Raw genomic sequence first — 142471 nt, forward strand, 5'->3', positions numbered from 1 at the left:
GGAGATAAAAAACACAAAAAAATAGTACAAAAATACCAACAACATAAAAACAAAACAGCTACATCAAAATTAGACAATGCAGCAGTTTGGGGGGAGATGGGACCCACCCCACTATCCGGGGGGGCTCCTAGCCCCCTCCTAAAGTCCCAACAGGGAACTAAACCCATGGATGGATGGCCTATGTGGGGAACGTAAACCAAAACAAGGGGGAAAAGGAAGGTCCCCGCCCCGCCCACCACATCTGAGAGCAGAATAGCCTCAATTCGGGAGAAAAACCGATCCAAAAAAGCAACAAAAGTAAAAAATAAAAGAGGAGGAAAAAAGGGGTGAAGCCCAGTGTGGGCTGATTGCATTCGGGGACATGGAGTCTGGCCGATCCCTGGCAGAGGCCCCCCCGCCACGGTAGCCGCACAGCAAACTGCAGACCGCGGAGGGGGGGGGTCACGGAGGTAGCTACGATGGCAAAAGAAAAGGGGGAAATAAAAACAGAAACCAAAACACATTAAAAAAAAACCCTCCCCCCACCCCTGGTGCCCCGCAAAGGGAAGAAAAAGGGGGCGCCGTGGCAGACCACCTTCCAACATTGGGAATGTAAACATTCTCCGCCCTGTAGGCCTAATCTGATAGTCAAACAGTAACAAGGGCTGGAGAGAAGTCACCAAAAATTCTTGCGGCCACGGCAGCCACAGTCTTCGGCCGCATAGGGCACATCCAGGTCCCTGGAACACCCGGGGGGGGGGGGTACAGGGTCAAAACATCCCATTTACAATTCCCATGGGGGGAGGCCCAGACACCAGCAATCATAGTAGAAAAAGTCCGCAATCAGCCGTCTATCACACAGCCCAGGCTCGGTATCAGTCTCGGGTGGTAGAAGGAACCACTGAAGAGTTGCGGGTTGAACTATGTCTGTCCCTCCGTCGATGCTTGCGTGTGACTGTAGACCATCTGTGAGGAAGGGGGGGGACAAGCAAGTCGCTCGGGGGTCCTCTACAATCCAGAAAGTCCACGGGATTCAGCCCCAGAGAGGATAGAAAATGTGGAAGATCGTCTTTTGTGCGCAGGGTCACCTGCCTGCCATCCTTAAGCACATGCAGAGAGAAGGGGAAGCCCCAGCGGTAGGACAGTCCTGCAGCCTGGAGCACAGAAAGGAGCGGGCGAAGGGCTCTCCGCCGCATGAGGGTGCGCCGCGAGAGATCCTGATAGAAAGTCAGTCGAGCACCATCAAAATCATAAAAGGGCTTACCCCGCACTTTTTTCATAATCCGGTCCTTGATAGTATATTTGTGAAGTTTACAGATTATATCCCTGGGATTGTCAGCGTCTTGAGACGGGGGGCGCAGTGCTCTGTGGGCTCGGTCTATTTCAATAGGAGCAGTGGCTGGGAGTCCCAATATGTCCCTAAAGATATCAGTCAGAGTGGGGACAATATCCCTGGGTCCAGTAGCCTCCGGGAGCCCCCTGATCCTGATATTGGCCCTCCTGCTGCGGTTTTCAACATCATCCAATTGCCCCAGCAGTACCTCAAGCTGATGGTCTTGTGTTTGGCACCTAGATTGCAGCAGAGCAATAGCGGGGAGAGTCTCCTCTAGTTTTTCCTCCAGGGCCTCCACTCTGTGACCCAGATGTGTGGTATCAGCTTTAAGCTGGGCAATATCAGCGGTGAAAGCCTTCTCCACTCTGCTAGTGAACTTTTCTAGGTCCTCTCTGGTGGGGAGAGACATAATATGGCGGCATATTGTGTCATCTCCCATGAGGTCTGAGACCTCTGAGCGGCCATCCAGGGACCCGGGGGATGCAGGGGGGGCCGAATCGCTTACCGATCCTGGGGAGGGCACCGGAGAAGCCAGGGGAGACGGTCCGGTTGACTGGGAAGGCGTCGCTGTAGCAGGCTGTGAGGATTTCCCAGCTTTCTGAAGTTTCCCGGTCAATATTGGGTCCATCGCGGCCCTGTCTGTGGGGGCCCGGGAAGAACTGATCCAGCTGTCCCTGCCGCTTCTTGTTACCCTGCGGCGGTCGGGAAGACTGCCGGGATCGTTGGGACATTGAGCCCGGTGATGTGGATCGGATTTCCCCGCTGAGGGCAGCTGATATGTGCGGCGATGGAGCGGAGCTGAGGTGAAGCACTTCCTCACTCCTCCATGGTCAGGACACGCCCCCCCAAAAGGAGGCTTTTAATAATGTTTCCAGCTTCTTATCAGTTGGATCTTTAAATACCTGAGCATTATCCAAAGGACAGGTCAGATTTCTATTCACGCAAGAAACAGCCGCATCGACAGATGGGACCCCCCATTTCTTGGTGAAACTTTCCTCCAGAGGATAAAGCATAGAAAACCTTTTAGGAGGAGCAAACAGTTTATCGGGATGTCCCCAATCCTCATACAACAATTTATCCATTAAGGGATTAATTGGAAAGGAAAAGGCAGGTTGTGGGATTTTCCTGACTCCCAGGGAAGAAACAGAGGACGTAGCGATCTCAGCAGCAGGCATTCTGAATGTGGTACGCACCAATTCAGTATAATACTGCACCTGTTTTCTGAGCGCCTGGGAGGAGGGGACTCTCTCCTCTTCCTCTGATTCATCCGACTGCTCAAGATACCTGTCCCAAGATAGGGATCTCTCCTCATTGTCAGAAGTGTCATCTGAAAGAGGAATCTCAGCAGAGGGAGGGGATCTACCCCTTTTCCTGCTTTCTTTCAGGGAAGCTGAAATAAAATTCATGATTCTCCCTTCAAAACCTTCCAATGTAGCCCTAAGGGAGTCCTCAGTGATGTATACCGGGGCTGAAATATCAGGAGAGGCTGCAAATCCTGACAGGGGCACTGACTCATCCTGTGAGGCTGACTCCAGTCTTGCAGGGGGGGATGGTAACCTACAGGCATTTTTAGAACCCCTAGACCTAGGCGGTGACTTACCAGTGTCCTTGTTATCTCCCCCTGAGACCCTCTTACAAGGAGACATAGTCCTAAGCTACAAAGCAGAGGTACTAGTACAAAGTGCAATCACTGTTGTGCTTAAAGTCTCACAATAAATATATATGGTTAAACTGCACAACCTGATGCTGAGTAGGTTTGTCTTAGGTTTGCCTGGATCCAATCCCTTGGGATGCTTACTGCCCACAGCTCCTGTGTCTCCACTTACAGCCCCCTGACGCTCTGGGCTGTAAAACTGCGCAGTACAGCGCCGTGCACACCGAACGACGCGGCTCGCAAACACACTCCCGCCTCCTCCATTAGCACGGAAGCGTGCTTGGTGTGCGTGCACGAGGACTGCCGGTATCCAGGGGGGAAGGGAATTGCCATCGGAGCTGTCTGGGACCCCCAGACTACGTATTACATTCATTGTGGCTGAGATTGCAGTGGAGACATGAGTCATCTGGGAGAACCAGGCTTCACTGAGCGTGTGTATCTGAAAGGCATGTAAGTATGCATCAGGCTGCTCTTACTCCCCCTAGTGGTGGAAACCAAGTAAGACATACAACTACTCAATGAAGAAATCCATAATATAATTTATACAGGATTAACTTCCCTTACCTGTCCTCGCCGCAGGAATTGCTGAAAACAGACAGATTCCAGCCTTCACCCATCACGGCGGGCAGAGTTGTGCCAACCTTCAGGTTTTTTTTGGGGTTCCTTCTCAGAAGAACCTCCTACCTGGACCTTGTAAAAGACTCTGCCAGAAACTTTTGTGCCACTATGTAAATAGTACAGTAAGTCTGGTTTTCCCAGAGCCCAGTCTTCCAATAGGAGAGGACTTACAGGCAAAACCTCGTTTCTTCAGATGACGAGGCCCGGGTACCATATTATCTTGGGAGTCAAAATATCGGCCCGAGATATGGATCCGGTTTGTTGTAGCCCTTAGGCCCCCGCAGGGACCTGCACAGAACTTTCTTCATAGCACATGTTTTACGTGACCAACCACCACTGGCAAAGGGAAAAATTAGGTGCCTCCCATATGGGAGGGGTTATATAGGGAAGGAATTCTCCTTAATTGGGGGTTAACCAGTGTCCCATCACCAGAGGTGCCTATATAACCCATTATGTAATGATCCTGTGTCCCGTGATGTATGATCAAGAAATAAGCATACGGCACCTGGTATTCCCAGTCGGTCTTCCATCCAGTTACTAATCAGGCCCGACAATGCTTAACCTCCGAGATCAGACAAGATCGGGCACTTTCAAGGGGATGGGGCCATAGGCGATCTCTTTGGGCACTCTCAACCATCTTGACAAACGCCAACATGGTGATCTTGGGAAACAAGCTAAAAAAACCAAGTCAATGCCAACATTGGAGGCTAAGCAGGGTTGGGCAATCAGTTTACTTGCCTGAAATAGGCATCTCAGAACTGCCATCTGGCTGCTTCCCGGGTTTCCAACTCCTTCAACTAATCCCAGGAGACAATACTTCGCCTCCATCCTGGTGGAGGTTCCAAACACCCGATCAATGGTTCCTGTCACCTCCGTCCAGTAGCAGATCAACTTCGGGCATCTCCAAAACATGTGCATCATGTCTCCCCCCATGTTCCCGCACCGGGGGCAACTTGCGTCCGGCCGTTCGGCCAAATTGAAAAAGTTTACGAGGAGCATAATAAGTTCTATATAATAAGAACAGATGTGACATCCTCTGAGAGGAGAGCCACAATTGACCACAGGCAGTATTCCTGTGGCCAATTATAGCTCAAGGGGGTTTAGTACACACCCCACACTATATAAGGCAGCCAGCGCGGCGGCCTTGTATAGTGTGTTGCGGCGGTCAGGGAAAGAGGACAATAGGCAGGGACAGTGTCTTTACTGCTTGGGAACCTAGCACTGTTACAGTGGGTGTTATGTGCCTCCTGCACAGTACACACCTGAAGCTACCCTTTATTACTGGTGTTCAATTTTTGCAATACAGGCATCGGCAGTGCAGAAGTTAGAGTGGGTATTGTGTGCCTCCTGCACAGTATACACCTGAAGATACCCCTTATTGCTGGTGTTCTGTTTCTGTAATGCAGGAACCTAGCACTGTTACAGTGGGTGTTGTGTGCCTCCCACGCTTGTCCTTATTTTCGGCAGCTGGACGTGTTGAGCCACATCATGGCTTGGTCGGATGTGAAAGACCAAGCCCTCCTAATGCTCCTCATCCTCTCTCACCCAGGCTCAGGGTACTAGCCTGTGTTCTGTATACACTAGGCTTTCTTCTGTATACCCTATCCTCTCTTTATACTCTAGCCTGTCGTTTATGTACACTAGACTCTTTGTTTACCTCATAAATGGCAGTGTATATAGAAGGAAGGCTAGTTTATACAGAGAGGCTAAGGTATACAGAAGGTAGGCTAGAGAATAAAGAAGACAGGCTAGTGTATACAGGACACATGCTAATGTATAGAGAAAACAGGCTTGGTTATAGAGAGAGACTGAGACTATTATATTCAGAAGAAAGGCTAGTGTATAGAGAGAGGCAGGCTGGGGTACACAGAGAGGCTAGTGAATACAGATAGGGTGATGTGTACAGAAATGCTAGTGTATACTGAGAGGCTAGAGTATACAGTTATTCTGGGGTATACAGAGACTAGTTTAAAGAGAGGCTAGTGTATACAGAATACAGACTCGTGTATGCAGATAGGCTTGAGTATACAGAGATGCTAGAGTAAACAGTGAGGCTGGGGTACACAGAAAGGCTAGTTTAAAGAGAGGCTAGTATATACAAAGATGTTAGTGTATAGAGAGAGTCGAGTGTATACAGATAGGACAGTGCATATAGAGAGACTAGTGTATACAGAAGACAGGCTTGGGTATACATCCAAGCTGACAGTGTATACAGAAGCCTGGGTAGTGTATACAGAGAATCTAGTGGATACAGAAGACAGGCTGGTGTATTCTAGCTAGTTTTTAAAGTCTAGTGTATACAGAAGACAGGCTGTGGTATACAGAGGGTTTAGTGTATTCAGAGAGTCTGGTGTATAGAGATGCAAGGGTGTACAGAGAAGCTAGTATATATAGAAGACTACAGCATACAGTAGAAAGGCTAGTGAATACAGAATAAAGGCTGGCTTCTACGGAGAGGCTAGTGTATGCAGAACACTATCTAGGGTATAAAGAGAGGCTAGATTATACAGAGAGGCTAGTGCATACAGTGAAGCTATTTTATATAGAAGCCTGGTTAGTGTATACAGAGAAGCTAGTGTGTACAGAAGAAAGGCTAAACAGGCTATAAAGAGAGACAAGTGTTTACAGAGGACAGTTTGGGGTATAGAAAGATGCTAGTTTATACAGAGAGGGCATACAGAAGACAGAAGACGGGCTAGTGTATTCAGAACATAGGCTAGGTATTCAGAGAGTCTAGTGTATACAGTCGGCGAGTGTATAAATAAGACTGGCTAGTTTACACAGTGTTTACAGAGATGCAAGGGTGTACAGAGAAGCTGGTATATAAAGAAGACTACAGCATACAGAAGAAAGGCTAGTGAATACAGAATACAGACTCGTGCATGCAGATAGGCTTGAGTATACAGAGATGCTAGAGTAAACAGTGAGGCTGGGGTACACAGAGAGGCTAGTTTAAAGAGAGGCTAGTATATACAAAGATGTTAGTGTATATAGAGAGATTAGTGTATAGAGAGAGTCGAGTGTATACAGAAAGGACAGTGCATATACAGAAGACAGGCTTGGGTATACATCAAAGCTGACAGTGTATACAGAAGACTGGGTAGTGTATACAGAGTGTCTAGTGGGTACAGAAGACAGGCTGGTGTATTCTAGCTAATTTTTACAGTCTAGTGTATACAGAAGACAGGATGTGGTATACAGAGGGTTTAGTGTATTCAGAGAGTCTGGTGTATACAGTCGGCGAGTGTATACATAAGACTGGCTAGTTTACACAGTGTTTATAGAGATGCAAGGGTGTACAGAGAAGCTAGTATATATAGAAGACTACAGCATACAGAAGAAAGGCTAGTGAATACAGAATAAAGGCTAGATTATACAGAGAGGCTAGTGCATACAGTGAAGCTATTTTATATAGAAGCCTGTTTAGTGTATACAGAGAAGCTAGTGTGTACAGATGAAAGGCTAGACAGGCTATAAAGAGAGACAGGTGTTTACAGAGGACAGTTTGGGGTATAGAGAGATGCTAGTTTATACAGAGAGACTAATGTATACAGAAGACAGGCTAGGGCATACAGAAGACGGGCTAGTGTATTCAGAAAATAGGCTAGTGTATACCGAAGACAGGCTTTTGTATGCAGAAGACCGGCTAGTGTATACAGAGAAACTAGTGTATAACAGAGTGTATATAGAAGACAGGCCAGGGTTTAAAGAAGACAGAGTAATGTATACAGAAACAGAAAACATGCTCGTGTATATAGAGAGGCTAGTGAATTTAGAGGGTAGGCTAAGTGATAACAATAGACAATCTTGGATATACAGACACAAATTAATCATTTCATCTAGTTCGCATCTCTAATGGAGTTTGTCTCATTGCCATGTTATGCCTTTTCATTCTTATGCTAAATATAGACTACACGATTTTAATCACCCACATCAAAGCATGCAATAAAACTATCATACATCAAAATAAACCATGTACTGCCAAAACAATAACGGCCAATAACTTAAAAAATTACTTATCAGTCAATGACTTAACAAAATAAACTTTGCACTCTTTTGCTCTATTTTGCATATTTGTAATTCTCCACATCAACTGTCACTTTTGATATCACCACTGACGACACACCATCCTGACTTATTTTGCTTTATTTATTATTAGAAATAGAGAGTACTATCTCAAAACCAGTTAAATCTATTCACTTCGATGAGGTCTACCGCTAATTGTACGGTAATGCAAAATGTTCACAAAACCATCCATTTGCTACCAGACATGCTGCACATATTATGAGTAATGTAACTATCGCTCGCTAACGATGTAAAAAGTTTTATTGCTTTTCTGACATTAACCGAGTATCTCTGACATTAACTGAGTATCTCTCTGCACTAGGATCATTGCACAGTTAAAACACAGTGACAAAACATTTCTTTTTACCGCAGCAAAATGTGAGAAAAGCAGTGTAAGCCGTCTTTCTGCCATATGCTTCAGAAAATTAATGTACCGCTTTTAAATCCATATCAATTCCACATCCTAATGTAATCTGTCTAAAATTTTAACATTTACTGATAACAATTACTGATATTACATTATGATTATACCAGTGGAAATGGACCGCGTAATGGAATTTTCAAATTAATCATAATCTCAGAGTTAACTTAGCTGATAAATTTAAGATTTACTCAACGATTTACTCAACGATTTAAACTTAGATTTTTTCAGGCTAAGTCAATTTAATCTTAAATCATTTATACTATATTCTACTGTACTCCTAAATAATGTACTGTTTTTCTGTATTTTAGCCGTGCTCATATTTCGTGTTATGTTGCTATCGGCAACCGGCAATCGGCCTTAATGAGGATATTACTTTGCAACAATCTCTTGATCCCTTTTGTGTATTCACTTTATCTGTATTTATACTCAATATACTTATTATTATTATATTATAGAGATTACTATCTCTAAATCATTGTAAACGTAACCATAGATATAATGTCTACAGCTAATTTTACGTTAAAGCAAAATTCACACAAAACCATCTTTTTAAAACCTTTTAAAGCCGGCACATTAAGAATAATGCAACCATCTCTCTACCTCTATGCAATAGGATTCTCTTTCTGACTCTATTTTGTATATTACTTCAACTGTCACACTGATAACCATTTGTAACACATAACACTGGCAACACATTTTTTAAAAGCAGCAAAATGCGAGAAAGTGGTTGCAGTAGCAAAGGATAGCAATAAAGTTTGATTACATTAATAACACATAATGCAACTATTTTACATTCACATCAAGCATACATCCTATTGTAAACTGTCTATCACTATTAATTTTCAGGGTTACTGATACATTATGCGGATAACCAGTGGAAACGGAGAAAAGTCAGTGTAAGCCGCCTTCGTGCGTAACAAAATTAATGGCACGATTTACACGTTGGAATTTACAAGCTACGTTAATTTACTCTTAAATAATGTATACCCTTTAGCTGCTTAGCTCACACTTTGCTGTATGTAGCCGCGTTAACTGTATTAATGGTTTCATGTAAGTAACCAATGGGGATTGACATTTCATGTCTATCTCACATCTCTAATGCAATTTGTCTCTTTAAAATTTCATACTTTTCCGGTTATTATACTTTCTCATCCTTAAAGACAAGTTGCTGATATTTTATGATTACAGCAATCATCTCATCTAATTGCTAGTCCGATATTCTAACTTGGTATTACTTTGCAAGGCTCTATTGAACAATGTAAAGGTAAGCTAGATATTTTGTGTATTTCCACTTAAACTCGACCTGTTTATACTGTCTCAATATTATCCTTTCTAATTTTGCTAAATTAGATTATAGGGTTTGCTATGTCTAAATCCACCTTTATTACGTATACTGCTACTTTTAGGATAATACAAAACCATCTTTTGCTTCTTTACACGCTTCACATATTAAGAGTAATGCAATGCTACCGATGTGAAAAGTTCATTGCTCTTCTTACATTTAGCTGGTATCTCTCTGCTATAGGAAACTGAATTTGTATTACAACGATAACTCATCTAATATCAGTCCACTCAGTGCTACCGGGATAACTTTTTCATTTAGAGTAATGAAATGATTTCTCAGTCATTTTGAAGCTACTGCAAAAAACGCTTCCGATCTCTTTTCAACTGCAATACTTAAGCTCTGCAATATAAAGGAATATTTAGCTGCTTAGCTCAAACTTTGCTGTACGTAGCCGTGTTAACTTTATTAATGGTTACCAATGGGGATTGACATTTCATCTCTAATTCACATTCACATTTCTAATGCAGTTTGTCTTTTTGCCATGTCATCCTCTGCCAGTTATTTTCCTTTCTTATCCTTATGCTATATTTGGGGTATATTTACTACATTATTAAAGACACGTAATGAACCCGATTGATAAAAACCTACACACGTCGTTGCTGTCATTTCGTGTATTTCCACTTAAACTCGACTTGTATATACTGTCTCAATATTAATCTGTGTTATTTTGCTATATTTATTATTAGAATAACCAGATTACGATCTCTATATCCTGGTAAACCAACTCACACAAAACCATCTTATTTCTACCTTACACGCTGCAATAAATATTAAGATATTAACATTTAACCGGTATCTCTCTGCAATAGTAAACGGAATGGGTAGATCACTCATCTAATATCAGTCTTCTCAGTGCTACCGGAACAACTTTTACATTTAGAGTAATGCAACGATTTCTCAGTTTTATGAAGCTACTGCAACTAACGCTTTGGATTTCTTTCCTGTTAAATTACGCTCTGCAATATTAAGCCATGTAAATTGTCCTATTGGTCTACTAACAATGCTATGTATAATAATACAAATCTTTCAAAAGCAATATCGTCTCACTACAATACTTACACTCTGCATAATAAATATGATTAATGCGACTAATGCTAATAATAAAGTCGTCTAAAACTCGGCTATAGGTAGAGAATAAAACTATCTTACATCAAAATAAACCATGTACTGCCAAACCAATAACGGCCAATTACTTAACGTCTATCAGTCAATGACTTAACAAAATAAACTTAGCACTCTTTTGCTCTATTTTTTATATATGTAGTTCTCTACATTAACTGTCACATTGATATCACCACTGACAACACACTACTGACCTTTTAACAGCACCAAATATGAAAAAAGCACTGTAACTCTTTACATGATTTAGATGTAGTTGCATTAGCAAAAAATAAAGTCATGTCTTCTGTACACGCTAGCCTTTCTGTATACATTAATCTTTCTTTGTACACCAGTCCCTCTATATAGACTAGCCTCTCTGTCTTCTGTATACACGTGCCCGTAACCTATATACACTAGCCTGCCTTCTTTTTACAATAGTCTCGGTGTCCCAGCCTCTCTGCATACACTAGCCTCACTGAATTCCCCAGACTCTCTTCTGTATACACAAGCCTATCTGTAAACAATAGCTTGTCATCTGTACACACTAGCCTCTCTGTATACACTAGCCATTCTTCTGTATACACCAGGCTCAGGGGAATAACATTAGCCTATCTGTATTACCTTGTTTGACTTTTCTGATTTCTGTTTCTTTTCTAGGGTCTACCTCGCCGTATACCCAAGCCAATCTTATTACCCCAGCCTCATTCCAATTATAATAGCCTCACTGTATACCCCAGGCAGTCTTGTGTTGGGTTTTTTCAGTCTGCTCAGCCATCTTCTTGTAGGGTTCTTCGGGTCAGCCCTTGCTCCCTTTTCCCCACGTATCCTCTCATTCACAAGAAGTTCATTCTCATGTCTGGGTTACCTTGGGCATCAGGCTAATCCTATCCTTCACTGGACATTCATTTGGGTTTGCGTAGCTTGCAGGCTCTTAAGGGGTTCCTTCTCATCTTCAGGTCAAGAGTCGGTGGGTTCTACTCTCACAGCGGTAACTTACAGTTGGCGTTTGGGCATATGTCATTTTATGGATGGGATCTTTACCTTTCCTTTTCCATATACTTGTGTCTTTTTGCCCTCTTTTCAAGCATACTGACCATCCAGGCCATGGCACACCTCAGGCCTTGGTTCTTAACCACTACAATACAGGGCACTTTCGCCCCCTTCTTTCCCAGCCCAATTTTCAGCTTTCATCGCTCTAGCGCTTTCAGTGACAATTGCGCGGTCATGCTACACTGTACCCAAATGAAATTTTTATCATTTTGTTCGCACAAATAGAGATTTATTTTGGTGGTATTTATTCACGACTCCGTTTTTTATTTTTTGCGATATAAGCGCAAAAAAGCGGAAATTTGGAAAAAAAACAATATTTTCTTTTTTCTATTTTAAAAGAAATCCAATAAAATCAAATTTTGTCATAAATTTAAGCCAAAATGTATTCTGCTACATGTTTTTGGTAAAAAAAAATCCGTTAAGTGTATAATAATTGGTTTGTGTGATCACGGACATATGTACGCAAATGATCATGTACATATGTGTGCAGGTGATCACGTACATATGTGTGCACATAATCATTGGGACAAGTGATTTTAGTGGGACATATGTGGGGGACATGTTTTTATTATTAGGGACATGTGTTTTTATTTTTTGGGGACATGTGTGTTATGGGGACATATGTGGGGACTGTGTTTACACTGTGTGGTGTGTTGTGTGTTTACACTAGACTGAAGATCAGTGAGTAAAAAGCTGTAAAAAACAGCTCATACTCACTGATCATCAGCCGGCTGCAGCAATCTACTCTCCTCTCCTCAGCGATGACTTCTGTGTGAGGAGAGGAGGAGCCGATTGCCTAGCAACCGGCTGTTTGTTTACATCACATGACGGCCGTGATTGGACACGGCCATCATGTGATCAGGAGGGCCAATCACAGAGCCCTGATTGACATTCCTGAACGTCCTATCAGAAGTAGACGGCTCCCACCCGGCCGTATATGTGCATTGGCCGGGTGGGAAGTGGTTAAGTAATATCGCATTTCCCACTTGAAGACTCCGATTACAAGTGGGAAGGCTGGCCGCAGGCCAGCCCGTATTTGTGGGAGGAGTCTGAGGGACTATTAAACCCTCCTCCTCTGTCAGGGTCAGGGTTGGTGTTTTCTAGGGAGAGAGAGACCGGGTTACACAGACTTGCTAGTGTATACAGACGGAATAGTGTATACAGAAGACCAGCTAGTTTATACAGAGAGGCTAATGTGTACAAAAGACAGGCTAGATTATACAGAAGAACGTACTGGATATGCAGAGATGGAGGCGAGGTTATACTGAGGGAGAGGCTGTTTTACACAAAGAGGCTAGTGTGTGCAGACTTGCTAAAGTATACGGACAGACTAGTGTATACAGAGAGGCTATTTTAAACAGAGAGACTAGGGAAAACAGAGAGGCTAGTGTACAGAGACAAGCTGACAGTGAGGCCGGGGTATAATGAGAAGCTAAGTTATACAGTAGACAGGCTAGTTTATATAAAAGACAAAATTGGGTAAACAGAATACAGGCTGGGGTATAATGAGAGGCAAGATTATACATAGAGGCTAGGGTATAAAGATGTATACAGAAAGGCGGGGTATACCGAGAGACTATGTGTATAAAAGACAAGCTAGGGACGGACTAGTGTATACAGAAGACCGGCTAGTTGATACAGAGAGGCTAATGTGTACAAAAGACTGGCTAATGTATACAGATAGGCTAGATTATACAGAAGAACATCCTGGGTATGCAGAGAGCTCAGCTTCAAGGGATGGCCAACGTGAGTAATATGAGTGAGACTCCTCACCCCCCCCCCCCCACCTACCAGATCTGACTTTCATCCCCTTGCCCTCTCTGCCCCGGTCATCTGGTGGCAGTTTTATGCACTCCCTGGCCCCCACCCATTCATAATCCTTACCGACCTTTCCTTCCGCTGCTCACAGGAACATACTGGATGACTTGTCTAATTAACCAACTTGTACAAGACACCGCTATCCTCCTGTCTGACACCGGTCCCCATTGGAGGCGTTACCCCTCACTGTTTGGGTGGTCCCTGCCTCCCCCTGGATGCTCCACATATACCCCGACGACATTGTCGGAGGGGCACCACTTGACAGGTGGCATCTCCCATTGGAGGAAGGGATGATGGCCCCAACCCCTTGGCAGCAGGTTCTTTCATGTACAGACCAGGGCGGCTCATCTTCCCTTCTGGAGTCTTGACCTTAGAGGGGGGAGTTGCACTTTGGGGGGTCTGAGTGATACCTAGTGCGCTGTACTGGAAGGGCTTGACATTCCCGCATATGTGTCCCCTCTCCCTGGTTGCGCCCCTCGTCCCCCCCTCTGGCCCCCACCTACTCTTTGCCGAGATTGCCTTCTGCAGCTTTCGGGGACACCCTGGATGACTTATTTATTGAGCCTATTGGTGCGAGACACTGCTTCCCTCCAGTTTGACTCTGGACCCCCCTGGAGGATTTACCCCTTACTGTTTTGGCGGTCCCAGCCTCCCTCTGGATGCTCTACACAGCCCCCGATGGTGATGCAGGAGAGACACTAATTGGCGGGCCCCAGAACTGCTGCTCGGGTGAAGTCTCCCGTTGGATGGAGGGATGGTGGCCCCAGCCCCTTGCCTGCCGGATTCTCCATGCACCGACCAGGGCTGCTCCTCTTTCATCTTCATGTGGTGACCATGGAGGGGAGGAGTTGAAACTTATGGGGTCCGGGTGGTTGCTGGTGTGAGCACGCTAAAGGACTTGACCTTTCCGCATGTTTGTCCCCTCTCCTTTGCTGCCCCTCCTTCCCTCCCCCCTTCCCTCCCTTACCTCCTTCCCTTCCCTCCCCCCTTCCCTCCCCCCTTTCACTCCCCCTTTCCCCCCTTACCCCCCTCTTTTCCCCCCTTCCCTCCCCCTTTTCCCCCGGGGCGTGGATGGAGGAGAGGGGGTAAGAAGAGGACAATCTGCCAAAGAGAGAAATACATTTGTTCGGGGGCTGCATGTACTTTTGGGGTATGGGACGGGGGGTGGTGGATCCCATTCTGTGATGCCTTTTCTGTTGTGACGGGCTCCCTCGTGCATGCCTACATTTATGGCGAGCTGAGGAGACCCCTCAGTGCTGACAGTTCTATGCTCTACCTCTGTTTTAATTATACTATTGTTTTTTGGTTCTATGATGTTACTGATTGTGTTTAATTTGCATACCGGTATCAGACGTGACATTTACCACTGCCGGGACTGGGGGGACTGGGATCCGGGGGCTCCCTCTCCGACCTGTCTACCCACCAACCCAAGTAGGACGGCGCTTTAAACCCAGTGTACATCTGGTAAACGCTATAGCATAATTGTGCTGTTTTAGTATACAATTCCTGTACTGTTGAGTGCGGACAACCCTTAATTTCCCTCTCCCCCTGGGGTTGAGGTGCCCGGCCTCTTTTTCCCCTTACCTTTCCTTCCATTTGCCCTTCCTTTTTCCCCCTTAGTTCCCTCCATCCATTACCTACCCAATACCTACCTTGGTTCAACTTTCTTTGCTTTTCTCGGACGTCCCCCTTCCCCTCCCCGAGGAGCGATGGCAGACTCAGTCAAGGTCACCTCTCTAAACGTTAAGGGACTGAAATCCTCTGAAAAACGGTGGATCCTCCTGTGAGAACTGAAGACTTCCTGTACTGATGTGGCCTTTATACAAGAAACACATTTTAAAAATACTAGCCTCCCCTTTCTACGGTCAAGATCCTTCGCTAAGGTCTACCACTCTACTAACCCCTCCTCTAAGACCAAGGGAATCTCCATTCTGATCTCTAGCAGGCTCCCCTCGGTTCTCCAGGATTCTCTGGTGGACCCTGGGGGCCGATATCTTTTTCTTAGGGGCCACATTGGAGAGCTCCTTTTTACATTTGCCACTGTGTACGCTCCCAATGATCACCAAGACACATTCCTCAGAACTACCCTGCACAGATGATGTGACTTTCGGGAGGGCCAGTTGATATTAGGTGGGGACTTTAATGTCCCCTTTCGCCATCGGTTGACACTTCTGCCTCTTGCTCCTCGCTCCTCATTTACTCTAGATAGCGGATTACTAAGTGCTTACTGAATGACCAATTAGTTGATATCTGGTGTCTGCAACACTCCGGGGAAAGGGACTACTCTTTTTGCTCTTCCCCTCACAAATCATACTTGAGGATAGACTTCTTCTTGATTCCACATGACCAACTGCACTTGGTGAGCTCTTCTTCCATCGGCCATATTACTTGGTCCGACCACGCTCCTGTAGCCCTTACCTACACCCTCTCTAGGAACCCCTCACCTAGGACTCTATTCTGGCACCTTAATGAGAGCCTCCTCCAGATACCGGAAGTTTTAGCAGATGTGACCAGGGAATTGGACCTTTATTTCCAAGAAAACTAAATGCAGGACTGCGACCCGGGGATAATTTGGGAGGCTCACAAGTCAGTACTCCACAGGGTACTTATCAGGCACGGGGCACGCATCAAACGAACACGGAAGGAACAAATTGCTAATCTGTTTTGTGAACTTGCCTCTGTGGAAGCGAAACATAAACATGCCCCCTCACGGACCTTAGAGATTGAATTGGGGACACTCCGTACCCAGATTACTGACCTACTCCATTATAAAGCGAAAGCAGTACTCCAGTTTTGTCGTAAACTGATGTAGGAATCAGGGGACAAATGCGGAAAAATCTTTGCCAGGTCAGTAAAGGAGTGGAAATCTGCCTCTTACATACAACAGTTGATAGATGAGAATGGCCAGAGGGGCTCTACCCCAACCCAAATAGCCAAAGTCTTTGAAAAATGCTACTCTGATCTCTACAACCTGCCCGATTCAGGGTCCGGACAGGACAATATAGACAGATATGTAACCGGTTCTGGTCTACCAACCCGATCACACTGGAAGAAGTCCAGATGGCCGTGGGACCTCCGAAGGTGGGTAAGGCTCCGGGCCCTGACGGATATACCGCACAATACTATAAGACCTTCCTCCCTATTCTCGGCCCGCGCTTGGTGAATTTATTGAATACTCTGAGCTTGAATGGGGATTTTCCTGAGCATACCCTTAGAGCCCACATCTCGTTGATACCTAAGGAGGGCAAAGACCTGGGCCTATGTGGGAGCTACAGACCCATTTCCCTCCTAAATTCGGTCCTAAAACGATTCTCTAAAATCCTCGCCACGTGATTGGCACAGCACTTGCAGTCCCTTATACATATTGACCAGTTAGGTTTTATTCCCACCAGGGAAGATAGGGACAACACCATTAAGGTGCTTACCCTGGTCCATAAAGCAAAGTCATCTGGGACCCCTTGTCTTTTCGTGAGTACTGATGCCGAGAAGGCTTTTGATCGGGTCAAATGGACATTCATGTTCTCGGTCCTTCGCCATATAGGTCTGAGTGAACGGATGTTGGCATGGATAAGTAAGATATACTCACGCCCTTCAGCTCAACTCAAAGCGAATGGGGTGCTCTCATCTCCCCTTGACATCGGGAATGGGACCAGACAGGGTTGCCCCCTGTCGCCCCAGTTATTCGCACTGTCATTGGAACCCTTTCTCTCCACAATTCGACAAAACTCAGACATAACGCGACTCCAAATCGGTACTATTGAAATCTGCCTACGTAGATGACATGCTGTTCTCGTTGACGAATCCCAGAGTTTCCTTGCCAAATCTCCTTCGGGAATTCCAGATATACGGGATACTTCTTGAAATCAGAGGCCATGGGGGTCGAAGTCCGCCCGCAAACGTTACTAGACTTGTAGTCCAATTTTCGATTTAAATGGACCCATACAGCCCTTAAGTACTTAGGTACTTACATTCCACAGGACAACGCGCGTACGTTTATGTTGAACTTCCCCCCACCCCTTGTCACTAAGATCCGCAGTTTGCTTCACGGGTGGCATTCTGGCCTCCATTCCTGGTTCAGGAGATGCAATCTCATTAAAATGAACATACTCCCTAAATTTACCTATCTTTTCCAAGCTCTCCCGATCCAGATTCCAGTCCCGTTTTTTAAGCAAGCTCAATCCCTGCTCACTCAATTTAACTGGGCCCACAAAAATCCCAGACTTAAGTGGTCACAGCTGACATTGTCTAAACAACAGGGAGGGTTGGTTCTCCCTGACTTGCGATGCTACTACCTGGCCTCCCATCTGGGGCGTGTATTGGACTGGAATGGAAACAAACTTTCTAAGCTCTGGGTGCTACTAGGACAATCTCACTCCCAAATTCCGCTAAGAAGCACCATGTGGTGCTATAAGGATTTACCCACAGAATTGACGTCACATCCCACTATAGGGGCTTCATTGAAAGTCAGTCACCTGATCGCTACCCAAAACACACTCACGTCTTTGACTTCCCCCCTATTCCCTATACGTGGCCATCCGAACTTGGAACCGGGGACCCACTTAGAAATTCCAACCTAGACCATGCGTCTAAATTCGTCATTGATGGAAAATGACCTTCTTTCTCAACCCTAACAGATCCGACAGGGCTTTTTCAAATGCCTTTTTGGAGAGCGGCGCAACAACATCATTTTTTCCATTCCATCCCCAATACTCAAACTTTCGCACGCCCTCAGACGGAGTTTGAGACTCTATGCAGGAGCGAAGGCCCTTTGGTCCACATTCTCTCTCAAACAGATCACCCACACTTAACCTGCCTGTCCAACTGGGAAAAGGACCTTAATTGCTCGTTTTCCCCAGCACAGAGACAACGCATTATCACTTTGGCTCTCAAAACCTCGCTGTGCACGAAGATACAGGAGACAAATTTTAAACTTCTCACCAGGTGGTATTTGACACCATCAAAGCTGCATAAATAATTCCCCTCTTCCTCGAACATATGCTGGAGGTGTGGAGAAGAAGAGGGCACGTTGATCCACATTTTTTGGTCCTGCCCCAGCTTGGTGGACTTCTGGACAGAGATCCAATGCATAACACAAAAATTCACAGACTTCTCCATCCCGGAAGAGGCTGCATTTTTTCTCTTGCACCATTGACAGATTCCCATTAAGAAGTACAAAAAAATAAATTTTACGGCATGTGATAAATGCCGCGAAATCCTGCATCCCTCTCTATTGGAAAAAATGTTCCCCCCCTTTCATTACTCACTGGCTTAGGAAAATAGAGGACATTAAAAAAAATGGAGGACTTGATCCTCACATCACAAGGTAAACAAGAATTTTTTAAACAAACCTGGGACATCTGGAATACCTTTATATTCTCGCTGGAAGGATGTCGCCTGCTATCACCTTAATGCTCTGAGCTTTCCTTGACTGGCCCCTTGGACAGTGGCTGCCATTGTGTCTCGTCCCCTCTTCTCCTTTCCTGATCTTTCACCCCTTCTCTTTTCTTCCTTCCTCCCCTATCTCTCACCCCCTCCACCCACTCTCTCTTTTGGAAAAAGTGGAAAATTGGGAATGACGGCCCCACCCCCCCCCTCTGGATGGATTATGCCGGAGGGACCTGAGGTTTGTGTGACCCTGGATCTTGGTACAGTACTTTATCCGTGCCTTGAATCATTATGATTGATGGAAGGCAGACTCACAGTTGCGAATATACCTGTATCAAGTATTGTTCAGCTGCTTTTTGCTCTGTATTTCTCTGTTGCATTATGTACTCGGGGGACCGTCTTCCCCTGTTTGTAGAAAAAATTATATTTGAAAAAAAAAAAGAAGCCTACGACACCTGGTATTCCCAGGCGGTCTCCCATCCAGGCATTAACCAGGCCCGACCCTGCTTAGCCTCCAAGATCAGACGAGATGGAACAGATACAGGGGGATGTGGCCGTAGCCAATAACTTCAGGCACTCTCAACTCTCTTGACAAACGCCAAGATGGTCACCTTGGGAAAGAAACAAAAAAAAAAAAGTCAACACCAACAACATAAAAAGAAGTCTACAGCACCTAGTATTCCCAGGTGGTCTCTCATCCAGGTATTAACAAGGCCCGACCCTGTTTAGTCTCTGAGATCAGACGAGATCTGGTGCTTTCAGGGTTATGTGGCCATAGGCAAGCTCTTCAGGCACTCTCAACCCTCTTGACAAACACCAAGATGGTCACCTTGGTAAACAAACAAAACAAAAACAAGTCAACGCCAACAACATAAAAAGAAGCCTACAGCACCTAGTATTCCCAGGTTGTCTCCAATCCAGGTACTAGCAAGGCCCAACGCTGTTTAGCCTCTGAGATCAGAGGAGATCGGGCGCTTTCAGGGTTATGTGCCCATATGCAATCTCTTTGGGCACTCTCAACCCTCTTGACAAATGCCAAGATAGTCACCTTGAGATACAAGCGAAAAAAGACAGGTCAATGTCAACAACATAAAAAGAAGAATACGGCACCTAGTATTCCAACGCCATCTCCCATCCAGGTACTAACTAGGCCCAACCCTTCTTAGCCTCAGAGATAAGAAGAGCTAGGGCTTTTTCAGGGTGATGCTGCTGTAAGCGATCTCTTTGGGCACCTCTCAACCCTCTTGACAAATGCCAAGATGGTCACCTTGGGAAACAAGCGGAAAAAAACAAACGAATCAACGCCAACAACATAAAAAGAAGCCTACAATAACTGGTATTCCCAGGTGGTCTCCCATCCAGGTACTAACCAGGCCTGACTATTCTTAGCCTCCAAGATCAGACAAGATTGGGTGCTTTCAGAGTGATGTGGCCATAGGCAATCTCTTCAGGCACCCTCAACCCTCTTGACAAACACCAAGATGGTGACCTTGGGAAACAAGCTAAAAAAAACAGGTCAACGCCAACAACATAAAAAGAAGCCTACGACACCTGGTATTCCCAGGCGGTCTCCCATCCACGTACTAACAAGGCCTGACTCTTCTTAGCCTCCAACATCAAATGAGATCGGGTGCTTTCAGGGTGATGTGCCCGTAGGCAATCCCTTCAGGCACTTTCAACCCTCTTGACAAACGCCAAGATGGTCACCTTGGGAATCAAGAAACAACTTAAAAAAAAAGCCTATGGCATTGAGAAATCCCAGGCGGTCTCCCATCCAGGTACTAACCAGGTCCCAACCCTACTTAGCCTCTGAGATCAAATGAGATTGGGCTCTTTCAGGGTGATGCAGCCATAGTAGATTTTTTTCAGGCACGCTCAACCCTCTTGACAAACGCCAAGATGGTCACCTTGGGAAGCAAACAAAAAATCAAGTCAACGCCAACAACATAAAAAGAAGCCTACAGCACCTAGTATTCCCAGGCGGTCTCCCATCCAGGTATTAACAAGGCACGACCCTTTCTAGCCTCTGAGATCAGAGGAGATTGGGTGCTTTCAGGGTGATGTGCCCATAGGCAATCTCTTTGGGCACTCTCATCCCTCTTGAAAAATGCCAAGATAGTCACCCTGGGAAACAAGCGAAAAAAAACTGGTCAACGCCAACAACATGAAAAGAAGAATACGGCACCTGGTATTCCAAGGCCGTCTCCCATTCAAGTACTAACTAGGCCCAACCCTTCTTAGCCTCTGAGATCAGAAGAGATAGGGTGCTTTCAGGGTGGTGCTGCTGTAAGCGATCTCTTTAAGCACTCTCTACCCTCTTGACAAATGCCAAGATGATCACTTTGGGAAACAAGCGAAAAAAAACAGGTCAACACCAACAACATAAAAAGAAGCCTGCGGCATCTGGAAAACCCAGGCGGTCTCCCATCCAGGTACAAACCAGGCCCAACCCTGCTTAGCCTCTGAGACCAGACGAGATTGGGTGCTTTAAGGGTGTTGCGGCCGTAGGCAATTTCTTTGTGCACTCTCAACCCTCTTGACAAATGGCAAGATGGTCACCTTGGGAAAAAAGGGAAAAAACACAGGTCAACGCCGACAACATAATGAGAAGCCTACAGCACCTGGTATTCCCAGGCTGTCTCCCGTCCAGGTACTAACCAGGCCCATCGCTGCTTAGCCTCCAAGATCAGATGAGATTGGGCTCTCTCAGGGTGATTTGGCCGTAGGCACTCTCTTTGGGCACTCTGAAGCCTCTTGACAAAGGCCAAGATGCTCACCTTGGGAAAAAAGCTAAAAAAAACAGGTCAAAGCCAACAACATAAAAAGAAGTCTACGGCATCCGGTATTCCCAGGCGATCTCCCAATCAAGACACTAACCAGGCCAGATCCTTCTATGGCACCTGGTCTTCCCAGGCAGTCTCCCATCCAGGTACTAACCAGGCCTGACACTGCTTAGCCTCTGAAATCAGACGAGATCAGGTGCTTTCAGGGTGATGTGGCCGTAAGCATTCTCTTCAAGACACGCCCAACCCTCTTGACAAACGCCAAGATGGTCGCCTTCAGAAACAAGCGAAAAAAACAGGTCAAAGCCAACAACATAAAAAGAAGCCTATGGCACCTGGTATTCCCAGGCGGTCTCCCATCCAGCTACTAACCAGGCCTGACACTGTTTAGCCTCCGAGATCAGACGAGATTGGACGCTTTCAGGGTGATGGGGCCGTAGGTGATCTCTTCGGGCACTCTCAACCCTCTTGACAAATGCCAAGATGGTCACCTTGGGAAACAAGTGAAAAAAAAAAAACAGGTCAAGGCCAATAACATAAAAAGAAGCCTACGGCACCTGTTATTCCCAGACGTTCTCCTATCCTGGTATTAACCAGGCCCAACACTGCTTAGCCTCCGAGATCAGACAAGATCGGGTGTTTTCAGGGTGATGGGGCCGTAGGTGATCTCTTTAGGCACTCTCGACCCTCTTTTTAAAAGCCAAGATGGTCACCTTGGGAAACAAGCGAAAATAAACAGGTCAACACCAACAACATAAAAAGAAGCCTACGGCACCTGGTATTCACAGATGGTCTCCCATACAGGTATTAACCAGGCCGTACACTGCTAGGCCTCTGAGATCAGATGAGATTGTGCGCTTTCAGGGTGATGTGGCCATAGGTGTTCTATTCAGACACTCTCAACCCTCTTGACAAATGCCAAGATGGTCATCTTGGGAAAAAAGTGAAAAAAAAACAGGTCAACGCCAACAACATAGACCCTGGCGGTCTCCCATCTGACTCTGACCCTGACCCTGCTTAGCCTCTGAGATCGGGCGCTTTCAGGGTGATGTGGCCTTAGGCGAACGCTTTGGGACATACTCAAAACTCTTGACAGATGCTAAAATGGTCACCTTGGGAAACAAGCGAAAAAAAAACAGGTCAAAGCCAACAATATAAAAAGATTCCTACGGCACCTGTAATTAGGTACTATCCAGACCGGACCCTGCTTAGCCTCCGAGATCAGATGAGATCGGGCGCTTTCAGGGTGATGTGGCCGTAGGAGATTTCTTCGGGCTCTCTCAGCCCTCTTGACAAATGCCAAGATGGTCACCTTGGGAAACAAGCGGAAAAAAAAAACATGTCAACGCCAACAGCATAAAAAGAAGCCTTCGGCACCTGGTATTCCCAGTCGGTCTCCCATCCAGTTACTAATCAGGCCCGACAATGCTTAACCTCCGAGATCAGACAAGATCGGGCACTTTCAGGGTGATTTGGCCGTAGGCACTTTCTTTGGGCACTCTCACCCTCTTGACAAACGCCAAGATGGTCATCTTGGGAAACAAGTGAAAAAAAACAGGTCAACGCCAACAACATAAAAAATAGAATTTTTATATACAGCTTACCTGTAAAATCCTTTTCTTGAGAGTACATCACGGGACACAGGAGCTTCATTACATAGTGGGTTATATAGGCACCTCTGGTGATTGGACACTGGTTAACCCCCAATTAAGGAGAATTCCTCCCCTATATAACCCCTCACATATGGGAGGCACCTCAGTTTTGTAGCAAAGCAATAGGAAACCATGTAAAACCCAAGAGGGGTGGGAGCCCTGTGTCCCGTGATGTACTTTCAAGAAAAGGATTTTACAGGTAAGCTGTGTATAAAAATCCTATTTTCTTGATCATACATCAGGGGACACAGGAGCTTCATTACATAGTGGGATGTCCCAAAGCAATGCTCAGATTGAGGGGAGGGAGACACAGATCATAATATATAGACCGCCAAGGACCGGAGGACCTAAACTGCAGCCTGCAGTACACTGCGCCCAAAGGCGATATCCTCTTGCCCTCTGACATCCACCTGATAGAATCTGGTGAATATGTGGACTGATGACCAAGTTGCAGCCTTACAGATCTGAGCCAGGGAGGCCTGGTGATGCACTGCCCAAGAAGCACTTACAACCCTAGTTGAGTGCGCTTTCACTTGAAAAGGAGGGATCTTCCCTTTAACACTATAGGCCTGAGAAATAATCTGTCTAATCCACCATGAGAGAGTGGATTTTGATGCCACCTGACCCTTCCTAGGGCCTTCCGGCAAAATAAATAAGCAATCAGTTTTCCTTATCTGTGCAGTTGCCTGAAGATAGATACTGATTGCCCTTACCACATCCAAAGTGTGCAAAGATTCTTCTTCTGCAGACTGTGGGTCCGGAAAAAAGGATGGTAGGCTTACATCTTGATTCAAATGGAATCCTGAAACCACCTAAGGCAGAAAGGACCTGTTGGGACGCATTACCACCAGGTCCTTATGAATAATTAGATACGGTTCTTTACTGGAGAGAGCTGCTAGTTCTGACACTCTTCTAGCCGTGGATATGGCTACCAAGAAAACCAATTTTTTAGTCAAAAGAACTAACGAAGCCTGATGCAAAGGTTCAAAAGGTTGCCCCTGCAAAGCTGAGAGAACCAAATTCAGATCCCATGGGCATATCGGAGGTTTGACTGGCGGTCTTATCCGCATAGCCCCCTGGATGAAAGCCCGCACCAGGGAATGTGATGCAAGTGGTTTCTGAAAAAACACTGACAAGGCCGAAATATGCACCTTGATAGTGCTTACGGCCAAATTCATTTCTAGGCCTGACTGGAGGAAGGCCAAGATCCTGCTAATGACATACTTTCTAGGATGACATTCCCTGAGTTCACAACAGGAAACATATGCCCTCCAGATTTTGTAGTAAATAAGCCTGGAGGCCGGCTTTCTGGCATTGACCAGAGTAGAAAGGACTGGGCCCGAAAGCCCACGGTCTCTCAGAATGTGGGTCTCAGCAGCCAAACCGTCAAATTCAGACTGTGTAAAGCAGCATGGTAAATTGGACCCTGTGAGAGCAGATCTGGCCGGAGAGGGAGGATCCACGGCCTGCCTACTGCCAACTTCATGATCTCTGCGTACCACGGTCGCCTGGGCCAAGCCGGGGCTACCAAAAGAAGCAACTTTGTTTCCCTCTAGACTCTTCCCAGGAACCGCGACAGAAGCGGGCACGGGGGGAAGGCATAAATCAAATTGTACTGATCCCAGGGAACTGTCAGAGCATCCGACCCCTGAGCGAGTGTATCTCTTGTCCTTGACACAAATTTGTCCAGTTTTCTGTTGAACCTGGACGCAAACAGATCTACGTCTGGAGTACCCCACCTGCGACATATGTTCCAAAACACGTCGGGGTGCAGAGCCCATTCTCCTAGGCACAACTGCTGGCGGCGCAGAAAATCTGTCTGCCAATTTTCCACTCCTGGAATGAAGACTGCAGAAAGGCATGGAACATGCCTTTCTGCCCAGACAAGTATACGATTCACCTCTTTTTGCGCAACCAGACTTCTGGTACCGCCCTGGTGATTGATATAGGCCACTGCTGTGGCATTGTCGGACTGAACCCGAACAGGTCTGAAAGACCAGTTTATGAGAGCCATATAAACTGCCCGGATCTCCAAGACATTTATGGGCAATAGCTTCTCGATCGCAGACCATTTCCACTGCGAGCACGTCTCCTCCAACACTGCTCCCCAGCCTGTCAGGCTGCCATTTGTCATAATAATCTTCCATGGAAGAGGAAGAAAAGTTTTGCCTTTCAGCAAATTCTCGGTTTGTAACGAGACTCTTAGACTCGTTAGACGAGACTCTTGCGTGTCCCTGGGGATAGACGCATAGGAAGATCCAAGGACTGGGGCTTCCTGTTTCAAGCCGCAAGGATGAATCTTTGCAGAGGCCTTGAGTGGAACTGGGCGAATGGAACGGTCTCGAAGGAGGCGACCATTTTCCCAAAGAGTCTCATGCACAACCGAATGGGGGAAGATCTTCTGCCCAGAATTAGACGCACCAGATCCCCAATGGCCAAGGCTTTTGGCCTTGGTAGAAACACCTTGCCCTGAGCAGTGTCGATAACCATACCCAGGTATTCCAACCTGGTAGCAGGCTGTAGGGACGACTTTTCTAGGTTTATAATCCAACCTAGGCGTTCCAGCTGTTCTAGCGTTCTGGTAACACTGTGGTTCAGGAGCGCTACTGTTTTCTCTATGAGAAGCAAATCGTCTAGATAAGCCATGACGGCTATACCCTGAGCTCTTAGGTTTGCTAAGAGAGGGTCCAGAATCTTTGTGAAGACTCGAGGGGCCGTAGCTAGCCCGAACGGCAAGGCCACAAATTGAAAATGGCGCCGCTCTACCGCAAACCTTAGATTCTTTTGGTGTGCGGGAAAAATTGGCACATGGAGATATGCATCCTTGATGTCTATTGATGCCATAAACTCTCCCCCTTGCAGGGAAGAGACCACAGTGCGAATTGACTGTATTCAGAAGGACCGGATGCGTAAAAAACGGTTCAGATCCTTCAGATCCAGGATAGGTCTGACACTTCCATTTGGCTTTGGAACGGTGAAGAGATTCGAGTAAAACCCTGAACCCTGTTCTTTTGGGTCCACTTCTACTATCACCCCCTGGGATAGTAAGTGATCTAAGGCCAGAAATAGCGGTCTTTGCTTTACTGGGTCTCTGGGGATCCTTGACCTTAGAAAGCGAGAAGGTGGAATCTCCTGAAACTCCAGCTTGTAGCCCAGAGATACCGAAGAGACCACCCACTCATCCCGGATCTCTTCCCGCCAGGCTTCTGCAAACTGCAAGAGCCTTCCCCCCACTTGGCCGAGCGGGGGCGCTCCTTCACAAGGAAGCTTTCGGGCTCTGCTTGGCAGGCTTTCGCCCTCAGGATTTCTTCTGCCCCTGGGCCCGGCCTTGAGCCTTTCCTGTAGAGGGGGGTTGAGAAGGCCGTCGCCACTGCTTAGAGCTTGATGCTCCGGGAGAGAGAGAACGCCTAAATGATGGACGTTTGCTCCTTTTGACTGGAAGGAGAGTAGATTTACCCCCTGAAATTTTTTGGACGAATTTGTCTAATTCTTCTACAAACAAACGTTCCCCTTTAAACGGGAACCCAATCAAATGCTTCTTGCATGATAGCTCAGCTTGCCCAATTCTTTAGCCATAGGGCCCTTCGCATGTGTACCAACAGGAGAGACAAACGAGATGCTTGTTGGACAGAATCCGAAATCGCATCAATCAGGAAACACAGAATTTGAGGTATTTCTGCATAATTCTCCACTTCCTCACTGGGAAGGAGGCCAAGCATCTGCTTAACCTGTTCCTTGAGGAACTGACACAACCCCACAGCTGCGACTGTAAGTTGCACTACAGTGCCAGTCATGGAAAAGGAGGCTTTTTTTTTTTGTAAAATCTTTATTTTGAGATATTTTGACATTGAAACACACTTAAGTATACATTAGACAGGTGTGTCAGGACCAAACAAAGAACAAATAAACTGTAGGAAACAATGACACCCATAAAAACTGACCCAGTGGCCAAGAGTTGGCGGCTCAAACCAGACACATGAATTAGGCAAACGGGTGGAGATGAACGTCTGGAGTGTCTTCTAGCTCATACACATCAAGTCCGGCCTCCGTGGGCTAGGGCCCCGCTCCAAGGTGCCTCTGAGCGGAAAGGAGAGGACGGGCCGGAGCCCAGTCCCCCACCTCCCGTCATACAAAAGGCCGGGGAGGCATGGGACCACCCCCAGGGGCCGCCCAGGAGAGGGGGGCACAATCACCTCCAGCAACCTCTCCCGAGCGTCCCCCGGGGGTAGGACAGGCCCACAGCAACCCCCCCGCCCAGGAGGGACGTCCCAGCATGGACCCCTCCGGACAGAGGGATTCCCCCCGTCAGCCAAACAAAGTGGCCGCAGGGCCAGCCAGCCCACAGGAAGCCTAACGCACCACCACAGCTCAATGCCATGTAGGTCAATAAAAGGCAACATCTTATAGTGTGGAATACAGAGAAAGAAGGTAAAAAAGAACAGTAGGAAGGGTGAGAGAGAGGCAAGAAGGGGTAGAGAGGGGATTGGGGGATAGGGTAAGGGAGGAGGGTGGAGCCTACTTGACATCCCTGCGAAGTGCAGCGGTCCAGCACCAGGCGAGTCTCAGCAGCAAAGTCGTCTCTCCGTCCATGGGGCAAGAAGGTGAAAAACAGCCACTAGGTGGGAACATCATTGTGTGTGCGGGATCTCAAAGAGGGTTCCGCTAGCTCCAGTAGAGCCAAGTCCAGACTGGAGGTAGCGTATATAGTTTCGGACATGTAGACTGTCCATGATTGCCATATGCTGTCACACTTAGCCCGTGTACCCCTACAGGTTGCCACCCAATATTCCGCTTCTCTGATGTCATTCACTTTTTTGACCCAGTCCTCCACTGTGGGAGTCCTAGTTTGTTTCCAGTAAATCGGTATAAGACGTCTGGCCGCGTTCAACAGATGCGGCAGAGGGCTTTTTTTGTATCTACCAATCGGGATCGGAGGAATGTGCAAAAGATAGTTGGCCGGAGACAGTGGCACATCAAGATGCAAAACTGCCTCTATGCGGGATCGGATGTCCTCCCAGAATGGCTTGATTCGTGGGCAATCCCACCAAATATGAAGGAGGGTGCCCAATTGGCCACATTCCCTCCAGCACCGGTCCGATACCGAAGGGTAGATACGTGCTAAGTCTGCCGGCACTCTGTACCAGCGAGACAGTACTTTAAAATTAGTTTCTTGGGTTTTGGACTCCATGGAGCTAGCGTACGTGAGTTTGTAGAGGTGGGACAGTTGGGCCGCGGAAAAGTCAAGTTGTAGCTCCCTCTCCCAGACCCGTATGTATGTCGGTCTAGCGACCTCGGTAACACAGCCCAGCAAGTGATATAATTCGGAGATCAGGTGGGGAGTGGGTTCATCTGCTACAAAAAAACGCTCAAATGGTGTAAGGAGCGCTTCGTCCCTGATTAAGTGGCCATGGGCTTCAAAAAAGTGGTGCAATTGCCTGTATCGCCAAAAATTCATAGCTGTCTGCGTATGCCCGGTCTGCAGGGATTCATAGCTGACCATTTGGCCACCGCTGAGAAACTGTCCACAACTGGCATTCCCGTCAGCTGCCCAGGGGACAAAAAAGGCCCTCCGCTCCCCTGGCGGGAACCATAGGAACCCTCCCAGCGGGGCAAGCGGAGAAACAGGGGGGGATAGGCCCAGCGTCTTGTTCAGTTTGTCCCAAATCAAAAGAGACTGTACAGTGAGCGGGGAGACATCCACCGATAACCCCCTATATTCCGGGGACAACCAGGGCGCATAAGCCAAATCTCTCCCAGCTAGCCATTTTTCCAGAGAGACCCACACTTTTGACTTAGTATGAAATTTCCAATTAAGTATCCTCTGTAGAACAATAGCCCTGTGGTACCTCTGGATATCCGGAACCCCCAGACCCCCCGTCAGCTTCGAGCGTTTCAGCAAGGCCATGGCTATTCTAGGTTTCTTTGTGTTCCACACAAATGTCGACAGAATGCTATTCAATTGGGTAAAAAACAGTTTAGGGAGGGAGATGGGTATCATTTGTAAAAAGAATAATACTCGGGGCAGGATATTCATTTTAATAATATTAATGCGGCCGAACCACGTAAAAGCGGTTTTGGTCCACTGCAACAAATCCGCCTTGATCGCATGTAATAAGGGGGGGAAATTAGCGGCATATAAGGCATCAAAGCAGTTGGTCAACTGGATGCCCAGGTATTTAATAGAAGACGTGGCCCAGGTAAAGGGGAATGCTAATTGCAGGTGGTCCGCTTGAGGCGGGGCGAGGTGAATAGGCAAAATCTCCGATTTGGAAAGGTTTATCTTGAAATTGGATAACTCACCAAAAGTCCTCAGCTCCTTCAACAGAACCGGCAACTAGATCAGGGGTTCAGAGAGATAAAGGAGCACATCGTCCGCATACGCCGACAGTTTGTGCTCCGTCATCCCAACCTTCAGGCCTCTAATGTCTGCGTTCGCCCTCACCCTGCAGAGCAGTGGTTCCAGTACCAAGGCAAAAAGGAGAGGAGACAGTGGACACCCCTGTCTCGTGCCGTTTCGAATCGGGAACCGGGAGGAAAGCACCCCATTCACCTTCACCTGTGCACACGGAGTGGAGTACAAGGCCATAATCGAGGACATCATACGCGTCCCCAACCCCTGAGCCTCCAGTACCGCCCATAAGTACCCCCAGTCGACGCGGTCAAACGCCTTTTCGGCGTCCATCAAAAGGACGATACAAGGTTTAGGATCAGGACTGTTACGTGCCCAATGAATGAGTTGGATTGCCCTGATGGAGTTATCTCTCGCCTCCCTGCCACGAATAAACCCTGCTTGGTCTGGGTGGATAATTTGGGGCATAAGACTCCCAAGTCTGTTTGCCAGGACTTTTGCTAGAATCTTAATATCGACGTTAAGAAGGGAAATCGGTCGATAGCTCTGGGGGACGGTAGGATCTTTGCCCTCTTTTGGCAGCACCGTAATGTGTGCCAACAGTGCTTCGGTTGGGATAGGCTTCACCTCCGCGATGGAATTAAAGTAGGTGCACATATGTGGCGTTAAGAGGGGCAGGAAGATCTTATAGTAGGAACCCGAAAAACCATCCGATCCCGGGCTCTTGCCCTTGGGCAGGGATTTCACCGTTAGCACAATTTCCTCCGGTGAAATTGGCCGCTCCAAGTCGGCACATTGTTCCGCCGTAAGTGTAGGGACTCTCGCCGACGCTAAAAATTCTTGAATGGCAGCAGACTTGGGAGGCTGAGCGTGTGCGGGCGAGGCCGGGGAAAGGTTATAAAGTTGGGCGTAAAATTCCTGGAACCCCGAGGCAATCTTGTTGGATTGGACCCAAACGGCACCCGAGGGGGAACGGAGCTTCTGTACATAAGCTTGAGCATGTTTTTTTGCGAAGGGCCCTGGCCAGCATACGGCCGCATTTGTTTCCATGTTCATAGTACCTGTGTGAAAGATGCCTGGCCTGCCTACACGTGTGGCGATCTAATAAACGTAAAAACAGGTCACGCAATTCAAAAAGCTTCTGCTTAGCCTCTGGGCTCCCCCCCTGCTTATGGGAGAGTTCTGCCGCCTGTAAGGCGGCCAGAACCCTGTTGAAATCCTCTTGACGTGCTTTCTTGATTTGGGAACCCAATGATATCAGTTCCCCTCTAATCACGGCTTTGTGCCCCTCCCAAAGCACACCCGCACTTATCTCATCCGAGGCGTTTTCCCTAAAATAGTGGGAGATGGTCTCCGACACCTTGGCAACCGCAGCAGAGTCATCCAAGAGATTTTCGTTCAGTCTCCACGTCCAGGCCCTGTGGGGACCAGATGGTAATTGAATGGTCACGCCAACCGGTGCATGGTCCGAAAGGGTGATGCTGCCAATGGATGCCGTCTGCAGAAGCTCAAGCGTGGGACGGTCAACATAGACATGGTCTATGCGCGTGTATACGTCATGGACGGACGAGTAATAGCTAAAGTCTCGTCCCGAGGGATGCAAAATCCTCCAGATATCAAGTAAAAGGTGTGCCTGCAGTGATTTGCGAAAGTGTTTGAAAAAGGCATGGGAGTGTGAGGGTCGGGTGCTCGAAGTGTCGAGCAGATGGTCCGGGCAGACATTAAAGTCCCCGCCTAAAATTAAATACCCGGCTTTAAAGTCTGTCAATAGGTCAAGGGTAGCGTCCAGGAAGGTAAGCTGATCAGAGTTGGGGGCGTATAAGGAGGCGAATGTGTACATACACCCAGCTATGGTGCCCTTTAGGAAAACAAATCAGCCCTGAGGGTCAATTTTGCTATCCACTGGCTGAAAAGGGCACGTCTTATGGAACGCTATGGCAGTCCCTCTGGACTTGGCCTTAGGAGATGTACTGTGAAACCACTGATTAAACATATGGGTGGGCAACCTGGGTAGGGAATGGCTGGTGAAATGTGTTTCCTGCAGGAAGACCACTTGGGCCTTCAACTTTTTAAGTTCCCACCACAATTTGTTCCTCTTCCCCGGAGAGCAGAGACCCCGTAAATTGTAGGAAATTACCTGGAGTGTAGACATGGGAGAGTTGGAGGGTGGAGGACTGGGCAAGCGTCCCAACCCGCCTGGTGTAAGGACCGCAGCAACAGCAGGCTCCTAGGAAAAGGGGGGAGTGAAAAAAGAGGGAGAAGAAAAGGGGAGAGATAGGGAGATAAAAAACACAAAAAAATAGTACAAAAATACCAACAACATAAAAACAAAACAGCTACATCAAAATTAGACAATGCAGCAGTTTGGGGGGAGATGGGACCCACCCCACTATCCGGGGGGGCTCCTAGCCCCCTCCTAAAGTCCCAACAGGGAACTAAACCCATGGATGGATGGCCTATGTGGGGAACGTAAACCAAAACAAGGGGGAAAAGGAAGGTCCCCGCCCCGCCCACCACATCTGAGAGCAGAATAGCCTCAATTCGGGAGAAAAACCGATCCAAAAAAGCAACAAAAGTAAAAAATAAAAGAGGAGGAAAAAAGGGGTGAAGCCCAGTGTGGGCTGATTGCATTCGGGGACGTGGAGTCTGGCCGATCCCTGGCAGAGGCCCCCCCGCCACGGTAGCCGCACAGCAAACTGCAGACCGCGGAGGGGGGGGGGGGTCACGGAGGTAGCTACGATGGCAAAAGAAAAGGGGGAAATAAAAACAGAAACCAAAACACATTAAAAAAAAACCCTCCCCCCACCCCTGGTGCCCCGCAAAGGGAAGAAAAAGGGGGCGCCGTGGCAGACCACCTTCCAACATTGGGAATGTAAACATTCTCCGCCCTGTAGGCCTAATCTGATAGTCAAACAGTAACAAGGGCTGGAGAGAAGTCACCAAAAATTCTTGCGGCCACGGCAGCCACAGTCTTCGGCCGCATAGGGCACATCCAGGTCCCTGGAAAACCCGGGGGGGGGGGGTACAGGGTCAAAACATCCCATTTACAATTCCCGTGGGGGGAGGCCCAGACACCAGCAATCATAGTAGAAAAAGTCCGCAATCAGCCGTCTATCACACAGCCCAGGCTCGGTATCAGTCTCGGGTGGTAGAAGGAACCACTGAAGAGTTGCGGGTTGAACTATGTCTGTCCTACCGTCGATGCTTGCGTGTGACTGTAGACCATCTGTGAGGAAGGGGGGGGACAAGCAAGTCGCTCGGGGGTCCTCTACAATCCAGAAAGTCCACGGGATTCAGCCCCAGAGAGGATAGAAAATGTGGAAGATCGTCTTTTGTGCGCAGGGTCACCTGCCTGCCATCCTTAAGCACATGCAGAGAGAAGGGGAAGCCCCAGCGGTAGGACAGTCCTGCAGCCTGGAGCACAGAAAGGAGCGGGCGAAGGGCTCTCCGCCGCATGAGGGTGCGCCGCGAGAGATCCTGATAGAAAGTCAGTCGAGCACCATCAAAATCATAAAAGGGCTTACCCCGCACTTTTTTCATAATCCGGTCCTTGATAGTATATTTGTGAAGTTTACAGATTATATCCCTGGGATTGTCAGAGTCTTGAGACGGGGGGCGCAGTGCTCTGTGGGCTCGGTCTATTTCAATAGGAGCAGTGGCTGGGACTCCCAATATGTCCCTAAAGATATCAGTCAGAGTGGGGACAATATCCCTGGGTCCAGTAGCCTCCGGGAGCCCCCTGATCCTGATATTGGCCCTCCTGCTGCGGTTTTCAACATCATCCAATTGCCCCAGCAGTACCTCAAGCTGATGGTCTTGTGTTTGGCACCTAGATTGCAGCAGAGCAATAGCGGGGAGAGTCTCCTCTAGTTTTTCCTCCAGGGCCTCCACTCTGTGACCCAGATGTGTAGTATCAGCTTTAAGCTGGGCAATATCAGCGGTGAAAGCCTTCTCCACTCTGCTAGTGAACTTTTCTAGGTCCTCTCTGGTGGGGAGAGACATAATATGGCGGCGTATTGTGTCATCTCCCATGAGGTCTGAGACCTCTGAGCGGCCATCCAGGGACCCGGGGGATGCAGGGGGGGCCGAATCGCTTACCGATCCTGGGGAGGGCACCGGAGAAGCCAGGGGAGACGGTCCGGTTGACTGGGAAAGCGTCGCTGTAGCAGGCTGTGAGGATTTCCCAGCTTTCTGAAGTTTCCCGGTCGATATTGGGTCCATCGCGGCCCTGTCTGTGGGGGCCCGGGAAGAACTGATCCAGCTGTCCCTGCCGCTTCTTGTTACCCTGCGGCGGTCGGAAAGACTGCCGGGATCGTTGGGACATTGAGCCCGGTGATGTGGATCGGATTTCCCCGCTGAGGGCAGCTGATATGTGCGGCGATGGAGCGGAGCTGAGGTGAAGCACTTCCTCACTCCTCCATGGTCAGGACACGCCCCCCCAAAAGGAGGCTTTTAATAATGTTTCCAGCTTCTTATCAGTTGGATCTTTAAATACCTGAGCATTATCCAAAGGACAGGTCAGATTTCTATTCACGCAAGAAACAGCCGCATCGACAGATGGGACCCCCCATTTCTTGGTGAAACTTTCCTCCAGAGGATAAAGCATAGAAAACCTTTTAGGAGGAGCAAACAGTTTATCGGGATGTACCCAATCCTCATACAACAATTTATCCATTAAGGGATTAATTGGAAAGGAAAAAGCAGGTTGTGGGATTTTCCTGACTCCCAGGGAAGAAACAGAGGACGTAGCGATCTCAGCAGCAGGCATTCTGAATGTGGTACGCACCAATTCAGTATAATACTGCACCTGTTTTCTGAGCGCCTGGGAGGAGGGGACTCTCTCCTCTTCCTCTGATTCATCCGACTGCTCAAGATACTTGTCCCAAGATAGGGATCTCTCCTCATTGTCAGAAGTGTCATCTGAAAGAGGAATCTCAGCAGAGGGAGGGGATCTACCCCTTTTCCTGCTTTCTTTCAGGGAAGCTGAAATAAAATTCATGATTCTCCCTTCAAAACCTTCCAATGTAGCCCTAAGGGAGTCCTCAGTGATGTATACCGGGGCTGAAATATCAGGAGAGGCTGCAAATCCTGACAGGGGCACTGACTCATCCTATGAGGCTGACTCCAGTCTTGCAGGGGGGGGATGGTAACCTACAGGCATTTTTAGAACCCCTAGACCTAGGCGGTGACTTACCAGTGTCCTTGTTATCTCCCCCTGAGACCCTCTTACAAGGAGACATAGTCCTAAGCTACAAAGCAGAGGTACTAGTACAAAGTGCAATCACTGTTGTGCTTAAAGTCTCACAATAAATATATATGCTTAAACTGCACAACCTGATGCTGAGTAGGTTTGTCTTAGGTTTGCCTGGATCCAATCCCTTGGGATGCTTACTGCCCACAGCTCCTGTGTCTCCACTTACAGCCCCCTGACGCTCTGGGCTGTAAAACTGCGCAGTACAGCGCCGTGCACACCGAACGACACGGCTCGCAAACACACTCCCGCCTCCTCCATTAGCACGGAAGCGTGCTTGGTGTGCGTGCACGAGGACTGCCGGTATCCAGGGGGGAAGGGAATTGCCATCGGAGCTGTCTGGGACCCCCAGACTACGTATTACATTCATTGTGGCTGAGATTGCAGTGGAGACATGAGTCATCTGGGAGAACCAGGCTTCACTGAGCGTGTGTATCTGAAAGGCATGTAAGTATGCATCAGGCTGCTCTTACTCCCCCTAGTGGTGGAAACCAAGTAAGACATACAACTACTCAATGAAGAAATCCATAATATAATTTATACAGGATTAACTTCCCTTACCTGTCCTCGCCGCAGGAATTGCTGAAAACAGACAGATTCCAGCCTTCACCCATCACGGCGGGCAGAGTTGTGCCAACCTTCAGGTTTTTTTTGGGGTTCCTTCTCAGAAGAACCTCCTACCTGGACCTTGTAAAAGACTCTGCCAGAAACTTTTGTGCCACTATGTAAATAGTACAGTAAGTCTGGTTTTCCCAGAGCCCAGTCTTCCAATAGGAGAGGACTTACAGGCAAAACCTCGTTTCTTCCATCCAGTTACTAATCAGGCCCGACAATGCTTAACCTCCGAGATCAGACAAGATCGGGCACTTTCAAGGGGATGGGGCCATAGGCGATCTCTTTGGGCACTCTCAACCATCTTGACAAACGCCAACATGGTGATCTTGGGAAACAAGCTAAAAAAAACAAGTCAATGCCAACATTGGAGGCTAAGCAGGGTTGGGCAATCAGTTTACTTGCCTGAAATAGGCATCTCAGAACTGCCATCTGGCTGCTTCCCGGGTTTCCAACTCCTTCAACTAATCCCAGGAGACAATACTTCGCCTCCATCCTGGTGGAGGTTCCAAACACCCGATCAATGGTTCCTGTCACCTCCGTCCAGTAGCAGATCAACTTCGGGCATCTCCAAAACATGTGCATCATGTCTCCCCCCATGTTCCCGCACCGGGGGCAACTTGCGTCCGGCCGTTCGGCCAAATTGAAAAAGTTTACGAGGAGCATAATAAGTTCTATATAATAAGAACAGATGTGACATCCTCTGAGAGGAGAGCCACAATTGACCACAGGCAGTATTCCTGTGGCCAATTATAGCTCAAGGGGGTTTAGTACACACCCCACACTATATAAGGCAGCCAGCGCAGCGGCCTTGTATAGTGTGTTGCGGCGGTCAGGGAAAGAGGACGATAGGCAGGGACAGTGTCTTTACTGCTTGGGAACCTAGCACTGTTACAGTGGGTGTTATGTGCCTCCCGCACAGTACACACCTGAAGCTACCCTTTATTACTGGTGTTCAATTTTTGCAATACAGGCATCGGCAGTGCAGAAGTTAGAGTGGGTGTTGTGTGCCTCCTGCACAGTATACACCTGAAGATACCCCTTATTGCTGGTGTTCTGTTTCTGTAATGCAGGAACCTAGCACTGTTACAGTGGGTGTTGTGTGCCTCCCACGCTTGTCCTTATTTTCGGCAGCTGGACGTGTTGAGCCACATCATGGCTTGGTCGGATGTGAAAGACCAAGCCCTCCTAATGCTCCTCATCCTCTCTCACCCAGGCTCAGGGTACTAGCCTGTGTTCTGTATACACTAGGCTTTCTTCTGTATACCCTATCCTCTCTTTATACTCTAGCCTGTCGTTTATGTACACTAGACTCTTTGTTTACCTCATAAATGGCAGTGTATATAGAAGGAAGGCTAGTTTATACAGAGAGGCTAAGGTATACAGAAGGTAGGCTAGAGAATAAAGAAGACAGGCTAGTGTATACAGGACACATGCTAATGTATAGAGAAAACAGGCTTGGTTATAGAGAGAGACTGAGACTATTATATTCAGAAGAAAAGCTAGTGTATAGAGAGAGGCAGGCTGGGGTATACAGAGAGGCTAGTGAATACAGATAGGGTGATGTGTACAGAAATGCTAGTGTATACTGAGAGGCTAGAGTATACAGTTATTCTGGGGTATACAGAGACTAGTTTAAAGAGAGGCTAGTGTATACAGAATACAGACTCGTGTATGCAGATAGGCTTGAGTATACAGAGATGCTAGAGTAAACAGTGAGGCTGGGGTACACAGAAAGGCTAGTTTAAAGAGAGGCTAGTATATACAAAGATATTAGTGTATAGAGAGAGTCGAGTGTATACAGATAGGACAGTGCATATAGAGAGACTAGTGTATACAGAAGACAGGCTTGGGTATACATCCAAGCTGACAGTGTATACAGAAGCCTGGGTAGTGTATACAGAGAATCTAGTGGATACAGAAGACAGGCTGGTGTATTCTAGCTAGTTTTTAAAGTCTAGTGTATACAGAAGACAGGCTGTGGTATACAGAGGGTTTAGTGTATTCAGAGAGTCTGGTGTATAGAGATGCAAGGGTGTACAGAGAAGCTAGTATATATAGAAGACTACAGCATACAGAAGAAAGGCTAGTGAATACAGAATAAAGGCTGGCTTCTACGGAGAGGCTAGTGTATGCAGAACACTATCTAGGGTATAAAGAGAGGCTAGATTATACAGAGAGGCTAGTGCATACAGTGAAGCTATTTTATATAGAAGCCTGGTTAGTGTATACAGAGAAGCTAGTGTGTACAGAAGAAAGGCTAGACAGGCTATAAAGAGAGACAAGTGATTACAGAGGACAGTTTGGGGTATAGAAAGATGCTAGTTTATACAGAGAGGGCATACAGAAGACAGAAGACGGGCTAGTGTATTCAGAACATAGGCTAGGTATTCAGAGAGTCTAGTGTATACAGTCGGCGAGTGTATAAATAAGACTGGCTAGTTTACACAGTGTTTACAGAGATGCAAGGGTGTACAGAGAAGCTGGTATATAAAGAAGACTACAGCATACAGAAGAAAGGCTAGTGAATACAGAATACAGACTCGTGCATGCAGATAGGCTTGAGTATACAGAGATGCTAGAGTAAACAGTGAGGCTGGGGTACACAGAGAGGCTAGTTTAAAGAGAGGCTAGTATATACAAAGATGTTAGTGTATATAGAGAGATTCGTGTATAGAGAGAGTCGAGTGTATACAGAAAGGACAGTGCATATACAGAAGACAGGCTTGGGTATACATCAAAGCTGACAGTGTATACAGAAGACTGGGTAGTGTATACAGAGTGTCTAGTGGGTACAGAAGACAGGCTGGTGTATTCTAGCTATTTTTTACAGTCTAGTGTATACAGAAGACAGGATGTGGTATACAGAGGGTTTAGTGTATTCAGAGAGTGTGGTGTATACAGTCGGCGAGTGTATACATAAGACTGGCTAGTTTACACAGTGTTTATAGAGATGCAAGGGTGTACAGAGAAGCTAGTATATATAGAAGACTACAGCATACAGAAGAAAGGCTAGTGAATACAGAATAAAGGCTAGATTATACAGAGAGGCTAGTGCATACAGTGAAGCTATTTTATATAGAAGCCTGTTTAGTGTATACAGAGAAGCTAGTGTGTACAGATGAAAGGCTAGACAGGCTATAAAGAGAGACAGGTGTTTACAGAGGACAGTTTGGGGTATAGAGAGATGCTAGTTTATACAGAGAGACTAATGTATACAGAAGACAGGCTAGGGCATACAGAAGACGGGCTAGTGTATTCAGAAAATAGGCTAGTGTATACCGAAGACAGGCTTTTGTATGCAGAAGACCGGCTAGTGTATACAGAGAAACTAGTGTATAACAGAGTGTATATAGAAGACAGGCCAGGGTGTAAAGAAGACAGAGTAATGTATACAGAAACAGAAAACATGTTTGTGTATATAGAGAGGCTAGTGAATTTAGAGGGTAGGCTAAGTGATAACAATAGACAATCTCTAATGGAGTTTGTCTCATTGCCATGTTATGCCTTTTCATTCTTATGCTAAATATAGACTACACGATTTTAATCACCCACATCAAGCATGCAATAAAACTATCATACATCAAAATAAACCATGTACTGCCAAAACAATAACGGCCAATAACTTAAAAAATTACTTATCAGTCAATGACTTAACAAAATAAACTTTGCACTCTTTTGCTCTATTTTGCATATTTGTAATTCTCCACATCAACTGTCACTTTGATATCACCACTGACGACACACCATCCTGACTTATTTTGCTTTATTTATTATTAGAAATAGAGAGTACTATCTCAAAACCACTTAAATCTATTCACTTCGATGAGGTCTACCGCTAATTGTACGGTAATGCAAAATGTTCACAAAACCATCCATTTGCTACCAGACATGCTGCACATATTATGAGTAATGTAACTATCGCTCGCTAACGATGTAAAAAGTTTTATTGCTTTTCTGACATTAACCGAGTATCTCTGACATTAACTGAGTATCTCTCTGCACTAGGATCATTGCACAGTTAAAACACAGTGACAAAACATTTCTTTTTACCGCAGCAAAATGTGAGAAAAGCAGTGTAAGCCGTCTTTCTGCCATATGCTTCAGAAAATTAATGTACCGCTTTTAAATCCATATCAATTCCACATCCTAATGTAAACTGTCTAAAATTTTAACATTTACTGATAGCAATTACTGATATTACATTATGATTATACCAGTGGAAATGAACGCGTTATGGAATTGTCAAATTAATCATAATCTCAGAGTTAACTTAGCTGATAAATTTACGATTTACTCAACGATTTACTCAACGATTTAAACTTAGATTTTTTCAGGCTAAGTCAATTTAATCTTAAATAATTTATACTATATTCTACTGTACTCCTAAATAATGTACTGTTTTTCTGTATTTTAGCCGTGCTCATATTTCGTGTTATGTTGCCATTCCGACAATCGGCCTTAATGAGGATATTACTTTGCAACAATCTCTTGATCCCTTTTGTGTATTCACTTTATCTGTATTTATATTTACTGCCTCAATATACTTATTATTATTATATTATAGAGATTACTATCTCTAAATCATTGTAAACGTAACCATAGATATAATGTCTACAGCTAATTTTACGTTAAAGCAAAATTCACACAAAACCATCTTTTTAAAACCTTTTAAAGCCGGCACATTAAGAATAATGCAACCATCTCTCTACCTCTATGCAATAGGATTCTCTTTCTGACTCTATTTTGTATATTACTTCAACTGTCACACTGATAACCATTTGTAACACATAACACTGGCAACACATTTTTTAAAAGCAGCAAAATGCGAGAAAGTGGTTGCAGTAGCAAAGGATAGCAATAAAGTTTGATTACATTAATAACACATAATTCAACTATTTTACATTCACATCAAGCATACATCCTATTGTAAACTGTCTATCACTATTAATTTTCAGGGTTACTGATACATTATGCGGATAACCAGTGGAAACGGAGAAAAGTCAGTGTAAGCCGCCTTCGTGCGTAACAAAATTAATGGCACGATTTACACGTTGGAATTTACAAGCTACGTTAATTTACTCTTAAATAATGTATACCCTTTAGCTGCTTAGCTCACACTTTGCTGTATGTAGCCGCGTTAACTGTATTAATGGTTTCATGTAAGTAACCAATGGGGATTGACATTTCATGTCTATCTCACATCTCTAATGCAATTTGTCTCTTTAAAATTTCATACTTTTCCGGTTATTATACTTTCTCATCCTTAAAGACAAGTTGCTGATATTTTATGATTACAGCAATCATCTCATCTAATTGCTAGTCCGATATTCTAACTTGGTATTACTTTGCAAGGCTCTATTGAACAATGTAAAGGTAAGCTAGATATTTTGTGTATTTCCACTTAAACTCGACCTGTTTATACTGTCTCAATATTATCCTTTCTAATTTTGCTAAATTAGATTATAGGGTTTGCTATGTCTAAATCCACCTTTATTACGTATACTGCTACTTTTAGGATAATACAAAACCATCTTTTGCTTCTTTACACGCTTCACATATTAAGAGTAATGCAATGCTACCGATGTGAACAGTTCAATTGCTCTTCTTACATTTAGCTGGTATCTCTCTGCTATAGGAAACTGAATTTGTATTACAACGATAACTCATCTAATATCAGTCCACTCAGTGCTACCGGGATAACTTTTTCATTTAGAGTAATGAAATGATTTCTCAGTCATTTTGAAGCTACTGTAAAAAACGCTTCCGATCTCTTTTCAACTGCAATACTTAAGCTCTGCAATATAAAGGAATATTTAGCTGCTTAGCTCAAACTTTGCTGTACGTAGCCGTGTTAACTTTATTAATGGTTACCAATGGGGATTGACATTTCATCTCTAATTCACATTCACATTTCTAATGCAGTTTGTCTTTTTGCCATGTCATCCTCTGCCAGTTATTTTCCTTTCTTATCCTTATGCTATATTTGGGGTATATTTACTACATTATTAAAGACACGTAATGAACCCGATTGATAAAAATCTACACACGTCGTTGCTGTCATTTCCTGTATTTCCACTTAAACTCGACTTGTATATACTGTCTCAATATTAATCTGTGTTATTTTGCTATATTTATTATTAGAATAACCAGATTACGATCTCTATATCCTGGTAAACCAACTCACACAAAACCATCTTATTTCTACCTTACACGCAGCAATAAATATTAAGATATTAACATTTAACCGGTATCTCTCTGCAATAGTAAACGGAATGGGTAGATCACTCATCTAATATCAGTCTTCTCAGTGCTACCGGAACAACTTTTACATTTAGAGTAATGCAACGATTTCTCAGTTTTATGAAGCTACTGCAACTAACGCTTTGGATTTCTTTCCTGTTAAATTACGCTCTGCAATATTAAGCCATGTAAATTGTCCTATTGGTCTACTAACAATGCTATGTATAATAATACAAATCTTTCAAAAGCAATATCGTCTCACTACAATACTTACACTCTGCATAATAAATATGATTAATGCGACTAATGCTAATAATAAAGTCGTCTAAAACTCGGCTATAGGTAGAGAATAAAACTATCTTACATCAAAATAAACCATGTACTGCCAAACCAATAACGGCCAATTACTTAACGTCTATCAGTCAATGACTTAACAAAATAAACTTAGCCCTCTTTTGCTCTATTTTTTATATATGTAGTTCTCTACATTAACTGTCACATTGATATCACCACTGACAACACACTACTGACCTTTTAACAGCACCAAATATGAAAAAAGCACTGTAACTCTTTACATGATTTAGATGTAGTTGCATTAGCAAAAAATAAAGTTATGTCTTCTGTACACGCTAGCCTTTCTGTATACATTAATCTTTCTGTGTACACCAGTCCCTCTATATAGACTAGCCTCTCTGTCTTCTGTATACACGTGCCCGTAACCTATATACACTAGCCTGCCTTCTTTTTACAATAGTCTCGGTGTCCCAGCCTCTCTGCATACTCTAGCCTCACTGAATTCCCCAGACTCTCTTCTATTCTTCTTCTATACACAAGCCTATCTGTAAACAATAGCTTGTCATCTGTACACAGTAGCCTCTCTGTATACACTAGCCATTCTTCTGTATACACTAGGCTCAGGGGAATAACATTAGCCTATCTGTATTACCTTGTTTGACTTTTCTGTTTTCTCTTTCTATTCTAGGGTGTACCTCGCCGTATACCCAAGCCAGTCTTATTACCCCAGCCTCATTCCAATTATAATAGCCGCACTGGGTTTTTGACAGGCGGTCTTGTGTTGGGTTTTTTCAGTCTGCTCAGCCATCTTCTTGCAGGGGTTCTTCGGGTCAGCCCTTGCTCCCTTTTCCCCACGTATCCTCTCATTCACAAGAAGTTCATTCTCATGTCTGGGTTACCTTGGGCATCAGGCTCATCCTATCCTTCACGGGACATTCATTTGGGTTTGCGTAGCTTGCAGGCTCTTAGGGGGTTCCTTCTCATCTCCAGGTCAGCAGTCGGTGGGTTCTACTCTCACAGCGGTAACTTACTGGTTACTTACAGTTGGCATTTGGGCATACGTCATTTTATGGATGGGATCTTTACTAGCCTCTCTGTCTTCTGTATACACGTGCCCGTAACCTATATACACTAGCCTGCCTTCTTTTTACAATAGTCTCGGTGTCCCAGCCTCTCTGCATACACTAGCCTCACTGAATTCCCCAGACTCTCTTCTGTATACCTCGCCGTATACCCAAGCCAATCTTATTACCCCAGCCTCATTCCAATTATAATAGCCTCACTGTATACCCCAGGCAGTCTTGTGTTGGGTTTTTTCAGTCTGCTCAGCCATCTTCTTGTAGGGTTCTTCGGGTCAGCCCTTGCTCCCTTTTCCCCACGTATCCTCTCATTCACAAGAAGTTCATTCTCATGTCTGGGTTACCTTGGGCATCAGGCTCATCCTATCCTTCACGGGACATTCATTTGGGTTTGCGTAGGTCAAGAGTCGGTGGGTTCCACTCTTACAGCGGTAACTTACAGTTGGCGTTTGGGCATATGTCATTTTATGGATGGGATCTTTACCTTTCCTTTTCCACCTATACTTGTGTCTTTTTGCCCTCCAATGGGAGATGCCACCTGTCAAGTGGTGCCCCTCCGACAATGTCGTCGGGGTATATGTGGAGCATCCAGGGGGAGGCAGGGACCACCCAAACAGTGAGGGGTAACGCCTCCAATGGGGACAGGTGTCAGACAGGAGGATAGCGGTGTCTTGTACAAGTTGGTTAATTAGACAAGTCATCCAGTGTGTTCCTGTGAGCAGCGGAAGGAAAGGTCGGTAAGGATTATGAATGGGTGGGGGCCAGGGAGTGCATAAAACTGCCACCAGATGACCGGGGCAGAGAGGGCAAGGGGATGAAAGTCAGATCTAGTAGGTGGGGGGGGGGGGTGAGGAGTCTCACTCATATTACTCACGTTGGCCATCCCTTGAAGCTGAGCTCTCTGCATACCCAGGATGTTCTTCTGTATAATCTAGCCTATCTGTATACATTAGCCTGTCTTTTGTACACATTAGCCTCTCTGTATCAACTAGCCGGTCTTTTGTATACACTAGTCCGTCCCTAGCTTGTCTTTTATACACATAGTCTCTCGGTATACCCCGCCTTTCTGTATACATCTTTATACCCTAGCCTCTATGTATAATCTTGACTCTCATTATACCCCAGCCTGTATTCTGTTTACCCAATTTTGTCTTTTATATAAACTAGCCTGTCTACTGTATAACTTAGCTTCTCATTATACCCCGGCCTCACTGTCAGCTTGTCTCTGTACACTATGCTGAGCAGACTGAAAAAACCCAACACAAGACCGCCTGGGGTATACAGTGAGGCTATTATAATTGGAATGAGGCTGGGGTAATAAGATTGGCTTGGGTATACGGCGAGGTACACCCTACAAAAGAAACAGAAATCAGAAAAGTCAAACAAGGTAATACAGATAGGCTAATGTTATTCCCCTGAGCCTAGTGTATACAGAAGAATGGCTAGTGTATACAGAGAGGCTAGTGTGTACAGATGACAAGCTATTGTTTACAGATAGGCTTGTGTATACAGAAGAGAGTCTGGGGAATTCAGTGAGGCTAGAGTATGCAGAGAGGCTGGGACACCGAGACTATTGTAAAGAGAAGGAAGGCTAGTGTATATAGGTTACGGGCACATGTATACAGAAGACAGAGAGGCTAGTCTATATAGAGGGACTGGTGTACACAGAAAGATTAATGTATACAGAAAGACTAGCATGTACAGAAGACAGGACTTTATTTTTTGCTAATGCAAATACTTCTAAATCATGTAAAGAGTTACAGTGCTTTTTTCATATTTTGGTGCTGTTAAAAGGTCAGTGGTGTGTTGTCAGCGGTGATATCAATGTGACAGTTAATGTGGAGAACTACAAATATACAAAATAGAGCAAAAGAGAGCGTTCTATCTAGCCTCTCCATGGAAGCCAGCCTTTATTCTGTATTCACTAGCCTTTCTTCTGTATGCTGTAGTCTTCTATATATACTAGCTTCTCTCTACACCCTTGCATCTCTATACACCAGACTCTCTGAATACACTATACCACAGCCTGTCTTCTGTATACACTAGACTGTAAAAACTAGCTAGAATACACCAGCCTGTCTTCTGTACCCACTAGATTCTCTGTATACACTACCCAGTCTTCTGTATACACTGTCAGCTTGGATGTATACCCAAGCCTGTCTTCTATATAAACTAGTCTCTCTATATGCACTGTCCTATCTGTATACACTCGACTCTCTCTATACACCAACATCTTTGTATATACTAGCCTCTCTTTAAACTAGCCTCTCTGTGTACCCCAGCCTCACTGTTTACTCTAGCATCTCTGTATACTCAAGCCTATCTGCATACACGAGTCTGTATTCTGTATACACTAGCCTCTCTTTAAACTAGCCTCTCTGTATACCCCAGAATAACTGTATACTATAGCCTCTCTGTATACACTAGCATTTCTGTACACATCACCCTATCTGTATTCACTAGCCTCTCTGTATACCCCAGCCTGCCTCTCTCTATACACTAGCTTTTCTTCTGAATATAATAGTCTCAGTCTCTCTCTATAACCAAGCCTGTTTTATCTATACATTAGCATGTGTCCTGTATACACTAGCCTGTCTTCTTTATTCTCTAGCCTACCTTCTGTATACCTTAGCCTCTCTGTATAAACTAGCCTTCCTTCTATATACACTGCCATTTATGAGGTAAACAAAGAGTCTAGTGTACATAAACGACAGGCTAGAGTATAAAGAGAGGATAGGGTATACAGAAGAAAGCCTAGTGTATACAGAACACAGGCTAGTACCCTGAGCCTGGGTGAGAGAGGAGGAGGAGCATTAGGAGGGCTTGGTCTTTCACATCCGACCAAGTGTTCGGCATGATGTGGCTCAACACGTCCAGCTGCCGAAAATAAGGACAAGCGTGGGAGGCACACAACACCCACTGTAACAGTGCTAGGTTCCTGCATTACAGAAACAGAACACCAGCGATAAGGGGTATCTTCAGGTGTATACTGTGCAGGAGGCACACAACACCCACTCTAACTTATGCACTGCAGATGCCTGTATTGCAAAAATTGAACACCAGTAATAAAGGGTAGCTTCAGGTGTGTACTGTGCAGGAGGCACATAACACCCACTGTAACAGTGCTAGGTTCCCAAGCAGTAAAGACACTGTCCCTGCCTATCGTCCTCTTTCCCTGACCGCCGCAACACACTATACAAGGCCGCCGCGCTGGCGGCCTTATATAGTGTGGGGTGTGTACTAAACCCCCTTGAGCTATAATTGGCCACAGGAATACTGCCTGTGGTCAATTGTGGCTCTCCTCTCAGAGGATGTCACATTTGTTCTTATTATATAGAACTTATTATGCTCCTCGTAAACTTTTTCAATTTGGCCGAACGGCCGCACGCAAGTTGCCCCCGGTGCGGGAACATGGGGGGAGACATGATGCACATGTTTTGGAGATGCCCGAAGTTGATCTCCTACTGGACGGAGGTGACAGGAACCATTGATCGGGTGTTTGGAACCTCCACCCGGATGGAGGCGAAGTATTGTCTCCTGGGATTAGTTGAAGGAGTTGGAAACCCGGGAAGCAGCCAGATGGCAGTTCTGAGATGCCTATTTCAGGCAAGGAAACTGATTGCCCAACCCTGCTTAGCCTCCAATGTTGGCAATGACTTGTTTTTTTTAGCTTGTTTCCCAAGATCACCATGTTGGCGTTTGTCAAGATGGTTGAGAGTGCCCAAAGAGATCGTCTATGGCCCCATCCCCTTGAAAGTGCCCGATCTTGTCTGATCTCGGAGGTTAAGCATTGTCGGGCCTGATTAGTAACTGGATGGAAGACCGACTGGGAATACCAGGTGCCGTATGCTTATTTCTTGATTATACATCACGGGACACAGGATCATTACATAATGGGTTATATAGGCACCTCTGGTGATTGGACACTGGTTAACTCCCGATTAAGGAGAATTCCTTCCCTATATAACCCCTCCCATATGGGAGGCACCTCATTTTTCCCTTCGCCAGTGGTGGTTGGTCACATAAAACATGAGCTATGAAGAAAGTTCTGTGCAGGTCCCTGCGGGGGCCTAAGGGCTACAACAAACCGTATCCATATCTCGGGCCGATATTTTGACTCCCAAGATGATATGGTACCCGGGCCTCGTCATCTGAAGAAACAAGGTTTTGCCTGTAAGTCCTCTCCTATTGGAAGACTGGGCTCTGGGAAAACCAGACTTACTGTACTATTTACATAGTGGCACGAAAGTTTCTGGCAGAGTCTTTTACAGGGTCCAGGTAGGAGGTTCTTCTGAGAAGGAACCCCAAAAAAAAACCTGAAGGTTGGCACAACTCTGCCCTGCCGTGATGGGTGAAGGCTGGAATCTGTCTGTTTTCAGCAATTCCTGCGGCGAGGACAGGTAAGGGAAGTTAATCCTGTATAAATTATATTATGGATTTCTTCAGTGTAGTTGTATGTCTTACCTGGTTTCCACCACTAGGGGGAGTAAGAGCAGCCTGATGCATACTTACATGCCTTTCAGATATACACGCTCAGTGAAGCCTGGTTCTCCCAGATGACTCATGTCTCCACTGCAATCTCTGCCACAATGAAGGTAATACAGGGGTCCCACGTAGTCTGGGGGTCCCAGACAGCTCCAAAGGCAATTCCCTTCCCCCTGGATACCGGCAGTCCTCGTGCACGCGCGCCAAGCACGCTCCCGTGCTAATGGAGGAGGCAGGAGTGTGTTTGCGAGCCGCGTCGTTCGGTTTGCACGGCGCTGTTCTGCGCAGGCGCCAGGCGGCAGTTTTACAGCCCAGAGCGTCAGGGGGCTGTAAGTGGAGACACAGGAGCTGTGGGCAGTAAGCATCCCAAGGGATTGGATCCAGGCAAACCTAAGACACCTAGTCAGCATCAGGTTGTGTAGTTTAAGCATATATATTTATTGTGAGACTTTAAGCACAACAGTGATTGCACTTTGTACTAGTACCTCTGCTTTGTAGCTTAGGACTATGTCTCCTCGTAAGAGGGTCTCAGGGGGAGATAACAAGGACACTGGTAAGTCACCGCCTAGGTCTAGGGGTTCTAAAAATGCCTGTAGGTTACCATCCCCCCCCCTGCAAGACTGGAGTCAGCCTCACAGGATGAGTCAGTGCCCCGTCAGGATTTGCAGCCTCTCCTAATATTTCAGCCCCGGTATACATCACTGAGGACTCCCTTAGGGCTACATTGGAGGGTTTTGAAGGGAGAATCATGAATTTTATTTCAGCTTCCCTGAAAGATAGCAGGAAAAGGGGTAGATCCCCTCCCTCTACTGAGATTCCTCTTTCAGATGACACTTCTGACAATGAGGAGAGATCCCTATCTTGGGACAGGGATCTTGAGCAGTCGGATGAATCAGAGGAAGAGGAGAGAGTCCCCTCCACCCAGGCGCTCAGAAAACAGGTGCAGTATTATACTGAATTGGTGCGTACCACATTCAGAATGCCTGCTGCTGAGATCGCTACGTCCTCTGTTTCTTCCCTGGGAGTCAGGAAAATCCCACAACCTGCCTTTTCCTTTCCAATTAATCCCTTAATGGATAAATTGTTGTATGAGGATTGGGGACATCCCGATAAACTGTTTGCTCCTCCTAAAAGGTTTTCTATGCTTTATCCTCTGGAGGAAAGTTTCACCAAGAAATGGGGGGTCCCATCTGTCGATGCGGCTGTTTCTTGCGTGAATAGAAACCTGACCTGTCCTTTGGATAATGCTCAGGTATTTAAAGATCCAACTGATAAGAAGCTGGAAACATTATTAAAAGCCTCCTTTTCCATGACTGGCACTGTAGTGCAACCTACAGTCGCAGCTGTGGGGTTGTGTCAGTTCCTCAAGGAACAGGTTAAGCAGATGCTTGGCCTCCTTCCCAGTGAGGAAGTGGAGAATTATGCAGAAATACTTCAAATTCTGTGTTTCATGATTGATGCGATTTTGGATTCTGTCCAACAAGCATCTCGTTGGTCTCTCCAGTTGGTACACATGCGAAGGGCCCTATGGCTAAAGAATTGGGCAGCTGAGCTATCATGCAAGAAGTATTTGATTGGGTTCCCGTTTAAAGGGGAACGTTTGTTTGGAGAAGAATTAGACAAATTCGTCCAAAAAATTTCAGGGGGTAAATCTACTCTCCTTCCAGTCAAAAGGAGCAAACGTCCATCATTTAGGCGTTCTCTCTCTCCCAGAGCATCAAGCTCTAAGCAGTGGCGACGGCCTTCTCAACCCCCCTCTACAGGAAAGGCTCAAGGCCGGGCCCAGGGGCAGAAGAAATCCTGGGGGCGAAAGCCTGCCAAGCAGAGCCCGAAAGCTTCCTTGTGAAGGGGCGCCCCCGCTCGGCCAAGTGGGGGGAAGGCTCTTGCAGTTTGCAGAAGCCTGGCGGGAAGAGATCCGGGATGAGTGGGTGATCTCTTCGGTATCTCTGGTCTACAAGCTGGAGTTTCAGGAGATTCCACCTTCTCGCTTTCTAAGGTCAAGGATCCCCAGGGACCCAGTAAAGCACAGACCGCTATTTCTGGCCTTAGATCACTTACTATCCCAGGGGGTGATAGTAGAAGTGGACCCAAAAGAACAGGGTTCAGGGTTTTACTCGAATCTCTTCACCGTTCCAAAGCCAAATGGAAGTGTCAGACCTATCCTGGATCTGAAGGATCTGAACCGTTTTTTACGCATCCGGTCCTTCTGAATACAGTCAATTCGCACTGTGGTCTCCTCCCTGCAAGGGGGAGAGTTTATGGCATCAATAGACATCAAGGATGCATATCTCCATGTGCCAATTTTTCCCGCACACCAAAAGTATCTAAGGTTCGCGGTAGAGCGGCGCCATTTTCAATTTGTGGCCTTGCCGTTCGGGCTAGCTACGGCCCCTCGAGTCTTCACAAAGATTCTGGACCCTCTCTTGGCAAACCTAAGAGCTCAGGGTATAGCCGTCATGGCTTATCTAGACGATTGGCTTCTCATAGAGAAAACAGTAGCGCTCCTGAACCACAGTGTTACCAGAACGCTAGAACAGCTGGAACGCCTAGGTTGGATTATAAACCTAGAAAAGTCGTCCCTACAGCCTGCTACCAGGTTGGAATACCTGGGTATGGTTATCGACACTGCTCAGGGCAAGGTGTTTCTACCAAGGCCAAAAGCCTTGGCCATTGGGGATCTGGTGCGCCTAATTCTGGGCAGAAGATCTTCCCCCATTCGGTTGTGCATGAGACTGTTAGGGAAAATGGTCGCCTCCTTTGAGGCCGTTCCATTCGCCCAGTTCCACTCAAGGCCTCTGCAAAGATGCATCCTTGCGGCTTGGAACAGGAAGCCCCAGTCCTTGGATCTTCCTATGCGTCTATCCCCAGGGACACGCAAGAGTCTCGTCTAATGAGTCTAAGAGTCTCGTTACAAACCGAGAATTTGCTGAAAGGCAAAACTTTTCTTCCTCTTCCATGGAAGATTATTATGACAAATGGCAGCCTGACAGGCTGGGGAGCAGTGTTGGAGGAGACGTGCTCGCAGTGGAAATGGTCTGCAATCGAGAAGCTATTGCTCATAAATGTCTTGGAGATCCGGGCAGTTTATATGGCTCTCATAAACTGGTCTTTCAGACTACGGGGTCTCCCTGTTTGGGTTCAGTCCGACAATGCCACAGCAGTGGCCTATATCAATCACCAGGGCGGTACCAGGAGTCTGGTTGCGCAAAAAGAGGTGAATCGCATACTTGTCTGGGCAGAAAGGCATGTTCCATGCCTTTCTGCAGTCTTCATTCCAGGAGTGGAAAATTGGCAGGCGGATTTTCTGCGCCACCAGCAGTTGTGCCCAGGAGAATGGGCTCTGCACCCCGACGTGTTTTGGAACATATCGCAGGTGGGGTACTCCAGACGTAGATCTGTTTGCGTCCAGGTTCAACAGAAAACTGGACAAATTTGTGTCAAGGACAAGAGGTACACTCGCTCAGGGGTCGGATGCTCTGACAGTTCCCTGGGATCAGTACAATTTGATTTATGCCTTCCCCCCGTGCCTGCTTCTGTTGCGGTTCCTGGGAAGAGTCAAGAGGGAAACAAAGTCGGTTCTTTTGGTAGCCCCTTGCTTTGCCCAGGCGACCGTGGTACGCAGAGATCATGAAGTTGGCAGTAGGCAGGCCGTGGATCCTCCCTCTCCAACCAGATCTGCTCTCACAGGGTCCTGCTTTACACAGTCCTGCTTCACACAGTCTGAATTTGACGGTTTGGCTGCTGAGACCCACATTCTGAGAGACCGTGGGCTTTTCGTTGCCAGTCCTTTCTATTCTGGTCAATGCCAGAAAGCCGGCCTCCAGGCTTATTTACTACAAAATCTGGAGGGCATATGTTTCCTGTTGTGAACTCAGGAAATGTCATCCTAGAAAGTATGTCATTAGCAGGATCTTGGCCTTCCTCCAGTCAGGCCTAGAAATGAATTTGGCCGTAAGCACTATCAAGGTGCATATTTCGGCCTTGTCAGTGTTTTTTCAGAAACCACTTGCATCGCATTCCCTGGTGCGGGCTTTCATCCAGGGGGCTATGCGGATAAGGCCGCCAGTCAAACCTCCGGTATGCCCATGGGATCTGAATTTGGTTCTCTCAGCTTTGCAGGGGCAACCTTTTGAACCTTTGCATCAGGCTTCGTTAGTTCTTTTGACTAAAAAATTGGTTTTCTTGGTAGCCATATCCACGGCTAGAAGAGTGTCAGAACTAGCAGCTCTCTCCAGTAAAGAACCGTATCTAATTATTCATAAGGACCGGGTGGTAATGCGTCCCAACAGGTCCTTTCTGCCTAAGGTGGTTTCAGGATTCCATTTGAATCAAGATGTAAGCCTACCATCCTTTTTTCCGGACCCACAGTCCGCAGAAGAAGAATCTTTGCACACTTTGGATGTGGTAAGGGCAAGGCCTATAGTGTTAAAGGGAAGATCCCTCCTTTTCAAGTGAAAGCGCACTCAACTAGGGCTGTAAGTGCTTCTTGGGCAGTGCATCACCAGGCCTCCCTGGCTCAGATCTGTAAGGCTGCAACTTGGTCAACAGTCCACACATTCACCAGATTCTATCAGGTGGATGTCAGAGGGCAAGAGGATATCGCCTTTGGGCGCAGTGTACTGTAGGTTGCAGTTTAGGTCCTCCGGTCCTTGGCGGTCTATATATTATGATCTGTGTCTCCCTCCCCTCAATCTGAGCATTGCTTTGGGACATCCCACTATGTAATGAAGCTCCTGTGTCCCGTGATGTATGATCAAGAAAATAGGATTTTTATATACAGCTTACCTGTAAAATCCTTTTCTTGAGAGTACATCACGGGACACAGGGCTCCCACCCCTCTTGGGTTTTACGTGGTTTCCTATTGCTTTGCTACAAAACTGAGGTGCCTCCCATATGGGAGGGGTTATATAGCGGAGGAATTTTCCTTAATTGGGGGTTAACCAGTGTCCAATCACCAGAGGTGCCTATATAACCCACTATGTAATGAAGCTCCTGTGTCCCGTGATGTACTCTCAAGAAAAGGATTTTACAGGTAAGCTGTATATAAAAATCCTATTTTTTATGTTGTTGGCGTTGACCTGTTTTTTTTTGCTTGTTTCCCAAGATGACCATCTTAGCGTTTGTCAAGAGGGTGAGAGTGCCCAAAGAAAGTGCCTACGGCCAAATCACCCTGAAAGTGCCCAATCTTGTCTGATCTCGGAGGCTAAGCATTGTCGGGCCTGATTAGTAACTGGAGGGGAGACCGACTGGGAATACCAGGTACCGTAGGCTTCTTTTTATGCTGTTGGCGTTGACATGTTTTTTTTTTCCGCTTGTTTCCCAAGGTGACCATCTTGGCATTTGTCAAGAGGGCTGAGAGAGCCCAAAGAAATCTCCTACGGCCACATCACCCTGAAAGCGCCTGATCTCATCTGATCTCAGAGGCTAAGCAGGGTCCGGTCTGGATAGTACCTAATTACAGGTGCCGTAGGAATCTTTTTATATTGTTGGCTTTGACCTGTTTTTTTTCCGCTTGTTTCCCAAGGTGACCATTTTAGCATCTGTCAAGAGTTTTGAGTATGTCCCGAAGCGTTCGCCTTAGGCCACATCACCCTGAAAGCGCCCGATCTCAGAGGCTAAGCAGGGTCAGGGTCAGATGGGAGCCCGCCAGGGTCTATGTTGTTGGCGTTGACCTGTTTTTTTTTTACTTTTTTCCCAAGATGACCATCTTGGCATTTGTCAAGAGGGTTGAGAGTGTCTGAATAGAACACCTATGGCCACATCACATTGAAAGCGCACAATCTCATCTGATCTCAGAGGCCTAGCAGTGTACGGCCTGGTTAATACCTGTATGGGAGACCATCTGTGAATACCAGGTGCCGTAGGCTTCTTTTTATGTTGTTGGTGTTGACCTGTTTATTTTCGCTTGTTTCCCAAGTTGACCATCTTGGCGTTTAACAAGAGGGTCGAGAGTGCCCAAAGAGATCACCTACGGCCCCATCACCCTGAAAGCACCCGATCTTGTCTGATCTCGGAGGCTAAGCAGTGTCGGGCCTGGTTAATACCAGGATAGGAGAACGTCTGGGAATAACAGGTGCCGTAGGCTTCTTTTTATGTTATTGGCCTTGACCTGTTTTTTTTTTTTCACTTGTTTCCCAAGGTGACCATCTTGGCATTTGTCAAGAGGGTTGAGAGTGTCCGAAGAGATCACCTACGGCCCCATCACCCTGAAAGCGCCCAATCTCGTCTGATCTCGGAGGCTAAACAGTGTCAGGCCTGGTTAGTACCTGGATGGGAGACCGCCTGGGAATACCAGGTGCCATAGGCTTCTTTTTATGTTGTTGGCTTTGACCTGTTTTTTTCGCTTGTTTCTGAAGGCGACCATCTTGGCGTTTGTCAAGAGGGTTGGGCGTGTCTTGAGGAGAATGCTTATGGCCACATCACCCTGAAAGCATCCGATCTCGTCTGATTTCAGAGGCTAAGCAGTGTCAGGCCTGGTTAGTACCTGGATGGGAGACTGCCTGGGAAGACCAGGTGCCATAGAAGGATGTGGCCTGGTTAGTGTCTTGATTGGGAGATCGCCTGGGAATACCGGATGCCGTAGGCTTCTTTTTATGTTGTTGGCTTTGACCTGTTTTTTTTAGCTTTTTTCCCAAGGTGAGCATCTTGGCTTTTGTCAAGAGGCTTCAGAGTGCCCAAAGAGAGTGCCTACGGCCAAATCACCCTGAGAGAGCCCAATCTCATCTGATCTTGGAGGCTAAGCAGCGATGGGCCTGGTTAGTACCTGGACGGGAGACAGCCTGGGAATACCAGGTGCCGTAGGATTCTCATTAAGTTGTCGGCGTTGACCTGTTTTTTTTCCCTTTTTTTCCCAAGGTGACCATCTTGCCATTTGTCAAGAGGGTTGAGAGTGCACAAAGAAATTTCCTACGGGCACAACACCCTGAAAGCACCCAATCTCGTCTGGTCTCAGAGGCTATGCAGGGTTGGGCCTGGTTTGTACCTGGATGGGAGACCGCCTGGGTTTTCCAGATGCCGCAGGCTTCTTTTTATGTTGTTGGTGTTGACCTGTTTTTTTTCGCTTGTTTCCCGAAGTGATCATCTTGGCATTTGTCAAGAGGGTAGAGAGTGCTTAAAGAGATCGCTTACAGCAGCATCACCCTAAAAGCACCCTATCTCTTCTGATCTTGGAGGCTAAGAAGGGTTGGGCCTAGTTAGTACTTGAATGGAAGATGGCCTTGGAATACCAGGTGCCGTATTCTTCTTTTCATGTTGTTGGCGTTGACCTGTTTTTTTTCGCTTGTTTCCCAGGGTGACTATCTTGCCATTTTTCAAGAGGGATGAGAGTGCCCAAAGAGATTGCCCATGGGCACATCACCGTGAAAGCACCCAATCTCCTCTGATCTCAGAGGCTAGAAAGGGTCGTGCCTTGTTAATACCTGGATGGGAGACCACCTGGGAATACTTACTGGGCTAATACTGGGCTTCTTTTTATGTTATTGGCGTTGACTTGATTTTTTGTTTGCTTCCCAAGGTGACCATCTTGGCGTTTGTCAAGAGGGTTGAGCGTGCCTGAAAAAAATCTACTATGGCTGCATCACCCTGAAAGAGCCCAATCTCATTTGATCTCAGAGGCTAAGCAGGGTTGGGACCTGGTTAGTACCAGGATGTGAGACCGCCTGGGATTTCTCAATGCCATAGGCTTTTTTTTAAGTTGTTGCTTGATTCCCAAGGTGACCATCTTGGCGCTTGTCAAGAGGGTTGAAAGTGCCTGAAGGGATTGCCTACGGGCACATCACCCTGAAAGCACCCGGGAATACCAGGTGTCATAGGCTTCTTTTTATGTTGTTGGCGTTGACCTGTTTTTTTTTAGCTTGTTTCCCAAGGTCACCATCTTGGTGTTTGTCAAGAGGGTTGAGAGTGCCTGAAGAGATTGCCTATGGCCACATCACTCTGAAAGCACCCAATCTTGTCTGATCTTGGAGGCTAAGAAGAGTCAGGCCTGGTTAGTACTGGGAGACCACCTGGGAATACCAGTTATTGTAGGCTTCTTTTTATGTTGTTGGCGTTGATTAGTTTGTTTTTTTCCGCTTGTTTGCCAAGGTGACCATCTTGGCATTTGTCAAGGGGGTTGAGAGTGCCCAAAGAGATCGCTTACAGCAGCATCACCCTGAAAAAGCCCTATCTCTTCTCATCTCTGAGGCTAAGAAGGGTTGGGCCTAGTTAGTACCTGGATGGGAGATGGCGTTGGAATACCAGGTGCCGTATTCTTCTTTTTATGTTGTTGACATTGACCTGTCTTTTTTCGCTTGTTTCTCAAGGTGACTATCTTGGCATTTGTCAAGAGGATTGAGAGTGCCCAAAGAGATTGCATATGGGCACATAAGCCTGAAAGCGCCCGATCTCCTCTGATCTCAGAGGCTAAACAGGGTTGGGCCTTGCTAGTACCTGGATTGGAGACCACCTGGGAATACTAGGTGCTGTAGGCTTCTTTTTATGTTGTTGGCGTTGATTTGTTTTTGTTTTGTTTGTTTACCAAGGTGACCATCTTGGTGTTTGTCAAGAGGGTTGAGAGTGCCTGAAGAGCTTGCCTATGGCCACATAACCCTGAAAGCACCAGATCTCCTCTGATCTCAGAGACTAAACAGGGTCGGGCCTTGTTAATACCTGGATGGGAGACCACAAGAAGTCTACAGCACCTAGTATTCCCAATACTAGGTGCTGTAGACTTCTTCTTATGTTGTTGGCGTTAACTTGTTTTTTTTTGTTTGTTTCCCAAAGTGACCATCTTGGCGTTAGTCAAGAGGGTTGAGAGTGCCTGAAGAAATCTCCTACGGCCACATCACCCTGAAAGAGCCCAATCTCATCTGATCTTAGAGGCTAAGCAGGGTTGGGACCAGTTTAATCCCTGGATGGGAGACCGCCTGGGATTTCCAGATGCCGTAGGCTTCTTGTTATGTTGTTGCTGTTGACCTATTTTTTTCCGCTTGTTCCCAAGGTGACCATCTTGGCATTTGTCAAGAGAGTTGAAAGTGCCTGAAGATATTGGCTACAGCCACATCACCCTGAATCTGTTCCATCTCATCTGATCTTGGAGGCTAAGCAGGGTTGGGCCTGGTTAATGCCTGGATGGGAGACCGCCTGGGAATACCAGTTGTCGTAGGCTTCTTTTTTTTTTCTCCAAACAGGGGAAGACGGTCCCCAGAGTACATAATGCAACAGAGAAATACAGAGCAAAAAGCAGCTGAACAATACTTGATACAGGTATATTCGCAAATGTGAGTCTGCCTTCCATCAATCATAATGATTCAAGGCACGGATAAAGTACAAGAATTTTTGTGTTATGCATCGGATCTCTGTCCAGAAGTCCACCAAGCTGGGGCAGGACCAAAAAATGTGGAGCAACGTGCCCTCTTCTTCTCCACACCTCCAGCATAAGTTCGAGGAAGAGGGGAATTATTTATGCAGCTTTGATGGTGTCAAATACCACCTGGTGAGAAGTTTAAAGTTTCTATCTTCGTGCACAGCGAGGTTTTGAGAGCCAAAGTGATAATGCGTTGTCTCTGTGCTGGGGAAAACGAGCAATTAAGGTCCTTTTCCCAGTTGGACAGACAGGTTAAGTGTGGGTGATCTGTTTGAGAGAGAATGTGGACCAAAGGGCCTTCGCTCCTGCATAGAGTCTCAAACTCCATCTGAGGGCGGGCAAAAGTTTGAGCATTGGGGATGGAATGGAGAAAATGATGTTGTTGCGCCGCTCTCCAAAAAGGCAGTTGGAAAAGCCCTGTGGGATCTGTTAGGGTTGAGAAAGAAGGCCATTTTCCATCAATGACGAATTTAGACCCATTGGTCTAGGTTGGAATTTCTAAGTGGGTCCCCGGTTCAACGTTCGGATGGTCACGTATAGGGAATAGGGGGGAAGTCAAAGACGTGAGTGTGTTTTGGGTAGCGATCAGTTGACTGACTTTCAATGAAGCCCCTATAGTGGGATGTGACGTCAATTCTGTGGGTAAATCCTTATAGCACCACATGGCGCTTCTTAGCGGAATTCGGGAGTGAGATTGTCCTAGTTGCACCCAGAGCTTAGAAAGTTTGTTTCCATTCCAGTCCAATACACACCCCAGATGGGAGGCCAGGTAGTAGCATCGCAAGTCAGGGAGAACCAACCCTCCCTGTTGTTTAGACAATGTCAGCTGTGACCACTTAAGTCTGGGATTTTTGTGGTCCCAGTTAAATTGAGTGAGCAGGGATTGAGCTTGCTTAAAAAACGGGACTGGACTCTGGATCAGAAGAGCTTGGAAAAGATAGGTACATTTAGGGAGTATGTTCATTTTTTTTTGTCAATTAACTTTTTATTGTTTCCAACAATGCATTACACATCATGTCGCATTACATTAGAATAGTTCCACAAGAAAGAAAATGCGCAAACTATGGGATCTTCCGCCCTTCGATCCACAGGCAGCCCTCTGGAACAGGCATAGACCTGGCCAAATAGACTCCCCCCCGATCAACCAGGCCAACACTGGATACAAGAGTATAGCGCCAACCGTCACATTAGCCAGCGAGAGATCCCAATATCTATATGCTTAGATCTACAAATATTTCACTCGTGTGCGGTCTCGGCAGCGAATCACAGCTGGTCCTCCCGAAGTTTCCATGGGCTCCAAACCACGTCATGAGCCTCTATCCGGTCCTGTATCCTGGCGGTCATCCTCTCCATCAATTCCACGTCTCTAATTCTAGTATGGAGCACGTCTAGGGTGGGAGGCTGTACTTTTTTCCAATGCAGGGCAATGAGACACCTCGCCGCTGTCAGGATATGTCTCGACAGTTTCTTTCGGGACTTTGTCAATTTGGGAAAGGGGATGCCCAGCAGGAAAGTCTTATGCCCCGTACACACGAGAGGGATTAAGTCTGACAGACTTCCGACGGAGTTCTAGCGGAGTTCCGCCGGAGTTCTGGCGGACTTTTCGACCGAACGGACTTGACCACACACCATCACACCAAACTCCGACGGAGTCGAACGTGATGACGTACGACTGGATTCGACGTAGGAAGTTCATAGACAGTAGCCAATAGCTGCCCTAGCGTCGGTTTTAGTCCGTCAGGGTAGCACACACACGAGCGGATTTTTCGAAGGGGACCGGGTCCGGCGGAGTTCCGTCTGGAAAATTTGAAGCATGCTTCATTTCTAAAGTCCGTCAGACTTTAGCGAAGCTAAAGTCCGTTGCAGCCCACACACGATCGGATAGTCTGACGGACTCAGTCCGTCGGAGTTTGGATGTCGAAAAGTCCGCTCGTGTGTACGGGGCATTAGGGTCTAATGTCACTTGCTGATCTAGTACAGTAGTCAAGAGGCGCTGGACCTCTTCCCAGAAGGGAACCACGAGGGGGCACCGCCAGTAAATGTGGAACAATGTTCCCCTGTGGGCCTGGCATCTCCAGCATCTGTCGGATGAGGCGGGATAGATGGCATGTAAAACGTCCGGGGTCATATACCAAAAAAATAAAATTTTATACGCATTCTCCCGGTACAGTGTGCACATCGAGCTTTTCGAGGCCTGGGACCATATCAACTGCCACTGCTCCTCCGTAATCTCCTCACCCAACGCCTCCTCCCACTTGCATATAGGTATGGTTGCCTTTCAAAGCTTTAGGGGGAGCGTTGATTATTTTATAGATGGTTGATACCAATCCCCTTTGGGCCGAGCCCGCTAGGATCACAGTCTCAAATGCGGAGGGTGGAGAAAAGCGCAGGTCAGAAGATATGGTCTGGGCGTAATGTCGTATCTGTAAATAACTATAAAAACTCTGTCGTGGGAGATCAAATTTAGATTGAAGGTCGGCATAAGACAACAGCCTCCACGACCTAGGATCCACCAGGGATTAACAAGGCCCGACCCTGTTTAGTCTCTGAGATCAGACGAGATCTGGTGCTTTCAGGGTTATGTGGCCATAGGCAAGCTCTTCAGGCACTCTCAACCCTCTTGACAAACACCAAGATGGTCACCTTGGTAAACAAACAAAACAAAAACAAGTCAACGCCAACAACATAAAAAGAAGCCTACAGCACCTAGTATTCCCAGGTTGTCTCCAATCCAGGTACTAGCAAGGCCCAACCCTGTTTAGCCTCTGAGATCAGAGGAGATCGGGCGCTTTCAGGGTTATGTGCCCATATGCAATCTCTTTGGGCACTCTCAACCCTCTTGACAAATGCCAAGATAGTCACCTTGAGATACAAGCGAAAAAAGACAGGTCAATGTCAACAACATAAAAAGAAGAATACGGCACCTGGTATTCCAACGCCATCTCCCATCCAGGTACTAACTAGGCCCAACCCTTCTTAGCCTCAGAGATGAGAAGAGATAGGGCTTTTTCAGGGTGATGCTGCTGTAAGCGATCTCTTTGGGCACTCTCAACCCTCTTGACAAATGCCAAGATGGTCACCTTGGGAAACAAGCGAAAAAAAAAAAAAGGAATCAACGCCAACAACATAAAAAGAAGCTTACAATAACTGGTATTCCCAGGTGGTCTCCCATCCAGGTACTAACCAGGCCTGACTCTTCTTAGCCTCCAAGATCAGACAAGATTGGGTGCTTTCAGAGTGATGTGGCCATAGGCAATCTCTTCTGGCACTCTCAACCCTCTTGACAAACACCAAGATGGTGACCTTGGGAAACAAGCTAAAAAAAAACAGGTCAACGCCAACAACATAAAAAGAAGCCTACGACACCTGGTATTCCCAGGTGGTCTCCCATCCACGTACTAACAAGGCCAGACTCTTCTTAGCCTCCAACATCAAACGAGATCAGGTGCTTTCAGGGTGATGTGCCCGTAGGCAATCCCTTCAGGCACTTTCAACCCTCTTGACAAACGCCAAGATGGTCACCTTGGGAAACAAGCAAAAAAAAACTAAGTCAATGCCAACAACTTAAAAAAAAAAGCATATGGCATTGAGAAATCCCAGGCGGTCTCCCATCCAGGTACTAACCAGGCCCGACACTGTTTAGCCTCCGAGATCAGACAAGATTGGGTGCTTTCATGGTGATGGGGCCGTAGGTGATCTCTTTGGGCACTCTCAACCCTCTTGACAAATGCCAAGATGGTCACCTTGGGAAACAAGTGAAAAAAGAAACCAGGTCAAGGCCAATAACATAAAAAGAAGCCTACGGCACCTGTTATTCCCAGACGTTCTCCCGTACTGGTATTAACCAGGCCTGACACTGCTTAGCCTCCGAGATCAGACAAGATTGGGTGCTTTCAGGGTGATGGGGCCGTAGGTGGTCTCTTTGGGCACTCTGGACCCTCTTGTTAAACGCCAAGATGGTCACCTTGGGAAACAAGCGAAAATAAACAGGTCAACACCAACAACATAAAAAGAAGCCTACGGCACCTGGTATTCACAGATGGTCTCCCATACAGGTATTAACCAGGCCGTACACTGCTAGGCCTCTGAGATCAGATGAGATTGTGCGCTTTCAGGGTGATGTGGCCATAGGTGTTCTATTCAGACACTCTCAACCCTCTTAACAAATGCCAAGATGGTCATCTTGGGAAACAAGTGAAAAAAAACAGGTCAACGCCAACAACATAGACCCTGGCGGTCTCCCATCTGGCCCTGACCCTGCTTAGCCTCTGAGATCGGGCGCTTTCAGGGTGATGGGGCCTTAGGCAAACGCTTTGGGACATACTCAAAACTCTTGACAGATGCTAAAATGGTCACCTTGGGAAACAAGCGAAAAAAAACAGGTCAAAGCCAACAATATAAAAAGATTCCTACGGCACCTGTAATTAGGTACTATCCAGGCTGGACCCTGCTTAACCTCTGAGATCAGATAAGATCGGGGGCTTTCAGGGTGATGTGGCCGTAGGAGATTTCTTTGGGCTCTCTCAGCCCTCTTGACAAATGCCAAGATGGTCACCTTGGGAAACAAGCGGAAAAAAAAAACATGTCAACGCCAGCAACATAAAAAGAAGCCTACGGCACCTGGTATTCCCAGTCGGTCTCCCTTCCAGTTACTAATCAGGCCCGACAATGCTTAGCCTCCGAGATCAGACAAGATCGGGCACTTTCAGGGTGATTTGGCCGTAGGCACTTTCTTTGGGCACTCTCACCCTCTTGACAAACGCCAAGATGGTCATCTTGGGAAACAAGCAAAAAAAAACAGGTCAACGCCAACAACATAAAAAATAGGATTTTTATATACAGCTTACCTGTAAAATCCTTTTCTTGAGAGTACATCACGGGACACAGAAGCTTCATTACATAGTGGGTTATATAGGCACCTCTGGTGAGTGGACACTGGTTAACCCCCAATTAAGGAGAATTCCTCCCCTATATAACCCCTTCCATATGGGAGGCACCTCAGTTTTGTAGCAAAGCAATAGGAAACCACGTAAAACCCAAGAGGGGTGGGAGCGCTGTGTCCCGTGATGTACTCTCAAGAAAAGGATTTTACAGGTAAGCTGTATATAAAAATCCTATTTTCTTGATCATACATCACGGGACACAGGAGCTTCATTACATAGTGGGATGACCCAAAGCAATGCTCAGATTCAGGGGAGGGAGACACAGATCATAATATATAGACCGCCAAGGACCGAAGGACCTAAACTGCAGCCTACAGTACACTGCGCCCAAAGGCGATATCCTCTTGCCCTCTGACATCCACCTGATAAAATCTGGTGAATGTGTGGACTGATAACCAAGTTGCAGCCTTACAGATCTGAGCCAGGGAGGCCTGGTGATGCACTGCCCAAGAAGCACTTACAGCCCTAGTTGAGTGCGCTTTCACTAACGAAGCCTGATGCAAAGGTTCAAAAGGTTGCCCCTGCAAAGCTGAGAGAACCAAATTCAGATCCCATGGGCATACCGGAGGTTTGACTGGCAGCCTTATCCTCATAGCCCCCTGGATGAAAGCCCGCACCAGGGAATGTGATGCAAGTGGTTTCTGAAAAAACACTGACAAGGACGAAATATGCACCTTGATAGTGCTTACGGCCAAATTAATTTCTAGGCCTAACTGGAGGAAGGCCAAGATCCTGCTAATGACATACTTTCTAGGATGACATTCCCTGAGTTCACAACAGGAAACATATGCCCTCCAGATTTTGTAGTAAATAAGCCTGGAGGCCGGCTTTCTGGCATTGACCAGAGTAGAAAGGACTGGCCCCGAAAGCCCACGGTCTCTCAGAATGTGGGTCTCAGCAGCCAAACCGTCAAATTCAGACTGTGTAAAGCAGCATGGTAAATTGGACCCTGTGAGAGCAGATCTGGCCGGAGAGGGAGGATCCACAGCCTGCCTACTGCCAACTTCATGATCTCTGCGTACCACGGTCGCCTGGGCCAAGCCAGGGCTACCAAAAGAAGTGACTTTGTTTCCCTCTAGACTCTTCCCAGGAACCGCGGCAGAAGCGGGCACGGGGGGAAGGTATAAATCAAATTGTACTGATCCCAGGGAACTGTCAGAGCATTCGACCCCTGAGCGAGTGTATCTCTTGTCCTTGACACGAATTTGTCCAGTTTTCTGTTGAACCTGGACGCAAACAGATCTACGTCTGGAGTACTCCACCTGCGACATATGTTCCAAAACACGTCGGGGTGCAGAGCCCATTCTCCTAGGCACAACTGCTGGCGGCGCAGAAAATCTGCCTGCAAATTTTCCACTCCTGGAATGAAGACTGCAGAAAGGCATGGAACATTCCTTTCTGCCCAGACAAGTATGCGATTCACCTCTTTTTGCGCAACCAGACTCCTGGTACCACCCTGGTGATTGATATAGGCCATTGTCGGACTGAACTCGAACAGGGAGACCCCGTAGTCTGAAAGAACAGTTTATGAGAGCCATATAAACTGCCTGGATCTCCAAGACATTTATGGGCAATAGCTTCTGGATCACAGACCATTTCCACTGCGAGCACGTCTCCTCCAACACTGCTCCCCAGCCTGTCAGGCTGCCATTTGTCATAATAATCTTCCATGGAAGAGGAAGAAAAGTTTTGCCTTTCAGCAAATTCTCGGTTTGTAACGAGACTCTTAGACTCGTTAGACGAGACTCTTGCGTGTCCCTGGGGATAGACGCATAGGAAGATCCAAGGACTGGGGCTTCCTGTTCCAAGCCGCAAGGATGCATCTTTGCAGAGGCCTTGAGTGGAACTGGGCGAATGGAATGGCCTCGAAGGAGGCGACCATTTTCCCTAACAGTCTCATGCACAACCGAATGGGGGAAGATCTTCTGCCCAGAATTAGGCGCACCAGATCCCCAATGGCCAAGGCTTTTGGCCTTGGTAGAAACACCTTGCCCTGAGCAGTGTCGATAACCATACCCAGGTATTCCAACCTGGTAGCAGGCTGTAGGGACGACTTTTCTAGGTTTATAATCTAACCAAGGCGTTCCAGCTGTTCTATTGTTCTGGTAACACTGTGGTTCAGGAGCGCTACTGTTTTCTCTATGAGAAGCAAATCGTCTAGATAAGCCATGACGGCTATACCCTGAGCTCTTAGGTTTGCCAAGAGAGGGTCCAGAATCTTTGTGAAGACTCGAGGGGCCGTAGCTAGCCCGAATGGCAAGGCCACAAATTGAAAATGGCGCCGCTCTACCGCGAACCTTAGATACTTTTGGTGTGCGGGAAAAATTGGCACATGGAGATATGCATCCTTGATGTCTATTGATGCCATAAACTCTCCCCCTTGCAGGGAGGAGACCACAGTGCGAATTGACTGTGTTCAGAAGGACCGGATGCGTAAAAAACGGTTCAGATCCTTCAGATCCAGGATAGGTCTGACACTTCTATTTGGCTTTGGAACGGTGAAGAGATTCGAGTAAAACCCTGAACCCTGTTCTTTTGGGTCCACTTCTACTATCACCCCCTGGGATAGTAAGTGATCTAAGGCCAGAAATAGAGGTCTTTGCTTTACTGGGTCCCTGGGGATCCTTGACCTTAGAAAGCGAGAAGGTGGAATCTCCTGAAACTCCAGCTTGTAGCCCAGGGATACCAAAGAGACCACCCACTCGTCCCGGATCTCTTCCCGCCAGGCTTCTGCAAACTGCAGGAGCCTTCCCCCCACTTGGCCGAGCGGGGGCGCCCCTTCACAAGGAAGCTTTCGGGCTCTGCTTGGCAGGCTTTTGCCCCCAGGATTTCTTCTGCCCCTGGGCCCGGCCTTGAGCCTTTCCTGTAGAGGGGGGTTGAGAAGGCCGTCGCCACTGCTTAGAGCTTGATGCTCCGGGAGAGAGAGAACGCCTAAATGATGGACGTTTGCTCCTTTTGACTGGAAGGAGAGTAGATTTACCCCCTGAAATTTTTTGGACGAATTTGTCTAATTCTTCTTTAAACAAACGTTCCCCTTTAAACGGGAACCCAATCAAATGCTTCTTGCATGATAGCTCAGCTGCCCAATTCTTTAGCCATAGGGCCCTTCGCATGTGTACCAACAGGAGAGACAAACGAGATGCTTGTTGGACAGAATCCAAAATCGCATCAATCATGAAACACAGAATTTGAGGTATTTCTGCATAATTCTCCACTTCCTCACTGGGAAGGAGGCCAAGCATCTGCTTAACCTGTTCCTTGAGGAACTGACACAACCCCACAGCTGCGACTGTAGGTTGCACTACAGTGCCAGTCATGGAAAAGGAGGCTTTTAATAATGTTTCCAGCTTCTTATCAGTTGGATCTTTAAATACCTGAGCATTATCCAAAGGACAGGTCAGGTTTCTATTCATGCAAGAAACAGTTGCATCGACAGATGGGACCCCCCATTTCTTGGTGAAACTTTCCTCCAGAGGATAAAGCATAGAAAACCTTTTAGGAGGAGCAAATTGTTTATCGGGATGTCCCCAATCCTCATACAACAATTTATCCATTAAGGGATTAATTGGAAAGGAAAAGGCAGGTTGTGGGACTTTCCTGACTCCCAGGGAAGAAACAGAGGACGTAGCGATCTCAGCAGCAGGCATTCTGAATGTGGTACGCACCAATTCAGTATAATACTGCACCTGTTTTCTGAGAGCCTGGGAGGAGGGGACTCTCTCCTCTTCCTCTGATTCATCCGACTGCTCAAGATTCCTGTCCCAAGATAGGGATCTCTCCTCATTGTCAGAAGTGTCATCTGAAAGAGGAATCTCAGCAGAGGGAGGGGATCTACCCCTTTTCCTGCTATCTTTCAGGGAAGCTGAAATAAAATTCATGATTCTCCCTTCAAAACCCTCCAATGTAGCCCTAAGGGAGTCCTCAGTGATGTATACCGGGGCTGAAATATTAGGAGATGCTGCAAATCCTGACAGGGGCACTGACTCATCCTGTGAGGCTGACTCCAGTCTTGCAGGGGGGGGGATGGTAACCTACAGGCATTTTTAGAACCCCTAGACCTAGGCGGTGACTTACCAGTGTCCTTGTTATCTCCCCCTGAGACCCTCTTACGAGGAGACATAGTCCTAAGCTACAAAGCAGAGGTACTAGTACAAAGTGCAATCACTGTTGTGCTTAAAGTCTCACAATAAATATATATGCTTAAACTGCACAACCTGATGCTGAGTAGGTGTCTTAGGTTTGCCTGGATCCAATCCCTTGGGATGCTTACTGCCCACAGCTCCTGTGTCTCCACTTACAGCCCCCTGATGCCCTGGGCTGTAAAACTGCCGCCTGGCGCCTGCGCTGTACAGCGCCGTGCACACCGAACGACGCAGCTCGAATCACACTCCTGCCTCCTCCATTAGCACGGGAGCGTGCTTGGCGCGCGTGCACGAGGACTGCCGGTATCAAGGGGGGGAGGGAATTGCCATCGGAGCTGTCTGGGACCCCTGTATTACCTTCATTGTGGCAGAGATTGCAGTGGAGACATGAGTCATCTGGGAGAACCAGGCTTCACTGAGCGTGTGTATCTGAAAGGCATGTAAGTATGCATCAGGCTGCTCTTACTCCCTATCAGAAGACAGGCTGGTGTATTCTAGCTAGTTTTTACAGTCTAGTGTATACAGAAGACAGGCTGTGGTATACAGAGGGTTTAGTGTATTCAGAGAGTCTAGTGTATACAGTCGGCGAGTGTATACATAATACTGGCTAGTTCACACAGTGTTTACAGAGATGCAAGGGTTTACAGAGAAGCTAGTGTATATAGAAGACTACAGCATACAGAAGAAAGGCTAGTGAATACAGAATACAGACTTGTGTATGCAGATAAGCTTGAGTATACAGAGATGCTAGAGTAAACAGTGAGGCTGGGGTACACAGAGAGGCTAGTTTAAAGAGAGGCTAGTTTAAAGAGAGGCTAGTATATACAAAGATGTTAGTGTATATAGAGAGGTTAGTGTATAGAGAGAGTCGAGTGTATACAGAAGACAGGCTTGGGTATACATCAAAGCTGACAGTGTATACAGAAGACTGGGTAGTGTATACAGAGAGTCTAGTGGGTACAGAAGACAGGCTGGTGTATTCTAGCTAATTTTTACAGTCTAGTGTATACAGAAGACAGGCTGTGGTATACAGAGGGTTTAGTGTATTCAGAGAGTCTGGTGTATACAGTCGGCGAGTGTATGCATAAGACTGGCTAGTTTACACAGTGTTTACAGAGATGCAAGGGTGTACAGAGAAGCTAGTATATATAGAAGACTACAGCATACAGAAGAAAGGCTAGTGAATACCGAATAAAGGCTGGCTTCTACAGAGAGGCTAGTGCATACAGTGAAGCTATTTTATATAGAAGCCTGGTTAGTGTATACAGAGAAGCTAGTGTGTACAGAAGAAAGGCTAGACAGGCTATAAAGAGAGACAAGTGTTTACAGAGGACAGTTTGGGGTATAGAGAGATGCTAGTTTATACAGAGAGACTAATGTATACAGAAGACAGGCTAGGGCATAAAGAAGACAGAAGACGGGCCAGTGTATTCAGAAAATAGGCTAGTGTATACCGAAGACAGGCTATTGTATGCAGAAGACCGGCTAGTGTATACAGAAAAACTAGTGTATAACAGAGAGCGTAGTGTATATAGAAGACAGGCCAGGGTATAAAGAAGACAGAGTAATGTATACAGAAACAGAAAACATGCTCGTGTATATAGAGAGGCTAGTGAATTTAGAGGGTAGGCTAAGTGATAACAGAAGACAATCTTGGATATACAGACACATTTCATCATTTCATCTAGCTCACATCGCTAATGGAGTTTGTCTCATTGCCATGTTATGCCTTTTCATTCTTATGCTAAATATAGATTATACTCACTACACGATTTTAATCATCCACATCAACAGTTTTATTGCTTTTCTGACATTAACCGAGTATCTCTGACATTAACTGAGTATCTCTCTGCACTAGGATCTTATTAATAATAATAATAATAGGATTGTGTAAGGCAAAGAACAACTAGTCTAATATAAGCTTTCTCAGTGGTACCGGCATATCCTTTAAATTTAGACTATCAAGCTAAGCTTTCAATCTCTTACCGTTGAACAGCGATACTTCCTCCCTGCAATATTAAGCCATTTAAATGTCCTATTGGTCGTCTATATTATACAACTCTCTGAAAAGCATATATGTAGAGAATAAAACTAGTCTTACATCTTAATAAAACTGTTTTATTGCTCAACCCAGTGACAAAACATTCCTTTTTACCGCAGCAAAATGTGAGAAAAGCAGTGTAAGCCGTCTTTCTGCCATATGTTTCAGAAAAATAATGTACCGCTTTTAAATCCATATCAATTCCACATCCTAATTTAAACCGTCTTAAAATTTTAACATTTACTGATAGCAATTACTGATATTACATTATGATTAAACCAGTGAAAAGGACCGCGTAATGGAACTGTCAAATTAATCATAATCTCAGAGTTAACTTAGCTGATAAATTTACGATTTACGCTACGGTTTAAACTTAGATTTTTTCAAGCAAAGTCAATTTAATCTTAAATCATTTATACTATATTCTACGGTACTCTTAAATTATGTACTGTTTTTCTGTATTTTAGCCGTACTCATATTTCGTGTTATGTTGCAACCATCTAATCTCATTGCTATTCCGACATTCTGCCTTAATGAGGATATTACTTTGCAACTATCCCTTGAACCCTTTTGTGTATTCACTTTATCTCGACCTATATATACTGCCTCAATATACTTATTATTATATTATAGAGATTACTATCTCTAAATCATTGTAAACGTAACCATAGTTATAATGTACAGGTAATTTTACGTTAAAGCAAACTTCACACAAAACCATCTTTTTAAAACCTTTTACACACTGCACATTAAGAGTAATGCAACCATCTCTCTACCTCTATGCAATAGGATTCTCTTTCTGACTCTATTTTGTGTATTACGTCTTCTCCACATTAACTGTCACACTGATAACCATTTGTAACACATAACACTGGCAACCCATTTTTTAACAGCAGCAAAATGTGAGAAAAGCAGTGGGACGGTTTACTTGATTGAGAAGTGGTTGCAGTACCAAAGGATAGCAATAAAGTTTGATTACATTAATAACACATAATGCAACTATTTTACAATCACATTAAGCATACATCCTAATGTAAACTGTCTATCACTATTAATGTTCAGGGTTACTGATACATTATGCCGATAACCAGTGGAAACGGAAAACAGTCAGTGTAAGCCGTCTTCGTGCGTAACAAAATTAATGGAACGATTTACACGTTGGAATTTACAAGCTACGTCAATTTACTCTTATATAATGTATACCCTTTAGCTGCTTAGCTCACACTTTGCTGTATGTAGCCGCATTAACTGTATTAATGGTTACATGTAAGTAACCAATGGGTATTGACATTTCATGTCTATCTCACATCTCTAATGCAATTTGTCTCTTTGAGACACGTTGCTTATATTTGCTGATATTTCATGATTACAGCAATCATCTCATCTAATTGCTATTCCAACATTTTGCCTTGGTATTACTTTGCAACGCTCTATTGAACAATGTAAAGGTAAGCTAGATATTTTGTGTATTTCCACTTAAACTCGACCTGTATATACTGTCTCAATATTATCCTTTCTAATTTTGCTAAATTAGATTATAGAGTTTGCTATGTCTAAATCCAGGTTACCTACTCACCTTTATTACGTATACTGCTAATTTTAGGATAAAACAAAACCATCTTTTGCTTCTTTACACGCTGCACATATTAAGAGTAATACAATGCTATCGATGTGAACAGTTTAATTGCTCTTCTCACATTTAGCTGGTATATCTCTGCTATAGGAAACTGAATTTGTACTACAACGATAACTCGTCTAATATCAGTCCACTCAGTGCTACCGGGATAACTTTTGCATTTAGAGTAATGAAATGATTTCTCAGTCATTTTGAAGCTATTGCAACAAACTTCCGATCTCTTTTCCCCTGCAATACATAAGCTCTGCAATATTAAGGAATATTTAGCTGCTTAGCTGAAACTTTGCTGTACGTAGCCGTGTTAACTTTATTAATGGTTACCTGTAAGTAACCAATGGGGATTGACATTTCATGTCTAATTCACATTCACATTTCTAATGCAGTTTGTCTTTTTGCCATGTCATCCTTTGCCAGTTATTATCCTTTCTCTTCATTATGCTATATTTGGGGTATATTCACTACATGATTAAAGACACGTAATGAACCTGATTGATAAAAACCTAAACTCGTCGTTGCTCTTATTTCGTGTATTTCCACTTAAACCCGACCTGTATATACTGTCTCAATATTAATCTGAGTTATTTTGCTATATTTATTATTAGAATAACCAGATTACGATCTCTAAATCCTGGTAAACCAACTCACACAAAACCATCTTATTTCTACCTTACACGCAGCACATTACATATTAAGATATTAACATTTAACCGGTATCTCTCTGCAATAGTAAACGAAATGTGTAGATCACTCATCTAATATCAGTCTTCTCAGTGCTACCGGAACAACTTTTAAATTTAGAGTAATGCAGCGATTACTCAGTTTTATGAAGGTACTGCAACTAACGCTTTGGATTTCTTTCCTGTTAAATTACGCTCTGCAATATTAAGCCATGTAAGTTGTCCTATTGGTCTACTAACAATGCTATGTATAATAATACAAATCTTTCAAAAGCAATATCGTCTCACTACAATACTTACACTCTGCATAATAAATATGAATAATGCGACTAATGCTAATAATAAAGTCGTCTAAAACTCGGCTATAGGTAGAGAATAAAACTATCTTACATCAAAATAAACCATGTACTGCGAAACCAATAACATCCAATTACTGAACGTCTATCAGTCAATGACTTAACAAAATAAACTTAGCACTCTTTTGCTCTATTTTGTATATTTGTAATTCTCCACATTAACTGTCACATTGATATCACCACTGACAACACACCAGTGACTTTTTAACAGCACCAAAATATGAAAAAAGCACTGTAACTCTTTACATGATTTAGAAGTAGTTGCATTAGCAAAAAATAAAGTTCTGTCTTCTGTACACGCTAGCCTTTCTGTATACATTAATCTTTCTGTGTACACCAGTCCCTCTATATAGACTAGCCTCTCTGTCTTCTGTATACACGTGCCCGTAACCTATATACACTAGCCTGCCTTCTTTTTACAATAGTCTCGGTGTCCCAGCCTCTCTGCATACTCTAGCCTCACTGAATTCCCCAGACTCTCTTCTATTCTTCTTCTATACACAAGCCTATCTGTAAACAATAGCTTGTCATCTGTACACACTAGCCTCTCTGTATACACTAGCCATTCTTCTGTATACACTAGGCTCAGGGGAATAACATTAGCCTATCTGTATTACCTTGTTTGACTTTTCTGTTTTCTCTTTCTATTCTAGGGTGTACCTCGCCGTATACCCAAGCCAGTCTTATTACCCCAGCCTCATTCCAATTATAATAGCCGCACTGGGTTTTTGACAGGCGGTCTTGTGTTGGGTTTTTTCAGTCTGCTCAGCCATCTTCTTGCAGGGGTTCTTCGGGTCAGCCCTTGCTCCCTTTTGCCCACGTATCCTCTCATTCACAAGAAGTTCATTCTCATGTCTGGGTTACCTTGGGCATCAGGCTCATCCTATCCTTCACGGGACATTCATTTGGGTTTGCGTAGCTTGCAGGCTCTTAGGGGGTTCCTTCTCATCTCCAGGTCAGCAGTCGGTGGGTTCTACTCTCACAGCGGTAACTTACTGGTTACTTACAGTTGGCATTTGGGCATACGTCATTTTATGGATGGGATCTTTACCTTCCCTTTTCCAACTATACTTGTGTCTTTTTGCCCTCTTTTCAGGCATACTGACCGTCCAGGCCATGGCACACCTTAGGCCTTGGTTCTTAAGTAATATCGCATTTCCCACTTGAAGACTCCGATTAAAAGTGGGAAGGCTGGCCGCAGTATTTGTGGGAGGAGCCTGAGGGACTATTTAAGCCTCCTCCTCTGTCAGGGCCAGGGTTGGTGTTTTCTAGGGAGAGAGAGACTGGGTTACACAGACTTGCTAGTGTATACAGACGGAATAGTGTAGTGTACAGAGACAAGCTGACAGTGAGGCCGGGGTATAATGAGAAGCTGGGTTATACAGTAGACAGGCTAGTTTATATAAAAGACAAAATTGGGTAAACAGAATACAGGCTGGGGTATAATGAGAGGCAAGATTATACAGAGAGGCTAGGGTACACAGAGAGGCTAGTGTATAAAGATGTATACAGAAAGGCGGGGTATACAGAGAGACTAGGTGTATAAAAGACAAGCTAGGGACGGACTAGTGTATACAAAGGACCGGCTAGTTGATACAGAGAGGCTAATGTGTACAAAAGACAGGCTAATGTATACAGATAGGCTAGATTATACAGAAGAACGTCCTGGGTATGCAGAGCGCTCAGCTTCAAGGGAAGGCCAACATGACTTTCTGACAGATCTGACTTTCATCCCCTTGCCCTCTCTGCCCCGGTCATCTGGTGGCAGTTTTATGCTCTTCCCTGGCCCCCACCCATTCATAATCCTTACCGACCTTTCCTTCCGCTGCTCACAGGAACACACTGGATGACTTGTCTAATTAACCAACTTGTAAAAGACACCGCTATCCTCCTGTCTGACACCGGTCCCCCTTGGAGGCTTTACCCCTCACTGTTTGGGTGGTCCCTGCCTCCCCCTGGATGCTCCACATATACCCCGACGACATTGTCGGAGGGGCACCACTTGACAGGACACGGGGCTGTCATGCTGGTGGCATCTCCCATTGGAGGAAGGGATGATGGCCTCAACCCCTTGGCAGCAGGTTCTTTCATGTACAGACCAGGGCGGCTCATCTTCCCTTCTGGAGTCTTGACCTTAGAGGGGGGAGTTGCACTTTGGGGGGTCTGAGTGATACCTAGTGCGCTGTACTGGAAGGGCTTGACATTCCCACATCTGTGTCCCCTCTCCCTGGTTGCGCCCCTCGTCCCCCCCCCCTCTGGCCCCCACCTACTCTTGGCCGACATTGCCTTCTGCAGCTTTCGGGGACACTCTGGATGACTTATTTATTGAGCCTATTGGTACGAGACACTGCTTCCCTCCAGTTTGACTCTGGACCCCCCTGGAGGATTTACCCCTTACTGTTTGGGCAGTCCCAGCCTCCCTCTGGATGCTCTACACAGCCCCTGATGGCGATGCAGGAGAGACACTAATTGGCAGGCCCCAGAACTGCTGCTCGGGTGAAGTCTCCCGTTGGATGGAGGGATGGTGGCCCCAGCCCCTTGCCTGCCGGATTCTCCATGCACCGACCAGGGCTGCTCCTCTTTCATCTGGATGTGGTGACCATGGAGGGGATTAGTTGAAACTTATGGTGTCCGGGTGGTTGCTGGTGTGAGTGTGCTAAAGGACTTGACATTTCCGCATGTTTGTCCCCTCTCCCTTGCTGCCCCCCCTTCCCTCCCCCCTTCCCTCCCTTACCTCCTTCCCTTCCCTCCCCCTTTCCCTCCCCCTTTCCCCCCTTCCCCCCCTCTTTCCCCCCCTTCCCTCCCCTTTTTCCCCCGGAGCGTGGACGGAGGAGAGGGGGTAAGGAGAGGACAATCTGCCAAAGGGAGAGACCCCTCAGTGCTGACAGTGCTGACAGTTCTATGCTCTACCTCTGTTTTGATTATACTATTGTTTTTTGGTTCTATGATGTTACTGATTGTCTTTTATTTGCATACCGGTATCAGACGTGACATTTACTACTGCCGGGACTGGGGGGACTGGGATCCGGGGGCTCCCTCTCCGACCTGTCTACCCACCAACCCAAGTAGGACGGCGCTTTAAACCCAGTGTACATCTGGTAAGCGCTATAGCATAATTGTGCTGTTTTAGTGTACAATTCCTGTACTGTTGAGTGCGGACAACCCTTAATTTCCCTCTCCCCCTGGGGTTGAGGTGCCCGGCCTCTTTTTCCCCTTACCTTTTCTTCCATTTGCCCTTCCTTTCTCCCCCTTAGTTCCCGTCATCCATTACCTACCCAATACCTACCTCAGTTCTTTGCTTTTCTCTGACGTCCCCCTTCCCGAGGAGCGATGGCAGACTCAGTCAAGGTCACCTCTCTAAGGAACTAAGGAAAGGTTAAGGGACTGAACTCCTCTGAAAAACGGTGAAATCTCCTGTGAGAACTGAAGACTTCCTGTACTGATGTGGCCTTTATACAAGAAACACATTTTAAAAATACTAGCCTCCCCTTTCTACGGTCAAGATCCTTCCCTAAGGATCTTAGGGGGTTCCTTCTCATCTCCAGATCAGGAGTCGGTGGGTTCTACTCTCACAGCGGTAACTTACCGGTTACTTACAGTTGGCATTTTGGCATACGTCATTTTATGGATGGGATCTTTAACTTCCCTTTTCCACCTATACTTGTGTCTTTTTGCCCTCTTTTCAGGCATACTGACCGTCCAGGCCATGGCACACCTTAGGCCTTGGTTCTTAAGTAATATCGCATTTCCCACTTGAAGACTTGAAGAGTGTGCTCTACACACTCTACTAACCCCTTCTCTAAGACCAAGGGAATCTCCATTCTGATCTCTAGCAGGCTCCCCTCGGTTCTCCAGGATTCTCTGGTGGACCCTGGGGGCCGATATCTTTTTCTCAGGGGCCACATTGGGGAGCTCCTTTTTACATTTGCCACTGTGTACGCTCCCAATGATCACCAAGACACATTCCTCAGAACTACCCTGCACAGATTATGTGACTTTCGGGAGGGCCAGTTGATATTAGGTGGGGACTTTAATGTCCCCTTTCGCAATCGGTTGACACTTCTGCCTCTTGCTCCTCGCTCCTCATTTCCTCTAGAAAGCGGATTACTAAGTGTTTACTGAATGACCAATTAGTTGATGTCTGGTGTCTGCAACACTCTGGGGAAAGGGACTACTCTTTTTGCTCTTCCTCTCACAAATCATACTTGAGGATAGACTTCTTCTTGATTCCACATGACCAACTGCACTTGGTGAGCTCTTCCTCCATCGGCCATATTACTTGGTCCGACCACGCTCCTGTAGCCCTTACCTACACCCTCTCTAGGAACCCCTCACCTAGGTCTCTATTCTGACACCTTAATGAGAGCCTCCTCCAGATACCGGAAGTTATAGCAGATGTGACCAGGGAATTGGACCTTTATTTCCAAGAAAACTAAACGCAGGACTGCGACCCGGGGATAATTTGGGAGGCTCACAAGTCAGTACTCTGCAGGGTACTTATCAGGCACGGGGCGCGCATTAAACGAACACGGAAGGAACAGCTTGCTAATCTGTTTTGTGAACTTGCCTCTGTGGAAGCGAAACGAGTGGGTGGTCTCTTTGGTATCCCTGGGCTACAAGCTGGAGTTTCAGGAGAATCCACCTTCTCGCTTTCTAAGGTCAAGGATCCCCAGGGACCCAGTAAAGCAAAGACCGCTATTTCTGGCCTTAGATCACTTACTATCCCAGGGGGTGATAGTAGAAGTGGACCCAAAAGAACAGGGTTCAGGGTTTTACTCGAATCTCTTCACCGTTCCAAAGCCAAATAGAAGTGTCAGACCTATCCTGGATCTGAAGGATTTGACCCGTTTTTTACGCATCCGGTCCTTCTGAATACAGTCAATTCGCACTGTGGTCTCCTCCCTGCAAGGGGGAGAGTTTATGGCATCAATAGACATCAAGGATGCATATCTCCATGTGCCAATTTTTCCCGCACACCAAAAGTATCTAAGGTTCACGGTAGAGCGGCGCCATTTTCAATTTGTGGCCTTGCCGTTCGGGCTAGCTACGGCCCCTCGAGTCTTCACAAAGATTCTGGACCCTCTCTTGGCAAACCTAAGAGCTCAGGGTATAGCCGTCATGGCTTATCTAGACGATTTGCTTCTCATAGAGAAAACAGTAGCGCTCCTGAACCACAGTGTTACCAGAACGCTAGAACAGCTGGAACGCCTAGGTTGGATTATAAACCTAGAAAAGTCGTCCCTACAGCCTGCTACCAGGTTGGAATACCTGGGTATGGTTATCGACACTGCTCAGGGCAAGGTGTTTCTACCAAGGCCAAAAGTCTTGGCCATTGGGGATCTGGTGCGCCTAATTCTGGGCAGAAGATCTTCCCCCATTCGGTTGTGCATGAGACTGTTAGGGAAAATGGTTGCCTCCTTCGAGGCCGTTCCATTCGCCTAGTTCCACTCAAGGCCTCTGCAAAGATGCATCCTTGCGGCTTGGAACAGGAAGCCCCAGTCCTTGGATCTTCCTATGCGTCTATCCCCAGGGACACGCAAGAGTCTCGTCTAACGAGTCTAAGAGTCTCGTTACAAACCGAGAATTTGCTGAAAGGCAAAACTTTTCTTCCTCTTCCATGGAAGATTATTATGACAAATGGCAGCCTGACAGGCTGGGGAGCAGTGTTGGAGGAGACGTGCTCGCAGTGGAAATGGTCTGTGATCGAGAAGCTATTGCCCATAAATGTCTTGGAGATCCAGGCAGTTTATATGGCTCTCATAAACTGTTCTTTCAGACTACGGGGTCTCCCTGTTCGAGTTCAGTCCGACAATGCCACAGCAGTGGCCTATATCAATCACCAGGGTGGTACCAGGAGTCTGGTTGCGCAAAAAGAGGTGAATCGCATACTTGTCTGGGCAGAAAGGCATGTTCCATGCCTTTCTACAGTCTTCATTCCAGGAGTGGAAAATTGGCAGGCAGATTTTCTGCGCCGCCAGCAGTTGTGCCTAGGAGAATGGGCTCTGCACCCCGACGTGTTTTGGAACATATGTCGCAGGTGGGGTACTCCAGACGTAGATCTGTTTGCGTCCAGGTTCAACAGAAAACTGGACAAATTCGTGTCAAGGACAAGAGATACACTCGCTCAGGGGTCGAATGCTCTGACAGTTCCCTGGGATCAGTAAAATTTGATTTATGCCTCCCCCCGTGCCCGCTTCTGCCGCGGTTCCTGGGAAGAGTCTAGTGGGAAACAAAGTCGCTTCTTTTGGTAGCCCTGGCTTGGCCCAGGCGACCGTGGTACGCAGAGATCATGAAGTTGGCAGTAGGCAGGCTGTGGATCCTCCCTCTCCGGCCAGATCTGCTCTCACAGGGTCCAATTTACCATGCTGCTTTACACAGTCTGAATTTGACGGTTTGGCTGCTGAGACCCACATTCTGAGAGACCGTGGGCTTTCGGGGCCAGTCCTTTCTACTCTGGTCAATGCCAGAAAGCCGGCCTCCAGGCTTATTTACTACAAAATCTGGAGGGCATATGTTTCCTGTTGTGAACTCAGGGAATGTCATCCTAGAAAGTATGTCATTAGCAGGATCTTGGCCTTCCTCCAGTCAGGCCTAGAAATGAATTTGGCCGTAAGCACTATCAAGGTGCATATTTCGTCCTTGTCAGTGTTTTTTCAGAAACCACTTGCATCACATTCCCTGGTGCGGGCTTTCATCCAGGGGGCTATGAGGATAAGGCTGCCAGTCAAACCTCCGGTATGCCCATGGGATCTGAATTTGGTTCTCTCAGCTTTGCAGGGGCAACCTTTTGAACCTTTGCATCAGGCTTCGTTAGTTCTTTTGACTAAAAAATTGGTTTTCTTGGTAGCCATATCCACGGTCAGAACTAGCAGCTCTCTCCAGTAAAGAACCGTATCTAATTATTCATAAGGACCTGGTGGTAATGCGTCCCAACAGGTCCTTTCTGCCTAAGGTGGTTTCAGGATTCCATTTGAATCAAGATTTAAGCCTACCATCCTTTTTTCCGGACCCACAGTCCGCAGAAGAAGAATCTTTGCACACTTTGGATGTGGTAAGGGCAATCAGTATCTATCTTCAGGCAACTGCTCAGATAAGGAAAACTGGTTGCTTATTTATTTTGCCGGAAGGCCCTAGGAAGGGCCAGGCGGCATCAAAATCCACTCTCTCAAGGTGGATTAGACAGATTATTTCTCAGGCCTATAGTGTTAAAGGGAAGATCCCTCGTTTTCAAGTGAGAGCGCACTCAACTAGGGCTGTAAGTGCTTCTTGGGCAGTGCATCACCAGGCCTCCCTGGCTCAGATCTGTAAGGCTGCAACTTGGTCATCAGTCCACACATTCACCAGATTCTATCAGGTGGATGTCAGAGGGCAAGAGGATATCGCCTTTGGGCGCAGTGTACTGCAGGCTGCAGTTTAGGTCCTTGGCGGTCTATATATTATGATCTGTGTCTCCCTGCCCTCAATCTGAGCATTGCTTTGGGTCATCCCACTATGTAATGAAGCTCCTGTGTCCTGTGATGTATGATCAAGAAAATAGGATTTTTATATACAGCTTACCTGTAAAATCCTTTTCTTGAGAGTACATCACGGGACACAGGGCACCCACCCCTCTTGGGTTTTACATGGTTTCCTATTGCTTTGCTACAAAACTGAGGTGCCCCCCATATGGGAGGGGTTATATAGGGGAGGAATTCTCCTTAATTGGGGGTTAACCAGTGTCCAATCACCAGAGGTGCCTATATAACCCACTATGTAATGAAGCTCCTGTGTCCCGTGATGTACTCTCAAGAAAAGGATTTTACAGGTAAGTTGTATATAAAAATCCTATTTTTTATGTTGTTGGCGTTGACCTGTTTTTTTTTGCTTGTTTCCCAAGATGACCATCTTGGCGTTTGTCAAGAGGGTGAGAGTGCCCAAAGAAAGTGCCTACGGCCAAATCACCCTGAAAGTGCCCGATCTTGTCTGATCTCGGAGGCTAAGCATTGTCGGGCCTGATTAGTAACTGGAAGGGAGACCGACTGGGAATACCAGGTGCCGTAGGCTTCTTTTTATGTTGCTGGCGTTGACATTTTTTTTTTTCCGCTTGTTTCCCAAGGTGACCATCTTGGCATTTGTCAAGAGGGCTGAGAGAGCCCAAAGAAATCTCCTACGGCCACATCACCCTGAAAGCGCCCGATCTTATCTGATCTCAGAGGCTAAGCAGGGTCCAGCCTGGATAGTACCTAATTACAGGTGCCGTAGGAATCTTTTTATATTGTTGGCTTTGACCTGTTTTTTTTCGCTTGTTTCCCAAGGTGACCATTTTAGCATCTGTCAAGAGTTTTGAGTATGTCCCAAAGCGTTCGCCTAAGGCCCCATCACCCTGAAAGCGCCCGATCTCAGAGGCTAAGCAGGGTCAGGGTCAGATGGGAGACCGCCAGGGTCTATGTTGTTGGCGTTGACCTGTTTTTTTTCACTTGTTTCCCAAGATGACCATCTTGGCATTTGTTAAGAGGGTTGAGAGTGTCTGAATAGAACACCTATGGCCACATCACCCTGAAAGCGCACAATCTCATCTGATCTCAGAGGCCTAGCAGTGTACGGCCTGGTTAATACCTGTATGGGAGACCATCTGTGAATACCAGGTGCCGTAGGCTTCTTTTTATGTTGTTGGTGTTGACCTGTTTATTTTCGCTTGTTTCCCAAGGTGACCATCTTGGCGTTTAACAAGAGGGTCCAGAGTGCCCAAAGAGACCACCTACGGCCCCATCACCCTGAAAGCACCCAATCTTGTCTGATCTCGGAGGCTAAGCAGTGTCAGGCCTGGTTAATACCAGGATGGGAGAACGTCTGGGAATAACAGGTGCCGTAGGCTTCTTTTTATGTTATTGGCCTTGACCTGGTTTCTTTTTTCACTTGTTTCCCAAGGTGACCATCTTGGCATTTGTCAAGAGGGTTGAGAGTGCCCAAAGAGATCACCTACGGCCCCATCACCATGAAAGCACCCAATCTTGTCTGATCTCGGAGGCTAAACAGTGTCGGGCCTGGTTAGTACCTGGATGGGAGACCGCCTTGGAATACTAGGTGCCATAGGCTTCTTTTTATGTTGTTGGCTTTGACCTGTTTTTTTCACTAGTTTCTCAAGGCGACCATCTTGGCGTTTGTCAAGAGGGTTGGGCGTGTCTTGAAGAGAACGCTTACGGCCACATCACCCTGAAAGCACCCGATCTCATCTGATTTCAGAGGCTAAGCAGTGTCAGGCCTGGTTAGTACCTGGATGGGAGACTGCCTGGAAAGACCAGGTGCCATAGAAGGATCTGGCCTGGTTAGTGTCTTGATTGGGAGATCGCCTGGGAATACCGGATGCCGTAGGCTTCTTTTTATGTTGTTGGCTTTGACCTGTTTTTTTTTAGCTTGTTTCCCAAGGTGAGCATCTTGGCCTTTGTCAAGAGGCTTCAGAGTGCCCAAAGAGAATGCCTACGGCCAAATCACCCTGAGAGAGCCCAATCTCATCTGATCTCGGGGGCTAAGCAGCGATGGGCCTGGTTAGTACCTGGATGGGAGAAAGCCTGGGAATACCAGGTGCTGTAGGCTTCTCATTATGTTGTCGGCGTTGACCTGTTTTTTTTCCCTTTTTTCCCAAGGTGACCATCTTGGCATTTGTCAAGAGGGTTGAGAGTGCACAAAGAAATTGCCTACGGGCACAACACCCTGAAAGCGCCCAATCTCATCTGGTCTCAGAGGCTAAGCAGGGTTGGGCCTGGTTTGTACGTGGATGGGAGACCACCTGCGTTTTCCAGATGCCGCAGGCTTCTTTTTATGTTGTTGGTGTTGACCTGTTTTTTTTCGCTTGTTTCCCAAAGTGATCATCTTGGCATTTGTCAAGAGGGTAGAGAGTGCTTAAAGAGATCGCTTACAGCAGCATCACCCTGAAAGCACCCTATCTCTTCTGATCTCGGAGGCTAAGAAGGGTTGGGCCTAGTTAGTACTTGAATGGGAGATGGCCTTGGAATACCAGGTGCCGTATTCTTCTTTTCATGTTGTTGGCGTTGACCTGTTTTTTTCCGCTTGTTTCCCAGGGTGACTATCTTGCCATTTTTCAAGAGGGATGAGAGTGCCCAAAGAGATTGCCCATGGGCACATCACCCTGAAAGCACCCAATCTCCTCTGATCTCAGAGGCTAGAAAGGGTCGTGCCTTGTTAATACCTGGATGGGAGACCGCCTGGGGAAACTAGGTGCTGTAGGCTTCTTTTTATGTTGTTGGCATTGACTTGATTTTTTGTTTGCTTCCCAAGGTGACCATCTTGGCGTTTGTCAAGAGGGTTGAGCGTGCCTGAAAAAATCTACTATGGCCGCATCACCCTGAAAGAGCCCAATCTCATTTGATCTCAGAGGCTAAGCAGGGTTGGGACCTGGTTAGTACCTGGATGGGAGACCGCCTGGGATTTCTCAATGCCATATGCTTTTTTTTTAAGTTGTTGGCATTGACTTAGTTTTTTTTTGCTTGTTTCCCAAGGTGACCATCTTGGCGTTTGTCAAGAGGGTTGAAAGTGCCTGAAGGGATTGCCTACGGGCACATCACCCTGAAAGCACCTGATCTCGTTTGATGTTGGAGGCTAAGAAGAGTCTGACCTTGTTAGTACGTGGATGGGAGACCGCCTGGGAATACCAGGTGTCGTAGGCTTCTTTTTATGTTGTTGGCGTTGACCTGTTTTTTTTTAGCTTGTTTCCCAAGGTCACCATCTTGGTGTTTGTCAAGAGGGTTGAGAGTGCCTGAAGAGATTGCCTATGGCCACATCACACTGAAAGCACCCAATCTTGTCTGATCTTGGAGGCTAAGAAGAGTCAGGCCTGGTTAGTACCTGGATGGGAGACCACCTGGGAATACCAGTTATTGTAAGCTTCTTTTTATGTTGTTGGCGTTGATTCCTTTTTTTTTTTTTTCGCTTGTTTCCCAAGGTGACCATCTTGGCATTTGTCAAGAGGGTTTAAAGTGCCCAAAGAGATCGCTTACAGCAGCATCACCCTGAAAGAGCCCTATCTCTTCTCATCTCTGAGGCTAAGAAGGGTTGGGCCTAGTTAGTACCTGTATGGGAGATGGCGTTGGAATACCAGGTGCCGTATTCTTCTTTTTATGTTGTTGACATTGATCTGTCTTTTTTCGCAAGGTTGGGCCTTGCTAGTACCTGGATTGGAGACCACCTGGGAATACTTTTTATGTTGTTGGCGTTGACTTGTTTTTGTTTTGTTTGTTTACCAAGGTGACCATCTTGGTGTTTGTCAAGAGGGTTGAGAGTGCCTGAAGAGCTTGCCTATGGCCACATAACCCTGAAAGCACCAGATCTCGTCTGATCTCAGAGACTAAACAGGGTCGGGCCTTGTTAATACCTGGATGGGAGACCACCTGGGAATACTAGGTGCTGTAGACTTCTTCTTATGTTGTTGGCGTTAACTTGTTTTTTTTTGTTTTTTTCCCAAAGTGACCATCTTGGCATTAGTCAAGAGGGTTGAGAGTGCCTGAAGAAATCTCCTACGGCCACATCACCCTGAAAGAGCCCAATCTCATCTGATCTCAGAGGCTAAGCAGGGTTGGGACCAGTTTAATCCCTGGATGGGAGACCACCTGGGATTTCCAGATGCCGTAGTCTTCTTGTTATGTTGTTGCCGTTGACCTATTTTTTTCTGCTTGTTCCCAAGGTGACCATCTTGGCATTTTTCAAGAGAGTTGAGAGTGCCTGAAGATATTGGCTATGGCCACATCACCCTGAATCTGTTCCATCTCATCTGATCTTGTAGGCTAAGCAGGGCCGGGCCTGGTTAATGCCTGGATGGGAGACCGCCTGGGAATACCAGGTGTCGTAGGCTTCTTTTTTTTTTTCTACAAACAGGGAATGACGGTCCCCCGAGTACATAATGCAACAGAGAAATACAGAGCAAAAAGCAGCTGAACAATACTTGATACAGGTATATTCGCAAATGTGAGTCTGCCTTCCATCAATCATAATGATTCAAGGCACGGATAAAGTACAAGAATTTTTGTGTTATGCATCGGATCTCTGTCCAGAAGTCCACCAAGCTGGGGCAGGACCAAAAAATGTGGAGCAATGTGCCCTCTTCTTCTCCACACCTCCAGCATATGTTCGAGGAAGAGGGGAATTATTTATGCAGCTTTGATAGTGTCAAATACCACCTGATGAGAAGTTTAAAATTTGTCTCCTGTATCTTCGTGCACAGCGAGGTTTTGAGAGCCAAAGTGATAATGCGTTGTCTCTGTGCTGGGGAAAACGAGCAATCAAGGTCCTTTTCCCAGTTGGACAGACAGGTTAAGTGTGGGTGATCTGTTTGAGAGAGAATGTGGACCAAAGGGCCTTCGCTCCTGCATAGAGTCTCAAACTCCGTCTGAGGGCGGGTGAAAGTTTGAGTATTGGGGATGGAATGGAGAAAATTATGTTGTTGCGCCGCTCTCCAAAAAGGCAGTTGGAAAAGCCCTGTCGGATCTGTTAGGGTTCAGAAAGAAGGCCATTTTCCATCAATGACGAATTTAGACGCATGGTCTAGGTTGGAATTTCTAAGTGGGTCCCCGGTTCAAAGTTCGGATGGTCACGTATAGGGAATAGGGGGGAAGTCAAAGACGTGAGTGTGTTTTGGGTAGCGATCAGGTGACTGACTTTCAATGAAGCCCCTATAGTGGGATGTGACGTCAATTCTGTGGGTAAATCCTTATAGCACCACATGGCACTTCTTAGCGGAATTCGGGAGTGAGATTGTCCTAGTTGCACCCAGAGCTTAGAAAGTTTGTTTCCATTCCAGTCCAATACACACCCCAGATGGGAGGCCAGGTAGTAGCATCGCAAGTCAGGGAGAACCAACCCTCCCTGTTGTTTAGACAATGTCAGCTGTGACCACTTAAGTCTGAATTTTTGTGGGCCCAGTTAAATTGAGTGAGCAGGAATTGAGCTTGCTTAAAAAACGGCACTGGACTCTGGATCAGGAGAGCTTGGAAAAGATAGGTACATTTAGGGAGTATGTTCATTTTAATGAGATTGCATCTCCTGAACCAGGAATGGAGGCCAGAATGCCACCCGTGAAGCAAACTGCAGATCTTAGTGACAAGGGGTGGGGGAAAGTTCAACATAAACGTACGCGCGATGTCCGGTGGAATGTAAGTACCTAAGTACTTAAGGGCTGTATGGGTCCATTTAAATCGAAAATTGGACTGCAAGTCTAGTAACGTTTGCGGGGGGACTGCGACCCCCATGGCCTCTGATTTCAAGAAGTATCCCGTATATCTGGAATTCCCGAAGGAGATTTGGCAAGGAAACTCTGGGATTCTTCAACGAGAACAGCATGTCATCCACGTAGGCAGATATCTTGCACTCAATAGTACCCATTTGGAGTCCCGTTATGTCTGAGTTTTGTCGAATTGTGGAGAGAAAGGGTTCCAATGACAGTGCGAATAATAGGGGCGACAGGGGGCAACCCTGTCTGGTCCCATTCCCGATGTCAAGGGGAGATGAGAGCACCCCATTCGCTTTGAGTTGAGCTGAAGGGCGTGAGTATATCTTACTTATCCATGCCAGCATCCGTTCACTCAGACCTATATGGCGAAGGACCGAGAACATGAATGTCCATTTGACCCGATCAAAAGCCTTCTCGGCATCAGTACTCACGAAAAGACAAGGGGTCCCAGATGACTTTGCTTTATGGACCAGGGTAAGCACCTTAATGGTGTTATCCCTATCTTCCCTGGTGGGAATAAAACCTAAGTGGTCAATATGTATAAGGGACTGCAAGTGCTGTGCCAATCACGTGGCGAGGATTTTAGAGAATCGTTTTAGGACCGAATTTAGGAGGGAAATGGGTCTGTAGCTCCCACATAGGCCCGGGTCTTTGCCCTCCTTAGGTATCAACGAGATGTGGGCTCTAAGGTTATCCTCAGGAAAATCCCCATTCAAACTCAGAGTATTAAATAAATTCACCAAGCGCGGGCCGAGAATAGAATAAGTTCTTATAGTATTGTGCGGTATATCCGTCAGGGCCCGGAGCCTTACCCACCTTCGGAGGTCCCTGGACTTCTTCCAGTGTGATCGGGTCCTCCAAGTACTCCCGTGATTCCGATGAGAGGGTTGGTAGACCAGAACCGGTTTCATATCTGTCTATATTGTCCTGTCCGGACCCTGAATCGGGCAGGTTGTAGAGATCAGAGTAACATTTTTCAAAGACTTTGGCTATTTGAGTTGGGGTAGAGGCCCTCTGGCCATTCTCATCTATCAACTGTGGTATGTAAGAGGCAGATTTCAACTCATTTACCGACCATCATCCCTTCCTCCAATGGGAGATGCCACCGGCATGACAGCCCCGTGTCCTGTCAAGTGGTGCCCCTCTGACAATGTCGTCTGGGTATATGTGGAGCATCCAGGGGGAGGCAGAGACCACCCAAACAGTGAGGGGTAAAGCCTCCAAGGGGACCGGTGCCAGACAGGAGGATAGCGGTGTCTTTTACAATTTGGTTAATTAGACAAGTCATCCAGTGTGTTTCTGTGAGCAGCGGAAGGAAAGGTTGGTAAGGATTATGAATGGGTGGGGGCCAGGGAAGTGCTGTATGGGTCCATTTAAATCGAAAATTGGACTGCAAGTCTAGTAACGTTTGCGGGGGGACTGCGACCCCCATGGCCTCTGATTTCAAGAAGTATCCCGTATATCTGGAATTCCCGAAGGAGATTTGGCAAGGAAACTCTGGGATTCGTCAGCGAGAACAGCATGTCATCCACGTAGGCAGATATCTTGCAGTCAATAGTACCCATTTGGAGTCCCGTTATGTCTGAGTTTTGTCGAATTGTGGAGAGAAAGGGTTCCAATGACAGTGCGAATAATAGGGGAGTCACATTCCCGATGTCAAGGGGAGATGAGAGCACCCCATTCGCTTTGAGTTGAGCTGAAGGGCGTGAGTATATCTTACTTATCCATGCCAGCATCCGTTCACTCAGACCTATATGGCGAAGGACCGAGAACATGAATGTCCATTTGACCCGATCAAAAGCCTTCTCGGCATCTGTACTCACGAAAAGACAAGGGGTCTCAGATGACTTTGCTTTATGGACCAGGGTAAGCACCTTAATGGTGTTGTCCCTATCTTCCCTGGTGGGAATAAAACCTAACTGGTCAATATGTATAAGGGACTGCAAGTGCTGTGCCAATCACGTGGCGAGGATTTTAGAGAATCGTTTTAGGACCGAATTTAGGAGGGAAATGGGTCTGTAGCTCCCACATAGGCCCGGGTCTTTGCCCTCCTTAGGTATCAACGAGATGTGGGCTCTAAGGGTATCCTCAGGAAAATCCCCATTCGAGCTCAGAGTATTAAATAAATTCACCAAGCGCGGGCCGAGAATAGGGAGGAAGGTCTTATAGTATTGTGCGGTATATCCGTCAGGGCCCAGAGCCTTACCCACCTTCGGAGGTCCCACGGCCATCTGGACTTCTTCCAGTGTGATCGGGTCCTCCAAGTACTCCTGTGATTCCGATGAGAGGGTTGGTAGACCAGAACCGGTTTCATATCTGTCTATATTGTCCTGTCCGGACCCTGAATCGGGCAGGTTGTAGAGATCAGAGTAACATTTTTCAAAGACTTTGGCTATTTGAGTTGGGGTAGAGGCCCTCTGGCCATTCTCATCTATCAACTGTGGTATGTAAGAGGCAGATTTCAACTCATTTACCGACCTGGCTAAGATTTTTCAGCATTTGTCCCCTGACTCCTACGTCAGTTTACGACAAAACTGGAGTGCCGCTTTCGCTTTATAATAGAGTAGGTCAGTAATCTGGGTACGGAGTGTCCCCAATTCAATCTCTAAGGTCCGTGAGGGGGCATGTTTATGTTTTGCTTCCACAGAGGCAAGTTCACAAAACAGATTAGCAAGCTGTTCCTTCCGTGTTCGTTTGATGCGTGCCCCGTGCCTGATAAGTACCCTGCGGAGTACTGACTTGTGAGCCTCCCAAATTATCCCCGGGTAGCAGTCCTGCGTTTAGTTTTCTTGGAAATAAAGGTCCAATTCCCTGGTCACATCTGCTAAAACTTCCGGTATCTGGAGGAGGCTCTCATTAAGGTGCCAGAATAGAGACCTAGGTGAGGGGTTCCTAGAGAGGGTGTAGGTAAGGGCTACAGGAGCGTGGTTGGACCAAGTAATATGGCCGATGGAGGAAGAGCTCACCAAGTGCAGTTGGTCATGTGGAATCAAGAAGAAGTCTATCCTCAAGTATGATTTGTGAGGGGAAGAGCAAAAAGAGTAGTCCCTTTATCCGGAGTGTTGCAGACACCAGACATCAACTAATTGGTCATTCAGTAAACACTTAGTAATCCGCTTTCTAGAGGAAATGAGGAGCGAGGAGCAAGAGGCAGAAGTGTCAACCGATGGCGAAAGGGGACATTAAAGTCCCCACCTAATATCAACTGGCTCTCCCGAAAGTCACATAATCTGTGCAGGGTAGTTCTGAGGAATGTGTCTTGGTGATCATTGGGAGCGTACACAGTGGCAAATGTAAAAAGGAGCTGTCCAATGTGGCCCCTAAGAAAAAGATATCGGCCCCCAGGGTCCACCAGAGAATCCTGGAGAACCGAGGGGAGCCTGCTAGAGATCAGAATGGAGATTATCTTGGTCTTAGAGGAGGGGTTAGTAGAGTGGTAGACCTTAGCGAAGGATCTTGACCGTAGAAAGGGGAGGCTAGTATTTTTGAAATGTGTTTCTTGTATAAAGGCCACATCAGTACAGGAAGTCTTCAGTTCTCACAGGAGGATCCACCGTTTTTCAGAGGAGTTCAGTCCCTTAACGTTTAGAGAGGTGACCTTGACTGAGTCTGCCATCGCTCCTCGGGGAGGGGAAGGGGGACGTCCGAGAAAAGCAAAGAAAGTTGAACCAAGGTAGGTATTGGGTAGGTAATGGATGGCGGGAACTAAGTGGGAGAAAGAAAGGGCAAATGGAAGGAAAGGTAAGGGGAAAAAGAGGCCGGGCACCTCAACCCCAGGGGGAGAGGGAAATTAAGGGTTGTCCGCACTCAACAGTACAGGAATTGTATACTAAAACAGCACAATTATGCTATAGCGCTTACCAGATGTACACTGGGTTTAAAGCGCCGTCCTACTGGGGTTGGTGGGTAGACAGGTCGGAGAGGGAGCCCCCGGTTCCCAGTCCCCCCAGTCCCGGCAGTGGTAAATGTCACGTCTGATACCGGTATGCAAATAAAAGACAATCAGTAACATCATAGAACCAAAAAACAATAGTATAATCAAAACAGAGGTAGAGCATAGAACTGTCAGCACTGAGGGATCTCCTCAGCTCGCCCTAAACATAGGCATGCACGAGGGAGCCCGTCACAACAGAAAAGGCATCACAGAATGGGATCCACCACCCCCCGTCCCATACCCCAAAAGTACATGCAGCCCCCGAACAAATGCATTTCTCCCTTTGGCAGATTGTCCTCTCCTTACCCCCTCTCCTCCTTCCACTCACCGGGGGAAAAGGGGGAGGGAAGGGGGGAAAAGAGGGGGGGAAGAGGGAAGGGAAGGAGGTAAGGGAGGGAAGGGGGGAGGGAAGGGGGGCAGCAAGGGAGAGGGGACAAACATGTGGAAATGTCAAGTCCTTTAGCGCACTCACACCAGCAACCACCCGGACCCCATAAGTTTCAACTCCTCCCCTCCATGGTCACCACATCAAGATGAAAGAGGAGCAGCCCTGGTCGGTGCATGGAGAATCCGGAAGGCAAGGGGCTGGGGCCACCATCCCTCCATCCAACGGGAGACTTCACCCGAGCAGCAGTTCTAGGGCCCGCCAATTAGTGTCTCTCCTGCATCGCCATCGGGGGCTGTGTAGAGCATCCAGAGGGAGGCTGGGACCGCCCAAACAGTAAGGGGTAAATCCTCCAGGGGGGTCCAGAGTCAAACTGGAGGGAAGCAGTGTCTCGTACCAATAGGCTCAATAAATAAGTCATCCAGGGTGTCCCCGAAAGCTGCAGAAGGCAATGTCGGCAAAGAGTAGGTGGGGGCCAGAGGGTGGGGAACAAGGGGCGCAACCAGGGAGAGGGGACACATACGCGGGAATGTCAAGCCCTTCCAGTACACCGCACTAGGTATCACTCAGACCCCCCAAAGTGCAACTCCCCCCTCTAAGGTCAAGACTCCAGAAGGGAAGATGAGCCGCCCTGGTCTGTACATGAAAGAACCTGCTGCCAAGGGGTTGGGGCCATCATCCCTTCCTCCAATGGGAGATGCCACCGGCATTACAGCCCCGTGTCCTGTCAAGTGGTGCCCCTCTGACAATGTCGTCGGGGTATATGTGGAGCATCCAGGGGGAGGCAGGGACCACCCAAACAGTGAGGGGTAAAGCCTCCAAGGGGACCGGTGTCAGACAGGAGGATAGTGGTGTCTTGTACAAGTTGGTTGATTAGACAAGTCATCCAGTGTGTTCCTGTGAGCAGCGGAAGGAAAGGTCAGTAAGGATTATGAATGGGTGGGGGCCAGGGAAGTGCTGTATGGGTCCATTTAAATCGAAAATTGGACTGCAAGTCTAGTAACGTTTGCAGGGGGACTGCGACCCCCATGGCCTCTGATTTCAAGAAGTATCCCGTATATCTGGAATTCCCAAAGGAGATTTGGCAAGGAAACTCTGGGATTCGTCAGCGAGAACAGCATGTCATCCACGTAGGCAGATATCTTGCAGTCAATAGTACCCATTTGGAGTCCCGTAATGTCTGAGTTTTGTCGAATTGTGGAGAGAAAGGGTTCCAATGACAGTGCGAATAATAGGGGCGACAGGGGGCAACCCTGTCTGGTCACATTCCCGATGTCAAGGGGAGATGAGAGCACCCTATTCGCTTTGAGTTGAGCTGAAGGGCGTGAGTATATCTTACTTATCCATGCCAGCATCCGTTCACTCAGACCTATATGGCGAAGGACCGAGAACATGAATGTCCATTTGACCCGATCAAAAGCCTTCTCTGCATCAGTACTCACGAAAAGACAAGGGGTCCCAGATGACTTTGCTTTATGGACCAGGGTAAGCACCTTATTGGTGTTGTCCCTATCTTCCCTGGTGGGAATAAAACCTAACTGGTCAATATGTATAAGGGACTGCAAGTGCTGTGCCAATCACGTGGCGAGGATTTAAGAGAATCGTTTTAGGACCGAATTTAGGAGGGAAATGGGTCTGTAGCTCCCACATAGGCCCGGGTCTTTGCCCTCCTTAGGTATCAACGAGATGTGGGCTCTAAGGGTATCCTCAGGAAAATCCCCATTCGAGCTCAGAGTATTAAATAAATTCACCAAGCGCGGGCCAAGAATAGGGAGGAAGGTCTTATAGTATTGTGCGGTATATCCGTCAGGGCCCAGAACCTTACCCACCTTCGGAGGTCCCACGGCCATCTGGACTGCTTCCAGTGTGATTGGGTCCTCCAAGTACTCCCGTGATTCCGATGAGAGGGTTGGTAGACCAGAACCGGTTACATATCTGTCTATATTGTCCTGTCCGGACCCTGAATCGGGCAGGTTGTAGAGATCAGAGTAACATTTTTCAAAGACTTTGGCTATTTGGGTTGGGGTAGAGGCCCTCTGGCCATTCTCATCTATCAACTGTGGTATGTAAGAAGCAGATTTCAACTCATTTACCGACCTGGCTAAGATTTTTCCGCATTTGTCCCCTGACTCCTACGTCAGTTTACGACAAAACTGGAGTGCCGCTTTCGCTTTATAATGGAGTAGGTCAGTAATCTGGGTACGGAGTGTCCCCAATTCAATCTCTAAGGTCCGTGAGGGGGCATGTTTAGGTTTCGCTTCCACAGAGGCAAGTTCACAAAACAGATTAGCAAGCTGTTCCTTCCATGTTCGTTTGATGCGCGCCCCGTGCCTGATAAGTACCCTGCGGAGTACTGACTTGTGAGCCTCCCAAATTATCCCAGGGTCGCAGTCCTGCGTTTAGTTTTCTTGGAAATAAAGGTCCAATTCCCTGGTCACATCTGCTAAAACTTCCGGTATCTGGAGGAGGCTCTCATTAAGGTGCCAGAATAGAGACCTAGGTGAGGGGTTCCTAGAGAGGGTGTAGGTAAGGGCTACAGGAGCATGGTCGGACCAAGTAATATGGCCGATGGAGGAAGAGCTCACCAAGTGCAGTTGGTCATGTGGAATCAAGAAGAAGTCCTCAAGTATGATTTGTGAGAGGAAGAGCAAAAAGAGTAGTCCCTTTCCCCGGAGTGTTGCAGACACCAGACATCAACTAATTGGTCATTCAGTAAACACTTAGTAATCCGCTTTCTAGAGGAAATGAGGAGCGAGGAGCAAGAGGCAGAAGTGTCAACCGATGGCAAAAGGGGACATTAAAGTCCCAACCTAATATCAACTGGCCCTCCCGAAAGTCACATAATCTGTGCAGGGTAGTTCTGAGGAATGTGTCTTGGTGATCATTGGGAGCTTACACAGTGGCAAATGTAAAAAGGAGCTCCCCAATGTGGCCCCTAAGAAAAAGATATCGGCCCCCAGGGTCCACCAGAGAATCCTGGAGAACCGAGGGGAGCCTGCTAGAGATCAGAATGGAGATTCCCTTGGTCTTATAGAAGGGGTTAGTAGAGTGGTAGACCTTAGGGAAGGATCTTGACCGTAGAAAGGGGAGGCTAGTATTTTTAAAATGTGTTTCTTGTATAAAGGCCACATCAGTACAGGAAGTCTTCAGTTCTCACAGGAGGATTCACCTTTTTTCAGAGGAGTTCAGTCCCTTAACCTTTCCTTAGTTCCTTAGAGAGGTGACCTTGACTGAGTCTGCCATCGCTCCTCGGGGAGGGGAAGGGGGACATCAGAGAAAAGCAAAGAAAGTTGAACCAAGGTAGGTATTGGGTAGGTAATGGATGGCGGGAACTAAGGGGGAGAAAGGAAGGGAAAATGGAAGAAAAGGTAAGGGGAAAAAGAGGCCGGGCACCTCAACCCCAGAGGGAGAGGGAAATTAAGGGTTGTCCGCACTCATCAGTACAGGAATTGTACACTAAAACACCACAATTATGCTATAGCGCTTACCACATGTACACTGGGTTTAAAGCGCCGTCCTACTTGGGTTGGTGGGTAGACAGGTCGGAGAGGGAGCCCAAGGATCCCAGTCCCCCCAGTCCCGGCAGTGGTAAATGTCACGTCTGATACCGGTCTGCAAATAAAAGACAATCAGTAACATCATAAAACCAAAAAACAATAGTATAATCAAAACAGAGGTAGAGCATAGAACTGTCAGCACTGAGGGGTCTCCTCAGCTCGCCCTAAATGTAGGCATGCACGAGGGAGCCCGTCACAACAGAAAAGGCATCACAGAATGGGATCCACCACCCCCCGTCCCATACCCCAAAAGTACATGCAGCCCCCGAACAAATGCATTTCTCCCTTTGGCAGATTGTCCTATCCTTACCCCCTCTCCTCCGTCCACGCTCCGGGGGGAAAGGGGGAGGGAAGGGGGGAAAAGAGGGGGGGAAGGGGGGAAAAGAGGGGGGGGAAGGGGGGAAAGGGGGAGGGAAGGGAAGGAGGTAAGGGGGAAGGGAAGGGGGGGCAGCAAGGGAGAGGGGACAAACATGCGGAAATGTCAAGTCCTTTAGCGCACTCACACCAGCAACCACCTGGACCCCATAAGTTTCAACTAATCCCCCCCATGGTCACCACATCAAGATGAAAGAGGAGCAGCCCTGGTCGGTGCATGGAGAATCCGGCAGGCAAGGGGCTGGGGCCACCATCCCTCCATCCAACGGGAGACTTCACCCGAGCAGCAGTTCTGGGGCCCGCCAATTAGTGTCTCTCCTGCATCGCCATCAGGGGCTGTGTAGAGCATCCAGAGGGAGGCTGGGACCGCCCAAACAGTAAGGGGTAAATCCTCCAGGGGGGTCCAGAGTCAAACTGGAGGGAAGCAGTGTCTCGTACCAATAGGCTCAATAAATAAGTCATCCAGGGTGTCCCCGAAAGCTGCAGAAGGCAATGTCGGCAAAGAGTAGGTGGGGGCCAGAGGGGGGGGGACGAGGGGCGCAACCAGGGAGAGGGGACACAGATGCGGGAATGTCAAGCCCTTCCAGTACAGCGCACTAGGTATCACTCAGACCCCCCAAAGTGCAACTCCCCCCTCTAAGGTCAAGACTCCAGAAGGGAAGATGAGCCGCCCTGGTCTGTACATGAAAGAACATGCTGCCAAGGGGTTGGGGCCATCATCCCTTCTTCCAATGGGAGATGCCACCGGCATGACAGCCCCGTGGCCTGTCAAGTGGTGCCCCTTCGACAATGTCGTCGGGGTATATGTGGAGCATCCAGGTGGAGGCAGGGACCACCCAAACAGTGAGGGGTAAATCCTCCAAGGGGAACCGGTGTCAGACAGGAGGATAGCGGTGTCTTGTACAAGTTGGTTAATTAGACAAGTCATACAGTGTGTTCCTGTGAGCAGCGGAAGGATAGGTCGGTAAGGATTATAAATGGGTGGGGGCCAGGGAAGTGCATAAAACTGCCACCAGATGACCGGGGCAGAGAGGGCAAGGGGATGAAAGTCAGATCTGTCAGAAAGTCACGTTGGCCTTCCCTTGAAGCTGAGCGCTCTGCATACCCAGGACGTTCTTCTGTATAATCTAGCCTATCTGTATACATTAGCCTGTCTTTTGTACACATTAGCCTCTCTGTATCAACTAGCCGATCCTCTGTATACACTAGTCCGTCCCTAGCTTGTCTTTTATACACCTAGTCTCTCGGTATACCCCGCCTTTCTGTATCTATACACTAGCCTCTCTGTGTACCCTAGCCTCTCTGTATAATCTTGCCTCTCATTATTTCCCAGCCTGTATTCTTTTTACCCAATTTTGCTTTTATATAAACTAGCCTGTCTGCTACCCTGTTATACACCTAGCTTCTCATTATACCCCGGCCTCACTGTCAGCTTGTCTCTGTACACTACACTATTCAGTCTGTATACACTAGCAAGTCTGTGTAACCCAGTCTCTCTCTCCCTAGAAAACACCAACCCTGGCCCTGACAGAGGAGGAGGGTTAAATAGTCCCTCAGGCTCCTCTCTGCGGCCAGCCTTCCCACTTTTAATCGGAGTCTTCAAGTGGGAAATGCGATATTACTTAAGAACCAAGGCCTAAGGTGTGCCATGGCCTGGATGGTCAGTATGCTTGAAAAGAGGGCAAAAAGACACAAGTATAGGTGGAAAAGGAAAGGTAAAGATCCCATCCATAAAATGACGTATGCCCAAATGCCAACTGTAAGTAACCGGTAAGTTACCGCTGTGAGAGTAGAACCCACCGACTCTTGACCTGAAGATGAGAAGGAACCCCCTAAGAGCCTGCAAGCTATGCAAACCCAAATTAATGTCCCGTGAAGGATAGGATGAGCCTGATGCCCAAGGTAACCCAGAGGATGAGAGGATACGTGGGGAAAAGGGAGCAAGGGCTGACCCGAAGAAGCCCTGCAAGAAGATGGCTGAGCAGACTGAAAAAACCCAACACAAGACCGCCTGTCAAAAACCCAGTGAGGCTATTATAATTGGAATGAGGCTGGGGTAATAAGACTGGCTTGGGTATACGGCGATGTACACCCTAGAAAAGAAAGAGAAAACAGAAAAGTTAAACAAAGTAATACAGATAGGCTAATATTATTCCCCTGAGCCTAGTGTATACAGAAGAATGGCTAGTGTATACAGAGAGGCTAGTGTGTACAGATGACAAGCTATTGTTTACAGATAGGCTTGTGTATACAGAAGAGAGTCTGGGGAATTCATTGAGGCTAGAGTATGCAGAAAGGCTGGGACACCGAGACTGTTGTAAAAAGAAGGCAGAAGAGAGTCTGGGGAATTCAGTGAGGCTAGAGTATGCAGAAAGGCTGGGACACCGAGACTATTGTAAAAAGAAGGCAGAAGAATGGCTAGTGTATACAGAGAGGCTAGTGTGTACAGATGACAAGCTATTGTTTACAGATAGGCTTGTGTATACAGAAGAGAGTCTGGGGAATTCAGTGAGGCTAGAGTATGCAGAGAGGCTGGGACACCGAGACTATTGTAAAAAGAAGGCAGGCTAGTGTATATAGGTTACGGGCACGTGTAGAAGACAGAGAGGCTAGTCTATATAGAGGGACTGGTGTACACAGAAAGATTAATGTATACAGAAAGGCTAGCGTGTACAGAAAACAGGACTTTATTTTTTGCTAATGCAACTACTTCTAAATCATGTAAAGAGTTACAGTGCTTTTTTCATATTTTGGTGCTGTTAAAAACTCAGTGGTGTGTTGTCAGTGGTGATATCAATGTGACAGTTAATGTGGAGAACTACAAATATACAAAATAGAGCAAAAGAGTGCTAAGTTTATTTTGTTAAGAGATTGACTGATAGACGTTCAGTAATTGGCTGTTATTGGTTTGGCAGTACATGGTTTATTTTGATGTAAGATAGTTTTATTCTCTACCTATAGCCGAGTTTTAGACGACTTTATTATTAGCATTAGTTGCATTATTCATATTTATTATGCAGAGTGTAAGTATTGTAGTGAGACGATATTGCTTTTGAAAGATTTGTATTATTATACATAGCATTGTTAGTAGACCAATAGGACAATTTACATGGCTTAATATTGCAGAGCGTAATTTAACAGGAAAGAAATCCAAAGCGTTAGTTGCAGTACCTTCATAAAACTGAGTAATCGCTGCATTACTCTAAATTTAAAAGTTGTTCCGGTAGCACTGAGAAGACTGATATTAGATGAGTGATCTACACATTTCGTTTACTATTGCAGAGAGATACCGGTTAAATGTTAATATCTTAATATGTAATGTGCTGCGTGTAAGGTAGGAATAAGATGGTTTTGTGTGAGTTGGTTTACCAGGATTTAGAGATCGTAATCTGGTTATTCTAATAATAAAGATTGCAAAATAACTCAGATTAATATTGAGACAGTATATACAGGTCGGGTTTAAGTGGAAATACACGAAATAAGAGCAACGACGAGTGTAGGTTTTTATCAATCAGGTTCATTACGTGTCTTTAATCAGCATAAGGAAGAGAAAGGATAAAAGAGACAAAAAAGACAAACTGCATTAGAAATGTGAATGTGAATTAGACATGAAATGTCAATCCCCATTGGTTACTTACAGGTAACCATTAATAAAGTTAACACGGCTACGTACAGCAAAGTTTCAGCTAAGCAGCTAAATATTCCTTAATATTGCAGAGCTTAAGTATTGCAGTTGAAAAGAGAGCGTTTTGTTGCAGTAGCTTCAAAATGACTGAGAAATCATTTCATTACTCTAAATGCAAAAGTTATCCCGGTAGCACTGAGTGGACTGATATTAGACGTGTTATCGTTGTAGTACAAATTCTGTTTCCTATAGCAGAGAGATACCAGCTAAATGTAAGAAGAGCAATTAAACTGTTCACATAGATAGCATTGCATTACTCTTAATATGTGAAGCGTGTAAAGAAGCAGAAGATGGTTTTGTATTATCCTAAAAGTAGCAGTATACGTCATAAAGGTGAGTAGGTAACCTGGATTTAGACATAGCAAACTCTATAATCTAATTTAGCAAAATGAGAAAGGATAATATTGAGACAGTATATACAGGTCTAGTTTAAGTGGAAATACACAAAATATCTAGCTTACCTTTACATTGTTCAATAGAGCGTTGCAAAGTAATACCAAGGCAAAATGTTGGAATAGCAATAAGATGAGATGATTGCTGTAATCATGAAATATCAGCAAATATCAGCAACGTGTCTGAAAGAGACAAATTGCATTAGAGATGTGAGATAGACATGAAATGTCAATACCCATTGGTTACTTAGATGTAACCATTAATACAGTTAACGCGGCTACATACAGCAAAATGTGAGCTAAGCAGCTAAAGGGTATACATTATTTAAGAGTAAATTGACGTAGCTTGTAAATTCCAACGTGTAAATCGTTCCATTAATTTAGTTACGCACGACGACTGACTGTTTTCCGTTTCCACTAGTTATCGGCATAATGTATCAGTAACCCTGAATTTTAATAGTGATAGACAGTTTACATTAGGATGTATGCTTGATTAATGTAATCAAACTTTATTGCTATCCTTTGGTACTGCAACCACTTCTCAATCAAGTAAACCGTCCCACTGCTTTTCTCACATTTTGCTGCTGTTAAAAAATGGGTTGCCAGTGTTATGTGTTACAAATGGTTATCAGTGTGACAGTTAATGTGGAGAAGAAGTAATACACAAAATAGAGTCAGAAAGAGAATCCTATTGCATAGAGGTAGAGAGATGGTTGCATTACTCTTAATGTGCAGTGTGTAAAAGGTTTTAAAAATATGGTTTTGTGTGAAGTTTGCTTTAACGTAAAATTAGCTGTACATTATAACTATGGTTACGTTTACAATGATTTAGAGATAGTAATCTCTATAATATAATAATAATAAGTATATTAAGGCAGTATATATAGGTCGAGATAAAGTGAATACACAAAATGGTTCAAGGGATAGTTAAAGTAATATCCTCATTAAGGCAGAATGTCGGAATAGCAATGAGATTAGATGGTTGCAACATAACACGAAATTTGAGTACGGCTAAAATACAGTAAAACAGTACATAATTTAAGAGTACAGTAGAATATAGTATAAATTAAAGTTAACTCTGAGATTATGATTAATTTCACAGTTCCATTACGCGGTCCTTTTCACTGGTATAATCATAATGCAATATCAGTAATTGCTATCAGTTAATGTTAAAATTTTAAGACGGTTTAAATTAGGATGTGGAATTGATATGGATTTAAAAGCGGTACATTAATTTTCTGAAGCATATGGCAGAAAGACGGCTTACACTGCTTTTCTCACATTTTGCTGCGGTAAAAAGAAATGTTTTGTCACTGTGTTTTAAGTGTGACTTATTTGCTTATGTCATGACAGCTTCATACGGGTTGAGCAATAAAACTGTTTTATTAAGATGTAAGACTAGATTTATTCTCTACATATATGCTTTTCAGAGAGTTGTATAATATAGAAGACCAATAGGACATTTGCAGGGAGGAAGTATCGCTATTCAACGGTAAGAGATTGAAAGCTTAGCTTGATAGTCTAAATTTAAAGGATATGTCGGTACCACTGAGAAAGCTTATATTAGACTAGTTGATCTTTGCCTTACACAATCCTATTATTATTATTAAGATCCCAGTGCATAGAGATACTCAGTTAATGTCAGAGATACTCGGTTAATGTCAGAAAAGCAATAAAACTGTTTACATCGTTACATCGTTAGCGAGCGATAGTAATGTACTCTTAGTATGTGCAGCATGTCTGGTAGCAAATGGATGGTTTTGTGAACATTTTGCAATACCGTACAATTAGCAGTAGACCTCATCGAAGTGAATAGATTTAACTGGTTTTGAGATAGTACTCTCTATTTCTAATAATAAATAAAGCAAAATCAGTCAGGATGTTGTGTCCTCAAGTGACGATATCAATCTGACAGTTGATGTGGAGAATTACAAATATGCAAAATAGAGCAAAAGAGTGCAAAGTTTATTTTGTTAAGTCATTGACTGATAAGTCATTTTTTAAGTTATTGGCCGTTATTGTTTTGGCAGTACATAGTTTATTTTGATGTATGATAGTTTTATTGCATGCTTGATGTGGATGATTAAAATCGTGTAGTGAGTATAATCTATATTTAGCATAAGAATGAAAAGGCATAACATGGCAATGAGACAAACTCCATTAGAGATGTGAGCTAGATGAAATGATGAAATGTCTCTGTATATCCAAGATATACAGGAGCATGTTTTCCGTTTTCTGTATACATTACTCTGTCTTCTTTATACCCTGGCCTGTCTTCTATATACACTACGCTCTCTGTTATACACTAGTTTCTCTGTATACACTAGCCGGTCTTCTGCATACAATAGCCTGTCTTCGGTATACACTAGCCTATTTTCTGAATACACTAGCCCGTCTTCTGTCTTCTGTATGCCCTAGCCTGTCTTCTGTATACATTAGTCTCTCTGTATAAACTAGCATCTCTCTATACCCCAAACTGTCCTCTGTAAACACTTTCTCTTTATAGCCTGTCTAGCCTTTCTTCTGTACACACTAGCTTCTCTGTATACACTAACAAGGCTTCTATATAAAATAGCTTCACTGTATGCACTAGCCTCTCTGTAGAAGCCAGCCTTTATTCTGTATTCGCTAGCCTTTCTTCTGTATGCTGTAGTCTTCTATATATACTAGCTTCTCTGTACACCCTTGCATCTCTGTGAACACTGTGTAAACTAGCCAGTCTTATGTATACACTCGCCGACTGTATACACCAGACTCTCTGAATACACTAAAACCTCTGTATACCTCAGCCTGTCTTCTGTATACACTAGACTGTAAAAATTAGCTGTACCCACTAGACACTCTGTATACACTACCCAGTATTCTGTATACACTGTCAGCTTTGATGTATACCCAAGCCTGTCTTCTGTATACACTAGTTTCTCTATATGCACTGTCCTTTCTGTATACACTAACCTCTCTATATACACTAACATCTTTGTTTATACTAGCCTCTCTTTAAACTAGCCTCTCTGTGTACCCCAGCCTCACTGTTTACTCTAGCATCTCTGTATACTCAAGCCTATCTGCATGCACGAGTCTGTATTCACTAGACTTTCTTCTGTATGCTGTAGTCTTCTATATATACCAGCTTCTCTGTACACCCTTGCATCTCTGTAAACACTGTGTAAACTAGCCAGTCTTATGTATACACTCGCCGACTGTATACACTAGACTCTCTGAATACCTAGCCTATGTTCTGAATACACTAGCCCGTCTTCTGTCTTCTGTATGCCCTCTCTGTATAAACTAGCATCTCTCTATACCCCAAACTTTATAGCCTGTCTAGCCTTTCTTCTGTACACACTAGCTTCTCTGTATACACTAACCAGGCTTCTATATAAAATAGCTTCACTGTATGCACTAGCCTCTCTGTATAATCTAGCCTCTCTTTATACCCTAGATAGTGTTCTGCATACACTAGCCTCTCCGTAGAAGCCAGCCTTTATTCTGTATTCACTAGCCTTTCTTCTGTATGCTGTAGTCTTCTACTAGCTTGTACTAGCTTCTCGGTACACCCTTGCATCTCTGTAAACACTGTGTGAACTAGCCAGTATTATGTATACACTCGCCGACTGTATACACTAGACTCTCTGAATACACTAAACCCTCTCTGTGTACCCCAGCCTCACTGTTTACTCTAGCATCTCTGTATACTCAGACCTATCTGCATACACGAGTCTGTATTCTGTATTCACTAGCCTTTCTTCTGTATGCTGTTGTCTACTATATACACTAGCTTCTCTGTAAACCCTTGCATCTCTGTAAACACTGTGTGAACTAGCCAGTATTATGTATACACTCGCCGACTGTATACACTAGACTCTCTGAATACACTAAACCCTCTGTATACCACAGCCTGTCTTCTGTATACACTAGACTGTAAAAACTAAATAGAATACACCAGCCTGTCTTCTGTACCCACTAGATTCTCTGTATACACTACCCAGTCTTCTGTATACACTGTCAGCTTGGATGTATACCCAAGCCTGTCTTCTGTATACTCTAGTCTCTTTATATGCACTGTCCTATCTGTATACACTCGACTCTCTCTATACACTAACCTCTCTATATACACTAACATCTTTGTATATACTAGCCTCTCTTTAAACTAGCCTCTCTGTGTACCCCAGCCTCACTGTTTACTCTAGCATCTCTGTATACTGAAGCCTATCTGCATACATGAGTCTGTATTCTGTATACACTAGCCTCTCTTTAAACTAGCCTCTCTGTATACCCCAGATTAACTGTATACTCTAGGCTCCCTGTATACACTAGCATTTCTGTATACATCACCCTATCTGTATTCACTTGCCTCTCTGTATACCCCAGCCTGCCTCTCTATATACACTAGCTTTTCTTCTGAATATAATAGTCTCAGTCTCTCTCTATAACCAAGCCTGTTTTCTGTATACATTAGCATGTGTCCTGTATACACTAGCCTGTCTTCTTTATTCTCTAGCCTACCTTCTGTATACCTTAGCCTCTCTGTATAAATTTGCCTTCCTTCTATATACACTGCCATTTATGAGGTAAACAAAGAGTCTAGTGTACATAAACGACAGGCTAGAGTATAAAGAGAGGATAGGGTATACAGAAGAAAGCCTAGTGTATACAGAACACAGGCTAGTACCCTGAGCCTGGGTGAGAGAGGATGAGGAGCATTAGGAGGGCTTGGTCTTTCACATCCGACCAAGTGTTCAGCATGATGTGGCTCAACACGTCCAGCTGCCGAAAATAAGGACAAGCATGGGAGGCACACAACACCCACTGTAACAGTGCTAGGTTCCTGCATTACAGAACCAGAACACCAGCAATAAGGGGTATCTTCAGGTGTATACTGTGCAGGAGGCACACAACACCCACTCTAACTTCTGCACTGCAGATGCCTGTATTTCAGAAATTGAACACCAGTAATAAAGGGTAGCTTCAGGTGTGTACTGCGCAGGAGGCCCATAACACCCACTGTAACAGTGCTAGGTTCTCAAGCAGTAAAGACACTGTCCATGTCTATCGTCCTCTTTCCCTGACCGCCGCAACACACTATACAAGGCCACCGCGCTGGCGGCCTTATATAGTGTGGGGTGTGTACTAAACCCCCTTGAGATATAATTGGCCACAGGAATACTGCCTGTGGTCAATTGTGGCTCTCCTCTCAGAGGATTTCACATCTGTTCTTATTATATAGAACTTATTATGCTCCTCGTAAACTTTTTCAATTTGGCCGAACGGCCGGACGCAAGTTGCCCCCGATGCGGGAACATGGGGGGAGACATGATGCACATGTTTTGGAGATGCCCGAAGTTGATCTGCTACTGGACGGAGGTGACAGGAACCATTGATCGGGTGTTTGGAACCTCCACCAGGATGGAGGCGAAGTATCGTCTCCTGGGATTAGTTGAAGGAGTTGGAAACCCGGGAAGCAGCCAGATGGCAGTTCTGAGATGCCTATTTCAGGCAAGTAAACTGATTGCCCAACCCTGCTTAGCCTCCAATGTTGGCAATGACTTGTTTTTTTTAGCTTGTTTCCCAAGATCACCATGTTGGCGTTTGTCAGGATGGTTGAGAGTGCCCAAAGAGATCGCCTATGGCCCCATCCCCTTGAAAGTGCCCGATCTTGTCTGATCTCGGAGGTTAAGCATTGTCGGGCCTGATTAGTAACTGGATGGAAGACCGACTGGGAATACCAGGTGCCGTATGCTTATTTCTTGATCATACATCACGGGACACAGGATCATTACATAATGGGTTATATAGGCACCTCTAGTGATTGGACACTGGTTAACCCCCAATTAAGGAGAATTCCTTCCCTATATAACCCCTCCCATATGTGAGGCACCTCCATTTTGTCACCTGTATCTATGGTGGTTGGTCACGTAAAACATGTGCTATGAAGAAAGTTCTGTGCAGGTCCCTGCGGGGGCCTAAGGGCTACAACAAACCGGATCCATATCTCGGGCCGATATTTTGACTCCCAAGATGATATGGTACCCGGGCCTCGTCATCTGAAGAAACGAGGTTTTGCCTGTAAGTCCTCTCCTATTGGAAGACTGGGCTCTGGGAAAACCAGAAAAAAGTGCCCGATCTTGTCTGATCTCGGAGGTTAAGCATTTTAGGGCCTGATTAGTAACTGGATGGAAGACCGACTGGGAAATACCAGGTGCCTTATGCTTATTTCTTGATCATACATCACGGGACACAGGATCATTACATAGTGGGTTATATAGGCACCTCTGGTGATTGGACACTGATTAACCCCCAATTACGGAAAATTCCTTCCCTATATAACCCCTCCCATATGGGAGGCACCTCCATTTTTTCGCCTGTATCTATGGTGGTTGGTCACGTAAAACATGTGCTATGAAGAAAGCTCTGTGCAGGTCCCTGCAGGGGCCTAAGGGCTACAACAAACTGGATCCATATCTCGGGCCGATATTTTGACCCCCAAGATGATATGATACCCAGGCCCCGTCATCTGAAGAAACGAGGTTTTGCCTGTAAGTCCTCTCCTATTGGAAGACTGGTCTCTGGGAAAACCAGACTTACTGTACTATTTACATAGTGGCACGAAAGTTTCTGGCAGAGTCTATTACAAGGTCCAGGTAGGAGGTTCTTCTGAGAAGGAACCCCAAAAAAACCTGAAGTTGGCACAATTCTGCCCGCCGTGATGGGTGAAGGCTGGAATCTGTCTGTTTTCAGCAATTTCAGGACAGGTAAGGGAAGTTAATCCTGTATAAATTATATTATGGATTTCTTCATTGAGTAGTTTTACGTCTTACCTGGTTTCCACCACTAGAGGGAGTAAGAGCGGCCTGATGCATACTTACATGCCTTTCAGATACACATGCTCAGTGAAGCCTGGTTCTCCCAGATGACTCACGTCTCCACTGCAATCTCTGCCACAATGAAGGTCATACAGGGGTCCCACGTAGTCTGGGGGTCCCAGGCAGCTCCAATGGCAATTCCCTTCCCCCCTGGATACCGGCGGTCCTCGTGCACCGAGCTTGCTCCCATGCTAATGGAGGAGGGGGAGTGTGTTTGCGAGCTGTGTCGTTCGGTGTGCACGGCGCTGTACTGTGCAGGCGTCAGACGGCAGTTTTACAGCTCAGAGCGTCAGGGGGCTGTAAGTGGAGACACAGGAGCTGTGGGCAGTAAGCATCCCACGGGATTGGATCCAGGCAAACCTAAGACACCTACTCAGCATCAGGTTGTGCAGTTTAAGCATATATATTTATTGTGAGACTTTAAGCACAATAGTGATTGCACTTTGTACTAGTACCTCTGCTTTGTAGCTTAGGACTATGTCTCCTCATAAGAGGGTCTCAGGGGGAGATAACAAGGGCACTGGTAAGTCACCGCCTAGTTCTAGGTGTTCTAAAAATGCCTGTAGGTTACCATCACCCCCTGCAAGACTGGAGTCAGCCTCACAGGATGAGTCAGTGCCCCTGTCAGGATTTGCAGCCTCTCCTAATATTTCAGCCCAGGTATACGTCACTGAGGACTCCCTTAGAGCTACATTGGAGGGTTTTGAAGGGAGAATCATGAATTTTATTTCAGCTTCCCTGAAAGATAGCAGGAAAAGGGGTAGATCCCCTCCCTCTGCTGAGATTCCTCTTTCAGATGACACTTCTGACAATGAGGAGAGATCCCTATCTTGGGACAGGGATCTTGAGCAGTCAGATGAATCAGAGGAAGAGGAGAGAGTCCCCTCCTCGCAGGCCCTCAGAAAACAGGTGCAGTATTATACTAAATTGGTGTGTACCACATTCAGAATGCCTGCTGCTGAGATCGCTACGTCCTCTGTTTCTTCCCTGGGAGTCAGGAAAATCCCACAACCGGCCTTTTCCTTTCCAATTCATCCCTTAATAGATAAATTGTTGTATGAGGATTGGGGACATCCCGATAAACAGTTTTCTCCTCCTAAAAGGTTTTCTATGCTTTATCCTCTGGAGGAAAGTTTCACCAAGATATGGGGGGTTTGATACGTGAGAAGCTGGCATACCAACATAGGAACACCCCCCAAAAGTTTTATAACCTATGGCAAGACTGGCTAGACCTACCAGGCCTGGCTCCGCACCAATTGATTCAAAATAGGTTGCTGCAGGGCTGATCTGACCTCCACTTCTGTCATGAGCTCTGAATAACCTGTCTAGAGTTTTTGTACATAACTGTTGGGGCATGATATTGAGTGCTGATAGATGTGGGTGTTATGTACGATACTATCTCCATGTGTTCTGTTTCTAAGGGATCTCTGAGGCCGCGTACACACGGGCGGACTGTTCGCCCAACTTTGTCCGCTGAACAGTGTTTGGGCGGACAGTCCGCTCGTGTGTGGGCTTTCAGCGGACAGTTTCAGCGGACAGTTTGACGGACAAGGTTTTTCGGAATTTCCGAAAAACTGTCCGCTGAAACCTTGTTTCAGCGAACAGTCCGCTCGTGTGTAGGCTTGTTCGTCAAACAAAGTTGCGCGCATGCTCAGAAAGGATTTTCACGCCGAAAGTTATAATGCAGTGTATAGAACGTCGTATTTTTCGTCCCGTCGTACGTGCCGTTCACGTCATCGCGCACGGTTTCAGCAAACTGTTCGTCCGTCGTGTGTGGCCATGTCCGTCCATGCTAATTTTGAGCGGACTGTTTGCCGAAACTGTTTGACGGACAAAGTTGGGCGTGTGTACGCGGCCTGACTCTCTTTCCCTTCCCCTATTCTCTGTTTTTTCCTTTTTCTCTTTTATTTTGTCTCTTAACCACTTGCTTACTGGGCACTTAAACCCCCCTCAGTCCCAGACCAATTTTCAGCTTTCAGCGCTGATGCACTTTGAGTGACAATTACGCGGTCATACAACACTGTACCCAAATGAAATTTTTATCATTTTTTTCCCACAAATAGAGCTTTCTTTTGGTGGTATTTAGTTACAGCTCGGAGTTTTATTTTTTGCTAAACAAACAAAAAAAGATGCAAAAAAAAAAAAAAAATCATGTTTTAATAGTTTGTTATAAAATTTTGCAAACGGGTCATTTTTCTCCTTCATTGAAGTGCGCTGATTAGGCGGCACTGATAGGCTGCATTGGTGGGCACTGATGGGCTGCATTGGTGGGCACTGATGGGCTGCATTGGTGGGCACTGATAGGCTGCACTGGTGGGCACTGATAGGCATAGTTAAGGCGGCACTAATAGGCACAGATAAGGCGGCACCGATGGGCACAGATAAGGCGGCACTGATGGGCAAAGATGGGCACAGATAAGATGGCACGGATGGGTGGCACGGAGAAGTGGCACGGATGGGTGGCACGGATGGGCACTGATAGGTACCACAGATAGATGGGACTGATGGGCACTGATAGGTGGCACTGATAGGTGGCTCTGATAGGTGGCACTGCTGGGCACTGATGGGCGGCACTGCTGGGCACTGATGGGCGGCACTGCTGGGCACTGATGGGCGGCACTGGGGTGCAGCACCTTTGAGGCAGATTTTGGGTGGCACTGTGGGTGGCACTGCTGGGTGGCACTGTGGGTGGCACTGTGGGCACTGCTGGGTGGCACTGTGGGCACTGCTGGGTGGCACTGTGGGCACTATGGGCACTGCTGGGTGGCACTGACAGGGGGGCACTTACTTTATTTCAGGATGGCACTGCGGGTGGCAGGTGGGCACTGGCAGGGGGCAGGTGTCTGTTTAAATTGCTGGCCGTGATCGGGACTGATGTCCCGAACACGGCCGCCGGCGATCGGCTTTTTTTTTTCTCCTCGCGCTGTCAGCGCGAGGAGGAATACTAGCCGATTACCGGCTCCGTTTTATCACATGATCAGCTGTCATTGGCTGACAGCTGATCACGTGATAAGGGGTCGGGATCGACCCCTTACACGGATCGGTGATCAGGCGAGTCTCACGGACTCGCCGATCACAGAGCGCGCGCCCCTCAGGGGGCGCGCAGGCCGCTCGTAACCGGGACTACGTCAATAGACGTAGTCCCGAAAATGTGGGTCCGCGCTATTGCCGTCATTTTGCAATAGCGCGGATCCCAAGTGGTTAAAAATAAAAAATAAAACGAAAAGTTCAGTATTGTGAATGCACAAAAGACCTCTTTCCTTCCCTCTTGTGTATTGTGCAGATATCCTGTCTGCTGACACCCTGTTTATTTTATTTTGTTTCTTCACCAACGATTCGGTCTCACTTATTTCCATTTAATATTCCTCCTTGATTTGATACCTATGTGAAGAATTTGTTTGTTACTCAGATTTCATATTATGTGTGGCGGTACACTGTGTGGTCATTGTTGTGGATGTCTTGTACCATTATGTTTTAATATAAAAACTTTTTCTGATAAAAAAAAAAGATATGGGGGGTCCCATCTGTCGATGCGGCTGTTTCTTGCGTGAATAGAAACCTGACCTGTCCTTTGGATAATGCTCAGGTATTTAAAGATCCAACTGATAACAAGCTGGAAACATTAATAAAAGCCTCCTTTTCCATAACTGGCGCTGTAGTGCAAGCTACAGTCGCAGCTGTGGGGTTGTGTCAGTTCCTCAAGGAACAGGTTAAGCAGATGCTTGGCCTCCTTCCCAGTGAGGAAGTGGAGAATTATGCAGAAATACCTCCAATTCTGTGTTTCATGATTGATGCGATTTCGGATTCTGTCCAACAAGCATCTCGTTTGTCTCTCCTGTTGGTACACATGCGAAGGGCCCTATGGCTAAAGAATTGGGCAGCTGAGCTATCATGCAAGAAGCATTTGATTGGGTTCCCGTTTAAAGGGGAACATTTGTTTGGAGAAGAATTAGACAAATTCGTCCAAAAAATTTCAGGGGGTAAATCTACTCTCCTTCCAGTCAAAAGGAGCAAACGTCCATCATTTAGGCGTTCTCTCTCTCCCGGAGCATTAAGCTCTAAGCAGTGGCGACGGCCTTCTCAACCCCCCTCTACAGGAAAGGCTCAAGGCTGGGCCCAGGGGCAGAAGAAATCCTGGGGGCGAAAGCCTGCCAAGCAGAGCCCGAAAGCTTCCTTGTGAAGGGGCGCCCCCGCTCGGCCAAGTGGGGGGAAGGCTCCTGCAGTTTGCAGAAGCCTGGCGGGAAGAGATCCGGGACGAGTGGGTGGTCTCTTCGGTATCCCTGGGCTACAAGCTGGAGTTTCAGGAGATTACACCTTCTCGCTTTCTAAGGTCAAGGATACCCAGGGACCCAGTAAAGCAAAGACCGCTATTTCTGGCCTTAGATCACTTACTATCCCAGGGAGTGATAGTAGAAGTGGACCCAAAAGAACAGGGTTCAGGGTTTTACTCAAATCTCTTTAACGTTCCAAAGCCAAATGGAAGTGTCAGACCTATCCTGGATCTGAAGGATCTGAACCGATTTTTACGCATCAGGTCCTTCCGAATACAGTCAATTCGCACTGTGGTCTCCTCCCTGCAAGGGGGAGAGTTTATGGCATCAATAGACATCAAGGATGCATATCTCCATGTGCCAATTTTTCCCGCACACCAAAAGTATCTAAGGTTCAAAGGTAGAGCAGCACCATTTTCAATTTGTGGCTTTGCCGTTCGGGCTAGCTATGGCCCCTCGAGTCTTCACAAAGATTCTGGACCCTCTCAAAACCTAAGAGCTCAGGGTATAGCCATCATGGCTTATCTAGACGATTTGCTTCTCATAGAGAAAACAATAGCGCTCCTGAACCACAGTGTTACCAGAACGCTAGAATACCCGGAACGCCTAGGTTGGATTATAAACCTAGAAAAGTCGTCCCTACAGCCTGCTACCAGGTTGGAATACCTGGGTATGGTTATCGACACTGCTCAGGGCAAGGTGTTTCCACCAAGGCCAAAAGCCTTGGCCATTGGGGATCTGGTGCGCCTAATTCTGGGCAGAAGATCTTCCCCCATTCGGTTGTGCATGAGACTGTTAGGGGAAATGGTCGCCTCCTTCGAGGCCGTTCCATTCGCCCAGTTCCACTCAAGGCCTCTGCAAAGATGCATCCTTGCGGCTTGGAACAGGAATCCCCAATCCTTGGATCTTCCTATGCGTCTATCCCCAGGGACACGCAAGAGCCTCGTCTGGTGGTTACAAACCGAGAATTTGCTGAAAGACAAAACTTTTCTTCCTCTTCCATGGAAGATTATTATGACAGATGCCAGCCTGACAGGCTGGGGAGCAGTGTTGGAGGAGACGTGCTCGCAGGGGAAATGGTCTGCGATCGAGAAGCTATTGCCCATAAATGTCTTGGAGATCCGGGCAGTTTATATGGATCTCATAAACTGGTCTTTCAGACTACAGGGTCTCCCTGTTTGGGTTCAGTCCGACAATGTCACAGCAGTGGCCTATATCAATCACCAGGGCGGTACCAGGAGTCTGGGATCAGTACAATTTGATTTATGCCTTCCCCCCGTGCCTGCTTCTGTCGCGGTTTTTGGGAAGAGTCAAGAGGGAAACAAAGTCGGTTCTTTTGGTAGCCCCGGCTTGGCCCAGGCGACCGTGGTACGCAGAGATCATGAAGTTGGCAGTAGGCAGGCCGTGGATCCTCCCTCTCCGGCCAGATCTGCTCTCACAGGGTCCTGCTTTACACAGTCCTGCTTTACACAGTCTGAATTTGACGGTTTGGCTGCTGAGACCCACATTCTGAGAGACCGTGGGCTTTCGGGGCCAGTCCTTTCTACTCTGGTCAATGCCAGAAAGCCGGCCTCTGGGCTTATTTACTACAAAATCTGGAGGGCATATGTTTCCTGTTGTGAACTCAGGGAATGTCATCCTAGAAAGTATGTCATTAGCAGGATCTTGGCCTTCCTGCAGTCAGGCCTAGAAATGAATTTGGCCGTAAGCACTATCAAGGTGCATATTTCGGCCTTGTCAGTGTTTTTTCAGAAACCACTTGCATCGCATTCCCTGGTGCGGGCTTTCATCCAGGGGGCTATGCGGATAAGGCCGCCAGTCAAACCTCCGGTATGCCCATGGGATCTGAATTTTGTTCTCTCAGCTTTGCAGGGGCAACCTTTTGAACCTTTGCATCAGGCTTCGTTAGTTCTTTTGACTAAAAAATTGGTTTTCTTGTAGCCATATCCACGGCTAGAAGAGTGTCAGAACTAGCAGCTCTCTCCAGTAAAGAACCGTATCTAATTATTCATAAGGACCTGGCGGTAATGCATCCCAACAGGTCCTTTCTGCCTAAGGTGGTTTCAGGATTCCATTTGAATCAAGATGTGAGCCTACCATCCTTTTTTCCGGACCCACAGTCCGCAGAAGAAGAATCTTTGCACACTTTGGATGTGGTAAGGGCAATCAGTATCTATCTTCAGGCAACTGCACAGATAAGGAAAACTGATTGCTTATTTATTTTGCCGGAAGGCCCTAGGAAGGGTCAGGTGGCATCAAAATCCACTCTCTCATGGTGGATTAGACAGATTATTTCTCAGACCTATAGTGTTAAAGGGAAGATCCCTCCTTTTCAAGTGAGAGCGCACTCAACTAGGGCTGTAAGTGCTTCTTGGGCAGTGCATCACCAGGCCTCCCTGGCTCAGATCTGTAAGGCTGCAACTTGGTCATCAGTCCACACATTCACCAGATTCTATCAGGTGGATGTCAGAGGGCAAGAGGATATCGCCTTTGGGCGCAGTGTACTGCAGGCTGCAGTTTAGGTCCTCCGGTTCTTGGCGGCCTATATATTATGATCTGTGTCTCCCTCCCCTCAATCTGAGCATTGCTTTGGGACATCCCACTATGTAATGAAGCTCCTGTGTCCCATGATGTATGATCAAGAAAATAGGATTTTTATATACAGCTTACCTGTAAAATCCTTTTCTTGAGAGTACATCACGGGACACAGGGCTCCCACCCCTCTTGGGTTTTACGTGGTTTCCTATTGCTTTACTACAAAACTTAGGTGCCTCCCATATGGGAGGGGTTATATAGGGGAGGAATTCTCCTTAATTGGGGGTTAACCAGTGTCCAATCACCAGAGGTGCCTATATAACCCACTATGTAATGAAGCTCCTGTGTCCCGTGATGTACTCTCAAGAAAAGGATTTTACAGGTAAGTTGTATATAAAAATTCTATTTTTTATGTTGTTGGCGTTGACCTGTTTTTTTTCCGCTTGTTTCCCAAGATAACCATCTTGGCGTTTGTCAAGAGGGTGAGAGTGCCCAAAGAAAGTGCCTACGGCCAAATCACCCTGAAAGTGCCCGATCTTGTCTGATCTCGGAGGCTAAGCATTGTCGGGCCTGATTAGTAACTGGATGGGAGACCGACTGGGAATACCATTCTTTTTATGCTGTTGGCGTTGACGTTTTTTTTTTCCGCTTGTTTCCCAAGGTGACCATCTTGGCATTTGTCAAGAGGGCTGAGAGAACCCAAAGAAATCTCCTACGGCCACATCACCCTGAAAGCGCCCGATCTCATCTGATCTCGGAGGCTAAGCAGGGTCCGGTCTGGATAGTAACTAATTACAGGTGCCGTAGGAATCTTTTTATATTGTTGGCTTTGACCTGTTTTTTTTTCGCTTGTTTCCCAAGGTGACCATTTTAGCATCTGTCAAGAGTTTTGAGTATGTCCTGAAGCGTTCGCCTAAGGCCACATCACCCTGAAAGCGCCCGATCTCAGAGGCTAAGCAGTGTCAGGGTCAGATGGGAGACCGCCAGGGTCTATGTTGTTGGCGTTGACCTGTTTTTTTTTTCACTTTTTTCCCAAGATGACCATCTTGGCATTTGTCAAGAGGGTTGAGAGTGTCTGAATAGAACACCTATGGCCACATCACCCTGAAAGCGCACAATCTCATCTGATCTCAGAGGCCTAGCAGTGTACGGCCTGGTTAATACCTGTATGGGAGACCATCTGTGAATACCAGGTGCCGTAGGCTTCTTTTTATGTTGTTGGTATTGACCTGTTTATTTTCGCTTGTTTCCCAAGGTGACCATCTTGGCTTTTAACAAGAGGGTCGAGAGTGCCTAAAGAGATCACCTATGGCCCCATCACCCTGAAAGCACCCGATCTTGTCTGATCTCGGAGGCTAAGCAGTGTCGGGCCTGGTTAATACCAGGATAGGAGAACGTCTGGGAATAACAGGTGCCGTAGGCTTCTTTTTATGTTATTGGCCTTGACCTGTTTTTTTTTTTTCACTTGTTTCCCAAGGTGACCATCTTGGCATTTGTCAAGAGGGTTGAGAGTGCCCGAAGATATCGTCTGATCTCGGAGGCTAAACAGTGTCAGGCCTGGTTAGTACCTGGATGGGAGACCGCCTGGGAATACCAGGTGCCAATGGGCTTCTTTTTATGTTGTTGGCTTTGACCTGTTTTTTTTGCTTGTTTCTGAAGGCGACCATCTTGGCGTTTGTCAAGAGGGTTGGGCGTGTCTTGAAGAGAATGCTTACGGCCACATCACCCTAAAAGCACCCGATCTCGTCTGATTTCAGAGGCTAAGCAGTGTCAGGCCTGGTTAGTACCTGGATGGGAGACTGCCTGGGAAGACCAGGTGCCATAGAAGGATCTGGCCTGGTTAGTGTCTTGATTGGGAGATCGCCTGGGAATACCGGATGCCGTAGGCTTCTTTTTATGTTGTTGGCTTTGACCTGTTTTTTTTAGCTTTTTTCCCAAGGTGAGCATCTTGGCCTTTGTCAAGAGGCTTCAGAGTGCCCAAAGAGAGTGCCTACGGCCAAATCACCCTGAGAGAGCCCAATCTCATCTGATCTTGGAGGCTAAGCAGCGATGGGCCTGGTTAGTACCTGGACGGGAGACAGCCTGGGAATACCAGGTGCCGTAGGCTTCTCATTATGTTTTCGGCGTTGACCTGTTTTTTTTCCCTTTTTTCCCAAGGTGACCATCTTGCCATTTGTCAAGAGGGTTGAGAGTGCACAAAGAAATTGCCTATGGGCACAACACCCTGAAAGCACCCAATCTCGTCTGGTCTCAGAGGCTAAGCAGGGTTGGGCCTGGTTTGTACCTGGATGGGAGACCGCCTGGGTTTTCCAGATGCCGCAGGCTTCTTTTTATGTTGTTGGTGTTGACCTGTTTTTTTTCGCTTGTTTCCCAAAGTGATCATCTTGGCATTTGTCGAGAGGGTAGAGAGTGCTTAAAGAGATCGCTTACAGCAGCATCACCCTGAAAGCACCCTATCTCTTCTGATCTCGGAGGCTAAGAAGGGTTGGGCCTAGTTAGTACTTGAATGGGAGACGGCCTTGGAATACCAGGTGCCGTATTCTTCTTTTCATGTTGTTGGCGTTGACCTGTTTTTTTTCGCTTGTTTCCCAGGGTGACTATCTTGGCATTTTTCAAGAGGGATGAAAGTGCCCAAAGAGATTGCCTATGGGCACATCACCCTGAAAGCACCCAATCTCCTCTGATCTCAGAGGCTAGAAAAGGTCGTGCCTTGTTAATACCTGGATGGGAGACCGCCTGGGAATACTAGGTGCTGTAGGCTTCTTTTTATGTTGTTGGCGTTGACTTGATTTTTTTGTTTGCTTCCCAAGGTGACCATCTTGGCGTTTGTCAAGAGGGTTGAGCGTGCCTGAAAAAAATCTACTATGGCTGCATCACCCTGAAAGAGCCCAATCTCATTTGATCTCAGAGGCTAAGCAGGATTAGGACCTGGTTAGTACCTGGATGGGAGACCGCCTGGGATTTCTCAATGCCATACGCTTTTTTTTTAAGTTGTTGCTTGATTCCCAAGGTGACCATCTTGGCGTTTGTCAAGAGGGTTGAAAGTGCCTGAAGGGATTGCCTACGGGCATATCACCCTGAAAGCACCCGATCTCATTTGATGTTGGAGGCTAAGAAGAGTCGGGCCTTGTTAGTACGTGGATGGGAGACCGCCTAGGAATACCAGGTGTCGTAGGCTTCTTTTTATGTTGTTGGCGTTGACCTGTTTTTTTTTAGCTTGTTTCCCAAGGTCACCATCTTGGTGTTTGTCAAGAGGGTTGAGAGTGCCTGAAGAGATTGCCTATGGCCACATCACTCTGAAAGCACCCAATCTTGTCTGATCTTGGAGGCTAAGGCCGCGTACACACGGGCGGACTGTCTGACGGACTTGGTCCGCTGAAACGTGTTTCAGCGGACAATGCGCTCGTGTGTGGGCTTCAGCGGACTTTTTCAGCGGACAGTCTGGCGGACTAAGTCTTTCGGAATTTCCGTAATATTGTCCGTCCAAACTTGGTTTCAGCGGACAGTCCGCTCGTGAGTAGGCTAGTTCGACGGACTAAGTATGGCGCATGCTCAGAAAGGATTTACACGGCCGAAGGTTGCATTGCAGTGTATTGGACGTCGAATTTCTAGTCCCGTCGTACGTGCTGTACACGTCATCGCGCAAGCTTTCAGCGGACTGTCTGTTCGTGGTGTGTGGTCAAGTCCGTTCATTCAAAAGTAGGACGGACTGTCTGTCGGATTGTCTGACAGACTTAGTTGGACGGATAGTCCGCCCATGTGTACGCGGCCTTAGAATAGTCAGGCCTGCTTAGTACCTGGATGGGAGACCACCTGGGAATACCGGTTATTGTAGGCTTCTTTTTATGTTGTTGGCGTTGATTCGTTAGTTTTTTTCCACTTGTTTCCCAAGGTGACCATCTTGGCATTTGTCAAGAGGGTTGAGAGTGCCCAAAGAGATCGCTTACAGCAGCATCACCCTGAAAAAGTCCTAGCTCTTCTTATCTCTGAGGCTAAGAAGGGTTGGGCCTAGTTAGTACCTGGATGGGAGATGGCGTTGGAATACCAGGTGCCGTATTCTTCTTTTTATGTTGTTGACATTGACCTGTCTTTTTTCACTTGTATCTCAAGGTGACTATCTTGGCATTTGTCAAGAGGGTTGAGAGTGCCCAAAGAGATTGCATATGGGCACATAACCTTGAAAGCGCCCGATCTCCTCTGATCTCAGAGGCTAAACAGGGTTGGGCCTTGCTAGTACCTGGATTGGAGACAACCTGGGAATACTAGGTGCTGTAGGCTTCTTTTTATGTTGTTGGCGTTGACTTGTTTTTGTTTTGTTTGTTTACCAAGGTGACCATCTTGGTGTTTGTCAAGAGGGTTGAGAGTGCCTGAAGAGCTTGCCTATGGCCACATAACCCTGAAAGCACCAGATCTCGTCTGATCTCAGAGACTAAACAGGGTCGGGCCTTGTTAATACCTGGATGAGAGACCACCTGGGAATACTAGGTGCTGTAGACTTCTTTTTATGTTGTTTGTGTTGACTTGTTTTTTTTTTGTTTCTTTCCCAAGATGACCATCTTGGCGTTTGTCAAGAGAGTTGAGAGTGCCTGAAGTTATAGGCTATGGCCACATCACCCTGAATCTGTTCCATCTCATCTGATCTTGGAGGCTAAGCAGGGTCGGGCCTGGTTAATGCCTGGATGGGAGACCGCCTGGGAATACCAGGTGTCGTAGGCTTCTTTTTTTTTTCAAATATAATTTTTTCTCCAAACAGGGGAAGACGGGTCCCCCGAGTACATAATGCAACAGAGAAATACAGAGCAAAAAGCAGCTGAACAATACTTGATACAGGTATATTCGCAACTGTGAGTCTGCCTTCCATCAATCATAATGATTCAAGGCACGAATAAAGTATTGTACCAAGATCCAGGGTCACACAAACCTCAGGTCCCTCCGTCATTCCCAATTTTCCACTTTTTCCAAAAGAGAGAGTGGGTGGAGGGGGTGAGAGATAGGGGAGGAAGGCAGAAAAGAGAAGGGGTGAAAGATCAGGAAAGGAGAAGAGGGGACGAGACACAATGGCAGCCACTGTCCAAGGGGCCAGTCAAGGAAAGCTCAGAGCACTAAGGTGATAGCAGGCGACATCCTTCCAGCGAGAATATAAAGGTATTCCAGATGTCCCAGGTTTGTTTAAAAAATTCTTGTTTACCTTGTGATGTGAGGATCAAGTCCTCCATTTTTTTTAATGTCCTCTATTTTCCTAAGCCAGTGAGTAATGAAAGGGGGGGGACATTTTTCCAATAGAGAGGGATGCAGGATATCGCCGCATTTATCACATGCCGTAAAATTGATTTTTTTGTACTTCTTAATGGGAATCTGTGAATGGGGCAAGAGAAAGAATGCAGCCTCTTCCGGGATGGAGAAGTCTGTGAATTTTTGTGTTATGCATCGGATCTCTGTCCAGAAGTCCACCAAGCTGGGGCAGGACCAAAAAATGTGGATCAACGTGCCCTCTTCTTCTCCACACCTCCAGCATATGTTCGCGGAAGAGGGGAATTATTTATGCAGCTTTGATGGTGTCAAATACCACCTGGTGAGAAGTTTAAAATTTGTCTCCTGTATCTTCGTGCACAGCGAGGTTTTGAGAGCCAAAGTGATAATGCGTTGTCTCTGTGCTGGGGAAAACAAGCAATTAAGGTCCTTTTCCCAGTTGGACAGACAGGTTAAGTGTGGGTGATCTGTTTGAGAGAGAATGTGGACCAAAGGGCCTTCGCTCCTGCATAGAGTCTCAAACTCCGTCTGAGGGCGTGCGAAAGTTTGAGTATTGGGGATGGAATGGAAAAAATGATGTTGTTGCGCCGCTCTCCAAAAAGGCAGTTGGAAAAGCCCTGTCGGATCTGTTAGGGTTGAGAAAGAAGGTCATTTTCCATCAATGACGAATTTAGACGCATGGTCTAGGTTGGAATTTCTAAGTGGGTCCCCGGTTCCATGTTCGGATGGCCACGTATAGGGAATAGGGGGGAAGTCAAAGACGTGAGTGTGTTTTGGGTAGCGATCAGGTGACTGACTTTCAATGAAGCCCCTATAGTGGGATGTGACGTCAATTCTGTGGGTAAATCCTTATAGCACCACATGGCGCTTCTTAGCGGAATTCGGGAGTGAGATTGTCCGAGTTGCACTCAGAGCTTAGAAAGTTTGTTTCCATTCCAGTCCAATACACGCCCCAGATGGGAGGCCAGGTAGTAGCATCGCAAGTCAGGGAGAACCAACCCTCCCTGTTGTTTAGACAATGTCAGCTGTGACCACTTAAGTCTGGGATTTTTGTGGGCCCAGTTAAATTGAGTGAGCAGGGATTGAGCTTGCTTAAAAAACGGGACTGGAATCTGGATCGGGAGAGCTTGGAAAAGATAGGTAAATTTAGGGAGTATGTTCATTTCAATGAGATTGCATCTCCTGAACCAGGAATGGAGGCCAGAATGCCACCCGTGAAGCAAGAACCTAAGTACTTAAGGGCTGTATGGGTCCATTTAAATCGAAAATTGGACTACAAGTCTAGTAACGTTTGCGGGGGGACTTCGACCCCCATGGCCTCTGATTTCAAGAAGTATCCCGTATATCTGTAATTCCCGAAGGAGATTTGGCAAGGAAACTCTGGGATTCGTCAACAAGAACAGCATGTCATCTACGTAGGCAGATGTCAATAGTACCCATTTGGAGTCCCGTTATGTCTGAGTTTTGTCGAATTGTGGAGAGAAAGGGTTCCAATGACAGTCCGAATAATTGGGGCGACAGGTGGCAACCCTGTCTGGTCCCATTCCCGATGTCAAGGGGAGATGAGAGCACCCCATTCGCTTTGAGTTGAGCTGAAGGGCGTGAGTATATCTTACTTTTCAATGCCAGCATCCGTTCACTCAGACCTATATGGCTAAGGACCGAGAACATGAATGTCCATTTGACCCGATCAAAAGCCTTCTCGGCATCAGTGCTCACGAAAAGACAAGGGGTCCCAGATGACTTTGCTTTATGGACCAGGGTAAGCACCTTAATGGTGTTGTCCCTATCTTCCCTGGTGGGAATAAAACCTAACTGGTCAATATGTATAAGGGACTGCAAGTGCTGTGCCAATCACGTAGCGAGGATTTAAGAGAATCGTTTTAGGACCGAATTTAGGAGGGAAATTGGTCTGTAGCTCTCACATAGGCCCGAGTCTTTGCCCTCCTTAGGTATCAACGAGATGTGGGCTCTAAGGGTATCCTCAGGAAAATCCCCATTCGAGCTCAGAGTATTCAATAAATCCACCAAGCGCGGGCCGAGAATAGGGAGGAAGGTCTTATAGTATTGTGCGTTATATCCGTCATGGCCCGGAGCCTTACCCACCTTCGAAGGTCCCACGGCCATCTGGACTTCTTCCAGTGTGATCGGGTTCTCCAAGTACTCCCGTGATTCCGATGAGAGGGTTGGTAGACCAGAACCGGTTACATATCTGTCTATATTGTCCTGTCCAGACCCTGAATCGGGCAGGTTGTAGAGATCAGAGTAGCATTATTCAAAGACTTTGGCTATTTGGGTTGGGGTAGAGGCCCTCTGGCCATTCTCATCTATCAACTGTTGTATGTAAGAGGCAGATTTCAACTCCTTTACCGACCTGGCAAAGATTTTTCCGCATTTGTCCCCTGACTCCTACATCAGTTTACGACAAAATTGGAGTGCCACTTTCGCTTTATAATGGAGTAGGTCAGTAATCTGGGTACGGAGTGTCCCCAATTCAATCTCTAAGGTCTAAGGTCCGTGAGGGGGCATGTTTATGTTTCGCTTCCACAGAGGCAAGTTCACAAACCAGATTAGCAATTTGTTCCTTCCGTGTTCGTTTGATGCGTGCCCCGTGCCTGATAAGTACCCTGCGGAATACTGACTTGTGAGCCTCCCAAATTATCCCCGGGTCGCAGTCCTGCGTTTAGTTTTCTTGGAAATAAAGGTCCAATTCCCTGGTCACATCTGCTAAAACTTCCGGTATCTGGAGGAGGCTCTCATTAAGGTGCCAGAATAGAGACCTAGGTGAGGGGTTCCTAGAGAGGGTGTAGGTAAGGTCTACAGGAGCGTGGTCGGACCAAGTAATATGGCCGATGGAGGAAGAGCTCACCAAGTGCAGTTGGTCATGTGGAATCAAGAAGAAGTCTATCCTCAAGTATGATTTGTGAGGGGAAGAGCAAAAAGAGTAGTCCCTTTCCCCGGAGTGTTGCAGACACCAGACATCAACTAATTGGTCATTCAGTAAACACTTAGTAATCCGCTTTCTAGAGGAAATGAGGAGCGAGGAGCAAGAGGCAGAAGTGTCAACCGATGGCGAAAGGGGACATTAAAGTCCCCACCTAATATCAACTGGCCCTCCCGAAAGTCACATAATCTGTGCAGGGTAGTTCTGAGGAATGTGTCTTGGTGATCATTGGGAGCGTACACAGTGGCAAATGTAAAAAGGAGCTCTCCAATGTGACCCCTAAGAAAAAGATATCGGCCCCCAGGGTCCACCAGAGAATCCTGGAGAACCGAGGGGAGCCTGCTAGAGATCAGAATGGAGATTCCCTTGGTCTTAGAGGAGGGGTTAGTAGAGTGGTAGACCTTAGGGAAGGATCTTGACCATAGAAAGGGGAGGCTAGTATTTTTAAAATGTGTTTCTTGTATAAAGGCCACATCAGTACAGGAAGTCTTCAGTTCTCACAGGAGGATCCACCGTTTTTCAGAGGAGTTCAGTCCCTTAACGTTTAGAGAGGTGACCTTGACTGAGTCTGCCATCGCTCCTCGGGGAGGGGAAGGGGGACGTCAGAGAAAAGCAAAGAAAGTTGAACCAAGGTAGGTATTGGGTAGGTAATGGATGACGGGAACTAAGGGGGAGAAAGGAAGGAAAGGTAAGGGGAAAAAGAGGTCAGGCGAGGAGAGGGAAATTAAGGGTTGTCCGCACTCAACACTACAGGAATTGTATACTAAACAGCACAATTATGCTATAGCATTTACCAGATGTACACTGGGTTTAAAGCGCCGTCCTACTTGAGTTGGTGGGTAGACAGGTCGGAGAGGGAGCCCCCGGATTCCAGTCCCCCCAGTCCCGGCAGTGGTAAATATCACGTTTGATACCGGTATGCAAATAAAAGATAATCAGTAACATCATAGAACCAAAAAACAATAGTATAATCAAAACAGAGGTAGAGCATATAACTGTCAGCACTGAGGGGTCTCCTCAGCTCGCCCTAAATGTAGGCATGCATGTGGGAGCCCGTCACAACAGAAAAGGCATCACAGAATGGGATCCACCACCCCCCGTCCCATACCCCAAAAGTACATGCAGCCCCCGAACAGATGCATTTCTCCTTTTGGCAGATTGTCCTCTCCTTACCCACTCTCCTCCGTCCACGCCCCGGGGGAAAAGGGGGAGGGAAGGGGGGAAAGGGGGGGGGGAGAGGGGGGATTGAAGGGGGGAGGGAAGGGAAGGAGGTAAGGGAGGGAAGGGGGGAGGGAAGGAGGCAGCAAGGGAGAGGGGACAAACATGCGGAAAGGTCAAGTCCTTTAGCGCACCCACACCAGCAACCACCCGGACCCCATACGTTTCAACTCCTCCCCTCCATAGTCACCACATCAAGATGAAAGATGAGCAGCCCTGGTCGGTGCATGGAGAATCCGGCAGGCAAGGGGCTGGGGCCACCATCCCTCTATCCAACGGGAGACTTCACCCGAGCAGCAGTCCTGGGGCCCGCCAATTAGCATCTCTCCTGCATCGCCATCGGGGGCTGTGTAGAGCATCCAGAGGGAGGCTGGGACAAACAGTAAGGGGTAAATCCTCCAGGGGGGAAGCAGTGTCTCGTACCAATAGGCGCAATAAATAAGTCATCCAGGGTGTCCCCGAAAGCTGCAGAAGGCAATATCGGCAAAGAGTAGGTGGGGGCCAGAGGGGGGGGGGGCGAGGGGCACAACCAGGGAGAGGGGACACATATGCGGGAATGTCAAGCCCTTCCAGTACAGCGCACTAGGTATCACTCAGACCCCCCAAAGTGCAACTCCCCCCTCTAAGGTCAAGACTCCAGAAGGGAAGATGAGCCGCCCTGGTCTGTACATGAAAGAACCTGCTGCCAAGGGATTGGGGCCATCATCCCTTCCTCCAATGGGAGATGCCACCAGCATGACAGCCCCGTGTCCTGTCAAGTGGTGCCGCTCCGACAATGTCGTCGGGGTATATGTGGAGCATCCAGGGGGAGGCAGGGACCACCCAAACAGTGAGGGGTAAAGCCTCCAATGGGGACCGGTGTCAGACAGGAGGATAGCGGTGTCTTGTACAAGTTGGTTAATTAGACAAGTCATCCAGTGTGTTCCTGTGAGCAGCGGAAGGAAAGGTCGGTAAGGATTATGAATGGGTTGGGGCCAGGGAGTGCATAAAACTGCCACCAGATGACCGGGGCAGAGAGGGCAAGGGGATGAAAGTCAGATCTGGTAGGTGGGGGGGGGGGTGAGGAGTCTCACTCATATTACTCACGTTGGCCATCCCTTTAAGCTGAGCTCTCTGCCAGGATGTTCTTCTGTATAATCTAGCCTATCTGTATACATTAGCCTGTCTTTTGTACACATTAGCCTCTCTGTATCAACTAGCCAGTCTTCTGTATACACTAGTCTGTCCCTAGCTTGTCTTTTATACACATAGTCTCTCGGTATACCCCGCATTTCTGTATACATCTTTATACCCTAGCCTCTCTGTATAATCTTGCCTCTTATTATACCCCAGCCTGTATTCTGTTTACCCAATTTTGTCTTTTATATAAACTAGCCTGTCTACTGTATAACTTAGCTTCTCATTATACCCCGGCCTCACTGTCAGCTTGTCTCTGTACACTAGCCTCTCTGTTTTCCCTAGTCTCTCTGTATAAAATAGCCTCTCTGTATACACTAGTCTGTCCGTATACTCTAGCAAGTCTGCATACACTAGCCTCTTTGTGTAAAACAGCCTCTCCCTCTGTATAACCTTGCCTCCATCTCTGCATATCCAGTATGTTCTTCTGTATAATCTAGCCTGTCTTTTGTACACATTAGCCTCTCTGTATAAACTAGCTGGTCTTCTGTATACACTATTCCGTCTGTATACACTAGCAAGTCTGTGTAACCCAGTCTCTCTCTCCCTAGAAAACACCAACCCTGGCCCTGACAGACTCCTCCCACAAATACGGGCTGGCCTTTGACCAGCCTTCCCACTTGTAATCGGAGTCTTCAAGTGGGAAATGCGATATTACTTAAGAACCAAGGCCTGAGGTGTTCCATGGCCTGGATGGTCAGTATGCTTGAAAAGAGGGCAAAAAGACACAAGTATAGGTGGAAAAGGAAAGGTAAAGATCCCATCCATAAAATGACATATGCCAAAACGCCAACTGTAAGTAACCGGTAAGTTACAGCTGTCAGAGTAGAACCCACCGACTCTTGACCTGAAGATGAGAAGGAACCCCCTAAGAGCCTGCAAGCTACGCAAACCCAAATGAATGTCCCATGAAGGATAGGATGAGCCTGATGCCCAAGGTAACCCAGACATGAGAATGAACTTCTTGTGAATGAGAGGATACGTGGGGAAAAGGGAGCAAGGGCTGACCCGAAGAACCCCTACAAGAAGATGGCTGAGCAGACTGAAAAAACCCAACACAAGACCGCCTGGGGTATACAGTGAGGCTATTATAATTGGAATGAGGCTGGGGTAATAAGATTGGCTTGGGTATACGGCGAGGTAGACCCTAGAAAAGAAACAGAAATCAGAAAAGTCAAACAAGGTAATACAGATAGGCTAATGTTATTCCCCTGAGCCTGGTGTATACAGAAGAATGGCTAGTATATACAGAGAGGCTAGTGTGTACAGATGACAAGCTATTGTTTACAGATAGGCTTGTGTATACAGAAGAGAGTCTGGGGAATTCAGTGAGGCTAGTGTATGCAGAGAGGCTGGGACACCGAGACTATTGTAAAAAGAAGGCAGGCTAGTGTATATAGGTTACGGGCACGTGTATACAGAAGACAGAGAGGCTAGTCTATATAGAGGGACTGGTGTACACAGAAAGATTAATGTATACAGAAAGGCTAGCGTGTACAGAAGACAGGACTTTATTTTTTGCTAATGCAACTACTTCTAAATGAGGTAAAGAGTTACAGTGCTTTTTTCAGATTTGGTGCTGTTAAAAGGTCAGTGGTGTGTTGTCAGTGGTGATATCAATGTGACAGTTAATGTGGAGAACTACATATATACAAAATAGAGCAAAAGAGTGCTAAGTTTATTTTGTTAAGTCATTGACTGATAGACGTTAAGTAATTGGCCGTTATTGGTTTGGCAGTACATGGTTTATTTTAATGTAAGATAGTTTTATTCTCTACCTATAGCCGAGTTTTAGACGACTTTATTATTAGCATTAGTCGCATTAATCATATTTATTATGCAGAGTTTAAGTATTGTAGTTAGACGATATTGCTTTTGAAAGATTTGTATTTTTATACATAGCATTGTTAGTAGACCAATAGGACAATTTACATGGCTTAATATTGCAGAGCGTAATTTAACAGGAAAGAAATCCAAAGCGTTAGTTGCAGTAGCTTCATAAAACTGAGAAATCGTTGCATTACTCTAAATGTAAAAGTTGTTCCGGTAGCACTGAGAAGACTGATATTAGATGAGTGTTCTACTTATTCCGTTTACTATTGCAGAGAGATACCGGTTAAATGTTAATATCTTAATATTTATTGCTGCGTGTAAGGTAGAAATAAGATGGTTTTGTGTGAGTTGGTTTACCAGGATTTAGAGATCGTAATCTGGTTATTCTAATAATAAATATATCAAAATATCTCAGATTAATATTGAGACAGTATATACAAGTCGAGTTTAAGTGGAAATACACGAAATGACAGCAACGACGTGTGTAGGTTTTTATCAATCGGGTTCATTACGTGTCTTTAATCATGTAGTGAATATACCCCAAATATAGCATAAGGATAAGAAAGGAAAATAACTGGCAGAGGATGACATGGCAAAAAGACAAACTGCATTAGAAATGTGAATGTGAATTAGAGATGTCAATCTCCATTGGTAACCATTAATAAAGTTAACACGGCTACGTACAGCAAAGTTTGAGCTAAGCAGCTAAATATTCCTTTATATTGCAGAGCTAAAGTATTGCAGTTGAAAAGAGATCGGAAGCGTTTTTTGCAGTAGCTTCAAAATTACTGAGAAATCATTTCATTACTCTAAATGCAAAAGTTATCCCGGTAACACTGAGTGGACTGATATTATATGAGTTATCGTTGTAGTAAAAATTCAGTTTCCTATAGCAGAGAGATACCAGCTAAATGTAAGAAGAGCAATTGAACTGTTCATATCGGTAGGATTGCATTACTCTTAATATGTGAAGCGTGTAAAGAAGCAAAAGATGGTTTTGTATTATCCTAAAAGTAGCAGTATACGTAATAAAGGTGAGTAGGTTACCTGGATTTAGACATAGCAAACCCTATAATCTAATTTAGCAAAATTAGAAAGGATAATATTGAGACAGTATATACAGGTCGAGTTTAAGTGGAAATACACAAAATAGCTAGCTTACCTTTACATTGTTAAATAGAGCCTTGCAAAGTAATACCAAGTTAGAATATCGGACTAGCAATTAGATGAGATGATTGCTGTAATCATAAAATATCCACAACTTGTCTTTAAGGATGAGAAAGTATAATAACCGGAAATGTATGAAATTTTAAAGAGACAAATTGCATTAGAGATGTGAGATAGACATGAAATGTCAATCCCCATTGGTTACTTACATGTAACCATTAATACAGTTAACGCGGCTAAATACAGCAAAGTGTGAGCTAAGCAGCTAAAGGGTATACATTATTTAAGAGTAAATTGACGTAGCTTGTAAATTCCAACGTGTAAATCGATCCATTAATTTTGTTACGCACGAAGACGGCTTACACTGACTTTTCTCCGTTTCCACTGGTTATCCGCATAATGTATCAGTAACCCTGAACATTAATAGTGATAGACAGTTTACAATAGGATGTATGCTTGATGTGAATTTAAAATAGTTGCATTATGTGTTATTAATGTAATCAAACTTTATTGCTATCCTTTGCTACTGCAACCACTTTCTCGCATTTTGCTGCTTTTAAAAAATGTGTTGCCAGTGTTATGTGTTACAAATGGTCATCAGTGTGACAGTTGAAGTAATACACAAAATAGAGTCAGAAAGACTCTATTGCATAGAGGTAGAGAGATGGTTGCATTATTCTTAATGTGCCGGTTGTAAAAGGTTTTAAAAAGATGGTTTTGTGTGAATTTTGCTTTAACGTAAAATTAGCTGTAGACATTATAACTATGGTTACGCTTACAATGATTTAGAGATAGTAATCTCTATAATATAATAATAATAAGTATATTGAGGCAGTAAATATAAATACAGATAAAGTGAATACACAAAAGGGATCAAGAGATAGTTGCAAAGTAATATCCTCATTAAGGGCGATTGTCGGAATAGCAACATAACACGAAATATGAGCACGGCTAAAATACAGAAAAACAGTACATTTTTTAGGAGTACAGTAGAATATAGTATAAATTATTTAAGATTAAATTGACTTAGCCTGAAAAAATCTAACTTTAAATCGTTGAGTAAATGGTTGAGTAAATCGTAAATTTATCAGCTAAGTTAACTCTGAGATTATGATTAATTTGACAATTCCATTACGCGGTCCATTTCCACTGGTATAATCATAATGTAATATCAGTAATTGCTATCAGTAAATGTTAAAATTTTAGACGGTTTACATTAGGATGTGGAATTGATATGGATTTAAAAGCGGTACATTAATTTTCTGAAGCATATGGCAGAAAGACGGCTTAAACTGCTTTTCTCACATTTTGCTGCGGTAAAAAGAAATGTTTTGTCACTGTGTTTTAACTGTGCAAATCCTAGTGCAGAGAGTTACTCAGTTAATGTCAGAGATACTCGGTTAATGTCAGAAAAACAATAAAACTGTTTACATTGTTAGCGAGCGATAGTTACATTACTCATAATATGTGCAGCATGTCTGGTAGCAAATGGATGGTTTTGTGAACATTTTGCATTACCGTATAATTAGCGGTAGACCTCATCGAAGTGAATAGATTTAACTGCTTTTGAGATAGTACTAATAATAAATAAAGCAAAATAAGTCAGGATGGTGTGTCGTCAGTGGTGATATCAAAGTGACAGTTGATGTGGAGAATTACAAATATGCAAAATAGAGCAAAAGAGTGCAAAGTTTATTTTGTTAAGTCATTGACTGATAAGTCATTTTTTAAGTTATTGGCCGTTATTGTTTTGGCAGTACATGGTTTATTTTGATGTATGATAGTTTTATTGCATGCTTGATGTGGGTGATTAAAATCGTGTAGTGAGTATAATCTATATTTAGCTTAAGAATGAAAAGGCATAACATGGCAATGAGACAAACTCCATTAGAGATGCGAACTAGATGAAATGATGAAATGTGTCTGTATATCCAAGATTGTCTTCTGTTATCACTTAGCCTACCCCCTAAATTCACAAGCCTCTCTATATACACGAGCATGTTTTCTGTTTCTGTATACATTACTCTGTCTTCTTTACACCCTGGCCTGTCTTCTATATACACTCTGTTATACACTAGTTTCTCTGTATACACTAGCCGGTCTTCTGCATACAATAGCCTGTCTTCGGTATACACTAGCCTATTTTCTGAATACACTAGCCCGTCTTCTGTATGCCCTAGCCTGTCTTCTGTATACATTAGTCTCTCTGTATAAACTAGCATCTCTCTATACCCCAAACTGTCCTCTGTAAACACTTGTCTCTCTTTATAGCCTGTCTAGCCTTTCTTCTTTACACACTAGCTTCTCTGTATACACTAACCAGGCTTCTATATAAAATAGCTTCACTGTATGCACTAGCCTCTCTGTAGAAGCCTGCCTTTATTCTGTATTCACTAGCCTTTCTTCTGTATGCTGTAGTCTTCTATATATACTAGCTTCTCTGTACACCCTTGCATCTCTGTAAACACTGTGTAAACTAGCCAGTCTTATGTATACACTCGCCGACTGTATACACCAGACTCTCTGAATACACTAAACCCTCTGTATACCACATCCTGTCTTCTGTATACACTAGACTGTAAAAATTAGCTAGAATACACCAGCCTGTCTTCTGTACCAACTAGACACTCTGTATACACTACCCAGTCTTCTGTATACACTGTCAGCTTTGATGTATACCCAAGCCTGTCTTCTGTATACACTAGTTTCTCTATATGCACTGTCCTTTCTGTATACACTCGACCCTCTGTATACACTAACCTCTCTATATACACTAACATCTTTGTATATACTAGCCTCTCTTTAAACTAGCCTCTCTGTGTACCCCAGCCTCACTGTTTACTCTAGCATCTCTGTATACTCAAGCCTATCTGCATGCACGAGTCTGTATTCTGTATTCACTAGCCTTTCTTTTGTATGCTGTAGTCTTCTTTATATGCCAGCTTCTCTGTACACCCTTGCATCTCTGTAAACTAGCCAGTCTTATTTATACACTCGCCGACTGTATACACTAGACTCTCTGAATACCTAGCCTATGTTCTGAATACACTAGCCCGTCTTCTGTCTTCTGTATGCCCTCTCTGTATAAACTAGCATCTCTCTATACCCCAAACTGTCCTCTGTAAACACTTGTCTCTCTTTATAGTCTGTCTAGCCTTTCTTCTGTACACACTAGCTTCTCTGTATACACTAACCAGGCTTCTATATAAAATAGCTTCACTGTATGCACTAGCCTCTCTGTATAATCTAGCCTCTCTTTATACACTAGATAGTGTTCTGCATACACTAGCCTCTCCGTAGAAGCCAGCCTTTATTCTGTATTCACTAGCCTTTCTTCTGTATGCTGTAGTCTTCTATATATACTAGCTTCTCTGTACACCCTTGCATCTCTATACACCAGACTCTCTGAATACACTAAACCCTCTGTATACCACAGCCTGTCTTCTGTATACACTAGACTGTAAAAACTAGCTAGAATACACCAGCCTGTCTTCTGTACCCACTAGATTCTCTGTATACACTACCCAGGCTTCTGTATACACTGTCAGCTTGGATGTATACCCAAGCCTGTCTTCTGTATACACTAGTCTCTCTATATGCACTGTCCTATCTGTATACACTCGACTCTCTCTATACACTAACATCTTTGTATATACTAGCCTCTCTTTAAACTAGCCTCTCTGTGTACCCCAGACTCACTGTTTACTCTAGCATCTCTGTATACTCAAGCCTATCTGCATACACGAGTCTGTATTCTGTATACACTAGCCTCTCTTTAAACTAGCCTCTCTGTATACCCCAGAATAACTGTATACTCTAGCCTCTCTGTATACACTAGCATTTCTGTATACATCACCCTATCTGTATTCACTAGCCTCTCTGTATACCCCAGCCTGCCTCTCTCTATACACTAGCTTTTCTTCTGAATATAATAGTCTCAGTCTCTCTCTATAACCAAGCCTGTTTTCTGTATACATTAGCATGTGTCCTGTATACACTAGCCTGTCTTCTTTATTCTCTAGCCTACCTTCTGTATACCTTAGCCTCTCTGTATAAACTAGCCTTCCTTCTATATACACTGCCATTTATGAGGTAAACAAAGAGTCTAGTGTACATAAACGACAGGCTAGAGTATAAAGAGAGGATAGGGTATACAGAAGAAAGCCTAGTGTATACAGAACACAGGCTAGTACCCTGAGCCTGGGTGAGAGAGGATGAGGAGCATTAGGAGGGCTTGGTCTTTCACATCCGACCAAGTGTTCGGCATGATGTGGCTCAACACGTCCAGCTGCCGAAAATAAGGACAAGCGTGGGAGGCACACAACACCCACTGTAACAGTGCTAGGTTCCTGCATTACAGAAACAGAACACCAGCAATAAGGGGTATCTTCAGGTGTGTACTGTGCAGGAGGCACACAACACCCACTCTAACTTCTGCACTGCAGATGCCTGTATTGCAACAATTGAACACCAGTAATAAAGGGTAGCTTCAGGTGTGTACTGTGAATACTGCCTGTGGTCAATTGCGGCTCTCCTCTCAGAGGATATCACATCTGTTCTTATTATATAGAACTTATTATGCTCCTCGTAAACTTTTTCAATTTGGCCGAACGGCCGGACGCAAGTTGCCCCCGGTGCGGGAACAAGGGGGGAGACATGATGCACATGTTTTGGAGATGCCCGAAGTTGATCTGCTACTGGACGGAGGTGAATGGAAACAATGATCGGGTGTTTGGAACCTCCACCAGGTTGGAGGCGAAGTATCGTCTTCTGGGATTAGTTGAAGGAGTTGGAAACCCGGGAAGCAGCCAGATGGCAGTTCTGAGATGCCTATTTCAGGCAAGTAAACTGATTGCCCAACCCTACTTAGCCTCCAATGTTGGCAATGACTTGTTTTTTTTAGCTTGTCTCCCAAGATCACCATGTTGGCGTTTGTCAGGATGGTTGAGAGTGCCCAAAGAGATTGCCTATGGCCCCATCCCCTTGAAAGTGCCCGATCTTGTCTGATCTCGGAGGTTAAGCATTGTCGGGCCTGATTAGTAACTGGATGGAAGACCGACTGGGAATACCAGGTGCCGTATGCTTATTTCTTGATCATACATCACGGGACACAGGATCATTACATAATGGGTTATATAGGCACCTCTAGTGATTGGACACTGGTTAACCCACAATTAAGGAGAATTCCTTCCCTATATAACCCCTCCCATATGGGAGGCACCTCCATTTTGTCACCTGTATCTATGGTGGTTGGTCACGTAAAACATGTGCTATGAAGAAAGTTCTGTGCAGGTCCCTGCGGGGGCCTAAGGGCTACAACTAACCGGATCCATATCTCGGGCCGATATTTTGACTCCCAAGATGATATGGTACCCGGGCCTCGTCATCTGAAGAAACAAGGTTTTGCCTGTAAGTCCTCTCCTATTGGAAGACTGGACTCTGGGAAAACCAGACTTACTGTACTATTTACATAGTGGCACGAAAGTTTCTGGCAGAGTCTTTTACAAGTTCCAGGTAGGAGGTTCTTCTGAGAAGGAACCCCAAAAAAAACCTGAAGGTTGGCACAACTCTGCCCGCCGTGATGGGTGAAGGCTGGAATCTGTCTGTTTTCAGCAATTTCTGCGGCGAGGACAGGTAAGGGAAGTTAATCCTGTATAAATTATATTATGGATTTCTTCATTGAGTAGTTGTATGTCTTACTTGGTTTCCACCACTAGGGGGAGTAAGAGCAGCCTGATGCATACTTACATGCCTTTCAGATACACACGCTCAGTGAAGCCTGGTTCTCCCAGATGACTCATGTCTCCACTGCAATCTCAGCCACAATGAAGGTAATACGTAGTCTGGGGGTCCCAGACAGCTCCGATGGCAATTCCCTTCCCCCCTGGATACCGGCAGTCCTCGTGCACGCACACCAAGCATGCTTCCGTGCTAATGGAGGAGGCGGGAGTGTGTTTGCGAGCCGCGTCGTTCGGTGTGCACGGCGTTGTACTGCGCAGGCGCCAGGCGGCAGTTTTACAGCCCAGAGCATCAGGGGGCTGTAAGTGGAGACACAGGAGCTGTGGGGAGTAAGCATCCCAAGGGATTGGATCCAGGCAAACCTAAGACACCTACTCAGCATCAGGTTGTGCAGTTTAAGCATATATATTTATTGTGAGACTTTAAGCACAACAGTGATTGCACTTTGTACTAGTACCTCTGCTTTGTAGCTTAGGACTATGTCTCCTCGTAAGAGGGTCTCAGGGGGAGATAACAAGGACACTGGTAAGTCACCGCCTAGGTCTAGGGGTTCTAAAAATGCCTGTAGGTTACCATCCCCCCCCTGCAAGACTGGAGTCAGCCTCACAGGATGAGTCAGTGCCCCTGTCAGGATTTGCAGCCTCTCCTAATATTTCAGCCCCGGTATACATCACTGAGGACTCCCTTAGGGCTACATTGGAAGGTTTTGAAGGGAGAATCATTAATTTTATTTCAGCTTCCCTGAAAGAAAGCAGGAAAAGGGGTAGATCCCCTCCCTCTGCTGAGATTCCTCTTTCAGATGACACTTCTGACAATGAGGAGAGATCCCTATCTTGGGACAGGTATCTTGAGCAGTCGGATGAATCAGAGGAAGAGGAGAGAGTCCCCTCCTCCCAGGCGCTCAGAAAACAGGTGCAGTATTATACTGAATTGGTGCGTACCACATTCAGAATGCCTGCTGCTGAGATCGCTACGTCCTCTGTTTCTTCCCTGGGAGTCAGGAAAATCCCACAACCTGCCTTTTCCTTTCCAATTAATCCCTTAATGGATAAATTGTTGTATGAGGATTGGGGACATCCCGATAAACTGTTTGCTCCTCCTAAAAGGTTTTCTATGCTTTATCCTCTGGAGGAAAGTTTCACCAAGAAATGGGGGGTCCCATCTGTCGATGCGGCTGTTTCTTGCGTGAATAGAAATCTGACCTGTCCTTTGGATAATGCTCAGGTATTTAAAGATCCAACTGATAAGCAGCTGGAAACATTATTAAAAGCCTCCTTTTGGGGGGGCGTGTCCTGACCATGGAGGAGTGAGGAAGTGCTTCACTTCAGCTCCGCTCCATCGCCGCACATATCAGCTGCCCTCAGCGGGGAAATCCGATCCACATCACCGGGCTCAATGTCCCAACGATCCCGGCAGTCTTCCAGACCACCGCAGGGTAACAAGAAGCGGCAGGGACAGCTGGATCAGTTCTTCCCGGGCCCCCACGGACAGGGCCGCGATGGACCCAATATGGCGCCGACCGGGAAACTTCAGAAAGCTGGGAAATCCTCACAGCCTGCTACAGCGGCGCCTTCCCAGTCGACCGGACCGTCTCCCCTGGCTTCTCCGGTGCCCTCCCCAGGATCGGTAAGCGATTCGGCCCCCCCTGCATCCCCCGGGTCCCTGGATGGCCGCTCAGAGGTCTCAGACCTCATGGGAGATGACGCAATACGCCGCCATATTATGTCTCTCCCCACCAGAGAGGACCTAGAAAAGTTCACTAGCAGAGTGGAGAAGGCTTTCACCGCTGATATTGCCCAGCTTAAAGCTGATACTACACATCTGGGTCACAGAGTGGAGGCCCTGGAGGAAAAACTAGAGGAGACTCTCCCCGCTATTGCTCTGCTGCAACCTAGGTGCCAAACACAAGACCATCAGATTGAGGTACTGCTGGGGCAATTGGATGATGTTGAAAACCGCAGCAGGAGGGCCAATATCAGGATCAGGGGGCTCCCGGAGGCTACTGGACCCAGGGATATTGTCCCCACTCTGACTGATATCTTTAGGGACATATTGGGACTCCCAGCCACTGCTCCTATTGAAATAGACCGAGCCCACAGAGCACTGCGCCCCCCTGTCTCAAGACGCTGACAATCCCAGGGATATAATCTGTAAACTTCACAAATATACTATCAAGGACCGGATTATGCAAAAAGTGCGGGGTAAGCCCTTTTATGATTTTGATGGTGCTCGACTGACTTTCTATCAGGATCTCTCGCGGCGCACCCTCATGCAGCGGAGAGCCCTTCGCCCGCTCCTTTCTGTGCTCAAGGCTGCAGGACTGTCCTACCGCTGGGGCTTCCCCTTCTCTCTGCATGTGCTTAAGGATGGCAGGCAGGTGACCCTGCGCACAAAAGACGATCTTCCACATTTTCTATCCTCTCTGGGGCTGGATCCCGTGGACTTTCCGGATTGGAGAGGACCCCCGAGCGACTTGCTTGTCCCCCCCTTCCTCACAGATGGTCTACAGTCACACGCAAGCATCGACGGAGGGACAGACATAGTTCAACCCGCGACTCTTCAGTGGTTCCTTCTACCACCCGAGACTGATACCGAGCCTGGGCTGTGTGATAGACGGCTGATTGCGGACTTGCAACCCGGATTGCGGGTGTTCCAGGGACCTGGATGTGCCCTATGCGGCCGAAGACTGTGGCTGCCATGGCCGCAAGAAGTTTTGGTGACTTCTCTCCAGCCCTCGTTACTGTTTGACTATCAGATTAGGCCTACAGGGCGGAGAATGTTTACATTCCCAATGTTGGAAGGTGGTCTGCCACGGCGCCCCCTTTTTCTTCCCTTTGCGGGGCACCAGGGGTGGGGGGAGGGGGGGTTTTAATGTGTTTTGGTTTCTGTTTTTATTTCCCCCTTTTCTTTTGCCATCGTAGCTACCTCCGTGACCCCCCCCCCCCCCTCCGTGGTCTGCAGTTTGCTGTGCGGCTACCGTGGCGGGGGGGCCTCTGCCAGGGATCGGCCAGACTCCACGTCCCCGAATGCAATCAGCCCACACTGGGCTTCACCCCTTTTTTCCTCCTCTTTTATTTTTTACTTTTGTTGCTTTTTTGGATCGTTTTTTCTCCCGAATTGAGGCTATTCTGCTCTCAGATGTAGGGGGCGGGGCGGGGACCTTCCTTTTCCCCCTTGTTTTGGTTTACGTTCCCCACATAGGCCATCCATCCATGGGTTTAGTTCCCTGTTGGGACTTTAGGAGGGGGCTGGGAGCCCCCCCGGATAGTGGGGTGGGTCCCATCTCCCCCCAAACTGCTGCATTGTCTAATTTTGATGTAGCTGTTTTGTTTTTATGTTGTTGGTATTTTTGTACTAATTGTTTGTGTTTTTTATCTCCCTATCTCTCCCCTTTTCTTCTCCCTCTTTTTTCACTCCCCCCTTTTCCTAGGAGCCTGCTGTTGCGGCGGTCCTTACACCAGGCGGGTTGGGACGCTTGCCCAGTCCTCCACCCTCCAACTCTCCCATGTCTACACTCCAGGTAATTTCCTACAATTTACGGGGTCTCTGCTCTCCGGGGAAGCGGAAAAAATTGTGGTGGGAACTTAAAAAGTTGAAGGCCCAAGTGGTCTTCCTGCAGGAAACACATTTCACCAGCCATTCCCTACCCAGGTTGCCCACCCATATGTTTAATCAGTGGTTTCACAGTACATCTCCTAAGGCCAAGTCCAGAGGGACTGCCATAGCGTTCCATACGGGCCCTTTTCAGCCAGTGGATAGCAAAATTGACCCTCAGGGCCGATTTGTTTTCCTAAAGGGCACCATAGCTGGGTGCATGTACACATTCGCCTCCTTATACGCCCCCAACTCTGATCAGCTTACCTTCCTGGACGCTACCCTTGACCTATTGACAGACTTTAAAGCCGGGTATTTAATTTTAGGCGGGGACTTTAATGTCTGCCCGGACCATCTGCTCGACACTTCGAGCACCCGACCCTCACACTCCCATGCCTTTTTCAAACACTTTCGCAAATCACTGCAGGCACACCTTTTACTTGATACCTGGAGGATTTTGCATCCCTCGGGACGAGTCTTTAGCTATTACTCGACCGTCCATGACGTATACACGCGCATAGACCATGTCTATGTTGACCGTCCCACGCTTGAGCTTCTGCAGACGGCATCCATTGGCAGCATCACCCTTTCGGACCATGCACCGGTTGGCGTGACCATTCAATTACCATCTGGTCCCCACAGGGCCTGGACGTGGAGACTGAACGAAAATCTCCTGGATGACTCTGCTGCGGTTGCCAAGGTGTCGGAGACCATCTCCCACTATTTTAGGGAAAACGCCTCGGATGAGATAAGTGCGGGTGTGCTTTGGGAGGGGCACAAAGCCGTGATTAGAGGGGAACTGATATCATTGGGTTCCCAAATCAAGAAAGCACGTCAAGCGGATTTCAACAGGGTTCTGGCCGCCTTACAGGCGGCAGAACTCTCCCATAAGCAGGAGGGGAGCCCAGAGGCTAAGCAGAAGCTTTTTGAATTGCGTGACCTGTTTTTACGTTTATTAGATCGCCACACGTGTAGGCAGGCCAGGCATCTTTCACACAGGTACTATGAACATGGTAACAAATGCGGCCGTATGCTGGCCAGGGCCCTTCGCAAGAAACATGCTCAAGCTTATGTACAGAAGCTCCGTTCCCCCTCGGGTGCCGTTTGGGTCCAATCCAACAAGATTGCCTCGGGGTTCCAGGAATTTTACGCCCAACTTTATAACCTTTCCCCGGCCTCGCCCGCACACGCTCAGCCTCCCAAGTCTGCTGCCATTCAAGAATTTTTAGCGTCGGCGAGAGTCCCTACACTTACGGCGGAACAATGCGTCGACTTGGAGCGGCCGATTTCGCCGGAGGAAATTGCGCTAACGGTGAAATCCCTGCCCAAGGGCAAGAGCCCGGGACCAGATGGTTTTTCGGGTTCCTACTATAAGATCTTCCTGCCCCTCTTAACGCCATATATGTGCACCTACTTTAATTCCATCACGGAGGGGAAGCCTATCCCAACCGAAGCACTGTTGGCACACATTACGGTGCTGCCAAAAGAGGGCAAAGATCCTACCGTCCCCCAGAGCTATCGACCGATTTCCCTTCTTAACCTCGATATTAAGATTCTAGCAAAAGTCCTGGCAAACAGACTTGGGAGTCTTATGCCCCAAATTATCCACCCAGACCAAGCAGGGTTTATTCGTGGCAGGGAGGCAAGAGATAACTCCATCAGGGCAATCCAACTCATTCATTGGGCACGTAACAGTCCTGATCCTAAACCTTGTATCGTCCTTTCGACGGACGCCGAAAAGGCGTTTGACCGCGTCGACTGGGGGTACTTACGGGCGGTACTGGAGGCTCAGGGGTTGGGGACGCGTATGATGTCCTCGATTATGGCCTTGTACTCCACTCCGTGTGCACAGGTGAAGGTGAATGTGGTGCTTTCCTCCCGGTTCCCGATTCGAAACGGCACGAGACAGGGGTGTCCACTGTCTCCTCTCCTTTTTGCCTTGGTACTGGAACCACTGCTCTGCAGGGTGAGGGCGAACGCAGACATTAGAGGCCTGAAGGTTGGGATGACGGAGCACAAACTGTCGGCGTATGCGGACGATGTGCTCTTTTATCTCTCTGAACCCCTGATCTCGTTGCCGGTTCTGTTGAAGGAGCTGAGGACTTCTGGTGAGTTATCCAATTTCAAGATAAACCTTTCCAAATCAGAGATTTTGCCTATTCACCTCGCCCCACCTCAAGCGGACCACCTGCAATTAGCATTCCCCTTTACCTGGGCCACGTCTTCTATTAAATACCTGGGCATCCAGTTGACCAACCGCTTTGATGCCTTATATGCCGCTAATTTCCCCCCTTATTACATGCGATCAAGGCGGATTTGTTGCAGTGGACCAAAACCGCTTTCACGTGGTTCGGCCGCATTAATATTATTAAAATGAATATCCTGCCCCGAGTATTATTCTTTTTACAAATGATACCCATCTCCCTCCCTAAACAGTTTTTTACCCAATTGAATAGCATTCTGTCGACATTTGTGTGGAACACAAAGAAACCTAGAAAAGCCATGGCCTTGCTGAAACGCTCGAAGCTGACGGGGGGTCTGGGGGTTCCGGATATCCAGAGGTACCACAGGGCTATTGTTCTACAGAGGATACTTAATTGGAAATTTCATACTAAGTCGAAAGTGTGGGTCTCTCTGGAAAAATGGCTAGCTGGGAGAGATTTGGCTTATGCGCCCTGGTTGTCCCCGGAATATAGGGGGTTATCGGTGGATGTCTCCCCGCTCACTGTACAGTCTCTTTTGATTTGGGACAAACTGAACAAGACGCTGGGCCTATCCCCCCCTGTTTCTCCGCTTGCCCCGCTGGGAGGGCTCCTATGGTTCCCGCCAGGGGAGCGGAGGGCCTTTTTTGTCCCCTGGGCGGCTGACGGGAATGCCAGTTGTGGACAGTTTCTCAGCGGTGGCCAAATGGTCAGCTATGAATCCCTGCAGACCGGGCATGCGCAGACAGCTATGAATTTTTGGCGATACAGGCAATTGCACCACTTTTTTGAAGCCCATGGCCACTTAATCAGGGACGAAGCGCACCTTACACCATTTGAGCGTTTTTTGTAGCAGATGAACCTACTCCCCACCTGATCTCCGAATTATATCACTTGCTGGGCTGTGTTACCGAGGTCGCTAGACCGACATACATACAGGTCTGGGAGAGGGAGCTACAACTTGACTTTTCCGCGGCCCAACTGTCCCACCTCTACAAACTCACGTACGCTAGCTCCATGGAGTCCAAAACCCAAGAAACTAATTTTAAAGTACTGTCTCTCTGGTACAGAGTGCCGGCAGACTTAGCACGTATCTACCCTTCGGTATCGGACCGGTGCTGGAGGGAATGTGGCCAATTGGGCACCCTCCTTCATATTTGGTGGGATTGCCCACGAATCAAGCCATTCTGGGAGGACATCCGATCCCGCATAGAGGCAGTTTTGCATCTTGATGTGCCACTGTCTCCGGCCAACTATCTTTTGCACATTCCTCAGATCCCGATTGGTAGATACAAAAAAAGCCCTCTGCCGCATCTGTTGAACGCGGCCAGACGTCTTATACCGATTTACTGGAAACAAAATAGGACTCCCACAGTGAAGGACTGGGTCAAAAAAGTGAATGACATCAGAGAAGCGGAATATTGGGTGGCAACCTGTAGGGGTACACGGGCTAAGTGTGACAGCATATAGCAATCATGGACAGTCTACATGTCCGAAACTATATACGCTACCTCCAGTCTGGACTTGGCTCTACTGGAGCTAGCGGAACCCTCTTTGAGATCCCGCACACGCAATGATGTTCCCACCTAGTGGCTGTTTTTCACCTTCTTGCCCCATGGACGGAGAGACGACTTTGCTGCTGAGACTCGCCTGGTGCTGGACCGCTGCACTTCGCAGGGATGTCAAGTAGGCTCCACCCTCCTCCCTTACCCTATCCCCCAATCCCCTCTCTACCCCTTCTTGCCTCTCTCTCACCCTTCCTACTGTTCTTTTTTACCTTCTTTCTCTGTATTCCACACTATAAGATGTTGCCTTTTATTGACCTACGTGGTATTGAGCTGTGGTGGTGCGTTAGGCTTCCTGTGGGCTGGCTGGCCCTGCGGCCACTTTGTTTGGCTGACGGGGGGAATCCCTCTGTCCGGAGGGGTCCATGCTGGGACGTCCCTCCTGGGCGGGGGGGTTGCTGTGGGCCTGTCCTACCCCCGGGGGACGCTCGGGAGAGGTTGCTGGAGGTGATTGTGCCCCCCTCTCCTGGGCGGCCCCTGGGGGTGGTCCCATGCCTCCCCGGCCTTTTGTATGACGGGAGGTGGGGGACTGGGCTCCGGCCCATCCTCTCCTTTCCGCTCAGAGGCACCTTGGAGCGGGGCCCTAGCCCACGGAGGCCGGACTTGATGTGTATGAGCTAGAAGACACTCCAGACGTTCATCTCCACCCGTTTGCCTAATTCATGTGTCTGGTTTGAGCCGCCAACTCTTGGCCACTGGGTCAGTTTTTATGGGTGTCATTGTTTCCTACAGTTTATTTGTTCTTTGTTTGGTCCTGACACACCTGTCTAATGTATACTTAAGTGTGTTTCAATGTCAAAATATCTCAAAATAAAGATTTTACAAAAAAAAAAAAAAAGCCTCCTTTCCCATGACTGGCACTGTAGTGCAACTTACAGTCGCAGCTGTGGGGTTGTGTCAGTTCCTCAAGGAACAGGTTAAGCAGATGCTTGGCCTCCTTCCCAGTGAGGAAGTGGAGAATTATGCAGAAATACCTCAAATTCTGTGTTTCCTGATTGATGCGATTTCGGATTCTGTCCAACAAGCATCTCGTTTGTCTCTCCTGTTGGTACACATGCGAAGGGCCCTATGGCTAAAGAATTGGGCAAGCTGAGCTATCATGCAAGAAGCATTTGATTGGGTTCCCGTTTAAAGGGGAACGTTTGTTTGGAGAAGAATTAGACAAATTCGTCCAAAAAATTTCAGGGGGTAAATCTACTCTCCTTCCAGTCAAAAGGAGCAAACGTCCATCATTTAGGCATTCTCTCTCTCCCGGAGCATCAAGCTCTAAGCAGTGGCGACGGCCTTCTCAACCCCCCTCTACAGGAAAGGCTCAAGGCCGGGCCCAGGGGCAGAAGAAATCCTGAGGGCGAAAGCCTGCCAAGCAGAGCCCGAAAGCTTCCTTGTGAAGGAGCGTCCCCCGCTCGGCCAAGTGGGGGGAAGGCTCTTGCAGTTTGCAGAAGCCTGGCGGGAAGAGATCCGGGATGAGTGGGTGGTCTCTTCGGTATCTCTGGGCTACAAGCTGGAGTTTCAGGAGATTCCACCTTCTCGCTTTCTAAGGTCAAGGATCCCCAGGGACCCAGTAAAGCAAAGACCGCTATTTCTGGCCTTAGATCACTTACTATCCCAGGGGGTGATAGTAGAAGTGGACCCAAAAGAACAGGGTTCAGGGTTTTACTCGAATCTCTTCACCGTTCCAAAGCCAAATGGAAGTGTCAGACCTATCCTGGATCTGAAGGATCTGAACCGTTTTTTACGCATCCGGTCCTTCTGAATACAGTCAATTCACACTGTGGTCTCCTCCCTGCAAGGGGGAGAGTTTATGGCATCAATAGACATCAAGGATGCATATCTCCATGTGCCAATTTTTCCTGCACACCAAAAGTATCTAAGGTTTGCGGTAGAGCGGCGCCATTTTCAATTTGTGGCCTTGCCATTCGGGCTAGCTATGGCCCCTCGAGTCTTCACAAAGATTCTGGACCCTCTCTTGGCAAACCTAAGAGCTCAGGGTATAGCCGTCATGGCTTATCTAGACGATTTGCTTCTCATAGAGAAAACAGTAGTGCTCCTGAACCACAGTGTTACCAGAACGCTAGAACAGCTGGAACGCCTAGGTTGGATTATAAACCTAGAAAAGTCATCCCTACAGCCTGCTACCAGGTTGGAATACCTGGGTATGGTTATCGACACTGCTCAGGGCAAGGTGTTTCTACCAAGGCCAAAAGCCTTGGCCATTGGGGATCTGGTGCGCCTAATTCTGGGCAGAAGATCTTCCCCCATTCGGTTGTGCATGAGACTCTTTGGGAAAATGGTCGCCTCCTTCGAGGCCATTCCATTCGCCCAGTTCCACTCAAGGCCTCTGCAAAGATTCATCCTTGCGGCTTGGAACAGGAAGCCCCAGTCCTTGGATCTTCCTATGCGTCTATCCCCAGGGACACGCAAGAGTCTCGTCTAACGAGTCTAAGAGTCTCATTACAAACCGAGAATTTGCTGAAAGGCAAAACTTTTCTTCCTCTTCCATGGAAGATTATTATGACAAATGGCAGCTTGACAGGCTGGGGAGCAGTGTTGGAGGAGACGTGCTCGCAGTGGAAATGGTCTGCGATCGAGAAGCTATTGCCCATAAATGTCTTGGAGATCCGGGCAGTTTATATGGCTCTCATAAACTGGTCTTTCAGACTACGGGGTCTCCCTGTTCGGGTTCAGTCCGACAATGCCACAGCAGTGGCCTATATCAATCACCAGGGCGGTACCAGAAGTCTGGTTGCGCAAAAAGAGGTGAATCGTATACTTGTCTGGGCAGAAAGGCACGTTCCATGCCTTTCTGCAGTTTTCATTCCAGGAGTGGAAAATTGGCAGGCAGATTTTCTGCGCCGCCAGCAGTTGTGCCTAGGAGAATGGGCTCTGCACCCCGACGTGTTTTGGAACATATGTCGCAGGTGGGGTACTCCAGACGTATATCTGTTTGCGTCCAGGTTCAACAGAAAACTGGACAAATTCGTGTCAAGGACAAGAGATACACTCGCTCAGGGGTCGGATGCTCTGACAGTTCCCTGGGATCAGTACAATTTGATTTATGCCTTCCCCCCGTGCCCGCTTCTGTCGCGGTTCCTGGGAAGAGTCTAGAGGGAAACAAAGTCGCTTCTTTTGGTAGCCCCGGCTTGGCCCAGGCGACCGTGGTACGCAGAGATCATGAAGTTGGCAGTAGGCAGGCCGTGGATCCTCCCTCTCCGGCCAGATCTGCTCTCACAGGGTGCAATTTACCATGCTGCTTTACACAGTCTGAATTTGACGGTTTGGCTGCTGAGACCCACATTCTGAGAGACCGTGGGCTTTCGGGGCCAGTCCTTTCTACTCTGGTCAATGCCAGAAAGCCGGCCTCCAGGCTTATTTACTACAAAATCTGGAGGGCATATGTTTCCTGTTGTGAACTCAGGGAATGTCATCCTAGAAAGTACGTCATTAGCAGGATCTTGGCCTTCCTCCAGTCAGGCCTAGAAATGAATTTGGCCGTAAGCACTATCAAGGTGCATATTTCGGCCTTGTCAGTGTTTTTTCAGAAACCACTTGCATCACATTCCCTGGTGCGGGCTTTCATCCAGGGGGCTATGTGGATAAGGCCGCCAGTCAAACCTCCGGTATGCCCATGGGATCTGAATTGGGTTCTCTCAGCTTTGCAGGGGCAACCTTTTGAACCTTTGCATCAGGCTTCGTTAGTTCTTTTGACTAAAAAATTGGTTTTCTTGGTAGCCATATCCACGGCTAGAAGAGTGTCAGAACTAGCAGCTCTCTCCAGTAAAGAACCGTATCTAATTATTCATAAGGACCTGGTGGTAATGCGTCCCAACAGGTCCTTTCTGCCTAAGGTGGTTTCAGGATTCCATTTGAATCAAGATGTAAGCCTACCATCCTTTTTTCCGGACCCACAGTCCGCAGAAGAAGAATCTTTGCACACTTTGGATGTGGTAAGGGCAATCAGTATCTATCTTCAGGCAACTGCTCAGATAAGGAAAACTGGTTGCTTATTTATTTTGCCGAAAGGCCCTAGGAAGGGCAAGGCGGCATTAAAATCCACTCTCTCAAGGTGGATTAGACAGATTATTTCTCAGGCCTATAATGTTAAAGGGAAGATCCCTCCTTTTCAAGTGAGAGCGCACTCAACTAGGGCTGTAAGTGCTTCTTGGGCAGTGCATCACCAGGCCTTCCTGTCTCAGATCTGTAAGGCTGCAACTTGGTCATCAGTCCACACATTCACCAGATTCTATCAGGTGGATGTCAGAGGGCAAGAGGATATCGCCAGTGGGCGCAGTGTACTGCAGGCTGCAGTTTAGGTCCTCCGGTCCTTGGCGGTCTATATATTATGATCTGTGTCTCCCTCCCCTCAATCTGAGCATTGCTTTGGGTCATCCCACTATGTAATGAAGCTCCTGTGTCCCGTGATGTATGATCAAGAAAATAGGATTTTTATATACAGCTTACCTGTAAAGTCCTTTTCTTGAGAGTACATCACGGGACACAGGGCTCCCACCCCTCTTGGGTTTTACGTGGTTTCCTATTGCTTTGCTACAAAACTGAGGTGCCCCCCATATGGGAGGGGTTATATAGGGGAGGAATTGTCCTTAATTTGGGGTTAACCAGTGTCCAATCACCAGAGGTGCCTATATAACCCACTATGTAATGAAGCTCCTGTGTCCCGTGATGTACTCTCAAGAAAAGGAATTTACAGGTAAGCTGTATATAAAAATCCTATTTTTTATGTTGTTGGCGTTGACCTGTTTTTTTTCGCTTGTTTCCCAAGATGACCATCTTGGCGTTTGTCAAGAGGGTGAGAGTGCCCAAAGAAAGTGCCTACGGCCAAATCACCCTGAAAGTGCCCGATCTTGTCTGATCTCGGAGGCTAAGCATTGTCGGGCCTGATTAGTAACTGGAAGGGAGACCGACTGGGAATACCAGGTGCCGTAGGCTTCTTTTTATGTTGTTGGCGTTGACATGTTTTTTTTTTCCGCTTGTTTCCCAAGGTGACCATCTTGGCATTTGTCAAGAGGGCTGAGAGAGAGCCCAAAGAAATCTCCTACGGCCACATCACCCTGAAAGCGCCCGATCTTATCTGATCTCAGAGGCTAAGCAGGGTCCGGCCTGGATAGTACCTAATTACAGGTGCCGTAGGAATCTTTTTATATTGTTGGCTTTGACCTGTTTTTTTTTTTCGCTTGTTGCCCAAGGTGACCATTTTAGCATCTGTCAAGAGTTTTGAGTATGTCCCGAAGCGTTCGCCTAAGGCCCCATCACCCTGAAAGCGCCCGATCTCAGAGGCTAAGCAGGGTCAGGGTCAGATGGGAGACCGCCAGGGTCTATGTTGTTGGCGTTGACCTGTTTTTTTTCACTTTTTTCCCAAGATGACCATCTTGCCATTTGTTAAGAGGGTTGAGAGTGTCTGAATAGAACACCTATGGCCACATCACCCTGAAAGCGCACAATCTCATCTGATCTCAGAGGCCTAGCAGTGTACGGCCTGGTTAATACCTGTATGGGAGACCATCTGTGAATACCAGGTGCCGTAGGCTTCTTTTTATGTTGTTGGTGTTGACCTGTTTATTTTTGCTTGTTTCCCAAGGTGACCATCTTGGCGTTTAACAAGAGGATCGAGAGTGCCCAAAGAGATCACCTACGGCCCCATCACCCTGAAAGCACCCGATCTTGTCTGATCTCGGAGGCTAAGCAGTGTCAGGCCTGGTTAATACCAGGATGGGAGAACGTCTGGGAATAACAGGTGCCGTAGGCTTCTTTTTATGTTATTGGCCTTGACCTGGTTTTTTTTTTCACTTGTTTCCCAAGGTGACCATCTTGGCATTTGTCAAGAGGGTTGAGAGTGCCCGAAGAGATCACCTACGGCCCCATCACCCTGAAAGCGCCCAATCTTGTCTGATCTCG

At 46.6% G+C, this 142471-nt stretch overlaps 39 pseudogenes; 26 read left to right on the forward strand and 13 right to left on the reverse strand.

Moving 5' to 3' along the window:
- Positions 1 to 4077: 4077 nt before the first annotated feature.
- On the reverse strand, positions 4078 to 4196 carry LOC143929040 (5S ribosomal RNA; annotated as a pseudogene).
- Positions 4197 to 19215: 15019 nt separating this feature from the next.
- LOC143928428 (5S ribosomal RNA) lies at positions 19216 to 19334 on the reverse strand (annotated as a pseudogene).
- A 99-nt stretch (positions 19335 to 19433) lies between these two features.
- Positions 19434 to 19552, reverse strand: LOC143929064 (5S ribosomal RNA; annotated as a pseudogene).
- Positions 19553 to 20093: 541 nt separating this feature from the next.
- On the reverse strand, positions 20094 to 20212 carry LOC143928905 (5S ribosomal RNA; annotated as a pseudogene).
- Positions 20213 to 20311: 99 nt separating this feature from the next.
- Positions 20312 to 20430, reverse strand: LOC143929109 (5S ribosomal RNA; annotated as a pseudogene).
- A 951-nt stretch (positions 20431 to 21381) lies between these two features.
- LOC143928509 (5S ribosomal RNA) lies at positions 21382 to 21500 on the reverse strand (annotated as a pseudogene).
- Positions 21501 to 21660: 160 nt separating this feature from the next.
- On the reverse strand, positions 21661 to 21779 carry LOC143928797 (5S ribosomal RNA; annotated as a pseudogene).
- Positions 21780 to 21878: 99 nt separating this feature from the next.
- LOC143928972 (5S ribosomal RNA) lies at positions 21879 to 21997 on the reverse strand (annotated as a pseudogene).
- Positions 21998 to 22100: 103 nt separating this feature from the next.
- LOC143928845 (5S ribosomal RNA) lies at positions 22101 to 22219 on the reverse strand (annotated as a pseudogene).
- A 701-nt stretch (positions 22220 to 22920) lies between these two features.
- LOC143928760 (5S ribosomal RNA) lies at positions 22921 to 23039 on the reverse strand (annotated as a pseudogene).
- A 23728-nt stretch (positions 23040 to 46767) lies between these two features.
- LOC143929121 (5S ribosomal RNA) lies at positions 46768 to 46886 on the forward strand (annotated as a pseudogene).
- A 5786-nt stretch (positions 46887 to 52672) lies between these two features.
- LOC143929102 (5S ribosomal RNA) lies at positions 52673 to 52791 on the forward strand (annotated as a pseudogene).
- Positions 52792 to 53486: 695 nt separating this feature from the next.
- Positions 53487 to 53605, forward strand: LOC143928855 (5S ribosomal RNA; annotated as a pseudogene).
- Positions 53606 to 53708: 103 nt separating this feature from the next.
- LOC143928724 (5S ribosomal RNA) lies at positions 53709 to 53827 on the forward strand (annotated as a pseudogene).
- Positions 53828 to 53926: 99 nt separating this feature from the next.
- Positions 53927 to 54045, forward strand: LOC143928989 (5S ribosomal RNA; annotated as a pseudogene).
- A 160-nt stretch (positions 54046 to 54205) lies between these two features.
- LOC143928765 (5S ribosomal RNA) lies at positions 54206 to 54324 on the forward strand (annotated as a pseudogene).
- A 5233-nt stretch (positions 54325 to 59557) lies between these two features.
- Positions 59558 to 59676, reverse strand: LOC143928940 (5S ribosomal RNA; annotated as a pseudogene).
- Positions 59677 to 59998: 322 nt separating this feature from the next.
- Positions 59999 to 60117, reverse strand: LOC143928871 (5S ribosomal RNA; annotated as a pseudogene).
- Positions 60118 to 61471: 1354 nt separating this feature from the next.
- On the reverse strand, positions 61472 to 61590 carry LOC143928733 (5S ribosomal RNA; annotated as a pseudogene).
- Positions 61591 to 78582: 16992 nt separating this feature from the next.
- LOC143928735 (5S ribosomal RNA) lies at positions 78583 to 78701 on the forward strand (annotated as a pseudogene).
- A 692-nt stretch (positions 78702 to 79393) lies between these two features.
- On the forward strand, positions 79394 to 79512 carry LOC143928431 (5S ribosomal RNA; annotated as a pseudogene).
- A 102-nt stretch (positions 79513 to 79614) lies between these two features.
- Positions 79615 to 79733, forward strand: LOC143929007 (5S ribosomal RNA; annotated as a pseudogene).
- A 99-nt stretch (positions 79734 to 79832) lies between these two features.
- LOC143929086 (5S ribosomal RNA) lies at positions 79833 to 79951 on the forward strand (annotated as a pseudogene).
- A 161-nt stretch (positions 79952 to 80112) lies between these two features.
- Positions 80113 to 80231, forward strand: LOC143928962 (5S ribosomal RNA; annotated as a pseudogene).
- Positions 80232 to 81422: 1191 nt separating this feature from the next.
- On the forward strand, positions 81423 to 81541 carry LOC143929023 (5S ribosomal RNA; annotated as a pseudogene).
- Positions 81542 to 81948: 407 nt separating this feature from the next.
- On the forward strand, positions 81949 to 82067 carry LOC143928815 (5S ribosomal RNA; annotated as a pseudogene).
- Positions 82068 to 82384: 317 nt separating this feature from the next.
- LOC143928442 (5S ribosomal RNA) lies at positions 82385 to 82503 on the forward strand (annotated as a pseudogene).
- Positions 82504 to 101827: 19324 nt separating this feature from the next.
- Positions 101828 to 101946, forward strand: LOC143929041 (5S ribosomal RNA; annotated as a pseudogene).
- A 9232-nt stretch (positions 101947 to 111178) lies between these two features.
- Positions 111179 to 111297, forward strand: LOC143928929 (5S ribosomal RNA; annotated as a pseudogene).
- Positions 111298 to 111583: 286 nt separating this feature from the next.
- LOC143929135 (5S ribosomal RNA) lies at positions 111584 to 111702 on the forward strand (annotated as a pseudogene).
- Positions 111703 to 111862: 160 nt separating this feature from the next.
- Positions 111863 to 111981, forward strand: LOC143928500 (5S ribosomal RNA; annotated as a pseudogene).
- Positions 111982 to 112933: 952 nt separating this feature from the next.
- On the forward strand, positions 112934 to 113052 carry LOC143928864 (5S ribosomal RNA; annotated as a pseudogene).
- Positions 113053 to 114033: 981 nt separating this feature from the next.
- LOC143929031 (5S ribosomal RNA) lies at positions 114034 to 114152 on the forward strand (annotated as a pseudogene).
- Positions 114153 to 114252: 100 nt separating this feature from the next.
- Positions 114253 to 114371, forward strand: LOC143929065 (5S ribosomal RNA; annotated as a pseudogene).
- A 100-nt stretch (positions 114372 to 114471) lies between these two features.
- LOC143929014 (5S ribosomal RNA) lies at positions 114472 to 114590 on the forward strand (annotated as a pseudogene).
- A 13837-nt stretch (positions 114591 to 128427) lies between these two features.
- On the forward strand, positions 128428 to 128546 carry LOC143929042 (5S ribosomal RNA; annotated as a pseudogene).
- A 12840-nt stretch (positions 128547 to 141386) lies between these two features.
- On the forward strand, positions 141387 to 141505 carry LOC143928736 (5S ribosomal RNA; annotated as a pseudogene).
- Positions 141506 to 142203: 698 nt separating this feature from the next.
- LOC143928897 (5S ribosomal RNA) lies at positions 142204 to 142322 on the forward strand (annotated as a pseudogene).
- Positions 142323 to 142424: 102 nt separating this feature from the next.
- The window catches only part of LOC143928710 (5S ribosomal RNA), a 119-nt pseudogene continuing 72 nt past the window's right edge, over positions 142425 to 142471 (forward strand).

Source organism: Lithobates pipiens, unplaced genomic scaffold (assembly GCF_037356315.1).
Source record: "Lithobates pipiens isolate NorthernLeopardFrog02 unplaced genomic scaffold, aLitPip1_a1.2 Scaffold_23, whole genome shotgun sequence".
NCBI lineage: Eukaryota > Metazoa > Chordata > Amphibia > Anura > Ranidae > Lithobates > Lithobates pipiens.